The sequence below is a fragment of the Diprion similis genome, chromosome 3 (assembly GCF_021155765.1).
Source record: "Diprion similis isolate iyDipSimi1 chromosome 3, iyDipSimi1.1, whole genome shotgun sequence".
NCBI classification, from domain to species: domain Eukaryota; kingdom Metazoa; phylum Arthropoda; class Insecta; order Hymenoptera; family Diprionidae; genus Diprion; species Diprion similis.
Genome location: NC_060107.1, coordinates 3534303 through 3661451, shown reverse-complemented (window position 1 = coordinate 3661451; position 127149 = coordinate 3534303). Strand labels below are relative to the sequence as shown.

General features: G+C 37.2%; 8 protein-coding genes and 4 non-coding genes across 20 annotated transcripts; 6 read left to right on the top strand and 6 right to left on the bottom strand.

Moving 5' to 3' along the window:
* The first annotated feature begins 43254 nt into the window (after nucleotides 1-43254).
* LOC124404372 (peptidyl-tRNA hydrolase ICT1, mitochondrial) lies at nucleotides 43255-44408 on the top strand. The gene is made up of 3 exons (XM_046878458.1): nucleotides 43255-43511; nucleotides 43657-43845; nucleotides 43942-44408. Exons 1-3 carry the CDS (start codon nucleotides 43353-43355, stop codon nucleotides 44200-44202), a joined length of 609 nt encoding a protein of 202 aa, XP_046734414.1. The 5' UTR covers nucleotides 43255-43352; the 3' UTR covers nucleotides 44203-44408.
* A 453-nt stretch (nucleotides 44409-44861) lies between these two features.
* LOC124404349 (clusterin-associated protein 1) lies at nucleotides 44862-47573 on the top strand. Of its 3 annotated transcripts, XR_006928997.1 has the most exons (7): nucleotides 44862-45030; nucleotides 45127-45323; nucleotides 45421-46064; nucleotides 46144-46400; nucleotides 46596-46921; nucleotides 46955-47007; nucleotides 47166-47573. XR_006928997.1 is itself a non-coding variant. In XM_046878418.1 (6 exons), exons 1-5 carry the CDS (start codon nucleotides 45009-45011, stop codon nucleotides 46877-46879), a joined length of 1404 nt encoding a protein of 467 aa, XP_046734374.1. In that variant the 5' UTR covers nucleotides 44862-45008; the 3' UTR covers nucleotides 46880-46921; nucleotides 46955-47573. The 3 variants fall into 3 exon arrangements, 2 of the variants coding, with proteins under 2 accessions (XP_046734374.1, XP_046734375.1); XM_046878418.1 differs by having other exon boundaries at nucleotides 46955-47573; XM_046878419.1 differs by having other exon boundaries at nucleotides 44863-45030; nucleotides 46144-46322; nucleotides 46955-47573.
* A 2348-nt stretch (nucleotides 47574-49921) lies between these two features.
* LOC124404340 lies at nucleotides 49922-67120 on the bottom strand. Of its 5 annotated transcripts, none has more exons than XM_046878396.1 (8): nucleotides 66597-67120; nucleotides 58836-58898; nucleotides 56940-57209; nucleotides 55581-55789; nucleotides 53803-53989; nucleotides 53047-53292; nucleotides 51981-52312; nucleotides 49922-50550 (listed from the first exon to the last, which is right to left on the bottom strand). In XM_046878396.1, the coding sequence occupies exons 3-8, from the start codon at nucleotides 57195-57197 to the stop codon at nucleotides 50025-50027; spliced, it is 1758 nt and encodes a 585-aa protein (XP_046734352.1). In that variant the 5' UTR covers nucleotides 57198-57209; nucleotides 58836-58898; nucleotides 66597-67120; the 3' UTR covers nucleotides 49922-50024. The 5 variants fall into 5 exon arrangements, with proteins under 5 accessions (XP_046734352.1, XP_046734353.1, XP_046734355.1 ...); XM_046878397.1 differs by lacking the exon at nucleotides 66597-67120 and adding an exon at nucleotides 65395-65590; XM_046878399.1 differs by lacking the exon at nucleotides 66597-67120 and adding an exon at nucleotides 60094-60112.
* Nucleotides 67121-68286: 1166 nt separating this feature from the next.
* On the bottom strand, nucleotides 68287-75682 carry LOC124404337 (sodium-independent sulfate anion transporter-like). 2 transcript variants are annotated; one of them, XM_046878392.1, is made up of 10 exons: nucleotides 75558-75682; nucleotides 74366-74461; nucleotides 72529-72716; nucleotides 72264-72401; nucleotides 71799-72077; nucleotides 70705-71014; nucleotides 70314-70616; nucleotides 69532-69766; nucleotides 68699-68934; nucleotides 68287-68495 (listed from the first exon to the last, which is right to left on the bottom strand). In XM_046878392.1, the coding sequence occupies exons 1-10, from the start codon at nucleotides 75580-75582 to the stop codon at nucleotides 68467-68469; spliced, it is 1839 nt and encodes a 612-aa protein (XP_046734348.1). In that variant the 5' UTR covers nucleotides 75583-75682; the 3' UTR covers nucleotides 68287-68466. The 2 variants fall into 2 exon arrangements, with proteins under 2 accessions (XP_046734348.1, XP_046734349.1); XM_046878393.1 differs by having other exon boundaries at nucleotides 68287-68492; nucleotides 75558-75681.
* A 3867-nt stretch (nucleotides 75683-79549) lies between these two features.
* On the bottom strand, nucleotides 79550-79631 carry Trnas-aga. Its single transcript has one exon. It is a non-coding gene; the product is annotated as a tRNA-Ser (tRNA).
* A 1764-nt stretch (nucleotides 79632-81395) lies between these two features.
* On the bottom strand, nucleotides 81396-81468 carry Trnaf-gaa. The gene has a single exon. It is a non-coding gene; the product is annotated as a tRNA-Phe (tRNA).
* A 964-nt stretch (nucleotides 81469-82432) lies between these two features.
* Trnas-gcu lies at nucleotides 82433-82514 on the bottom strand. The gene has a single exon. It is a non-coding gene; the product is annotated as a tRNA-Ser (tRNA).
* Nucleotides 82515-85705: 3191 nt separating this feature from the next.
* Trnat-agu lies at nucleotides 85706-85779 on the top strand. The gene has a single exon. It is a non-coding gene; the product is annotated as a tRNA-Thr (tRNA).
* A 4197-nt stretch (nucleotides 85780-89976) lies between these two features.
* Nucleotides 89977-99999, top strand: LOC124404335 (sodium-independent sulfate anion transporter-like). Of its 2 annotated transcripts, none has more exons than XM_046878384.1 (11): nucleotides 89977-90127; nucleotides 93461-93869; nucleotides 94434-94669; nucleotides 95454-95655; nucleotides 95730-95950; nucleotides 96396-96744; nucleotides 97373-97675; nucleotides 98529-98674; nucleotides 99216-99386; nucleotides 99649-99836; nucleotides 99873-99999. In XM_046878384.1, the coding sequence occupies exons 2-11, from the start codon at nucleotides 93668-93670 to the stop codon at nucleotides 99889-99891; spliced, it is 2037 nt and encodes a 678-aa protein (XP_046734340.1). In that variant the 5' UTR covers nucleotides 89977-90127; nucleotides 93461-93667; the 3' UTR covers nucleotides 99892-99999. The 2 variants fall into 2 exon arrangements, with proteins under 2 accessions (XP_046734340.1, XP_046734341.1); XM_046878385.1 differs by having other exon boundaries at nucleotides 89979-90127; nucleotides 99649-99802; nucleotides 99935-99999.
* Nucleotides 100000-100417: 418 nt separating this feature from the next.
* Nucleotides 100418-103429, bottom strand: LOC124404355 (galactokinase-like). The gene is made up of 6 exons (XM_046878433.1): nucleotides 103256-103429; nucleotides 102713-102899; nucleotides 102203-102345; nucleotides 101806-102100; nucleotides 101357-101678; nucleotides 100418-101237 (listed from the first exon to the last, which is right to left on the bottom strand). Exons 1-6 carry the CDS (start codon nucleotides 103415-103417, stop codon nucleotides 101141-101143), a joined length of 1206 nt encoding a protein of 401 aa, XP_046734389.1. The 5' UTR covers nucleotides 103418-103429; the 3' UTR covers nucleotides 100418-101140.
* Nucleotides 103430-103548: 119 nt separating this feature from the next.
* LOC124404351 lies at nucleotides 103549-106679 on the top strand. The gene is made up of 9 exons (XM_046878421.1): nucleotides 103549-103926; nucleotides 104343-104529; nucleotides 104648-104777; nucleotides 104903-105129; nucleotides 105229-105289; nucleotides 105382-105510; nucleotides 105628-105978; nucleotides 106063-106145; nucleotides 106226-106679. The coding sequence occupies exons 1-9, from the start codon at nucleotides 103890-103892 to the stop codon at nucleotides 106350-106352; spliced, it is 1332 nt and encodes a 443-aa protein (XP_046734377.1). The 5' UTR covers nucleotides 103549-103889; the 3' UTR covers nucleotides 106353-106679.
* Nucleotides 106680-107171: 492 nt separating this feature from the next.
* Nucleotides 107172-114712, top strand: LOC124404325 ((E3-independent) E2 ubiquitin-conjugating enzyme UBE2O). The gene is made up of 9 exons (XM_046878368.1): nucleotides 107172-107493; nucleotides 108054-108227; nucleotides 108362-108520; nucleotides 108640-109290; nucleotides 109383-109593; nucleotides 109682-109865; nucleotides 109992-110317; nucleotides 110419-112095; nucleotides 112238-114712. Exons 1-9 carry the CDS (start codon nucleotides 107278-107280, stop codon nucleotides 112633-112635), a joined length of 3996 nt encoding a protein of 1331 aa, XP_046734324.1. The 5' UTR covers nucleotides 107172-107277; the 3' UTR covers nucleotides 112636-114712.
* The last annotated feature ends 12437 nt before the right edge of the window (nucleotides 114713-127149 follow it).

The following is a 127149-nucleotide window of genomic DNA, read 5'->3' as shown; positions in this document are numbered from 1 at the left end:
AACGCGATCCTCCACGTAGTGTAGAAAAGCTTATCTTTAGACAAAACCTTTCTTTTAACCTAAACAAACTTTTTACCTGCTGCCGTGGTGGAAAATCGCAAATTATTTTTTTCTTTTTTTTATCATTTTAAATAACGTTGAAAGAAAAACTAACCACTAAATTATCTTCCAAGTTTATAGTATAAAAACTCATAATAAAACTACAGCATTCAGTTTTCAAATAAAGTTTTTCAAATGCTTGGAGGGGTTTTTGAGGTCACTGATTGCGAATTTGAACTCGAAATTTCGAAATTTAAGATGGCGGACAAAAATCTGAAAAGTCACTAGATTTGGATGAAACTCGGTATTCGAGGGTTTTCGAGGTCACTGATCACGAATCTGAACTCGAAATTTCAAAATTCATCATGGCGGATCCAATATGGTTGCGTACAGTAACTTTTTGCAAGGTTTGTCCGTCATCTTGAATTTCGAAAATCTGAATCCAGATTCGTCATCAGCGCCCCAAAAACCCACAATTTTTAGACTTTTCCTTACCATTAACCGTTACGTGTGATCGGAACTTTGTATAGGTTATGTTTGAGTATAGACACACTATGTAATGCATCATCCTGCACATTATACGCATTTATATATGCGCAACTTGCAGTTAATTTGTATATGTATAAGGGTACTTTTTTTTTACTGTATAATGTACCATCGATGTGGGTATAGGTATAATGAATCAGATGCTTGAATTAAAGTATAAGTATATATAGCTAAATCGTCAGACGTCCTCATTTTAATTACACATAACTCGAGGGTAGATTAAAAGCCAGATTTTGAATCATTTAAAAATTATAATAAATCGATTTCGAAGTATACCAAATACGAATATATTTTTTTCATCCATTCATATCTATATATTATACAAAACTTTTGTAATTCGAGGTTATTTTCTTGTCACATTAACAAGGCCGTCTCTAATGCTCTCTCCGTTCCAACAAATCTAATCATTTCTAGCGAGATTCGAATCATAAAAGCCCAGAGAGCGAAGAAAGCGAGTGAAAAGAAGAATAAAAACAAAAAAGAAAGATCAAATAAAGCCGGTCGAATCGTCGAGCGTCTATAAATATCTACAACAACGCATTGCTCATGAATTTCTGGGTAGACAGACTCTGGACTCGGGTCAGAATGCGATACCCTACCCTACATGACCGACCGTGCCCCGATATTAATGCGAAAGTGTTGAACTGTGTACCGACGCAGATCCGCATACCAAGAAAGCCAGGGTCACGGCTAAGCGCCGGGATTTTCGGTTGCAAGATACAAGAATTTCATCGGTCTGTGCCCGAATGATACTTCGAGACTGTAACGCACGGCATGGAGAGCGTCTTATACACACATATATATGTATATATTTATATAGGATGTATGTACCTTCTAGACACGTCATCATGTGTGACTCTTCAATGCATGCATGTATATAGGTATATAGATATATATGTATATATGCACAGAGTTTCGAGATGTGGTATACAGTGTCAGTGGGTCAGTTGGTGGGCCGTGAGGTATATAGTGTATATAGTGGGCCAACGAAACCGTGGAGAAATCTTTTTACACAAGGACGTACCCTACCACCACCACCACCTTCATTTTTTTTCGTTTTGTGTTTATCTCTTAAAAGGGGCAAAAAACGAAATGGAAATAAGAAAAGAAAGTGTTACGAGTGGGGAAAACCTGCAGCAACACAAACGGATGATATTATGTATAGTAGATGCCGCACGGGAATTAGATGTATATATACATATAGTATGTATGTACATGAAATTTTCTGTACATGCAACGTTAATTGAAGCTCGATCTATCGATAGTCAAGAATAAGGAATGAAAAATATGAATAAGAATTAAATTCCTGAATATTATTATTGCCTTAGGCAACTAAGTCTCAAGCGTACATATTATATGTATATACTGCTTTTCGAATGTATTATATATATGTTATACATATGTGTCTCTAATGCGAGGAAATCCTCAACAGCAGGTGAAAGTAGTCTGGTGATCCCGATCGTTCCGGGTGATCCGTTCGCTCGCGGCTTGTAACAAACTTCGTTTCGTTAGAGTTCGTTATACATATAAATATATACACATATATATACATACACACACACACATATATACAGGGGAGAGGCAAGCAAAATGTGCCCCAGGGAGGAATAATAACGTCAGACCAATTTCGACAAGGCTATTTTCTTTTTTCCTTTTTTTCTTCTTGTTTTAAGCCTAAAAATACTTTTCAAGCGCTGTCGACATTTTTTCAAAATCATATTTGTGTGATACATACTTGATATACAAAAAAACTTCGTTTGATTCACAATGAAAAGAAAAGAAAACGAAAGAAACTGAATAAGAAGAATAGGAATAACAAGAATTTGACGATTTTTGAAAAGTCAAAATTTTGTTCGTCACAGTAAATTTGTTCGAATATAGTACAAAATCAAATGTATTTACTATTGGTATCTACATTTTCACGTCCTGATTCTTCGTGTTCATATTCTCCGTTTCTTTTTTATTCCGAATCAAACGATCATGGTATATCCGATATCGAATCACGATTCGCCGGTGCACTTATAACGTCACGAGCGTACGCAGCGCCACCTTGAGGTTATTTTGGAAGCTTCTAAGCGCACTGTACGCGTTCGTGAACGTACTATATCTTCGCCTCGTTCAGTAAAAAACTTGAATTTTTATTGTGAACTAGTCGTTAACTTATTCGCAACGAATTATCGAAGAATTGAGTGAAGATAGAGGAGAATGTAGAAAAATTATAGCGTTGAAACTTGCTCTCGAGCAACGCGGAGAAATAGCGTCGTTGATTAATGAGTCTTGTTTTCTTCCGTCTTCGTGAAGAACCATTAAATCGAAGGAATGAATTAAAAGAAATAAATGATGAAAAAACCAGGCCTAAAAGCACGTTGAGAGGAAGGCAAAGATGAAATGTGCATGAGAAAAAATATGCATAAATGTAACCTTGTTTTATTGTTTTTTTCTGAAATCTGTTATTACTTCGTTTCCATCGTAAAAACGAAAAACTCTGTGGCGAGACCCTTCTCGATAAAATTTCTTCGTCACCGTAATAATCTCTTTTCTCTGTCTATCCGTACGTCTGACTGACAACGAGTGAGTGACCGTCTCTCTCTCTTTCTCTCTCTCTCTCTCTCTTTCTCTTTCTCTTTCACCATCTTTCTCTCACGGGATATAATAAATACTCCCGCACATCTTATTTCGCTGTATTTAACCACCTCAACTCGTAGATCAAGTATTTATATAATGAAGGACGATTAATACCGCCGCGTTTTATCTGCAGGAATATCATCAGAAAGTCAAAGGAGAATGATACGTCCGAGATGAGTTAGACTAAGTAAGTCTGCGGCATGACTGCGGTGACGAAACGATCGAGGAGGTTGATGACGAAGAAAAAAAGAAAAGACAAAAAACAAAAAAAAATCAAAACGAGAAATTTAAAATGATTTAAAAGAGGTTCAAAAAATTCGAAGATCTTCGATATGTCGCCGTCGCGAGTCGTTCGCCTTGACTCCATATTTATAAAACCATTCTGCGCTGGTACCTTGACGCGATCCTCGTCGTTTTTCTTCGTATCGCCGCGCCGTGTGTATCTGCTGCATATGAATACCAGTACGTCGTAAGTGTGCGCTCACCGTCAATTACCTAATAATTGGTAAAGCGCGAGCTGCTCGAGCAGGCTAATTGTGCAGCTTTTAAATCGATTCAAATTTTTGGAGGTCTCTCGATCGGTATCTTCGCAGTCTCGAGATCGTGTTTTCAATTTTTTATTTTCTTCTCTGTTGTTGTTGTTTTTCTGTTTTTTGTTTTCTTCAAACTTTCAATTCTTTTTTCCTCCTTTCCTTCGATTATCATTTTTCATCAAGAGAGGCAATAACATTGTATAATGCAGTATTTACGACGATGCAAAACATCGTGTTAATAGTGTGTATAACGATCACTTTTCCGAAGCAGGGATCGGTAAGAAAGAAAAAAAAAAAAAAAACACAATCTCCAAAGAAACAAAAATAGATCAATACTACGACTGCGACGTAAATATGACTGACGCGCGTATTATTCGGTAAGAGAAAGAAAATAGGAGGGGAAAAAGAAAACAAAAAAAAAAAAAATTATGACGGTATGAAAGACTTAATTCGCTGCATCGCCGCCTCGTGGAGCGCAAAGTAATTCGACGATCCCCGATTTATTATACACACGTGTACATATTTTCTCCGAGCCCGAAACAACAATTTAAAGTCGTGATAGGTCAGGCACAAACAGCTGTATGTAATATCTATAGACAAAAGGAGAAGGCGAATTTCTCGTGTTTGTCTCTATATAGTCAATATTACGCCTCATGCATGCTATGTGCACTGCACGTACGCTATTATATAAGTAATCGTTGTACCTTTTCTAGCGTTTCAATTTTTGTTTAACAACATCGTGCAGCTTTCCAGCGACTAGTATTTATTGTGTTGTTTGTTGTTGTTGTTGTTTTTTTTTCTTTCTTTCTTTCTTTCGCTTTTTTTTCTTTACACACGCATTAACCTAACATCGCGTCGTTAATAAAGACGAGTTTTTACTTTCGCTGTGAAATAATCAACGTCGTATTATTATTGTTATTATTATTATTATTATCATCATTATTGTTATTATTATACAATAGAAAATGTCAACAAGACCCCACCTATAATTTTATAAATTCGTGAGTGAAAGTATTTATTGACCTGTTCTTTTCCATTCAGTTTCTCTTCTTTTTCTTTTTTTTCCGGAAATGTCTAGGTGATAATAATAATAACTATTATTATTATAAAAATAATTCGCAATGTAACAAATGTTTATCGTCAAAATCGGGGCATATTATCAGAAGCAAATTATCTTCGTCGCACCGTTTAATTATTGTAATATGTAAATTGTACATGTAAAATACCAAAACTGTTAAATAATATACATATATGTATTTGCATATAGATAGGTATACGAGAAATGCTAGAGAGACTGTTTCTCTCTCTCTCTCTCTCTCTCTCTCCGGCGTTCTCCCGTTTTCCCTTGAAATTTGTATTCCGCGACGAATCGGTGTAATTTTGTTTCACGTGAAATTCGCCACGTCCCAAATTCGTCAACTTCGTTTCGTTCGAAAAGATATTATTGTTATTATTATTATTTTACCCTTGTCGTTATTTTCAATAACAATGCAATAATATATTTTGGTTGCGTGTGATTAGGTATTTAAAAGATATAACAACGAATCAATAACGAAGTTTGTATGCACAGTTGCAATGTGCATATTTATATATATATACATATATATGTACTATAATTTTACGCGAAAATATCCCCGGGGCAGGTTTTTAATCGCCCTTGCAGTTTCTTGCAAAAACACACACACACACACACGCGTAGCTTAGAGATTAAAATTCCCGAGCTGTTGCAGCGGCTGCAGATACGGCATATATATATATATATATATATATATATATATATAACTCATGAATTATAATATAGATAGGTATATAATGTTATTGTCTCTTAGGATGGGTTTTACTATTATTATAGGCACCTTTGGCCTCTGACAATATTTTATCGCTATATTATACATAGTTTAAGCAGTCTTCAAGCATAGTTTATGTATATACATGTATATATATACGCACATTGTATACACTTAGAAGATAAAACTCGTTTTTAATAATAATTTATACGTGATTTTGAAAAAAACAAAACACTTGATTATTTTTTATTTCTACTGTTATTTGTTTATCCCTATATTTAACCCTGTTTCACGTTAAGTAACATGGGATTTTTTTGTTTTTTTTTATAATTTTCTTTCAATACAAGTTCAAAATATTGTTCCGAATGGTGAAAGAAAAAAAAAAAAATTCCCATGTTATTTTTAACTAAATGAAAAAAAAATAGAAAATATCGACGATGCACCTCTAAATATTAATATTGAAAACTAAAACTTGGACAGGATAAAAATTTTTCGTCATTTCGAACAATATTTTCCCCTAAGGTCTACGTATGTGTATAATAATAATAATAACAACAATGATAATAATGATGATAATAATGTATAACATGCCTGTACAACTTAATACAATATAATAACTCTCGAATTCGATTTCACCGTTAGCGGCGTATTGTAATACTTATTGTTAGATCGATTTTACAAACCGGAGCTCTCTACACCTCTTACAATCCCGATATTTTCACTAAATTCAACTGCAGTTCAGGCACGCCCGTTGCTACGTGATTCGACGAAATCTGTTTTATACACAACCACGTAACAAATAATCTATACATTACACACATATATATATATATATATATATAATATGTATATACTCGTCACTTTCGCGTTATATTTTCACTCATATAGTATAATAATAACAACAGTAATAATGAATCTAACGAAACTGTAAGGGAAATGGATAATGGAAGAAAAAAGGGGGGAGAGAAAAAAAAAAAAGAAATCGTAAAAAACAAATGATTAATTAAAAGTCTCATCAATATGATAAAAAGAAATTTTCATCAAGTAAAAAGTGAAGAAAAATTTCCAAGTACCAGATGTTATATCGCGTTATATCCTGTTGCAACTGCATATATAATTATGCTGCTCTTGGTATTTCTTTGACAGTGATTCGGTTACAGGAAGGCGATTATCGAGAGTGAGACAGATCCGTTTCAACAGCTCAAAACGCACTCAGACGCTACTTATTATAGATCAAACTAGTCTAGACAGGTATTACCTACATATTAAGTCTGATCGTGAGTTCCAGATTATTATATTATAAAACCGACCGGCATGCACTACTGATCACGAAAGGGAATTTCAGTTTCGTTTTCATCTTGCGAATTTCTTTCTCCCATTACGAAAACCTTATCATGTATATATCTATATAAATATAAATATAAATAACCTTTTTATTTATGCATAATTATGTATCTACATCAATTAATTATCAACGATTATTTGCAATTTTTATCTGCCGATTGTATTACAGAAAGAAATTTCTTATTGTTTTAGGAAGGGTGGGGGTGGGGGGGTGGGGGGGGGGGGGGGGGGGCAAAGTTGGTAGCTTAAAATTTTTGATAACTCGAAAAATTTGGGGGCAAAATGAACCCCCTTTAGAAATTTTTTAAACAAGAAGGTATAAAATTAATCACCTCAACTTTTTGTTAATTATTAATTATCGGAAATGATTGATTCGAGTAATTGCAGAGCTCGTAACGCGAAGAGTTTTTCAATTTGTGCTTGACTCTGAACTCGTGATGAAAGTGAAAAATAATTTTCTGAAATTGAATTTCTGATATTTACTTTTTCGCGAGAAAGTTAGATAATAATTTAACACGATTGTTTGTATAAAAACTAAACATTTTATTCTGATTTTGGGTATTATTTTCTTATGAAGTCCACTTTGCCCCACTCATATACCCCATATGGATATTATAATAAATGAAAAGAGATCAGTGGAGAAACGATGAAGAGAAAATAGGACGTAATATTAAAAATTAGTACAAGAAGTGAAGAATAATTTATTAACAATCTGTCTTATATATATATGCTTTCGTATCTTAATTTAATGGTGCATAGAATTCAACTCACCATATATACGTTATCCTGTTCATTCTGCTGTAACGTTCGTGTAACATGATGCGTCGTTGATTGATTGATATTTTTTTTTTACACTAAAAACATTTGTCGTTGTTATTTGTTAATTTGTTCATTAAACGATTTGGTCGATTCTTTTCTTTTCTGTATTTTTTTATTTATCGTTCTCTCCTCCGAAACGATTCTTTATACATCTGTAGTTACTATTATTCTTTATTCAATTTTTTCTCCTTTTTCCTTTAATTGTTTATTTCAATAAATTTAATCTCACCATCTAATTTTTATTTGTAGTTATGATTATTATTATTATTGTTTTTATTATTATCAGAGTAATTATATTTAGAATTTCCACCAATCAGCGTAAATCTAATATAATCGGTAACGCTGAGTCAGATCTTGACGACAAAAAAAAAAAAAAAAAAAACAACAACAGAGCATTAAAAAAAAAAACTAAAACTACTAAAACGTTTTCAAACGAAGACTATACAATTCGAAAAGAACTTGGCGGGTTCGGTGAGGAGAGGGAGAGAAATTAATACTAAATGTAACAAACTTGTCCGGGAGCTTTTTTTTTTTTTCTTTTTTTTTTTTTGTTCCTTCAATTTATCTTTTGGGTCGTTTTTTCCGCTCTTTCGTTTCCTAATCAAAGTCAGTCTACAGGGGGTAAAACCGCACTCTCGATCGACGACGCACCACAACTAACCGCGAACAGAGTCCGGTATGAGCCTCTCCTGTCTCGAGTCCTCCTATTTACCGAGTCCACGACACCTTCTCCTCTGCGGTTTGTGACGGCCAAACGACCTAGTGGGGATGATGCACGGACGCCGCCGCGATTCCGGAATGATAGAGTTGTGAGTGCGCGTGAGGCGGCTAAACGCGTTCATCGGATCGTCTCGGACGCTTCAATGTGGGGGAAATTATTTTTACTTTTTATTTTGTTTGTTTGTTTTTTTTTTTTTTTTTTTTTTCTTGTTCACCGCTAGCGCCATGTGACTGACTCCTGATGCCTTCAAGATGCCGTCGCAAAGACGCGAAATATGACTTCCAACATGGCGCCCGTACAGCGATCACCTGACGCTCCGTCGCCATGTTGATTTTTTCGTTATAGTTTTACGTTTTCGATGATTTGAGAGGCGAGGATTGACTTTTTCTGATTAACGATGGATCGAGGTTTGTCTATCACTGGCTGGGAATTCAACGGAATTTTGAAAGCGGGATTATTCACTTGGCGAAAGCCGGAAATCGGGTGCAAACATCCGAGGTGGGAACCGGAGATTTGATAGACCGGATATTTCGTAACTCTGTAACGTTAATTGCTACATATTTATATACGAATTGGAGTAGACACTTGACTCGAACGTTATACATAATTTTAATAACTAATTGACTCTCGTAGTGTAAAGTAAATTTTGCATCTTTGCCGGATGGTAATTTCCATGTATGTACAAGAAAAAACACGATAATCAAACGATTCGAGCTTTGAAGAAACACATTGGAATAATTAACGCCTAGCTTTTACATCGTCTCTCTTTTTTTATTTTTGTAAAATCATTCCGACTCGGTTGTAGATACTACAGGCTGCAGACTAAGTATTAACTATCAAAATAATACAACAGAATTGCTTTTCTTTTCCTCTACTTTACGATTCTTACAATATCATTGTAATGGAATTTTTTTTTTACACATATGTACTTTACACGTGTTTAGGTTAGGTTATTCACGGGGTCCGGTTATGGAGTTCTCGTTACTCTCCCAACTTTGTTTTCGATTAGTCAATCACGGATGACGAACATTACCTTGATTGTAAGTGCAGGCCTTATTACTTCATACTCCGAAATAATTTTCCACGAATCCTCGTTCAAATAATTTTTTTTTCACCACACGTTTACGCATGTAATATTAACCTAAACGCGATTCACGCGCTTCTTTCTCTGCACATAAATTTATACGAACACGTCGTTTAATGTTTATGTTTCCAATTGTCGACCTTACATAATATTATTAACGATTTTTCACAAATAAGACTTACCATCTCCGTGTTAGGTAGACTTTTCTGTGTGCACTTTTGATCCCTTTGAAATCGGTAAACAAAATTTCAATAAACGATTATATCGACTCCGAAAAATCACATCGTCATTTTATTTTTTCCTTCTTTCGTTCGTCAGTTGTTAATCACATTAAACGATACATAATAATTATCGTTGAATGTAATGTATAATATAATTATAATAAAAATCTGATATTCTTTGAAATTAAAAATGAGCAGAGAAAAAAAGGAGCAAGTATCATCGTATTAAGAGCAACCGGACACTGTATCTCTTGAAATCCTTGAGATTTTAAATTATTCACCAGACATCGTCGGCGAATGTGGGTGTACAGATTTTTTTGTCTCCCCTATCAATTATCCTCCTTAGAGCATCGTCGAAAATTTATTACTCCTCTTCGTTCCACTTATTTATTTATTTATTTATTTATTTTTTATTCTTCTTCTTTTTCTTCTTTTCTAGTTTGACCGATTTCTTCGCTTGTTTGTTTGTTTGTCGTTTCGCCAGTCCCCAAAACTGCGGCCAACAACGGGACTGATTTTCTCAAATCATTATAAAATAAAAAAAAAATAAGAACCAAAAAAAAAAAAAAAAAAAACATGTTGTAAAAATTGTTTACTAAAAATTAGACGCATTGTTTAAGACGATGATGGTAAAAAAAAAAGTGTTTCATCTTTTATCTTCTCTTCAACTTTGCTCGCCTGGAATGAAACTCCGATGTAGATAATTAAAAATTTTCAGTTTTTTTTTTCTTTCTTCTTTTGTTCTTGTTTCTTTCGTTTTGTTCTTTTTTTTTTTTTTTTTTTTTTTTTTTTTTACCCAACGACTGATTGGACGATATGAATATTAATTGCGGCACCGAGAGATATACGAAATTTTCAACAACCTTTGGCACGCGTATGTACCTACGTTTATAAGATTTATCGACGAACTAATGACGATTTCGTCATAACGTTCGAGGTGTTTTGAGGCTGTCTCCGCATGATTGGGGCCCCGGTTAATGTGATCATCTCACGACGCGACGAGACGAGACGAGACGAGACGCGAGGCTTTCGCAGTTTTGTTTTCTATTCAAATTATCACTTTATACATACCTATATACTTGGTTATTTATACCAACTTTATTTTATACTCAACCATCGCGAGTTACTCGTTCGCGGATTGCAGTGCGACATTCCGTTCCCTTTCCCTGAACAGCTCTTTGCTGCTGTTGCTGTTCGAGTCAGTCCCGTGATCGTTGGTCAATGCCGTTAAACACCGATTGGCAAACCTCTAAAACTACCTCGAAACCATGTCATTATTATACAGAATTAGGCCAACGGCGAGAGTTTCCATCGCGTTGTCCATGATTTTACATTGATTTTTAAATCGCGGTTCAGGGGTGAGAGGTGGGGGTGGAAATACAATGGAACGATGAAAAATCGAAGAAACCTTGAAGTAGAAAAAAAAAAAAAAAAAACTTGATGTATTGTATATAGATATTGAAAATTTTCAAAATCGAAAAATGAGGACGTCAAAGATTAGAAAAAAATGTTCGGTTACGCCAAAGTATATTGTGTAAGAATATCGTGAGATTCTCGATGTTGTTTTTCCACGTCTTGACCTTTTCGATCGTACTTCGACTTTTGACCCTCAAAAATTTTCCATATTTCAACATTATTGGTTGAAAATAAAACCCCGATAGTTATTCTTATAAACACTATATAGATAGAATTAGGTTGGGAATATTTACTTTCATATCTGTTTGGTTAATATAAATTACTTACAATTGTATTTCAAACAAAAGATAAATATTTATGTTTTAATATACTCTGTTTAATATTTAAGAAAATAAAAATATATCTATATTATACAAGCCATAAAAGTTCTACCAAAACTTTACACATTTTCAAATTCTACGAATAATATTTTCGCGTCTTATGAAAATTCTATACACAATTCTGCTCCTTTTATTCACATATTTAATCAGTTCTTTGAATATAAGCTATTCATTCGATATTTTAAAATAATAACAATAATAATGATATTGATGAACAAATAAAAAAATTAAAGAAATACTTTTCCTTAAAGAAATTTTTCTTCCATATTTTTCTGCAGTTTATATTATAATTATTATTATTGTTGTTATTATTATTATTATAATATTGCTCATTTGTATAACTTGGTAAATCCCAGGCACTTGTTACATATATATATATTGGCTACTTTTTTCCTTCTTAATAAATCATCGATTTCCTCGTATTTTGTGAAATAATTTTCTTTACACGGGAAAATCCGTTTATCCGCATGCCTGCATACGATGCATGGATTTTAGACTGTACAAATAAAATGAAGCAAGTATTTTTATTTCTTTTTTGTTTCAAAATTAAAGTTGAAAATATTGTTGAAAATGATGAAAAAAATTTCATTCTGTCCAAGTTTTAGCTGTTGTAATAATATTAATATTTGTGAAAAATTGACTCGTAATTGACGACATGTTTATTATTGAATTTATATGTATGTGTAGGTATTGATCCTAGATAAAAGGTAGGTTGGTATATTATATTATTTTATAGACCTCAAGGCGAAAGGATGCCTGAGGGCTGCAGCCTCGTTCGGTCGTTCCGTAACTTCCTGTTTTCTGCAGCAGAGCTTTGAACTCGGACAAGCAAGTATTACAAATATGTACAAACTATACTACATACATACCCGTCACACAAGAAAAATATAGAAAACAGTCGCAAACAGTCAGATATAATATTTAACGCCATTCAATGTATATTAGGATGGAGCAAAAAAATAACTATTTTCTTCTTTTTGGTTAGTCACCATGAAAATATCGTGCAAGATGTGGAAAAAAAAAATTCTTTCAAAGTTTGAGCTATTAATATTAATATTAAGGGTGCCTGTTTGCGATTTTCCATTTTTTTTTTTTTTCTTTGTAAATGTAACGCGGGAAATAATTTATTTCTTTATTTTAGAATTTTATTACTCAACAACGGATCGGCGTATGGTAAAGAACAACAAATATTTTTGTAGGAAATTAAACGATCTACAAAAAAGGTTTCAAGCGATTTTTTCGTTAATCTACTGGTTCAAAAGTTATTCAAGGGTTAAAAATTATTTATGTAGAATTTGACGATTTTTTATTTATTTATTTATTTTTTCTTTTCATTTCCACTGTAAAATAACGGTTAAAAAATTAAAGAAACATAATTAGTTTCTTAAAGTTCACGTTCATCTATCTACTTTACCGGAATATCGAAAATTTGATATTTTTTATAAACTTTCGAACCAGTATAGATTTACGAAAAAAATCGTAATACAATAATATAATATATATATGTATATCAAGATTTCTGTACGAAGAAAGCGATGTCAAGCTATACATATACAGTCTTGGGGGAATTGCAGACGACCCGTTAGATTTTCTCACGGCTCTGCGTGCATCCGGCGTTTTTTTTTTTTTTTGTTTTGTTTTTTATTTTTATTTTTTTTTCAATCTTATGCAACCATGCAAGTCGATCTATCAGCCATGATCTCAGCATCCGATCGACTGATGATCATGAGTTTCATTGGAATCCGAGTGATTTTAATCCTTTCATTCTCTTTAATCCTTCGTTCCGATTTTTACATCCTTGCGATTAGTCCCGCGGCTTGCGTGTAACTTGTTTTATGGTGCAATATTAATTCTTTTTTTTTTTTTTTTTTTTTTTTATTCTGTTATAATAAATTACGATTCCGTGTTTCCAACTATATATATATATATATATATATATATTGATATGCAGCATCATGCAATGGAAAATGATTGAAAATGAAGAAAAGAAAAAAGAAAAGTACTTTTTAATTTTTTTTAAATTTAGTACCAAAGAATTGCCTGCAGCAGCATATTTTCAGTTTTCTAATTTAAATCACGCGTAGGTATCCTACAGATAACAGTTATTTATAATATTATATTATATGTCAGTTTGGTTATTCCGAAAAATGTGATTTGTTATAAATACGTCGATAAATATATATTGTCATTAATTGTTTATATTAAAGACAGTTTTCGTCGTTACGCTTAGTCAATAGTCAGCTGTACTACAGAGAGTAAGAATCGTTAACGTTAAAATCCATGATTTTTATTTTTTTTTTTTATTGTCAACGTGAAATAAGTATATTTAAACTAAAACAGGGAAAAAACAATTGAATAAAAAAAATAATAATAATAAATTATAATAGACAGATTCAAGAGTCTATTATACATATCTGGCGAATTAATTACTGGCCATTGTCAAAAAAACTGTGCAACAAATAAATCGAATCTTATTATAAGTATACGTCAGAGTGTCCAGTTATTTGTAAAAATGTAATTCCCTGAGAATTCCAGATTTTTCCAGACAAGGATAATAATTATTTATAATCAGGTTATTCTCGTGTACACAAGAAATGAAATATATACTTAGAATATTAAAAATTTTATATTTGACTAGAGGAAAGCTTTTTTGTAATGCAAATTTGCACGAATTGTCGTCTAGCACGTCAAAATTTTTTTCAGACAAATCTTGAACTTGGTTCATTACCCTTGCCTGAAAAAAGTTGAGAGGAAAAAAACTAAATCGTTACGGAAATAAGAATAAAAAATTAGTATATTCCAGATACGACGTGAAATTCCCTGAAATATCGAGCTTTTTTTCCCGGTGGACATCAAATACCCTGAGAATTTCTTGATTCCATATAATTTCCATATTAACACTCGACACGATTTATAATATAATTACAGAGCTTCCAATTCGTCGATTCTCGAGTGACTTTTCGCCGCGGAATTTCTTTGAAACTGTTTAATTTTGAACCCAAGAATCAAGCTCAAGATGTTTCTTATATAGATTATTCAAAATTTATCTATATAACGATATACACAATAAATTTATGTTCATATATATATATACATGTGTGTGTGTGTATGTGTAACATATTACAAGACAAAATTATGTGATTCTGATCGATAGATAATTATAATTGCAGAGAAAAAAAAAAAGAAAATAGGGAGGTGAACAAAAAAAAAAAAAAAAAAAAGAAAAAAAGAAAGAGAAAAATAATTTTTAAAAAGAATGAATTCCACAGAATCCTCGAGAACTTTCGCTATATTAAAATTGAGATAGATATAAACGCGATAAATTTATAGCTGAGAATAGGATAAGATAATAAATGAGTGAGTGAGTGAGTGAGTGAGTGAGTGAGTGAGTCTGATCTTGAAATCTCTCGATCGTTGGTATTTTTCCTCATTCCTTTATGTAGCCGGAGGGATGGGATGGAGGGAGGGAGGGAGGGAGGGAGGGAGGGAGCAGGTCGCTCACCACCACGTATAGGCACGTATACATATAATAATAATTAGTCTATATCGCATCGCGTCTCTCGGCACAATCAAGAGAGGAAGAATCGTTATTGACCGAATCCTTTTCAAACAACCGATATGGAGAGCCGCCAATAGTTGATCGGCAACGGTGTAAATCGAGAGGAGGCCAAGAGACTCTCAGTGAAAGTGTCTGTCCGATGTCGAGAGAGAGGGAGAGAGAGAGAGAGAGAGAGAGACGTCTACACACGTATAGTCAGTCAGCCTCTCGAATCGGTTTATAAGCAACTCGACGCCTTCGATCCTCGTGACTTGGAATGTCTGTGTACAGTTTCTGTCTGCACTCTGTGTAAAGCGGGATTTCTATGATATCACCTTAACGCATACACACAGACAAAAGCGACACATAGACGTTATGTATGTATGTACAAAGTCACGTGAAAAATTATTGCCGTGCGTCTTGTTCTTTTTTTTTTTTTTGGGGGGGGGGTTTTATCTTCTTTTTCTTTAATTCTAATTTTTTACTCTTCCTCCGTTTGAGGAAACATTTTTTTTTTTTTACATATAAACTTCGTTTTAATAACGGTTTTGAATACACGGTTTATTTATATTATCAATTCGCTGATTATCGTTACGCTGATTTGAAAAAAATTCAAGATGGCGGATACAATATGGATGATGAAAATTTCTAATTCGATTTAATCTGGAGGAAAAATTCTGTCCAGAAGTTTTTGGGGTCGATAATAACGAATCTGGAATCAGATTTTGAACATGAAGTACAGCGAATCCAATCAGTGACCTTAAAATTTTCTCTGCACGGAATTTTTTGACCAGATTAGATCTAATTTGAAATTTTTCTCCACTATATTGGATCCGCCATCTTGAATTTTCGAAACCAGATTTAAAATTCGCAACCAGAAACTCCGAAAACCCTTACACACAATTTTTGGACCGGATTCGACGAAATTAAAAATTTTCATCCGCCACATTGGATCCGCCATCTTGAATTTTAAGAGTCCGATTTCAAATTCGCAACTAGCAACTCCAAAAACCCTTGCTTAAAGTTCTCTGACCACATTCAACGAAATTAAAAATTTTCGTCCGCCATATTGGATCCGCCATCTTGAATTTTCAAAATCTGATTTCAAATTCGCAACAAGCAACTCCGAAGAACCTTGCACAGAGTTCTCGGACCGGATTCGACGAAATTAAAAATTTTCGTCCGCCATAATAGATCCGCCATATTCGATCCACCATCTTGAATTTTTGAATATCATCATTTCATATTTTCGAGATGCCTTCTATCGCATGGCACGGAGAATGTGAGTGAGCCAGTTTTACACGATTATTATTTTTTTATACATATATATTTGTTTTTTGGTTCTGCTCTTACTACGATTATCTTATGTATTATTATTCAACTGTTTAACTTTTAAACTTATTTCTCAACCCATTTAATTGCATTTTGACTTTACATTTTTGATGTATATAATATTTGATTCGTTTCTTTTTCTGTACGTCAGTTCTAGCCATCTGGCTGACCAAGAGTGACAGTAAAAGTGCATCCAGAGTCCTGGCAACGCTTTTACAATAATTATACACGTGGGAATCGCATAGTTGTTATTTACAATCTATTAGCGCTAACATAAGGAAGAAAAATCCGCTGTTTAAGGTATAATTTGATGAATAAAAAACGCACCGGTTTTCGGCCGCGCAATTCCGCCGGCAATGCAACTCGCTTTGCTCGCTTTACGCGTCAGAAAGGCTTTCCATTGGAAACTTAATTCTTCAGTTTCATTCCTCGGCGATGATCAGCCCGGAAATGAGGTCTTCGATTTCGCTCTTTAATGCCCAAAGCATCTCGATTCCGCGCATCTGCTTAATATTAAATAAACAAATTTCGTATGAAAAAACATTTTTACCAAACAAACAAACAAAAACAAATATACAAGAAAGCGAGCAAATAAAAACGTGGCAAAACCGACAGAAAGGATGTACAATTTTATAAAAATTAAAGCAAATCTATATATGGGGCATTCCACGTCAAATCGATCTGGCTTTTACCCACAACCTCTCAGATTTGTAGCGCGATTTTTTTTTTCTGCGATTGTTCTCGCTTTGAAAGGTGCGATTTTTTTTTTTTATTTTTGCTCTAATTTGATTTTCTACAATTTTTAGAAACCTTTTTCTCGATCGACCAAAATTAAAAATACAAAAAATCTCAAGCTTCTTCCGAAAAAAAAAAAAAACGTTAAAAAAATTACAAGCGGAAGTCATTTTACTACGGATGGTTACTGAAACATCGTTATACGTCAGATTGGATTTTTTTTTTTAAATTTCAGATTCTCCCCAAGTTTTTTTTCCTCATTTTACGGATAAAAAAAAATTGCAAATGGTAAAATGGTTCCGAAAAATCTGAAAAAAAAAAATCAAAAATCCGTGGTGACATACAAAAATGTTTCAGCAACCATCCGTAGTAAAACAACGCTTACTTCTAATTTTGTTAACGTTTTTTTTTTTCGAGAAAGCTTGAAAATAGTAAGAAGAGAAAATCGATCCACTCCGAGTCTAAGCATAAAACTTTTGATAGAACTTCAGAATTTTTGCAAATTTTTAATTTTCGTGGGTAAATAAAATCGTTTCTAAAAATTCTAAAAAATTCAAATTGTGTCGGTAGAAAGAGAAAGAGAAAAAGAACTAAAAAAAAATAATCAGAGTACCTTTCAAAGTGAGAAAAATCGTAGAAAAAATCGCGTTCCAAATCGCGTGAGAAGTCGTGAGAAGTCATATACACAAAAATATCAAATAATTAAAAATTCGGAAACTTTTTTTTCTTAAAATTTCGACGCGAAATTCGATAATTATTTCATACGTAATATAATTGGTTCTGAAATATGGTTGTTTTTTTTTTTTCCTCTATCTTTACCTATACTTTCTCTATTCTGACACGAAATTCTGACGAAGGTTATATATTTTTTTTGTCAAGAAATTCCGACGATGATAAGATTTTGAGAAAATGAGGCGAAAAAAAAAAAAATCAAGCAAAATAATAACAACAACAATAATAACAATAGTAACAATAATAAGTTTCAAACAGCGTGTGTAAAAAAAAAAAAAAAAAATATAACCATTGCATGGACAATAATTTTGATTCTAAAAAAAAAAAAAATATATATAAAAAAAAAAAAATACATTTTTTTTTCTTCCTTGCCTTTTGAATTACTTAAATAAAAGGTTCCGCAATTTCGTTGACCAATCCAGGCAATTGCAATATATGGCATAATTTAATTTAATGTACGAGTGTGAATGCAAATTCCGCGCGCAGTTTTATAATACTTATCATATTATAGTGTGAAGTGACGAGATATATATGTATTATTGTTGCTGGTGTAATTAGAAATTATTATAAGGTATAACGAAGCGAGCCTTGCGTTGCGTGGTGCAGCTTTGTCGTATTGCGTGTGAATACGACGTACGCACTAATATGTATATAGTTATATACCTAGTATACATATATAGCGTCGGTTCTTCTTGAAACGTGACGTCATAGTACCGTTCAACAACTTTAAGTCACGAGTGTTATACCTTAGGTGGAAAATTTAGTTCAAGGATTCGGCGTTCATTTGATTTCATATGTATTTCATACTATATATATATATATATATGTGTGTTTATATAATAATAAATAAATATTTAAAGCGACAAAAAGTTCGGTGAAAATTTTGTTTAATAATAGTAAAATAAAATTATATTATTATTATATTATATTTAAAAAGCGATTTCGCAAATTTTTTTTTTTTTTTTTCTTTTAAACAATATAATACATAAAATCTCGCGGCGTCATCATCGATTATATATATATATACATATATATTAGGTAGGTGCAGCTAATTTACATTTTTTAGTCAGAAAAGAAGGGGAAAAAAAAAATTTTTAATTTTAAAAATTATTTAAAAATTCTTTTCTTTTTGCTGCAAAATGTATTATTCCTCGAATTGTAATAACAATAATGATAATAAAACTAACGGTTTTTTATTTTCCCTCGGTAAGAAACGAATGACGTATTTTCGTCCTCTTCCTTTTTTTCTTTTTTTTTTCTCTTCTTCCATATTTTCAATGATTCAGACGCGCGCGTTTAGTGACGAAATTTATTTTGTATTTTTTTGCTCTTCAAAGATAAAATCAACGAATCAAGTGAAAATACAAATGTAGACAAGAATTTAATCGGTATAACTTAATTTGTCAACTTTTTGCTTAAAAAAAGAAGAAGAAAAAAAAAAAAAAAAAACAGCAACCAAAAAATCTCTCGTCACTCGACGCGCGCGCGCGCGCGCATCTGAATCATCGAAAATTTCTCAGATGAGTCAATAATAAAACATGCCGAGAAAAAAAAAAGAAAAAAAAAAAACAAGGAAGACGAAATAGAAGAAGAAAAAATGGAAAATACGTCGAGGTATACGTCGTAACGTTTCCTGTTTTCTCTCTCCGTAGGTTTTGCAAACTTTAAAACGTTGCACGTATGTACGTAAATAAGAGTACGTAGGGTACCAATATAGTATAAAGAATGAAATTTGAGAGCTCGAGATGAAGCCGACACTCGCCCAGCTTTCCCCTTAAAATACAGGTTTTCTTTCTCTTTTCTCTCTCTCTTTCTCTCTCTCTCTCTCTCTCTCTCTCTCTCTCTCTCTTTCTTTCTATCTAATTATTTTCGTCACATGTACAAAACGTGTATAAAATTGACAAATTACACTTATATAATAAATATCGAGAAATATGAATTTTCTATATAAAATTTAAATTTTTAATTTATTCATTACATGCTGCCTAATTGGCAAAAGAATATTAGGTATTTAGTAGAAAGTGAAAAAAATTAGAAATTTTAAAACTATGTATATATATATATATATAAGTATTATGTATACATAATTGAAAAACTTGATATACGTGACTATTTTTTTTTTTTTTTTCTGGATTTTATCTTTATTTTTCACTTCATTTATAGGTATGTATAATATTGTATGTGTTTGTTGTTGTTGTTGTTGGTTTTGTTTTCCTTCGGTATAAATCAAATCCTCTCGGTTGAAGTCAATTTTCTGAATTTTTTTTTTTTTTTTTTTTTTTTTTTTTGACAAAAATAACGTCTGGACGTAATTAAATTGAAAGGAAAAAAAATATACAGTTAGAGACGCGTTGCAAGTATGAAAATTATACCAGTTTAAATGATTTACTTGTAAAAGGTAATTTGTGTATATAGACTGCAGTTTGCAGGTATAGAAAATAAAAAACGTCATGTTTTGATCGTTTGATTTTTCAATTTGTTTCACGTTTTTTTTTTCAAATTCGCGAAGAAACGCGTTGCAGCATTTCAATTATTATTTCTTTCCTGACATTTATACTCGACACAAAGATCACGATCCATAACACGAGGATTTATCGTTCGGGAATCTTATTCTCCTGAATTAAAAGTTCATATTATGAATTATAACTATTTTATGATATTGAATTAATAATGAAAGAGTCGTCAGATCCGCTTCTCCGGCGTTAACTGGAAACTTGATATTACAAGTTTGGGTCTTTTTTGTGACGTAAATTGATGCTACGATCGATGTGAGCGATAAGAAAAAATTTTTATTCACAATGCTTCGTGAATGTGAAAAAATATATAAAAGTGAAAAATCAAGTGAACGCGATCCTCGACGTAGCGTAGAAAAGCTCATCTTTTGACAAAACCTTTCTTTTAACTTAAACAAACTTTTTACCGGCTGCCGCGTGGTGGAAAATCGCAAATTAATTTTTTCTGAATCAGCCGAATATATATATATATATATATAAAACATACACGATGTAATAATTTGAAAAATATCGGCATACGTTTATCTATTCATATAGAAAAGTGAAGGCGATTTGATATACTGATGAATATATCTATTGAAAAATTAATAACTTTCCGGCTAACGACGTATGAATGAATGAATTTCTGAACGCTGGAATCGAAGATCCACAACTAGACGCTACACTCCTTCTCTTTTTTTCAACATGGTCTCTCTCTCTCTCTTTTCCTCTCTCTTTCTACACGTGAATCGCATCCGGGTCTCGCGTTCCGCCTGTGGAACAAACGAAACGTTCTTTTCCACGGATTCGTTTAATCGTTTTACGTGAATTCTGAGTTAATTCTCCGCCCCCCCCCCCCCCCCCCCCCCCCCTCGATTACTCGTAGAAAAAACTTATTTCCCCCGAATCGGGAAATGCGCGCACAGCACATAATCAAATTTGAGCTTAGGTGCGATTCGTGAAAAAAAAAAAAAGAATTCAAAAGCTTGAATTATAGATCGAGGGAGAAGTTTTTGAAAATTTCATCATCTCGTTTCATCGATTATTACAGAATTTTGAAGTACGGAAAATCTCTGTAATAGTAAAGAAAGAAGGAAAAAAATCATTTTTGAAAATTCGATTATTACGGAATTTTGAAGTACGGAAAATCTGTAATAATGAATAAAGATGAAAAGAAGCATTTTGCAATGCATAGTAAAAATAACAAAATACTCAAATAACAAAGAGACAAAAGAATGTCTATTTATATATATATATATATATACTACGGTGTCCGTTATTTAAGGATGTTGACGATTTTTTTTCACACGAACCCTCCAAATCGACTTTAAATAATTAAAAAACAATTGCCAAATTTTTTCAGATTCTTATCTCAACTCTTTCTCCCATCTAAAATACACAGTGTTTCGTACACATTCTCAACATATATATCTTATTCCAAGAAAAATAACGTTTAAAAAAATCTCTACAAATGCAAGGTTTTAGTAGGCATTAGTGTCACTATTTGAAAACAAAAAAAAAAAAAAAAAAAAAAAAAAACTAATTCGCAACACCAAGTAATTTAGAAAAAAATTCCACTTCCTGTAAATAAAAAAACAGTCAGATTTCGAGGTTATGCAATTCGTCAAAATTGCATGACACGATGATCTGAATTTTTTTTCTCAAAAATCCACTCTCTTACAGACACCGATTAGAGTTCGGATAAAAATCTGAAAAAATTAGAAAATTATTTTTTAATTATTCAAAGTCGATCCGGGGGGGGGGGGGGCGGGGAGAGAGGGGGGGGGGGGGTAGTAGAAAAAAATCATCGACACCCTGCATAGATACAATATATTTTGTATTACATGTAGGTGGACTGCGTTATTAACGGGATTCGCACGACGACGCGACTGTGACCCGGTTTAGCGACGTTGTTTCATCCTCGTTGTTTCATAATATTTCTAACATAAGCCTATACGACGATACGTAATACACAATATATACATGCACGTAAGTATAGTAAATACGATGGAGGTAAAACGAGGCGCCCCCCGCATTGCAAAATATCTTCTATAAATCTACACCCACATATCGTATGTATATATATATATATATATATATATATATGTATACCTTATACGTATAATCTGTGCATCGGTTTATAATATATCTATACTTTGGTATTTATATGAAAATTTTCTGCGCACATACGTATTTTACACTGTTTGTCATATGGTCCGTAAATAATAATAATAATAATAATAATAATAATAATAATCATAGCCGAGTTTCGATTTCAGATTCGTCGATTCTCGAGAACGGATCGTTTGTTCGTTTATTCACGATCGTTGATTATTCCTCGATCTTTGTAATAAAAATCACACACACATACATACACACACACACGCTGTTAGAAAAAATTTAACTAAACGTATAATATCCTGCGCCATATCGATTTTGTATTTTTATTATTTGTGTTATTAATTTCTGTTGGTTAATGTGACGACAAAAAAAAAATAAAAAACAAGCAAGAAGAAAAGTAGAATTTTTTTTTTCTTTCAATTTCAACATTCAAGTTATGTCGTATAAACATTGAATTTGTAATTTTTTTTTTTTTTTTATTTCTTTTCTTCAATTGTCGAATAAACCTATAAGAAATGGTTAATTTTTAATTTTTACTTTTTCCCTTACTTGTTGAATAATCCATTGAGAAATGGTTAAATCAACCCAAAACATTTATCGCACCTCCGGGGACATTTTTTTCCCAACCGTGTAGAATATTAGCAATAATTTACATCCGGAATGACGAGTGTGTGACGTAACAAATTTAAAAACCCCGCGGCGACGCGAGCTTATAATTAGATGGTGATAGATAACAAGAGGTGAGGGGGGGGTAAACAATATCCTGAATTTTTTCAGATTTCTCATTTAACAGGTTAATTATATATAAATATTGCGAGTGATTTTATAAAAAGGGACCTTTTCTAAAAATCCTCGACAAATTGTCAAAACTTTAATTTTCTTTTCTCAAATATTACAAGACCGCGCCTCGACGGGCAGAATTATTTTTCATTTTTTTTTTTTTCATATCTCTTTCAGCATTTTACATTAATTCATTCGATCAACATCGTTTACACGGTCTGAGAATTATCGAAAAAATTGTCAGAACTTTTATTTTTCACTATTATGTTTTAGAACATTTTTAAACCGTTTTCGTCACGCAGTCGATATGAAAAATTGAATATGCCAAAGAAGTTGAGACATGTTGCGGTGAAAAAAAAAAAAAAAAAATTTTCAAAGAAATCAAAAATTGACTCCCGCTTCAAATTTTTTTTTCATCAAGTTTTTTTTTTTTTTTTTTTTTTTTTTCACGGAAAAAGCTTGAAAAAAGTAAGAATCATTTCTCCAGATTTTCGTGAAATCGTGCCCATCGATGAAATAAATTGTAGAAAATTCGTACCTACCGTGTCGAAAAAAACGTATAAAAAAAGAAAAAAAAAAAAAAAAGAAAAAGCCAGTGTTTTTCAAAGTGACGAGAATCGTACAAAAAATTGCAAGCCATATACGAAAGGTCACGGAATGTATGTACCTACTCACGTATTAGGTCGAAGTGAGTTGGACTTTCCCATAAATTATATTCGACGTATTGTATTTACGGATGCGGTAATTAGTTACTCGCCGCACACTTCATGTCTACATATAGGTATATATATATATATATATATATATAAATGCATAGACTGTGCAATTTTTAATCGGCATGCCTGCATGCAATATTTATATGACGTTAAGGTTACGTCAAGAGAAATCGATAAATCGATGCGTATATATATATATATATATATAATATATATAATCGATTCCGCATGATTTTTAGTAGTTTTCATTTATATATACCTATAGAGGGGAGGGGGGGGGGGGGGGGGGAGGCCCAGGAAAATCGGGGCGGGGGGGGGGGGGGGGGCAAAACGGGATACTCTTAAGATTTTTTATAAAAAAAATGTTGTCATACAAAATGTATATTTGAAAAATAATAAAAAATTACTTCTGTAAACGTTATCGAGCATTATTTTGAATTTTCGTAAAAAATTTGACAACGAGTAAAATTTTTTTATTTTTTTTTCTATTTTCACCTTCAAGACATCTGAAAATCATTTTGTATTTTCTTCGGTTACGATTGCAAAAGGAGAAAAAAAAAAAAAAAAGGATTCAGCGTACTTTGGTCCTCAAAAAAAATAAAGTTTTTCTCAGTACACCGTTTTGTCTCTTCGTAGATACGTATTATTAATTTTTCCCTCTTTCCTCGTCGTTCATAATTAATTAACATAATACTGGATCGGATCAAGTTATTCAGATTAATACCCACTCGTCTAGTGTATTTAGTGTAATTAATATGCGTATAGTTGTATATAAAAAATAAATCTACAATTTTATATGTATAGGTATACGGACAGAAGAAAAAAAACAAAGCTGGAAGTAAGGGGGGGGGGGGGGGGGGGGGGAGAATTCACCCCAAAGTGTACAAATTGTGAAAAATCTCTAATAAATACAGTAATTATGTAGAACTACGATTTAACGAGTTTTTAATATCCGTTTTACAGAGTTAAATAAATAGGAAAAAAACCTGACGAATTCTGTTTTTTTTTTTTTTTTTTTTTTTTAACGTTTTTTTTTTCTCGACAATACGGATCGATTATTATATTTCGATCGATAATAATATCCGTGTAAGTATAGGTAGTATACCGATTACGGTAAAAAAAAATTACGTTATTCTAACGATTAACGAAATTTTTGCCGAAATTATACACTAATTGTAAATCATATTCAATTAGGAGAAACGTAACTGTTTCAGATTTTCAATAATTTAAAATCGTATACTTCAAAGTCACTCAGTGTTATATAAAATTAGAAAATAGTAATCCCTCCCCTGCCAAATAAAAAAAAAAAATATTTCCTGTTACGTTAACGTTACTAAATTCAACCTCATTAGAAAAAAGGTCATTATCGCATACCTATATATATATATACACACATACAAACATATTATAATTAACTTGAGTCGTAAAGAATTCTTTTACCAGCATACATCCGGTAAACCATAACGGCAATTTACCGATCGTCTTTTGTGGTTATATTTTACTTATTATAGATACTTTTTCTCGTCACCTTTTGACAAATACGAGAAAATTATTGTTTTCGGTCGAAAAATTACTGTATCAAATTACAAATCTGTTATATATATATATACGTTTTCGTACAATGCTTGGAAAATCCAAGAAAACGGGGTTTTCTGTTTTTTTTTTTTTTTTTTTTTTTCTAAAATCTCTGTCCGTCCGACAAAAATTCTCGGCGACGATACCGTAGACGAGTTTTTATGAAGAAAAATCCAAAACTTTTTTATGAGAATTAATGAAAAATCGTCATGACTTTATTTTAATTTAAACTTCCTTTTTCCGTCGAAAGTAAAACGATTATACAATCTTTTACCGACAAACGTGAACTTCTTCCTCCTCGTTAATCTTTTCAAATAAAAACGATTATATTTTTCCTAGTTTATATGTTTATTTAAAAACAAATGAAAAAAAAAAATAAAAAAAACGTACAAATTTCTCAAAACTTTTTCATTCGGCTGCCAAGTCCTGCCACTCGGCCGTTTTCAAAATCATCGCGAAAGTTTTTCGGACAGAGCGAAAAATCAAAGTATATCTTCCGTTTTTACGGTGATGAAAAGTATCGCGAAAAACTCTGCATTTCTGTTTTTTTTTCCTGTTCTTCTAGTTTTTCACTTTTCATTATTATTATTATTATTTATTTCTCTCTTTCTCTCTCTCTCTCAGTGCCTTAGTTTTTCATCTCTCAGAGTCATATTCATTGGCTATTTTCAAGGCAAAACTGTTTGACCATCTTTTCACACCGTGAAATATCATTTTTGGTTCTTGTGCCTAGACAGAGACTGTGAACATCTAGTTTAAGCTTATCTCGTCATTTTCTTCGTCTTTATATGAAGCGTTTTACCATAATTGATTTTAGAAGTTCCGTTACTTATTGGCTTACTTATCTAATTACCTTTTTCATCCTATCTTGTTATTCTATTTCTATTTTCGACCTTTTATTTCAATAACGTAACATGTATACATAATAATAATAATGTAAACGACTCTGCTTTTATTTATCTTGCTCATCGTTAAATATGCATATGCTGGATGTACTGCTGGATTGTCTTTTGACCCCACTTAAGCCACGCCATAAAAATAAAATGTGGACTCATCTAATCTCTCTCTTTCTATCTATCTATATATATATATATATATATATATATGAAATACACGTACAGGATATATACATACATATTTTTATTCTAAACTCGTAATTTTTAACCGCCATAGAATGCACTTGTAGGTTAAAGAATTTGGAAATGTGCTTTGGCACGTTGAACCGAACGATATTGAATTTACATATTATAGGTATATATATATATATTTATATATGTATAAAAGGTTTAACGATTATTAATTATACCTACTCGGCATGGGTCGGTGATAAATATATTAGCAAATCAAATTTCAAGGACCGCGGATCATCGCATTAATCGTTGCAATGTAGGTTATAAGCATGCAACTGACTATCATCGTCGTCATCATCATCATCATCATCATCATCATCGTCGCCGTCTTTGGACGATCTGCATATCTCTATATGTACAGCTATGACGCGGTGTGTACGAGAGAGAAACGAAAAAAAAAAGATAAAAAAAACGTTCGCAAATCACTAGTGTGAAATTTTCAAAGAAAAAAAAAAAAAAAAAAAAAAAACAATTTTGTTGATATTTTTTTTTTCGTTTCTATTACTTTTCCTTTCTTTCTGCCTAAAAATTAACGTTTCTTTTCTCGCAACGCGGGATTAATTTTTTTTTTTTTTTTCTGTCTCCTGTTTTTTTTCTTCAACAACGAAATAGTCGGCAATTGATTTGTAATATGAAAAAAAAAAAAAAAAAAAAAAAAACATTTCCCCCACATTTCATATATAATTGTGAATATTATTTCATGTATACGCGGTGGTAATTGTATCGCGAGAAACTGGTAGAGAAAAAAAAAAAAAAAAAACCGAAAATAGGTAAAAATTTTGTACTTTCGATATATGTAGTACGTATCAACGACGATAACGAAATTTTTCTTTTTCTTTTGATTTTGTTTTTGTTTCAAGTCTCTTTTTTTGCTTTTATGACGACTTTCAATTCGTTGCAATCGCGTAATTAATGCGAGAAAAAACGTAGCACTTTAGTACATGTATAACGTGTATACGTAAAAAAAAAAAAAAAATGAAATTTTGATACATATATAATATACAGGGTGAGTCAATCGAAACGCCGTGAATGTGAGGAGCTCAGATTTTGTTTATGTCAAAGTAATTTAAGGTTCGAAGTCTCTACAATTACAAGTATTCAGTGCTAATGAAAAGAAAAAGTCACCTGTCACATGATATATATGTGACAACGACTGAGGGATGATAACATAACGAGACAAGACGAATCTAATTACTGACATTTCGTATTGTTCTTGTCGTATTTCATTTGTCGCCATATCTTTGTGAATTCTTTCTCATTCGAAGTAATTGTTATCTAAGTAAACGTAGACTTCGAACCTAACTTTGACGTTTCAATTAACTCACCCTGTATAATTCTGAGTGATGTGATATACGTAATACATACATATGTATAGTATATTATATGATATGATATTTCATCGGTTCGTGAATTTCTCTCTTCCTTCTTTTCATTCATTAGTGTCATGTATAATAATACCATAAAATACTCGAGTGTATATATATATTATATATATTTATATATATATATATATACATACATCGTATATATGTATACCTGCCTTTCTCTGAAATATTTACTCGCAAATTATACTTTTACCTTTCTTTATATACCTATATACACATATATATATATATATATATATATATATATATATATATATATTGCAGTATGAAGAATAAAGGCTTACAGTGAACGCCATTCGGCGTTAGAAAGTTTATCATTAGTTTATATAAAAGCTTCATTCATCAATTTTGTATAACAGATGTACCTATTATTTATTCTTCCAATTCTACGATATGATAATATACGTTTATGTATATGGGGTATTACACGCCAACTTGACCAGTGTTAAACCCTGACCATCTAAAAATTAGTTCATTTTTTATAAATATTTCAAGTAAATTGCGAATACCCATTTTTTTAAGTCTGAAAAAATTCTCATAAACTCACCGAATGACGCAAAACGCTACCCCCCCCCCCCCCCCCCCCCCCCCGGACCGTTAAGGAAAACGTGGGACGAATTTTTTTTCCATTTCTTTTTTATCACCTAATTCGAAATTTTTAAAATTTTTAAATCCAAAATTATCTTCACTGACTAGAGTGGCGCATTATCGAATTGGTGAAACCGAACATTTGCAAGTAAATTGACCCTCATTTGACGCTTACGATTTGATCCTGCGTTATTTTTGGGTTTGAAAATATAAAAATTCCGAATTAGGTGTTAAGAAAAAAATTAGAAAAAAATTCGTCCCACGTTTTCCTTGACGAAGGGGTGTTCTGTGACATTCACTGGATTTTTGAGAATTTTTTTTCAGATTTTAAAAAATGGGTATTCGCTATCGATTTCAAGTATTCATAAAAACTGAACGGTTTGATAAAAAAAAATTTGAAAAAAATTCAGGTCGCATTTTTTACCGAGTAGAATGTTAGAAAAAAACATGACACGATTTTGAGATAGTCGGGTCTTAACACTGGTCGAATTGGCGTGGAATACCCCATATGTACGGTATGTTTATAATAAAAATCTATAACGTACATATTCCAATAATGAGTAAATAAATTTGTCACGTATATATCTACACAAACATGGAATATGTTTTAAAGCAGTCATACCTCATACCTATATATATATATATATATATACACATATTTATATAAAAACTGACTTTTCAACTTTTGAATAAAAAGAAGGTCTAGATCGATACTACAGTCATGGGTCGTTGATCTGTAGAAAGGCGTTTCGATTGAAAGTTAAATCGATAGAAATAAAATCAAATTAAACGGGGGGGGGGAGGAAAGAAGACGAGAACGAAAACGACAAAAAAAAAAAAAAAAAAATGTACAATTCAAAATTAAATTCTGTGTATAAAAAATCACAGGTTACAGTATTAATATAGTAACTTACGAGAAAACGGACGAATAACGTGAAACGGAAAAGGGAAGACAAAAAAAAATCGCACAAACGGCAACGAAGAAAAGGAAAAAAAAAAAAAAAAAAAATCACGATCATACTCGAGCAATATTGTAAAAATTATATTTTATAATATCAAATATAAATCCTTGTATGTGTGTATATGTAATAAATTCTAATGTATATACATATATATATATATATATATATATATATATATATATATATATATATATATATATATATATTTAAGTATAATCGGCCATGGCGCAAAGGTAAAAATAAAATGAAAGGAGGAAAAAAAAACACACACACACACACACACACAACAATACACAAAAATAAAATTGATATAATGATTAGTTAGGTATCGTTCATCGATATCGTATTATGTATATAAGATAGTGTATAATATTATATGCCGAGGATATATGAGGTGGTGGTTATCCGCTGATGCTGAGCGTAATATTATTATATTTACTTTTAATATTTCCTGGTTTATTACCGCAGATTGAAGCCATATAGCCATATATAATATGTACGTACAACGTACATGTATACCTAATCGCCACATTTATTATTATTATTATTATTATTATTATTATTATTATTAATACATAATTATATTATTTATACGTACACACGAGTGTTTATAATAATGATTTTTGCAAGGTTTCTAAAAAAAAAGACGAATGATAAAAATGTATATATAGGTATATATGTATATTTGGAAAGTTTTCCAAAAAAGATGTATTATGATATAATTATGTGTATGCATATGAGGCATTCTATTCCAAGCCGACCTACGTCCGACCCTCACCACCGGGTGATTGGTTTTTTTGTTTCTTCTTTTTCTTCATTTTTAAATATGGTGCGGAATTTGGAAAAAATCGTCCTTCGTCGAGTTTTAGAGTTTTTTCTACCGTCGTAGGATTGTGATTTTTACTGTTCTTAAAAGCACGAAAATCCAATTTTCAAACGAATAGCTTCAGTCGATTGATTTAAAAATTTTCTCGCGAAATCCTTGTTGAAAGTGGACAGCAAGATTTTGGTTTAGAAGCTACAGGCGAAAGAAATAACGAAAGAGTGTGAAAAATCGAATTAAATATAAAATTTTAAAAAGTCTAATTTATATTACATTCGGTTTTTCTTACTTTAACTTCTAAACCAGAAGATTATCCACTTTCATCTTGATCTGAAAATTTTCGTTCTTCAATAAAAAATTGTCGAGTTACCATTTTTTTTTTTTTTTTTTTTTTTTTTTTTTTTTTTTTTTTTTTTTCGGAGCAACAAAAATCAAACCCAAGATCCAAAAAATCTAAAACTCGCTGAAGATGTTTTTTTTTTTGTACCCACACGGTACACCATACTTAAAAATTAAAAAAAAAAAATGGAACGTCTCATATATATGTCGAATGTTTTTCCAAAAATCCTTTTCGAAAATCCTGGCACCGATTTCTGCACTCATAACAAACCGCCAAAAAGGCGATGATAGGAATAATGAAGCCGAGTCATAATATCGTCGTCGTCAATTCACTTGCAAGAGAGAGAGAGAAAGAGAGAGAGAACCGGATCTATCTTGAAGATGGTCTTCTTATATCGTTAGAATTATATATGTATATAATATGGGTCATTCCACGTCAAATTAGCAGTCCATGTATCTCAACCCCTTCGATTTTGATAATTTTTTAGTACGATGTTCTCACCGACCAAAAATTATCTCGGACGTGGAATGCCCCATATATATTGAGAAGTATCAGGATCAGCACACGCTTTTTCTAAATCCAACTGGATGAGCATGATGCAGACTTACAGCCTCCTCCTCAACTCCTCACGTGGTTATAATTCGCGATCTGTAGACACGGCCTTGGCTCTAGGTTGTACCTACCTACCTACCTACCTACCTACCTACCTACCTACCTAATACAATAATGCCAGAGCAGAAAGGTGAGAGGCGGTGAACTTCTCGTCTCACTCACAAGTCGGCACACGTTGACTATTTTTATTCACCTTATACGTATGGATCGCAGTATGGATAAACGTAATACCTTAACGACGAAAATCCAGAAAGAAAAAGAGAAGAGATAGAAAATATAATAATAATAATAATAAAGGTATATAAGGATGTAAAACCATTTGCAAGTGATAAGACTGACTGACTATAGTCACGAGGTCTCACAATTAACTATCAGCGACGTTTTGTCATTGCGTCATCGTAATTCGATATGTTATCAGGACTTCCGTGAAACGTCACACGTACGACGATTAAAACAAAAAAAAAAAAATATCATCATCATATTATGTCTCAGATTAAAGGTGTAACGAAAAATCTACAGTCACGTCGAGGAAACTTGACCGATTTCCTTACATAAGAAAAAAAAAGTTGATATTTTGTTTCTCACATAATCACGCGACGATGAAATATATTTTGAAAAAGTATTTCTCACGCTTTTTATGTGTATATATACAATTTATTTGGAAGTTCATGATACGATGTATCATAAAGGAAGTTAAAAAGGATTCAGAATTTAGAAGGCCATTTGTATTCCGCTGTAGCCGTGCGAGCGATTTTCATCTCTGGAGAACAAAAATTCGCGAAATTTGTTGCGTCATCCGTTGCTGTTGTGGTTTTTACTGTTCTCTGGGTTGTGGTTGGAATTGTTTTTCCGTTTTTGGTACCTGAAGATCTGAGCGAAGGAATTTTGCAAACCATTTTAATATTGACGGCAGCTACGTGTCGGTTATTCTGGCTTTGTTGCTATGCGGTGCAAGTAAACTCTCTGATTAAACCTAACCTAGAAAATACGACTCTTTTGCTGATTGCAATATGGCGGGGAAAATAAATCATCAGCTGATAAACAGCTAGCAACAATCAACCTTAACCTGTCATTACAATAAGTGAAATGAACGTGTGAGATACAAATGATTAAATATATTCCTTGTGAACTTGAGATATGTATAATATAATTAAGATTTCAGTATTATCATAAATTAGAATAGTTAGAATGTATAATTTTAAAGCAGACGTGGAGGTCGTTCGGTAAATGTGAAAGAGTACCATTTCCAAGCACGATTCAAAATTTGTAAAATCCTAGAAACAGTACATCGCAGACGACGATAAATAATTTCTAACCAGAAAATTTAACCTCTTTTTTTTTTTCTTTTGCTCTTGCTCTCTCTTATCATAGGATCACTTGTATTATATTTTCTTGTAATCAAAGTATTATATTTCCACCGACATTGGTTTTTAAACGAAAACGTGGTGATTCAAAACTCCTATACCGCTCAAGGGATCAGAGTGGAACTTGGGCAATTGATGCCTTATTTTGGCAAAAAGTGGATCGTCTTTTTACTTTTTAAAAATTTGGAAATAAATTTCACAGATTGGTTACCACCCATAGAAATTGGCCAAATTTTCACAGTTGCACTGAATGGATCGAACTATCCGGTATGATGCCACTCGGCGGTGATGAAAGACACATTTTGGGCCCAGTTCCATGAGATTTGATGGTGAAATGACGAAATGGCAGCTGATCTGGTTTTCGATTACGAAGTACACCGAAATCTCATTTTGACGACATTTGTTACCGACATTACGCGCATGCCGGTAATGTATGCTTGTAATGTCGGTAAAAAATTACCGGCAGGCGTGAAAGATCGGTAACAAATGTCGCCAAAATGAGATTTCGGTGTTCTTCATAATCGAAAACCAGATCAGCTGCCACTTCGTCATTTCACCATCAAATCTCATGGAACTGGGCTCAAAATCTGTGTTTCATCACCGCCGAGTGGTATCATACCGGATAGTTCGATCCATCCGGTGCAACTGCAAAAATGTGGCCAATTTCTGTGGGTGGTAACCAATCTGTAAAATTTTTTTCCAAATTTTGAAAAAGTAACAAGTCGCTCCACTTTTTGCCAAAATACGACATTAACTGCCCAAGTTCCACTCTGATCCCTTGAGCGGTATAGGAGTTTTGCATCCCCGCGTTTTCGAGGTGTACAACGAGTCTTTATATACACCTTAAGAGATCCACATCGAAATCAACGTTACAAGACCTGTATGAAAGACCGTGAGCTGAACTTGGTTCAAAATTCGATTAACGTTGGGCCACGGATGATTGTATGATCGTAATGCGCATGCGCCATTAGACAGAGAGAGAGAGAGAGAGAAGGGTAGCTACCTTTCATCTTCTTTCTTTTTCTAGCTTCCACTTGCGCGAGAGCCTGTAGCTCCCCCCCTACTCTATCTATTCCTATACCAACCTCTATGACTTTTCTTCCTGGCGTTTGCGCGCGGATAAAGGTCAAGTGGCATTGGTCAATCATCCGGCTCTGTGCGGCGCGGCAAGCTTGAGTGCAAAAATTACGAAGAGGGATTCCGGAAGCGGAATTGATCGTTCAATCGTTCATCACGATTCTTGCGCAAGCTTGTTCAACGCATTCCGTACGCCGATATGTCCATACAAAGACCTTTAAAACCTATCTGTACTATGTATAGTATAATAACTGTCCATCAACGAATTCGCGAAAAATTTGCTCCAGGCTTTCTATAATCGCTTTTTACGTATATAACAGTCGATGTGCGAAGACGTTCTTTTTTTCCTTTCCTTTTCTTTTATTTTTATTCCGTGTGTGCGTTTTTATGCAATAAATAACCTTCGACGAAAATTTCATTTGGTATGAGAGTTACTTTGTGTATCTATATATGGGGCATTCCACGTCAGTTCGATTAGAGTCTGACACTCGTCCTCTTAGATTTGATCCTAGTTTTTAATATAGTTTTTCTAGCTCTAAAAAGCATTTCAATTTTTTTATTTCACATTTCTTTTACTCTTCCCGGTAAGCCCGGAGCTTCTGAAGTGATGATATTCTGACAATGAATGCGACATTTGTGAAAATTGAGAAACTAAAATTACATAAATTTTGTGGCCAAAACCAAAAATATTTCAACGAAAATTAAAGTGGCATAATTAATATAATTTATTTAGTGAGTTTGATTTTCGTTTTTTTTTTTTGAAGGCACAGGGTTTCATATATCTTAACAATGCAGTTCAAATTCGAAAAAAAATTTAAAAATTCATAACGTTTTCACTTTTTTTTATTTACTTTAACTTTTCAATTTCGAATTTTGATTAAAAAAAAATTACAGATTCTTGATGTATTCGGGAAGATATACCGATTGAGATAAAAAAAAAAAAAAACAAAAAAAAAACATCAATACGAATAAAAAAAAAACATTGATCAGTTAAATAAATTGTTAAAAAAAAAGAAATTACCGTTTTGGGAAGGGGGGGGGGGGGGGGGGGTGAAAAAAATTATTTATTTTTTTGATTTCAGAATGACTTTGAATTCGAATTTAAGTGTTCGAGCATGTCTCGTTTTATTACGGTTTATTGAATTTCCGAAAAAGTCGAAGACGATGAAGGTGGGGGAAAAAAAAAAAAAAAAATATCGGGTTTCCCCTTAAGCCGCATGCTCAAATCCTTACGATTAAACGTTACGCTAACTTATCGTGAAACGTGATCGGCATTGAACGAACTGCGTTGTCGATTGCCGAGCATTCTCAGAAATACACTTTGCGCAATCCTGCAGGAACAATGGGATGAGGATGAGGATGGATCTCTAATGTCGATGAGGCAATATCACGATCATGGCAGAGAAGAGGCAAAGGTGAAGAAGAGGAGACGATCGCTAGCTATTAGAGTCAACGATTTGCCCGACTTCTTTTTCCTACTCTACAACATACGGTTGGTTCAGAGTCAAAGAGATTTTCTCGACAAAAAATCGATCACTTTTACGAATCTTTTATACTCAAAAGTCCCTTAATATAAATGGATGGAAATAACTCTAGATTTTAATGACGCGATAAATTTAATTTAAATTCATGCTTGAATTATTTCAACTTAATCTTTTTTTTTTTTATTTCAAATTTCATTTTTTTTTTTTTTTTCATTTAGACAAATTTCTTCGATTCAACTTGATGCAGTTCGATTGAATGAATTTCAATCTTTTTCTCGACAATTCTTGATGATTCATTTCAATTTAAATGAGTTACGAAAAATTGCAATTCGTTCTTTTCTGTATTTCCTGATAATTACAAATTAATTTTTTTTCGTTTCAACACAATTTCATTGTTTCAAATTCATCTTTTTCATTCAGATAAATTTCTTCGATTCATTTCAATTCACGAATTTCAATCTTCTCCTCGACAATTCTCGATAATTTATTTCAATCCAAGTTATTTTCAAAAAATTGCATTTCATTCTTTCGTGTATTTCCTATTACTAACAAATTAATTTTTTTCAATAAAATTTTTAACACCAAGCTAATTCAAATCAACTTAACTTAATCATTCATAATTCAGTTATTTTTCCATTATTTCTCATCATTTCATTTAATGACTCAGTTGATTCTCATTAATTCAACGGGTTATTTTCGCCACGTAATTGTCACGAAAAATCCTGAGTTATTACAAATGTACATAGATATAAATATATGTAACGTTCTTCGAGAAGCTGTTAAAACTCCCATCTTACTCAATTCTCACTTCTCTTCGATGAAAAAAAAAAAAAAAAAAAAAAAAAAAAAAGTAAAAAATAGTCATCGCCACGTAAAAGACGACGACGAGCAAGTTGTTGTATAATGTCTAATATAAGCGCCATTAAGAGCGCGCGTTTTTCGTTATCGTAGTATTTTTCTTCACATCTTCTATTTTCAATTTTTGCCCAACTTCAACAAAAATTTATTACACATCGCCCGTGATTTATAACTATTAATAATATCAGGTATGTAGGTAGATGGATTGACATATACCTACAGCCAGTAGGATATTATGGATTGGTTAACGCTAGCCTGAAATTGCTTTCGTGCTATTTGTCACGTGGCATATGACGACACCCGGATCAAAATACGTGCAACTATGAAGTCGATGGATATGGATATGGATATGGTGGAGGTAGAGGTGGAGGTGATGACATTCGTTACTAATGTCTATCGTTGACACTGTCTAATAATCACACTGAATTGTTGGTTACTCGTGCAGTGCCGTTTTTTCTTCCCCCTCCCCCCCCCCCCCCCCCCCCCCCCCCAAAACAGTATTTGAAAAAAGTTATTCTAACGATACACCCATTTCACTTATGATTCATACCTAATATCTATGGAATCTTTTGTTTAGTAAACACATTAAAAATAAAATCTAATCTTTTTTAACTTGAGTAATAATAACGTATGTATATGTATATGTATATATATATATATTATAGTGTAGGTGTATACAGGTATGTATACGTGCATAATTTATATATATATATATAGTAAATGCAGAGGTGAGGAGGTATAAGGAAAGAAAGCGGATAATAAAATTTACACACATGAGACCGTGACCCACCTCGGCAAGAATCACATGACGGCCGTCATATAAAAATGTTTGATAATATCTATAATCTCATAAACGCTCCAAGCAAGCAGTTAGGGACTTATTGTTATAATAGTATTTATGTGTAAATAATACGACAAAAAAATTTTGTCATCGAAAATGACAGGAAGTCATAAAAGAAGAAGAAGAAGAAGAAGAATAAAAGAAATAAACATATATTATACAAGCTCGTCATGCTCGTTCATAATGAATATTATTATTATCTTGCAATTGTAAGAAAGAAATTTCTCCTCGCGCTAGTAAAATTTTCGTTTTTTTTTTTTCTTCCGATTTTAAAAATATGGTCGAAGAAGGGTAGCAGTGGGGGGGGGGGGGGGGGGGAGGGGGGGATAAAAATTATCGGGAACGATAAACGGTCACGAAAAAAAGAAAGAAAGAAAATAACAATAATAATAAAACTTGAAATTGCATCACACGTTGTCGAAACTTTCGTGCATTGTAAAATTCATTGTTATTTTGAATCGAGGTGATTATTAGGAAATAAACTTGATCGTTTTTTACGAAATCGAATCGGTGTATGTAGTAATTATATCTATGATACATACATACACATATGCGTACAAACATACGTTGATGTCGATGTTGTTGTAGAATAAAAATTTAATAAAACCGAGATGGAATTTCGATAAGAAGTTGCCACTTTCTCTGGCAAAGTAGTAGTAAAATTTGTGGCGGAAAAAGATAAATGTATAGAAAAATCTGTTTCGTTCAATTATTTGTTTGTTTATTTATTTATTTATTTATTTATTTTTATTTCTTTGTCACGTTTTCTTTCGTTCGTAGAAAGTGAAATTGTTTAGACAATAATGATAATGAACAATAACAAAGTGATATGAATAATAATAAACGTTATGTATCTATAACAGTGATTAAAAAAAGTATTGATTTAATTTTGTCCACGTAAGTTGGAAAAGTAAGAGGAAAAAAAAAAAAACAGTTTCATTAGATAAAGACTGAAACAAACTTTTGTAAGTAGTGCGGATACAAATTTTTGTCATCAATGGAATGCATAGAATAAAAATTTATTCGTTTGAATATAAATTTAAAAAAGAATTTGACTTTTTTTTTTTTTCATCTTTTTTTGTCGATCTGTGTGATTTATAAACTATAAATATATATCTATATATATATATATATATATATATATATAAATATATATATATATATATATTTATAAATACGAGTATTTACGTGAGAATGAATTTAAGGAATTTCTAGACAACGTAACGAACGACATCCTAGTTGGTGGATAAATAATTACGATTACGTAATACGTATTGATCTTTGACCTATAAAAATTCTACTTTTTCATTTCTTACGCCTCGCCTCGAAAGAATATAATATAGATCGAAGATATGATCTATACTTATATTAAAATATTAATACTTACTCCTGGTATTAGAACTATAAATCAAGGTTTCCTGACGCGTCACAAAAATATTCAGATCTGTCCTTTCTAATCGGTTTATTATAATAATACTACTACACAACCGAACGCATAAGCACGAGTGCAAAGAATTAATCAATCACAGCTCGAAAGCGCGTTTCAACGACCCGAAAAATTCTTCTGCAGCTACGTTTTACATACACATTATATTATTATTATACACATTACATTATAATAATATGTCTGTATTTAAGTATAAGTGTATGTATACATATATATTATATACATTCATCTATGAGTACAAACGAAAAAATATGACCTTGATAATTTCTTCGTATATATATATATATATATATATATATATATACAATATGACATAGAAGAATTTTGAAATTATTTTCTTTCCCCCGCTTCAATATTTTTATCGATTTACTTTTTTATACTTTTATCTTCTTCGGTAAATCATTATAAACGATAATATTACAGAGATGATTTCCTTTTCTTTCTTTTTTTTTTCTCGTTTTGTTGGAGTTGTTTTTTTATTTTTTTCTATGATTCCTTTTTTTTTTCTCTTAATTCTTTTCATTCCATTCAAATTTTTCCCACCGGTTCTTTCTATCTCTCTCTCTCTCTCTCTCTCTCTCTCTCTCTCTCTTGTCATTATTTCTTTCTCTTCGTATAATTATAGATATATACGATATCTCGCTGATCGAATGGATTGTATGCATACATACATACATACATATATACATATATATATATACATACGTATCCAAATCATGAATATTCATTCACTTCCGCGGATTGATCCGTCATGCGCTATATAGTATAATAGACGTATACGTATAGATATGACGCTAGCTGTGACGTCATATGACAAACCCGGTCGTACAACGTATTATAACGGTGACGATTTTCGCGCAGCGGGAAATTACATGGTAAAAAAAAAAATAAAATAAATAACAAAAGTTCGAAAAAACAGACCGCTTAGATTCGAAAATAAAACTTGCGGCATGGGGGGGGGGGGGGGGGCGGCGGAAGTACAATGCGCGTTTCTTTTTTTATTATTATTATCATTATTATCATACACGTGCATAGTGAATCGTGTTTCTCTGTGACATTTATCGATATGTAAATCGAATCTTGCGAGATGTGTGTGTGTGTGTGTGTGTTTTTTTTTTTTCCTTTTTCCCCTCCACTTCGTTTAACTTTTCGTTTGTCGTTCTAATCTTTGTATTATTATTTCACCTTCATTTCCCTCTCACCTTTATTTATTTTTACTAGGTTTTTTTTTTTTTCACCATTATTTCTGGTTTTTTTTCCCAATAGTTTTACGACCGGCAATGCGCGTTTCGTTTATATACCTGTAATAATAATGCTTGTCCTTGAATTATTCGAATCAAGGAACAAAATATCGTGTGCATGGATTATTCGTCTAATTGTTGTAGCGACCTAGAATTTGCAATCGCTGCGAAGATTCGGTTTTCGTTCTCTCTCTCTCTCTCTCTCTCTCTTTCTCTCTCTCTTGAGCCAGGATGGAACATGACAAAGCAAAGCAAAGCAAAGCAAAGCAAAGACGGCATAATTTCGAGTAAAAGGGGTTACCCAGTTTCATTACCCAGTCTCATCTTCTTACTTCAATGTTTGTTCAATGATTTGAAAGAAAATTGTTAACTCTCTGTTCCAACAGACGATGATAATGTCTAAGCCTAACCCCGCGCCACGAACTAGTTTCGGAAGTCGGGCATGTTTGCCAAGTAACGAAACACATGCGCAGGATACTCAAATGGAACGCGCGATGGTTAGTTTGGTTTAATTAGTTTAGTTTAGTTTTATATTTCTTTTTTTTCGGCTGATAATTTTTTCTTTTTTTTTTTTTCTTTACATCTCTTTTCCCGTTTTAAAATCCTTCGCGCTTTAATAACGTGTGTAACCTATAAATATTATAATATATAAAAATTTATGTCAGATTTGAAGGACGATATAGGAATTTGAGACCTTGCGTCACGATAAGCAACCGCGGTTGAAAACAAGAGAGAATTATTATTATTATTTTTATAAAGCGATATTTTCATCTCCTAACTCACGTGATATTTATAGCTTATGATTATAATGATAATAATAACGGGATTTTTAATTGTTACCTCCGAAACATTAATTGCGATGCTATACTACCTACGGTTGGAGGAAATTAGAAGGTTGCTGCTGCTGCTGCATTAGAGAGTTCCGATCCACCGCCTCTCTTGAGTCGTGGAAGCGCGTGATCCTCTCTTCAAGACGAATCAGGGGGGTATAGTCCGAGTCAAAAGTTAGGGAAGAGAGGAAATGTGGAGGAAAATCTTTACTATTGCGATAAAAGTTTAAAGAATCTGAACGAATTCGAACAACCCAAGCAATCACATCGATAACAGTTTGAAGTTTGAAGGTGGGGTTGAAATTCTGAAGTTTTTTGGCGGCGAAACTTGAAGTGAAAAAATCAAACTTTGACGAAACATAGAAATTCCGAATGATCCAAGATTTTCAGTTGAATGAATTTTTGGATCGGTTAAATTTCACCATCTTTAATCATTCTTTGTTTTAGATTTTCGATATTTTTACGTTCGGAATCCAGGTCATTCTTATTTTCGGTTTTTCTTATTGTTTAAAGACTCTCGTTGCGAAAACTACGCTCTGTAAGTATATTTTAACTTTCGGAATTTCACTTCATCGAAACTTATTTTTCAGAATTTCTGCACATCAGAATTTTGACTCGTCGAGTTTCCGATTCAAAACTCTGTTGTTTGGTAATAGTTCGATTCCTTTACTTCAAGTTTCGCCACCAAATAATTCGTAACAACGCGTTGTCAGAACTTTTCAAATTTAGAACTTCAACAACACTCCTATTTAAAAAAAAGAAATTACAATCAAAACCTTAAAAATAACCAAAGTCTGGTGTTTTTATGCAATTCTAATGTTCCTCGGCTCATTTCAAAAATCTAGCATTATGGTTTTTTATTACCCTGATTTCGATTATTGCCGGAGATTTTTTGAACCTCTTTTTTTTCTATTTTTTTTTTTTTCATTCACTTCTAATTTTTTACTCGGACAGTCCTACCAATTCATTCTTAGCTGTGCCTTACAAGAAGAGAAGCACGTTGTACGTGCAGGGTATCCGCGCATAATACATGTATACACGTCGTACGTGCAGGGTATCCGCGCATAATACATGTATACACGTCGTACGTGCAGGACAGACAGACTCCTTGCTGAAAACGTCGTATAATTGAGCTTACGTTCCTGTTTCTCACGAGTTAGGCAGGCAGTCACGCGCGCGTGCCTCAACTTCTTGTGTAATGCAAAATATAGAAATGGTGGATATTCGCGTCCGTAACGTATACTGTCTCCGACGTATACGAGACTCGCGCATTTCAGCCGACGAAGTACATACTTTCTTCCGTAAATCACGAAAACAAACTCAACTTTGAACTCGAAATTATTACTTTCTTCTCGACACGTGAGCCAGAGGAGTTTCGTCGGTGCTACCGCTCTGTATCAGCTTTTAAGAATTCGAAAGAGCTGTAGTTTATTAACTAGGTTAAACACCACGGTGCGTTAGAAAACGCGAATAATAAATAATTTATTACCTGCTGTAGAAAAATAAAGCAAAAAACAAAAAGTAGAAAAAAAAAAAATAAAAATAACGCCAGAAATTTATTAACTCGTTTACACCGGTCAAATTTATCTGTATAGTTTGTTTGCATACGTTTCTAGAAAGTTCATCTCGGTATCTCGATAATCAATCGCTCTCGAATCGCGATGGCACTTTTGTACCGTAAAAACGAAATTACCGCGTTTATACCTAGGCAAAGTGAGAAACGGGTGAAGAGCTCACGTCCGTATGACGAAAAACTATAAATTGTTACGGCGTCGGGCGTATGCCGGAAGTACTTTGAACGACTGCTTAAAGAGTAAAAGTATATACGAATGCGAGGGGAGTTTCACTTTTTCCACCATCAAGGCGTCTTTCGTCGATACTGTTTTGTTGACGAGCATGTAAAACGATTTTCTACCATAGCGTAAAAAACGAAATTCGGGAAGATATTTACGCGGCTGAATGTAATCTTGTGCAATACCTCGTGACCAATTTCGCTGCTGTAGTAATCACGATATCACGATATACCTATATGCGTGCGTAATTTCAATGACCGAGAAGCGTGAAAGTTGGCTTTTAAATTTGAATGCCGAATCGATCGTCGATAATATCGAAGGCGTGACTCGCGATGCTCGGCTGTCGCGGTTAAAGCGCGGGAGGAATTTTGCAGGTTCACCAGCTTGACAAATTAATGTATCCCCAGATTCAACGATTTTCAATTGTTCAAGTAGCGATTCTACAATCGAATCCGAATATATGGCTTGAAATTTTTTTAATCAACCTTTGAGGAGTGATTGGAGCTGGTTCTAACCAGTGATCGTACGCTTGTGCGAATAAAAATCCATACCTTTACAGATTTTCCAACATTTCCGTTGATTCATTTCAATGTTTAAAATTTCATAGGCTTGCAGCACGATGGATTATGGGCATGAATTACAATAAAGAACTGACCTGGTAGATTGAAATTCTCATCTCCTCCTTCTTCTTCTTCTTCTTCTTCTTCCACTTATTCGCCGCATGTCTGATTCTTTTCTGTCAATTCGAACAATCACTGCACAGCACTTCGCACGTTTCAAGTTCAACGTTCTCGATTTCACGTACATACACACACTTTCAACACGGCAAATAGGGTCATTTTCGACCGTGGCGTTGGCGACAGTTGTAGTTTGTTAGTACTAAAAATTTCCGCTTAGTTGTGGGGCAGCACAAGCTGCACGAGGTGATAATGTAATATAAATAAAATATTACCTTAGAGGTGAAGGGAAAAAGGGAACTGCATTGAACTTGATAAATATATTTATATATTATTTATTGAAGTATCGGATTAAAAGTCAAAGATGAATTTCATCGCTAGGCAGTTTGTGAAGGCGATAAAAAATGAAATAACAAATCAATCTCACGTGTGCGGCCTCGGCAGAACCTTGTCTTACAAAAGTGCCTACTCGCTGGATAACCTCTATCCGAAAAGCAGCCTAAAACTTTACACGCCCAATTTTGTGAGTAATTTGTGTAGATCTTTCTAGTTTTCGTTTTATTTCTGCAATAGCGATCATTACGAAACACTTGCGTTGCCGCTTTTAGATGCCGACTAGAAAACCTAACCTAACCCGAGTTAACACGTCCTATTTGATACTTTAAAAGGTGCCCGAAGATCCGAATGCGAAATTCAATGGGTTCATACCGATGGATGAACTCCAGATTTCCTACAGCAGAAGCAGTGGACCTGGAGGGCAGAACGTGAATCGAGTAAACACCAAAGTTGACCTGAGATTCAACGTCAAGAACGCTCGATGGTTGAACGACGAACTGAAGCCAAAGTTGTTGGATAAAGTCAGTAAACAATATGGGAGATCTGAAACAGGAGCAAGTCAACAGTTTTCCCGCAAAGTTTTATGACTGCCTTTGATGCAACTTTTTATTTTTCAGTACAGCACAAAAATCAACAAGAACGGAGACCTGATTATTAAATCAGACGTGACTAGATCGCAGCAGCTGAATCTAGCCGACGCTTTAGAAAAGCTGAGATTCATGATCAGACAAGTCGCCAAACCTCCGCCTCAAATTACAGAAGAAACAGAGGAGAGATTGCGAAGAAGACACCTCAAAGCGGCCAGAGAACGCCTGATATTCAAGAGAAGGCTATCGGACATAAAGAATAGCAGACAAAATTCAGATTCCGATTTTTGAACTCTTGAAAGTCCTCGGTCTTACACCGTATAACATTCGTCAATTGTACAGTAAAAATTGGTTTTCTTCTAACAACAAACTGCGGCTAATACAAAATCTGCTGCGAGATGAAATGCAGAGACATTTGCGGTGTATCTAGTGCTAAGCCTGTTATCATATGTGTAAATCAGTCGCGTTGATCAATAAAGCCGAAGAGGAGTAGTTTTGATCACAACGCATTCGCTAAACTGAACCTAGCCAACGGCGCGTCGCTTACTGAATAATTTTATTTCCTATCAGTGTTTATACCTCACGAATTCCGATAGACACGCCACCGATCTGACATTACAGAAATCAGTTGCGAATCTGACTTACCAACAGAGGCTCCAGTTTACAAAGTCGGTAATTCAGCAGCATATCGACCGTTCTGCGTTTCAATTCCGGCTTTATCGGCAAGAGTGATCGCCTTGAGCCGAAGCCACGGTCGAAGCATGTGAAGAACGCCATCTGCGTGAAAAAAGAGAACGACGAGATTTCAAACCGAAAAACAAACTCGACACGGCGCACAGAAAATGACAGACAAAATTTTCAAAACAAAAGAAGTATGCTGTGAAATTCTATTGAGGACCCAATCGAACATGCTAAAACATGAATATGCGATCAAAAATTGCCGTGGACTACGCGTCAGTCGCGCAATCAATTTTCGTGCCCACATAACGTGTGTACGAAAGGTTGCCGAGCAACCGCGGCGAGTCAAAACGTAAACATTGGAAAATCTGTCGTTAAGTCCGGCTTCCCGAGTTTCGCAGAGCTGTAAACACGGGAAAATGTCGTTCCGAGATATGAGGAGTAAGTAGGAAACTTTTTTAATCTGAACAGCGAAATTGCACAAAATTGCAGACGTCTAACTTCTTCGACCATCTTTAACGTAATTTTCCTCCTCAGATTTTACTGAGATGATGCGAGTCCTCGGTTACCCGAGGCTGATTTCTCTGACGAATTTCCGGCTACCGAATTTCCCCCTCGTTGCTGAAATACTCGTCTGGCTCGTCAAGCGGTTTGATCCCGAGGCAGATATTCCGAGTGAGCACAACGCTGAGCAAGATCGCGTCGCACTTGTCCGAAGAACCGCCGAGTTTATGGTGGGAGGATATTTGAATTTTTTTTAGATTGTTAAGTACATTTTTTGGAGTTAGTTGCATCATCCGATGATCTCATGCTCTTATTTGGTTCATGCAGGCGATTAAGGCGAACGTCAAACTGAACACGAAGAAGCTCTACCAGGCGGATGGATACGCGGTGAAGGAGTTATTGAAGATGACGACGCTGCTTTACGACGCGCAAAATCGTAGCACGGAGAAGGCGATCCTGATGGGCGACAGCGTGGAGATAAGCGGAGCTAACTTCGACATCTCGGACAGGATAAGCGAGCTGAAAACTACGAGGCAACTGGCCAGTCAGCTGACCATAAATGGGGCGACGCTGTTCGACCTCCTGGGGCGAGAAGTCGAGCTGCGGGAGGCCAGAAACAGCAAGATTTCGCGGCAGTTCGACACCTCGGAGATCGAAGTGGCGATGAAACGCGTGATAGAGAGCATAGGGCAGGAGATAAGCGACACGAGGAAGCAGATCGAGAACATAAAGGACACCGAGCAGACTCTGGACGCCAAGATCGAACGGCGACGAACGGAGCTTAGTCGGAACGAAAAGCGTCTCCAAACCCTGAGGAAAGTGCGCCCCGCGTTTATGGAGGAGTTTGAGAAACTCGAGGTCGAGCTTAAGGCCCTCTACGAGGATTACCTCCAGAAGTTTCGATACCTCGCTTACCTCGAACACCTCCACGAAGACGCCGCCAAGGCCGAACAGGAGAGATTCGAACGAAGGCAAGTATCCCCGTGAATTGATTGCTATATTAGTCCAAGACCGAATTTTATTTCCCCTTTTAATTTAAATTGCACGCAGGCAAGCCGCGACGAAGAAACAGCTCGAACAACTTAGAGGGGAAGACGTCACGCTGGAGGGACTTCTCGACGGAAGTGACTCGATATTTAATTCGAACCAGGAAACGATCGGCCACAATTTAGCCGACGCCGAGAAGCAGCTTCAGGAACGAATCGGCCAGGGGGTGCGGATCAAGACCGGTAAGAATTGGCCGGAAGCGACAGAGAACCATCTGTACGATTTCAAGTCCGAAACACTCTTGACTGAACTGGAAACCAGTAGGTCCCCCCTTTAGCACTGCCAACTTCTCAACGTCCTGTCCCCAGTGAACGATGAAAATATTAAAATATCAAAATCCAATGAATTACTTTTCAATACTTGCTGCAATATTTCTTCGCTTACTGGGCTCCTATCGGCAAACATATTCCATTATTATCGCTCTCAACGGTTTTTAACCTCCCAATTTTTTTCAGGCATGGGCACCGGGTCATCCCGAGGAAACGCCCAGGCGTTACAGCGTCGCGTTTACGGGAGCATGTCAGGGCGACAACGCGCAGGAGTTGGAACAGCGCTGGATTTGAACGACAGCGTCGGCTCGCTGGACAGCGACAGTGATCTCTTCATAGACGGAGATTTGGAAGACGACGACGACCTCCTGAACTCGGAAGGGGACCTGGAGCTGGGAGTATTACACCCGAAAAGCAATCAGGAAAAAAGATCGGTCAGCAAGATAGATCATTCGGACGAAGATTTTTAAACGACGGATGAATTTAAACGAGAGGATTTGTTTCGGTTGTTTTTATTCGTGCATGCACAGAAATTATCGTATCCCCAACGAGGATAAGATGTTTACTCGATACGGTTGAAATCTGTCCGAAAATCCGGGTGGTTTTATAATTGAAACTATAGGTAGTTTTTACGGTATTTCCCACGACACGAGGTTTAATTGTATTATAAGTACTTTTTGCCCGCCGTTTCGTTTCTTCCTCATTAAAAAAAGATTTGATTCGACTTGTTTTCCTCTTGTCATGATATAAGTACAGTTGTTATTCGGTGTACAGGTTGGGGATTCCTGTCATCACTCAACGTTAGTCAAGGCTAAATTGGAGTTTTTCGACTCCCGGGAAATACGCATAACACAAACCGCGGGCATTCTCTGGACTCGAATCTGATTCATCGATCTTAATTAACTGAAACTCGATTCGCAACGCCGCGGGTGATTCGCGCTTTCCCAATTATATGCGCGATAATGATGACGATAATTCTAAGTGGACACTTCCGTTTCAGATATATTTTGTATAAGGATATAGGTATATATATATATGTATATACCTATTTTTGTTTTTGTTACACGGAGATTGAAGTTAGGAGAAAAAAGTTTCGGGACCAATTGATCGAGCGATATTTCAGATCGAAGATTCTGATGTTTTTTTCTTTCCTTCATATCTGAGCAGATAATCGGTGTTCAACGTGACAACAGCGAATTTTCTATCATACAGGCCTGACCTGAAGCTAACACAACCGAAGTGAATTTAAAAAAATTGGATCTAAATAATATAAACGACTTATCGTAGTATACTGATTTATTTTTCGATATAAGTACCCTTCGGCATTGACACTATCGCAAAAATGCATTCCTAGCTGATAGAATACAATGTTACGAATGTTTTTTTCATTGTTACACACATAATTTGTAATCGTGCCTCAGTTGTGTGCGTAAACTTACGTACCTGTGTCCTGTGCTTATTTTACACGCGAAACGGATTAACGTTACTTTCGATAAAGAAAAATAAAAATATTTTATTCGTAGATTCGACTTATACGTTGTATTGTGTAATAATAATATATAAATATATGTATACACCTGCCTAGATGTATACATATATATGTAATATTGATTATTGTGTAATTAATATGTTTACATAGTATTATGATAAGACTAAAATCACACAAAAATAAATTGTACAAGTTTAAAGATGTATTATATTTATACAACCGGTTGTCCTAAGAACTAGAAAAACAATATCCCGAGTTATTGTTGTTGTTGTTGTTGTTGTTATTATTACTATTATTATTATATTACATATAATATAATAATAATTATCTCGTCATCGGAATTTTTTTTCTCACCTAAACATTCGTCATTACTTTTTCTCTTGTTAAGCAACAATCGTTGGTAACATAAGGCAAACCTCGAAATGTGTGCCTGGTAGAGAAGAAGTAAATTTTTCAACCATTCACTAACAAATATTATACATAATAATACGTATTATTGATTTGAATTATTAAATAATTAGGAAAAAACAGTTGAAATTTTTCTTTACTAACTATTTAATTTAATGATGTATGTTCTCAATTTTCCATGTTATGTAGATATGCGTCTGTGTGGCTTACTTCGTATTGGCTTTACTTATAAACATGTAATAATTTACATTCGTCCCCCTATTTTTCAGCTACAAATAAAATGATCACTTTACTCTGCTTGCACGTACACACACAAATTTGTGCACTTAGACCGGAATTAGGCTATAATCGTTTCCTTTTTTTTTTCATTAGGCTAGAATTCTTGTACAGATGTGCAGGAATTTGTTTTTTATTTTCCTGTTTACAGTGCTATTGCGATCTTTGGTTTTCACGAGTGTTCGATTGACTTGCGTTATCAGTTCGAAAGACGTTCAAATCTCGTAAGTTCAATGCTGTGTGATAAACGTTTTGTTTTGTTTGTTTTTGTTTTTTTGCATCCCGTAATTACAAGTATAAATATGCGTAATGTAACATGTATACGTCACGCGGTAAATAAAAATTAATATATATAAAATTACATATTATTATAAAAATTGCAAACAAGCACCAGATTCAAACTAATTTGAGGCAAGGCCTTTTTTAAATATACATATACATACAATTAATTATCCTACGAGATAATCTTTCTTCGTAGAAAAATATCATCAGTCTACGGTAGTTATTTCTTGTTCCTTCACTTTTTGCATCTCTTCTTTTGCATCTTCTGTACCTTCAGTTTCGCCTGGTTTAGGTGCTCAGTTTTAAATATAAACGTATCGTCGCGTAATTGTACAATTTTATTACACATCTCACCGCATATTATTATTAATTATCATTATTATTATTATTATTATTATTATTATTATTATTATTATTATTATCATTATTATTTTTAGTTATATAATATCATATTATTTCGTCGAACACGTCGCACATATTGTTTAAACATTGTGTTATATATTATATGATATATTATATCATACGTAAAAATTTTTTTACTCTATTATTCAATTTTTCTTCACACATGGCACGTGGTAATCATGTAGTTGAATAATTGTCTCTATAATTAATTAATTAATTAGTTAAATAATCAACTAATGATTAAATCAACCAATCGATTGATTTTCTGTCTTTATCACCAATTATATAGATTTACGTTGCGCGATTGCGGAATAAAAATTAACAATAATAAGGATCTGACAACAGTTAATCACTCATAAAAACACAGATCTCAATTCCCTATGTGTATATTGAAATAAATACCTCCAATGGAATGGATATTTTTTTCGTTCAAGATGAGAAAATCGATAAGGAGGGGGGCGGTTAAAAATGTAATTAACTACAGAAGTAATAAAAGATATAAATAAATAAATAAATATAACTTGCATTCAGCCGTTGAAAAGAGTTAATAAACAAAAATTATAATTCTTTTAAAAATAAAAGGTAAATTTTATATTACAAATAAAAACTGTTCTTATGTAAGGCGGGTGTCAAAAATTATTGTTATTATTGTTACTGTTGTCAACGTTGTAATTATAGCTGTAAAAATACGTCCTCGCGATTATCGGTGTCCCGTGGAAATTTTTCACGTAATATTCGGAAATAAAATCGGGTTTTCGCTACCTGCTCGCGGGCTGGATCAGCGGCGAGGTTTGGGGTTTCGATTCGGTCAGGGTCGCCGGGGCTGCAGGAACGGGTTCGAGGTCTGGGAGCGAGCACTTCTCCTTGAGCTCGGCGTACCTCGTCCTGACGTTCCTCGCTAGATCCTGGCCGTATCTGTACGCCGTTTTATCGACGACGGACTGAGTCTTGACGCAGTCGTCGCCGCCAAATTCGCAGACCCTGTAATGGTGGAGGATCGCCGCCTCGGCCGGGACGTTCACGGTCCCGTGTCCCGGGGCGAATTCCCACACAAAGTGGTTACCGGCCTCGACGATGTTCTCCGGCTTGCAGATATACTTCGAGCGCTGTTTGTGCGGGTGGAGTTTCGTTTTTCGACGCGTTTTTCTCAGCGTTATCAGCGCAGCTTCCTCGGCTGTTTGGCTCTGCTTCACGCTCGGGTCATCGCCCCATTGCAGGTAGAAGAACGCGTTTTGAAAGGAGTATGCACCGGTTGACTTGGTGTTGATCCTCTTGTCTAACCACCTGAGAATTAAATCACACGTACACGGGAAAATAAGTCGTTGCTTTTTTTCAACCGTTCATTTAATTTACAACTCATTGCTCAATTTTGTTTGATCAGCTTCTCTGTCGTCCAATATTAGCTCTCATACTTTACACTATAAATAAGCTACCTATTATACATACATATAGGTACTCTCGTGCTGCTGCAGGCCAGTGCGCAACAGCTCGGAACGACTCTTTAATCGACGATCGTATTCTTCAGAGTCAAGGCTAGTCGAGGCGGTGAAGTTTTTTTCTATCTTATTTCTTTTTTTTTCTTTTTTCTTTTGCTCTCTTGTCTATTTCTTAGTCTTTTTCCTTTTTCTTTAATTTTCTTGTCCGCCGTATTATTATTATTTACTCGTATCACAATAGTACAATACATTAGTCATTACAGGATACACTTTATATCGCTCGCTGTTACAGCAACACGGAAATCGGGCCAATTGTTTGTCCTTGATTTTGTTGACTTTTATTTAGAAAAAAGATCACATTCAATGGCTAAATGAGGAGGGATTCAACAATGAACTTGAACTGTTCCATGGTCAGTTATTGTAACCGTCTTCTGAGCGAAACAATTCTATAGGTTAACAAGTCTACGTACCACCATTGGTAACATAGTGGAATTATAGTACACGAGTCGAATGAAATGATTGCTATGAAAAATGTGAATTTAAAAAAAAAACTGTTTGTTTTTCCTTCCAGTAGCCTTGATGTGAATTGATTTTGTGCATACATACATGAATCCTGTAAAAACCGTCTGATCCGCGTTTTTGGATTTGAAAATACGAGAGAATTTTCGAACTTCGGTTACCGCATGCAGTCCTTGACTATTTTCATTTTTTATATATAAATAGTTCTCACAGGTTTGAAATGGCAATGAGTTTTGTAGCTGCTTCCTTGTTGATTCAACAGTATAACTTGAACCGTTATTGCAACGACACCTGGGTTCACTAGAATTTTCTAGTGACTGTAACAAATGAACTTCTGCTTCAGAAAGGTATCCCATGTCGATATCTTCGATTTGATTTTTTTTTTTTGTAGTATGTTATAGAAGAGTAAAAAGTAAGCGACTTATATTTTTTTTCATCTGCCATTAAACACTTTAAGGGGATGAAACCACCCTTCAAAGTAAGGCATGTCAAGGAGCAATTCGGCTGTTTAACCCACAAGATGAAGCTATTTTTCAACCAATCCAATGTAATTTTATCAATTAAAAAATAAACTACCAAATCGCCCCTTGACATTCCTAAGCTTGGAGAGTGCTTTCAACCCCCACAAAGCGTTCAATGGCAGATAAAAAAAAACACGTTTCGCTTGCTTTTCAGTCTGTTGTAACATATTACAAAAGAAATCAAATCGGAGGTATCGACTTGGGATACCTTCCATGCCAGAAAAAACTCCACACCCACCTTATGAGTTCGGGTATCGTGTCGTTGTGTCTGGGAATGACGTACTCGTCGAGGTCGAGAAGAGCGACGTACTCGAATTGGTACATGGACCGGTACAAACAGTCGTTAAGTGCGGCGAACAGACCCTCCGTCCGTATCTCGAGCTGAGAAACCATGTCGAGGTGATGCCATGGGAGTAGCGTCACCAGAGGATAATCGCTCCCGGGTGCCGAGCGGGACTCGTAGTCCCTGATGACACAGCCGGCTTCCTGACCCAGGGTGTCGTTGTAGAGGGTCACGTGAGTCGCGCCTAGCAGTAGGTGCAGCTCTACGAACTCGATCAACTGCATGACCTGTATGTACAGGCAGCGAAGGGTTAAATCGTGATCAAAAGCCACAGAAATATGCAGAAGCTTAGCTAAGTGTACCAGTTATTGACCTTCTTTGGCTGTATCTGTTTGATCCATGGTTCTAAAATGACCAAAAAAACAAATTTGTAGCGTTTAACACTCTAGCAATTGGTTTAAATCCACAAGAAATTCACAATTTGTGTCATCATTTTATAATTTTGGAAAATAAAAGGGTCAATAGTTTGGTCTAAGGGTGTAAGTAACTGGTACACTTACATTACGAGTCATTCGCTCGGTAATCAAATGAGTGATTCAAATGACATCGAGCTGTTTCTATTGATTTCTCTTCTATCATGAGATTTTCGTTCATTGCCAACTGTACCAAGTGATTTCCATTGATTTGATACAATGTCACCCCTGATTTTCAGCGATTACCGAATAGATAGAATCGCGTAAATCACTTGGTACATTGGTAATCAACCAAAGTACACGGCGTGATTGAAGTCAATAGCTACATTCGGTGTCGATGAATAGGAACCATTTGGCCTTCAATCCAAGACGTGATATCATGTCTGTGATAAGCAACGTTTCGAATTATTTCAATTATCTCGATTGGTTTCTCGTTATTTCAAGGAATATTACAGTCATTTAAGTTCCTTTAATTAAAAACTTGTTTTCGACGATTCAATTTACAAGTTTTTTCACCCAATCTTGGACATGACGCTTATCATAGTTACCCTGTTAAACTCGAAGTGCAACGGCTTCACGCAGACAGCAAGAGGCTCCTTTTTACTCGGCCTGTCAGAGGGACGATTTTGTATCAGAATCCTGTGAGCTGGCGGGGCTTTCAGCCTCGACACAACACTAACCGAATTTGGAACTGCGTTTGGTACCGGACCCTCAGCTGTTTCTGGAGGCGTTTTTGGCAATGGACAGATTACGAAGGTCGCACTGTACTTGAGGTTCCAATTCTCCCGAATTGTCTGCGAATTCGGACAACAATTGCAGTTTGTACAATGAATTGGTTTATCAGATAAATAGTTGTGCCATAGGTTATCATAATATCCAATAACTTGACTGATTTCACTAATCATCAACCCTCCAACGCTCGTTTGGTTTTTTCTTTTACTGAGGTTGCCGGCCAGCAAGAACGATTCCCCCACTTAGGGTTTTTTAAAAACTTCCAAAAAAATCATGTCATTAGTTTCAGGTGCCTACTTGATATTCCAATTATAGTTGACGCTGCAAAATTTCTAATCAGTTAATTCATAGAAATGGTTAAACAATCAAAAATTCCGGAGACATCTTGACAAGTGGGAATGTCAGGGTGGATGATATCGTCCATGTTGGCCAGCGGAGGGTTGAAAACTAAAAGGGTTCCTTCTATCCTACAACTGTAATTAATTATACGGAGAAATTTTAACTAAAGTAAAGTTCAAGAACTAATGACGATCCCTTTTCGATCTCGACAAGTATAGTGGCGTTTTAATTACCTTGACCTTAGCAGCAACGGTAATAGATGCCGTGGCGTTACCGGTTGCATGCAAATTGTACCACAACCGACACCAAACTTCCTCTGGTCCCCTGGTTTTGGTGGCCCCGATGACCCTGATCAATCCTGGACCCTCACCGCCGTTCGCACGGTTATCGTAGTAAGCGGAATAGACGAAGAACTTGAACCTGTTGGAGAGAAATTGGGAACGATGAGAATTGTGACGCCGCATGCAGGGAAGAAGATGCTGCTGGAAAATTTGCATAAGACGAAGGTGTAAACGTGATTTAGAATTTTTCAAGCATTCCATAAACGGCTCTTGCGAGTCCCTATAACGCGAACTTATGCAAATGTACGCACAAGAGGGTCGTCAGCTGGAGGGTTCTTGTTATACACGCGGATCCTCTCAGCAGAGTGCTGAGGACCCGAGGCTGCAAAGCTCAGCGCTCCTGCTTCACAAAATCTACGATAGCTGAAGTGTATAATTTTGTAAGATCGATTCTTACAGTATTTTGCAGGCTTTTCGTTATCGTCAATAAGAAAAAACGTCGTTCTGATGTACCTAGTATCACGATTCGGGATTGTAATCGCTTCACCTTACTCAATTAATAAGCAATCAATTATACCCAACTATACTTGCAAAACAGGTAAATACTGAAGAATTGTACCTGTATTATACGTATGTATATATAATACTAACATATGTTTAGTACACTATTCGAGTACTGCAGCCGCGAAGAGTAGACCTCATGCTATCAGCCAATAAGCAGTTTCATGTATTATCATCGGATTGTTGTGTCGATTGTTATTATCATTTGATTCCGATTCTGAGTCTGATGTGCAATGCGCTATTTATGAATTGTTATCGTATTGTACAATCGTCGTCCACATGCGCAACCAACATCAAGTATGTTCGTGAGATAAAGTCTCCGGCTTCCGGAGACCCTGTAAGAGGGTATTAAAATACCATAGATTACCGTGAAACGTTATTCGTCTTGTCGAAGTCGAACAATTATTTCTCTCGAACAAATTCTATTAATGTGGAGTTTTACTGCGTTAAAAAAAAATTGAACATGCGAGCAGTTAATAATAATCGAATAAAAGAGTCCGTGACAAATTCCAATAACTCAGGTTCTCATGTCCGATCTGGATTTCAGTTGTCATCTGTTAATTTTACACCATCAAGAATTAGAAATGTCACTCACTTATTACCAGATTATTATCAGATAAATTTCGTGCGATTTATCTTGATCAAGGTAAAAATTACGTCAGACTACAAGAAATCATAATTAAATTGAATTTGTATTTTCTTCTAATCGTTTCAGCTCAGAGATTCAATTATTGTAAATAGGTACGTTGATTATTCAGTGCTTGGGAAAACTTATGACCAGGATATAAAATCGATAACCAACTAAGTGAAATTTTCACAACACAATCGATCATTTGTAAAGATAATAAATCACTCGGCGACGGAAAGTTTGATTATGGTACATACATATATTCCAATTGGAGATAAATATTTTCCCTCGAAATGCGGGTGTTTCTAAAGCGAGTAAAATCGTTCAAATTACGCTCTGTCAATCAAGTGAACGACGAGTGTATATCTCACAAATCGGACGGCAATCAATAATACACGAAAACACGATTTGCACCCCCGATTCAGATTATCTGATCAGCGTTTCTCTCAAGTCAGACAACATCCCCGTCCTTTTTCCAGCAGTTGTTGGCGTAAATTGTTTACCGATAAAATCGTTTTTCACAAACGTGATGCGAGCTTACCTGGTGTTTGTTACGTTTAGCCAATCGGCGTGGGTTAGTCTCAGGCTTTGATTGAGGTGAGGCAGACGGGATTCCACGTTTGTAGGAAGGCTGGGTAATCCGCGAGGATCGGCGAGGGATGCAACCGGTTTTCCACCCTCCACAGTATCTTTGACAAGGAGGCCAACGTGGTCGTCAAAGCCACCCTTGACTCCGGCGTAATCTTCGGCCTGTCATTTAAAAAAAAAAGTGAATTAGCAGCTGAATAGTTGCAGAAAAATTTTCACAGTGACTCTTGCGATTAGTGCGTTTAATCGTATATTGATTGTGTAAAAGACTGTATATAAGAGTTTGGAAAAGAGTGAATCGATCAAGACTGTGCTCGTCGGATTTGAGTCAAGATATCGAGATATGTGTCGCGATAATGATTGTGCATATAATATTCACACCACGGTGACATCAAGGTGTTCGATACAGCTGTCTAGATACAAGCATGCAAACTGCTAACGAGGAGGAATTGTTATCATTACCCTCCACCTACACCTACTTACAGAGAAGCGAAAAAAAGGAAAAGAGCTATGGGAGATAATAAGCGGAAAATGATTCGTTTCAAAAATTTATAGACCTCTGGTATACTTATGTATGTGTAAGATGGAGCTTGGACACGTGGGAAATTAAAGACAAAATCCTGAACAAAAGGCATGAAATTTGTCCGACTATTTTAGACATCCTAGGAATAGAATTCTCATACACAGCAGTGATAATTTCTCGAGCGTTATTGAATGACGCTCGATTTGTAACTGCAGCATTGCAGTTTACGCCTACTTCAATCTATCTTGAAAATATATGAAAGAGATATATCATGCTGTACGCAGGCTCACGAACGTGAATTTCACGAGCTAAATTCTCAATTCTACAGACTTCGATCGATGTCAACACAATTATGCATCTATTCTTGCCGTCATTTTCTTCAGCATGAAACGTTGCCCGATAATTATCAAGCGATAAAAGCGATTATACGTCTAAAATTGAATCCCAAGTGCAGAGAAATTATCGGCACCGCGGCCATATTGATTTTGTATCTTCTTTTATTTCGTATAATTCGAAATAAAATACATAAGTTTTTATGGTAAAAATTTTGGTTCAATCAATCGAACAGAATATCCGAATAAACAAAACCTGCAATATGCTATTTACCTAAATTGAGTGATCTGTACACTTTTGCGTGCGATTTTTAAATTGAAAAGGAAATAAAGAAACGAACAAAGTGCAAAAATACATGTATAAGGCAGGGCCATAGGTGCCTGTGGCGTTAAGCGGTAACAGTAATTAACCCTGTTGGTAAGGAAGGGTGGGATTGATGTCGTTAATCACACTCACCCCAACCTCCTCGTAATCTGGTCTGTCCGGGGCGGCAACCAGCCTGTGACCGTTTCTGTGACCGTTTCTATGACCGCCAAGTGCTCCCGTGCCTCCGACATTCGAGCCGTGCCTGTCGTCGATGAGAAATATCTCGGTTAGAACGATCAGGCCAAAGACCGCGAAGAACATCACCACCAACATGAAGGACATGTTCGCCCTCTCCTTCAGGACTCCGGCGCTCCGGCCGCCCCCGGGACCCCCCCGCCGGGTCCCCATGCCCAAGGCTCTCTGAAAGACAAGAGGGTAACGGTTACAGGGTAATGCAAGGATAGAAGTGATTCCCGGAGTGGCCAATTTCCACATTTCCATGAAATCCTGACTGTAACAAGTAGTTTAGAACGTAGTATATGTAACTGCGTGTAACGCATGTACAGTCAAGTTCATTAACGACTTCCTTTTCCGGCTAACTTGTTCAATGTCCAAATATATACATATTACATGACAATAATGACTGGCGATGCAGCCAACGTAAGAGATTGCGAAGCATTGTCACATAATTTGTATAGAATCGAACTTGCAGTTTGTTTCCGACCGAAAACAAGTTAGTCGGAAGCCCAAGGCGTTAATGATCATTACACTACTTACGTAATGTTCATTAATAGGTTCCCAGTGGCTCACTGTCTTTTTTTTTTAGTTAAAATTGGAACCAGTCTCTTTTAAAATAAATTTTTAGATGCCAGGAACTATAGAGACGCAAGTCACAACACGGACACATAAAATTTATATGGAAAAAAAGTTTGTTTCAATTTTGATTGTGAAAAAAAAAAAAACAGTAAGCCACTAGGAACCCCTTAATAGACATTACGTACTGTACACATGCATTTCAATGTATGGATACACGTTACAACATTTTTCCGTTATTCGACAAGTGTTATACCTGTTGTGAAAGTAGATTGTTATTATTGTTATTACATTATCGATGACTTTGAGAGATAAATTTGTTTATTGTCCACAAGTACCAATCACATTCTTTGTGATCGTTTTACTTTATTATTTTACGACAAATTTCCTTCGGCCAAATATTAACCTAATCATTACAGTATCTAAAGACAGTAAATGTATGACCAGTTTGATTAATAAAAAAAAAAAAAAACAATCCTATGCCCCGACATGTTCTTATCTGATTAGTATCTCTAATTCTTGACATACGAATAAAAACCGAGTTGGAATATTATTAACTTACCCGAATTTCCGAAATTCGGCATTGAAAAATCATTGCCGGAAGTGGTGCAGATTGTCGGTAAATAATCACATTAATTATTGCACAATAAGACACTGGCTAATCAAATGATCGCTGCTCGTTAATAAATAACCGTGCTCGCTGCACGCAGGCTGGATTTTAATAGAACGATATTTTATTTAAGACTCCGGAAATAGGCGGTAATCTGTATACAGATGTTCTCAATTGAGTATGTAATATCGGGCGATAATATGTTCGTCGAATTGAAGTCGCCACGTCGTCGTAAAGTATAAGTAAAAATCACCCTTCGGAGTTTCCGTAACATTGAACACGAATTATAGAGGTATTCGAATAACTGTTACAGGCTGGATGGCTCGTGAATTCAGCTGACACTCTACAACACACCAATTGTGCAAATAACTAATACCAGTTTTCTTAACACTTTTTGTAGCTAGAAGCTGAGAACCAAATTAATGTCCGATTAGATAACGGCCTAGGTGTAGTATAACTTCAAATCCGTTCAATGTATCGAAATTTTATATATATATATATCTATATTCTTCAGCTTCGATTATATAAATCAAACGATTACCAAAGGTGTGAGCTTTTACCGTCTCCGAATAATTGGATTATCATAGGTAAACGACAAATTATTGATTGAGAAATTGGCTCACCTAATAGAGTTCCAGACGTCCGGTTCGAAGTTATGTCATACATGGAGATGTCGGCATTTGATTCTGAAAGAACGGAAATAAAAAAGAATTAATTATCAAAATTGAGGGTACCAAAAACTTTCACCTTGCTTCATGCACGGAAATGGCGATTAAACAATTACGACGACACGTGGGATAGAGGTGAAGAAATTTTTAAAACAAACGCCGTTGGAAGGTGATAAGCGGCAATAAATCACCGGTTTCTACATAGGTGTGATGTATTTTATCCGTTGTACGTAGTTGAAGTGATTTTTCGCTTTTCACCCGGAAGAGCGATGGAACGATCGTATTTTTCAAACCCTCAACAACGCGGTGGATGGCTATGTAGCTAAGTATGTAAGTACCTATGTTGTACATACATACATATATACATACATTCGTTCCGAACCTTTCATATTTACGGCCTCAAGGTATAACGCGATGTACGTATATATATAAGTCTACAATTTCCACCAATCAAACGACCGGAAAAGATTCTTTGTACGTAGGTAAAATGTGATTATATACATATTTTATTTCCGTTAATCTGAGCTATGTATTTTACGCATTTGGCATACATTTGACGCCTTCAAACGCTGTTATAATTTGCAATCCCAGTTTACGACTATATTGTAGATACGTGAAAAATACTTTCATCGAAATTCCATTAAACAGTCATTCGATGTCTGATTTGAGAACAATTATTTCTCGGTTTTTATATATTCTTCGTACACATATTTGTCAATTTTGTACCGATATAATTTTAGATCTGAAGAATTTTTTAATAACTTTTTGGTGAACTCTTGTTGATAAATTTTTCTAATATCCTAGTTTGGAACATCTCACCAAATTTGCAAAAAAAAAAATGAATATAATGAATTGTAATGTAAAGAGTTGTGTTGATGGTTTGTTATACATGAAACAGAATTTATAAAATTATACATAAAGACGAGAAAAAATGAATTGGCATTTCAATTCGTAAAATTTTAACAACACACGTGCGCATTATCCTTTCTGTGTTTGCACAGCTGGCGATGGACACTTCCCGTTGGTCTAATGTGTTCGCAATAAAGTGGATGTGACGACGTGTAAGTTGTGCGTATTCGCAGAGTATAAAACGAAACGACGGACGACGCGATTGTTTCGAAAATTCAAAGGGAATGTCGTTAATCACGCTGTACGAAAAACGTCGAGAAAAATGAATCAGAGTCAGTTTTTGACAAGCATAATGTACATTCACCGTCAGAGCCGAAAATAAAGGATACAGAAACAACAAGGCCTTTAGCTCGTCGTTTCATTTTTCCGATTGTTTCCCGGAGACTCGTTTTTGCCCATTTTCAGCCCCCCCCCCCCCCCCCCCCCTTTTCTTATACGGATTTTCTGGCTCCATATTTCGACGATGCTTGCAGTGTTTCAGATCAATAATAGTTTCGCGAAGATAGGAGGGGCAAAATTGATTGTCTTATGTTGCTCAGAAGCTCACTGGGCCGCAACTCCGGAAATTAATGTTTATCGCAAATTATCATGCAGTTCGGTATTATATCAAAGTGATCCTCCTCCCTCTGCTTTTCTCGGTAATTTTGAACCGCTTTCGGGCCGCTGAGCTTGACGAGTTTATAGAATCAGGAAGCCCGTTCATGTAAAAGAATAATTGTTTCACTCGTTTCAGGTATAATGCTGCAGCTAGAGTCAAAAGCGTAAATGACGTACGGAAATCAGCGGAGAAAAAGAATTTTCGCTCTGTTCGATCAATGTCTCGAATGTGCACGAACATTTGCCACGCTAATTGCCATGTTAAATATATATATATATATGTGCAGAAAAGCTTTCCACGATATTGAAAGGTTCTTGAGATTGCAGCTCCTGCCTGACGTTGACAGTGAAAACTGAGTTTCTCCACCCCACAATTTTGTAGAAATTTTCCGATATATCCGCTTCGGAGAATCTGTCGATACGGAATGACCCGCCTAAAGTTTACTTCGCTTTTTCAGCGCGAATGCTCGGTAATTGGTGAGCCAATATGGCCGCCGTTTTCTCCGCCTCGGATTTAATTTCGGCAGTAAAATCGTTTCAAGCGCTCGCTGACCGTCGGGAGTTCTTGCACGTGAAAATAAACGATGGCAAGAATGGTCTTATATCAATCTGAGCAACGATTACCGTCAATTATCGCCTTTGAGAGGGAAAGAAAATTCTTGAATCCGATTACGGATTCGGGAAAAAAATGCTCGAGTCGAGTGCCGCGGGTTGAGTTTGGGTGGTATATATATATACGCAAAATTACATGTTTAATATTATTCAGCACGAAAGCCTGGAAAACTCCGGACGGTAACACCACTGTATATACCAACATTAAATATGTCTGTACTCCTAGCCTTGCATGTATGTACGTACATACGTGAGTCCATAAATATTGCATAAAAGGGTTGCGGAAGGGATGAATATACACGAAAACACGTACAAGTAGACGCGTTATGCCTCCGGCGGCTTTCTAAAGCTTACATATCCATGCGTCCGGAATGATTTCTCTGTCAAGGTTCCGGAAAAACGAAACACGCGTACCGTGATGCATCATGTCTAATTCATTCGAGAATTCCACACTGACACTCGAGTACGGTGGTTTTTTTTTCAGGAATTGTCAGTTTTCTACAGGGTGTGGCGTTGTTTTTAATACCTTGTGGCGAGAAGAAAAATACAAAGATTAACAACAATTGAGTAAAAATGTGAGTATGCAAAACGAAAAAGTGGAGCATAAAGAGAATGTTCCTAGATGAGTATAACTGAAGATCGCATCTGTTGTAACTTAACTCGAAACTTCGATTACATAGCTGGTATTAGGTACATGTGTGAGAAGAAACTATATGATTTTCTTACACATATACATATTATAGGTATACAAATGTACACCCTATGTACACACACACAAGATCTGAGAAAATTACTCAGTAGCAAAGTTTTCTGCCTGTTGCGTAAGAATCGATCGATAAACAAGATCTTCACCTTTCTCCGTAATATACACGTACATATATGTATACTTATATACCTATATATAGGTAAATCTCTGATTTTCCCTATATTTGATAGTGAATTTTTTCTTTTTATTCATAAAGTCGATGCTCAAGATCACCAAGAAGAACCTTGATGCAATTCGAACATTTTTATCCCTTAAATTTTATTCAATAATATATATATATATATTGGAGAATAAGTTTTGAAAGAGAAGAATGTCGAGCTAAAATTATATACATATATCTACATGTTACTGGATTCAGCTATATACATATGTACTACGTAAAACCGTAATTTTAGAGAAAAGTTAAAAGTTAAAAGCTCGGTAAATGAACTGGAAAAGTTTCGTTCCTAAACAGCAGCTATGTATTTTATATCGAGTATCATCCACCTGCAGCTTTCGCCGATCAGTGACAATTAACAATTCCTCTCAGGCGTATGATTTAAATCGATGAAGAACAACGGAAATGGAGTGCGTCAGCAGTAAACGGGAGATGTCTCCCCTCATCTTGCTGAAGTGGCAAGTATCAAAGAAGACGTAAATCTTCATTTTTTATTTCATATTTATTTTATTCGCGTTGTCACTTCTATTCTATTTATTTATTTATTTATTTTTCTCTCTATTTCACGATCAATTTTTACTCTATCTACATCCATAAATACACTTATATAGGCATGTACGTATAATGTATTCGGTTGAAGAAATCGAGGGATCAGTTTGAAGCTTTATACTGTGCGAGGATCAACAAAGCCTGAAGTAAAGGCTTTGAACTGACTTGATAATAATAACATTAATAATAATAATAATAATCCCTGAATTGAAAAAATGTGAGAAAAAAACGGAAATGAACTTTCGTTTCATGTTTTTCTGCGTTTTATATTCACCCCTGAAGAGCCCCGCGATTGCGTTCGCGAACGGTGAGTGCAGGATGAAAGCGCACCCTGTTATACACATACCTATGTATTACAGATACGTATACGCGTATGTACACCTATGTGTGAGTACGTTTTTGAAAGGAAACGCGTGAGATCCGCGGCGAGGCGAGATCTGTAAAAGTCGACGAGCGAAATACCTCGAGGAAACATTTAAACCGTAAACAAGTTTAAAACCGCATGCAGGCAGGGGTGAAAAATAAGGGAAGCGTGAATCAATGTACATGGAATACAAAGATGGGGGTGGATGTTATGCACACAATTTCACCTACCGCCTTTGCTCAACACGCCTTGAAAAATGCCTGAGAGAAGAAAATTTTCTCACTTCGGATCGGCTCCTAACTTCTATGTACTAGTGTATATAATATGTATATATGTATTGTATATACAAGTTACTGCAAAGGGGGTGTAAAGTTGAAAAAGAATGTCGAAGGAGTGACGAGGGAAAAACGGATGAAAGGGCGAAAAACTGACACAAGAAACTCCCGAAAGACGTCAAGTTCTCTTAAGCCTTGTAGCTATATCTACTCTAAACTTTACCCCGGCAATCAGTTCATCTTTCTTTTCATTCGGAGCGGAATTGTCCATTTATAGAGTCGAATTTCAACTGGCGGGTGTCTCTTTCTTCAAGAAATCGAATATACTTGGTAATACAAAATTCACGTAGCTCAAATTGCCTATGTGCTGGCGTTGAGTGAAAAGCTTCACGGAAAACTTCAAGTATGTAACCTGGATACTCGACAATACAATACGGGGAGCCTGGTTTCTTATAAATAATCGAAGAAGCCCGGCTCGGCATCTTTTTACAGACAGTACCCGCCTCATAGTCTGTTTTTTGAATAATTTTCACCCCATATACGTATTGAGAAATGCTGTCCAATAAGTCTTGCCTGCCGGGCGTTAATGGTTTGCGAAACATACGTCAGGGGGCCCATAGAATCCTTCAAAATTATTCATCAAAAGTAACCAGAAACACAGCACTGGTACAGATTCCCATACCGATATTTACCGACGCTTAGCCAAGACGCAAACCTTTTTCTACTTAGGTACTCCATCTAAGATGCGCTTCTATTCAGGTATGCAGGCCGAGCAATATGGCGCCGAAATCGACGATCAGCTGATCGTTTAGACTAGATTATGCGAATATTTAATCGCGGAACAATCCGTTTTGGTTGATATTCTTTTGATGTCGGTTATTATTCGTAATTTCAATATTATTCTGTTTTATAATCTATCCGTGTTATAGTATTATAAATACAGTGATAATTGATAATTGGAAATTCGTTATTATAACCTAATTACCATTATAATCACCCAAATTACATTCAAAATAATTGGCACGAATCAGATTACCTAAAAGACATAATTCCGAATCACATGTCAACGATGTGAATAATAATTAATCCATAACGTATATTTCGATCAACATAGGGTGACTCGTTTTTAGAGCAAAACGGACGACCCAGTGATAGTTTAACACATCTGCAGAATTGTTTATATGGGAGAAACTGTCTCTGTTCATATTGCTTTACTTTCCTCCATAATTATTACCATTTATAACACTGCGCTAAATTACTCGGCCTCAATTACTCAAATATCAATTTAAATTCAAATATACTGTACCAGCTGGTAGCCTTGAAATGGAAACTTCAGGCCCACGAAGACGGTAAAAAAATTAACCTTATAAACCGTTTGCGTCGTGTTTAATATCTAATCAACACAGCTGTTCAAATTCATGATAGATAGTCGAGAACTTCTTTACATGTACAACGAATCATGGTGGATTTTAATACACTACTTACAGTTGTAAAAATTTTCACAACATCTCAAAGAAGATAGGTGAGACATATAATATCACGATATGAATCATTCGGCGTTATAATAATCGTTATATCCAGATGGACACAGTAGAGATGTTCTCCAGTACAGTCCGCGTTTTGTTCCATAATTGAATAGTGCTTCGCCATTTTGTTATTAGAACTTAATTTTCTTTATATCCACACTATGAATTACAGTTAAAAATCGCGACACAATTGGTTGAAAATCGGTACACAAAGTTCAATGAACTTTATTTATACTTTTATATTATGAACTGTATCAATTTAAAATACCGCTAGGCATTCATAAACGCAGATACGTTACTTTTATTCGTTATACGTATTATCACACAGGTGTGAAACTTAGTTCCTTCGTCCACTAGGTCTGATTAGATAAACACGAGCTGCAAGAGACGTCAAACCCGCTTGACTTGTGCGATTAGAACGTCAAGCGTCATCACATTGCTTAATCCGATATTTGGTGCGGAATCCTGAACGATCAGTCCTCTACCGTACGGAATTTAACGATTTCTTGACGATTTCGAGGGTGTAATAAAAGCGGGGCTGAGCAAATTGTATAATATTTGAACTCGACCTAATTCGTACTCGGAACGAGAGTCGATTACAGTGTTCTTGAAAAGTGAGGGCGTATCTAATCGTTCCGACGATACACGCCGGTTCTACCGAATAAATGATCGTAGTTAAATGTATACTCGAACTAAATCATCGCCTAGCAGATCGCGTGACTTGATGAAATAAGGCAATCTCGAACGGCCTTAAACCACCTTCTGCAAAGTGTCGCGACGCTCTTCGGACGTAGTTCTGCATGCAGAAACTATGTCGACACACACACACACACTAACGTAGTTTGATTCAAACACGACGCGGTAAATGAGAGTAAAAATATGTTGTTATCGACGCGATGCCCGAATCTAAACATTGCGTCGTAGGACGATGACATTTTATTGATGTCATAAGAACAGCGTGTCAACACCTTCATCGCAATAATGCATATATCGTGTATGACGTACCTATACATACCTACAAACGCAGAGAGCACAGGATCATGAAACTGTTGCACCCTCAGCATTATCTCGGCTTTTTCTTGTCCGTGAAAAGTAGTGAGTATAAAGTAACGTAACTGTTATTGAAACATTGCTATCAAGTAGGCAATAGATTATTGAAACTTTCTCTTTACTAAGCCGCGTTTCTTCTATAAGTTATTTTTCTAGGAAACTGCTAGCTCACGTAACACAAGAGAGTTTTAATTAAAACGATCAATTACTTCCAGCCAAAATGTAGGTACACCGTGGTTTTTCAACTCTACACTTTTCATCCGCATCAACTCGAAATCGACGATATAAATTTGGCAAATCTGATTCCAATAAAAATTTATTCCCACTTGAAAAGTGGTCCCTGGATTTTGCTACCCCAAACTTCAAACCTTCGTTATAATTTGACATCGTCAAAGTATCTGACATACGTGTTCTCTCACTATCGGAACAAATCTCAGAACAATGACTACGATATACTTACCGAGAGAATCACGCAACAGCGTATCTATGCAATAACACCAACCGCTATGTTTTAATATCGCAAGAAAATTTTCAGTGATAAAAATTCCGCGCGAGAATTACCTTGTACTTCGTTCACAGATACGGCATATCTACAATTAACATACGTAACAAGACTTTGGCTCCGTCGAGGAAGTAGTCAACATCCTTTGCTTATTGACTAATTTCTTTACAGCATCTGCGATTATCATCAGCTGTATAATAATAATCAAAGAGAAGAAGAATATCGGTATGATCAAGTTGATCTGTAGCTGAATGTGGTGGTGGCGAGGGGGGAGGAGGGGGCGTCGTCATCTACAATAATTCGATCATAGAATACATCGAGTCATAAAATTTTCGAGGGAAAAAAAGGCAGAGGAGTGTCATTCGATGTACAGTGGAAAATCCAATCCAAAATCCACACAACAACCTACCGATGCTGATGGGTGCCCTGCACGGCAGTGAAGACTGTCGAATATGCTGGTGCTCCTGTAGAGGCTATAGGCTTCGGCATCATGTCATGCCTGCAGGTGGTGATCAGACATCAGGGCGGACGTTGATCTGCTCCGACTCTAAGACTGGCTGTGTTCGTATTCGTCGTCGTCGTCGTCCTCGTCGTCGTGATGCGGGCGAGTCGAATTATGGCTGGGTTCAGAGTGAACAAGTATCCGACGATGCGACGTTAACTCGAGTCTGACGGAAGCATTCTTCTGGCTCGTATCACCCTCATGTCTTCTCTGATTTTCGATCACCGAAAACTCCGGAACTGTATTTAATAAACTGTGGCAGAGTGTAACCGGCACTTTCTCAAGACCGAATTGGAATCTATTTTTGAACGGATAGACCCTAACCAGCCCGCCCAGCACCCGGTACTCACTCTCCGAGTGCAGAGTGGAGTCACTAAGCGGTATAGGGCGCCGCGACGGACGCCGTCTCAAAACTCGACGCCAGCGCAGGCGCCATGTTTCTCGATCGATTGACTCCCCTGATACTGTGCAAAGGTGGTGGTGGTGGTGGTGGTGGTGGTGGTGGTGGTGGTGGTGGTGGTCGCGATGTCGTCCTCGGGGTGTTACAGCCGTTTCAGGCTGCTCCAGAGTCCATCGGGAACCGAGGATTCAGTCGAAAAAAGTCCCATCTTCAGACCTCCGGAAGTAGTTGCAGCCTCATCATCCATTTTCAAATCGCAGGACATTAAACTTTGAAGAGAACCACACGTGCTGTGGTGACTCAGTTTTCACGTCTCTCGATGATCGATGTTACACTCGTGTATTCCTGCATAGCCGAAAAATAGGGGTGCATGAGAGATAACAGGGCAGGACAGTACCAGGCACTGGGTTAAACCTCGAATACCTAGGCGTGGTGGTTGCCACTGAAATATTACCGGCAACTAGTCTCCCTGCAGTGGAGAAATGCGGTCTCTCAATGTTCTGCGACTATAAGGAGTTGACCTGGTTACAGCGGATGTCTAAGAAATGTGCAAAGAAAGCTTAACGATTGCGTGAACAGTAAAGTTGTACTCAAATAATGATAACAGCTGAATGAATATCGAGAACAACGACTTATATAATATTATTATAGAGCAATTGTCATCAATTGTTGGAGGCACATTATTTGTCAGGAAATGCAGATAAAAAGCTATAACTCTAGAGGCATGTTATGTGAATAATCGTTCTTTCTGGCGATTATCGGTTAGGATGGCTGGCTCTGTACGGTTTATCTTAGAATATTATACACTTAACACTGGCATTGCAGGTGGAGATAATATAGGCGTCGGTGCCTTGTTAACCCTCGAGACGATACAACTATCTCCATTCCTCCGCCCACCGGCATGATTGCCGCGCGATCCTTTCGTACACACCTATATACCATAAGCCTGATTCAGGAGAGGTTTAGAAGTAGGGGTTTGGCTTTTCGAGTTGAAAATATTTCACCCTTGTCAGAAGTAATACGCTTGAACAGCACGAGGATTGGGTTCAGTACGCTTTTGGAGAATTTTAAGATCCGAGGCAACTCGAATCGGCGTAATTTTACGCGAAAGAGAAAGGTAAAACACAAAAGACGACACTTTATTAGAAAATATGTACAACGAATTACCGTATCAATTAAACTTAGGTATCAGTAAGAAATGCACGAAACTGATTGTCTAAAAAAGGTGTGTTATGGTGCCTCCATATTATCCATTTTAACTTCCATAGTGACAGAAGTAGTATAACCTAAATCTCACAATCAGGCTTCAATTGTATAGAAATACTTTGTTCTTTAAATCACGATCATCGTTGACGCCAACGTTTCTTCAGTTACGTTTTATTCCGTTCGAACAGCGTTGATTTCTGCTGAAAATAAACGCTGCACGTCATTCAAGGGATTACGATGACTAGAAGTAGACAGTAAAGTCACTGTCATGGCGACCGCGAGTTTAGGTTTAATCAATTAATAGGTGTTTTCTCATGGATAGGACAGCTATCAGAAGTGAGGTCTTCGTACGAAGTCAACGTCATCACGCTGCACATAACTTAGTATAAAACGGTTCGTTTACCTTGAAAAAACATGCCGTCCAACGTCCGTGTGGTTCTGAAGTATTGGGCAAGCGAACTGTCGTAGCGTTCGAGGGTTTGCCGAACCTCCGGACTCCAGTTCCAGAATATCATCGTCTGCTTCCTGGACTCGAGATCGGTCTGAAGGTACTTAAGATTCTTCGCGACCGTCGCGTCGATGCGATAGACGTGACGTCCATCCAGAACAACCGGAAGAGTTTCCCCGCTCAATTTGCACCTGCGTGAAAGATTGTGGATGTTGATATAAGCCACGTTGACCACGTGGTATTACAAGCATCGCTAGTCTAGCTCGAGTCGAGATTATAAACATCCGCGAGGTGAATGGACCTCCGGAAATTTCACCTTTGACCTCTTGACCCAGATTCGTCTATCCATGCGTGAATTCCAATGGTAGTATAAATTTCCAAAAGCGCAAGCTTATACGTTTGGTATTTCTATGCAAGCTCTGGAAATTGAGAGGAGATCCGATCCGGGGATAAGCCACAAGGATTTGTACGGAGTTCATACTACCCAGTCGAGAGGGGAACGAACTCGGTAGAATAAAATTGAAACTCGAGCGACAATCGGAGAGTGGAATCTTCATCTAAAGGTCTTGAAAAGTTTCCCGTAAGTACTGATCGTTCGCGAAGGAATTGTTATTACTGCGTCGTACAACGAGTCTAACAGAACTTAACATTTCCAAGACATTTACATTAAAAATGGAATATTTCCAGGGCAGAAGAAATGTTCGAGGATAGTTTCCACGACTTTTGAAGTACAAGCAAAGTTTAAGAGGATTTCCAGGACCATTGGATACCATGTGATAAAAACTTACCTGTAGATAACTTCATCCCGCAGATATTCAGCCGCTGGAAAACTCAGGGATTGCCTCGGCGTTATTACCAGTATACTGATGCCGTCGACCGTTTCTTCCTGGACCATAACTCCCGGTCGAGCCGTGAAGTATAAGAGGAGCACGAGGTTCACCGCGATTCCAATAATCATCCCGTCCTCGAGGCTCAGAAAAACGCAGCAGAGCAATGTCACCGTCAACGGCATCAAATCGATCTCTAAAAACATTAGGTTTAAGCCGGTTTTTGAAAACAACAATTTCAACTGTCCAGTCAGCCATCGATGTATTCGAAATTTTGAGAGGAAGAGGTTTTCGATGGCGATCAGGACTTTAGAGATCCGTCAATACCCCGTGCATTGAAAAATTTATTCGAAAACTCGTTGACCCGTAATTTTCCGGTACTCAGGTATAGTACTCGGTAAATGAGCTGGCCGACAATTAAGGCCACCATGGAGGACCCTTTAACGGCACACTAAGCCTGCACAATGGTGAAATGGAGAGGTGAGACTGTGCGTTTACTGTGGAATTACGTTTAAAATTTTACCTCCTTCCTCACACATCTAGGACAAATCGATTTATCGAGCCAACGCCATACGCCAAGGAAAGGTCGGCGTTCCTCGTACAGAACACATTCGATCGTCAATTTTCTTTACAATGATAATCGAACGTGGAAAATGGAAATGAAAGACTTTTTACGGAAGTATCGATCGATGCATCGCAGCTGCGGGCATCTAGTCGAACAAATGCTCAAATTTCGAACTCACTCTTAGTCCTCCATAGTACTCTGAACGTCTCGAAATCCAGCATGTAGTACATGGCGACGATGATGACCGCGGCGAGACTGGACTTTGGAATGAAATAGAAGGTCGAGGTGAGGACTCCACAGGCCAGGAGGATCAGGGCGCCAGTAAAGACACCCCCCATCTGCGTTTGGACTCCTGACGCATTGTTGACAGCCGTACGAGTGAAGCTTCCGGTAATCGGCATGGAGCGAACAAAGCTGCCAAGGATGTTGGCCACTCCAAGAGCGCTCATTTCCTGGGTAGCATCCAAGGGGCGTCCCTTAGCTGGGAAGCGGTTTTGAATACTGATTGTGAAATATTGAAAACATGGAAAATCGTCGGTTATCTTTCCCTGGAGCTTTTATCAACTTACCGAAGGTCTTTGCGATGGCGATATTCTCAAGTATAGCTATGAGCGGTAGAGAGATCAGACTGCTTCCAAGCCCCTCGACAATCGTCTTGAAATCGCTCGTCTGATTGTTGTAGGTGATCGAGAAGGGGGGTGGACCAAAGGGTGGAAGGCCCTCGGTGATTTTTCCGGTCAGTTTGAACGGCTGGAGGCCATTGAGGTAGAAAAGGTATGCTACCAGGGTGGCGAGAATAACGACGACGGCATTCCGCGCCAAGCAGATGACCCACATGGTCTTTCTCCAAAAATTTCCATTACGATTTCCCGGAAGGTTCTACCGCGTAAGAAAAAATTTCAGCTGTTAATGTCCCATAATGGGAATCAAATCCCTGGACTACTATGGACGCGGCTGCGCAAGAGATACTGTGTATTAGCACTTGGTCCGCCGTTTTTACACCCCGTCGACGCCACCTGTTGGACTCTGAAACTAGGCCGTTGTACGGACAGTGTTCAGAAGTCGCCGGAAATTTATGACCAATTTTTTTGAACCGCGCCAGCTTCGTTTAATTGGGTTTGGGACGCCGCAGTGGCAGCTTGTTTCTTGCTCCAATCGTAAAAAAAAAACACCACGGAAAACATGGTAGAGAAAATGCACGTGATCAGCGAGAAAAGCTAACAAGGAAGATATCCCAGGTCGATCTCTCTGATTTGATTTCTTTTTTAATATGTTATAGTAGACTAAAAAATAAGGGACACGTGTTTTTTTTTATCTACCATTAAACACTTTAAGGGTATGAGACCACCCTGCAAAGTAAGGAATGTCAAGGATCGATTTGGCAGTTTTTTTTTTTGTGTTTTTTTTTAATTGAAAAAATTACATCTCTCATTTCTCGTTATGAAAATACTTTTCCAAAGCATCCCTTGACATGCCTTAGATTGGAAGGTGGTTTCATCCCTCTGAAAGTGTTTAATGACAGATGAAAAAAATACGTGTCACTTAGTTTTTAGTCCACTGTAACATATTGTTAGCGAAATCAAGTCAGAGAGATCGACTTGGGATACCTTCCTTCTGAGAAACGGCAAACGCTAAGTAAGAGACAACCCTCAAGCTGCCTTACCTTGAGTCCGACAAGAACGAGGATCGATACCACGCCCAGCAAAGTATCCCACATTCTGGTATCCCTGATGTTCTCAAATACCCCGACAATCGATTCGACGAATCCACTTCCGCTCACGGTTATTCCCAGCAACGATTTCAACTGGGAAGACCCGATTGTTATGGCGGCGGCGTTTGTGAAACCGGATGTAACCGGCATGCTTATAAAATCCACCAAAAAACCCATATGGAGAATACCAAGTAGGAATATTATACAGCCGGACAAGAAGCACACCAGTACCTGTTTAAAATGTGCGTAAGTTCATGGTTAACGGGATGTTACAGTCGGTCCTTACCGACCGAGTAAAGTGTCACTTGTTTTCGTGATTACCGAAACAGATGACATTCGACGCAGTCGATAAAGACTGACTATCGGACAACTAGTAGAATGAAACAAACATAACAAACATCCCCGCATTGTACTCACAGCACCGTCTGCTCCATAGTTCGTGACACTCGATTGAACCATAAGTGCCATGATAGCCGTTGGTCCTATGGTGATGTCCTTGCTACCGCCGAGTATCAGATAGACGAAACAACCCATGAAACCGCTGTAAAGTCCGTACTGAAATCGAAGCGAATAATAACCAGTCGTCAGTTCTGGATTTAGGGTTAAGGGAGGCCAACTGCAAGACACAATGCTGCTTTTTGGGCATGATTGATGTCGGGATCGGTAATTTTCTGTTTCCAACCTGGGCAGGAAGTCCGGCGACAACTGCGTAGGCTATTCCCTGGGGAATCGCAGTCAGACCCACGGTGAGACCGGCCAATGCATCCTGGATTAGTTTATTCCACGTGTAGAACGGCAGCCATGCGATGATCGGTATCCTGCGACGAAGGACTTCCTTGGGGTCGCATTTTGGGGACGCCATTTCCCTGCCTGAAAGAAGAAAATCGGTTCGCAACATGTATCAAAAATCGAGAATCAAGATTAAGATTCGTCATGATATTTACAAGGTTGTTTGCGGTACACATGTACATTAATTTGATTAAACACGGCGCACTAACTTAAGATTAGAAAAAGAAATCTGAGCTCTGTTATCGTTTTAATAACCAATTATCTTTCAATTTGACTTCATTAAAGGTCCCCTGCCTTGTATCTGTACAATTTGATCAGTCTGGTACAGCTTTTGAGATCGCTTTTACGATACAGCTTCATACTGTGATCAAGCACGAGTTAGAACTGCAGCTTTTGCACCGTCATTAATCGCTGCGGTCTTTATAAGACACATGCAAACGGTATCGTAAATTGATAAAGGACAGTTTTTTTTCGATGTTATACGTATATTATTAAACGTTGCTAAATCAAGACGATAATATACAATTATAAAGCATCGTCGTCGGTAGTTGATTAAAAATTTGATTACGTGAAATTCATTGATTAAAAACCTCAAGTACACGTATTCGCGTTAGCTGAATGAAACCAAGTATACTTACTTATTTTTAAACTGAAACGCATTTTCTTCCACCAATTACCGTGTAAATAATCCTGTGATGTTGGTTTTGACTCGATTAAAAGACCGTAAATTATTTCCTAATATTCACAAAACTGATTATATATATTCGAGTTTTTTTTACAGCAATTATACCTGACGAAATATATAATTATACACATATGTAATCACACGTCTAGCCTTTCAACCGAATTCACGCATCGCCAAACAAAACAGTAATTATAAGGAACACGCGTAAGGAACGAGAAAGTTAAAAAACAAGTTCCGCGAGTTTTTAGCAACTAACCTTCAAAGTTAAACTTGAACATACAATAATTTTTTACAAATATTATTCATGCTTGTGCGGAATTCAGCTGACGAACGGACAGAAAAAAAAAAACAGTCTTATGTCTTCATCGGCAGCCGCCCGTCTGCTCTGGAAGACTAAACATTTCTTAAACCGAGATTCTAATCAAACAGCAGCTCTAACGCAGACCTTAGAAATTCGTGATGTTTATTCGCGTTACGATAGAGAAAAGAAAGCAGCTCGACCAGTTTCGGCGACACAAAACCGCGGGAGTTTCGAATCGCCGAAATCTTTTTCGCGTTTCGCACTTTGAATGCTTCAGGTTTTAGCTTCTCATCCGGTTACCCGCGGAAGTTATAAAAATCCCGATTATACGTTGCTCGTTTTTTTATTTTTCTATTCAGTTTTTTACCTCTTTTACCAACAGTCGCGACAACTTTCCGTATATTCATGATCCTCTTGGTGCAAGTCGTGAAAGTCCAATCTCCAGGCGATTAATTACGCACAAAACTGGCAGCTGTGTCGGCAGCAACGCACCGCGTGAAATCACTCGAACTATTAACGATGCGAGTGATCGTCTAAGAGCGAAGATTTGACCCACGAAACTCAAGTGTGTAAATAACAATGGCGTCACTATATATCGTGGGCATCGCGGTTTGCGCTGATAAAGAAAGTCCCGTAAATCGGTTTTATTGTCTTTGTCGCAAAGAGATCGCAACAGGGCAGGAACATGCGGGGAATATGGAAAGAAATTACCCGCGGAATAATATCAACTTCCCAACAACTTACAAATTATGGTCGTTTGATGATTTCCCGCCTTATCGCTCTTCGTCGGCCAGACGTTTCCACCACCATCGATTTCCTCCATTATTTCCTTATCAGTTCCTGCAGCGCGTTGTAAAATTGAGATACATAAACAAGAAAATTTTTGTCTTTCTATCACTGCGTATATAGACTCGTCAAACAGGTATAACTCAAAGTGTAGCTATTCGTAACGCGTCTCACTGCAATTTATGTCTTATTCCAATGCAATCGACTCACGAATGGATCTACTGATTTCAATTTCCTCGCGGTTCGGATAGAATTTCAGTACACTTATCAACCGATACGTGTGCGGAGGGAAGATCACTCACATAATTATACACGGAGCCGATTAGACACTCAAGATGAGACGAAATATCGAAGGAGTGGGAAGCGAAGAACAAGAACAAAACTTCTCGATAAGGGGAGGGCGCCGGAATTTCTCGTAACGCGGTTGACTGGACTAGAGATAAACTCAGATTATAAACACGGTTTGTTTTATGACGTTATATTATACTCTGCAAAGACTCGAGCATGCCGCAGTTGAATTATCATCCTCTTTGAGAAACTTAGATTGTATACGTCAGTATGTGTATCAACTTGCTTTGGTGTAGTGGGTGTAAAAAATCTATAAAGAAAAAGAAACGCAAAAACGAAGATGGCGGATAATCGCCAACGGAATTGACCCACTGTGCGTTTTCAGAGAGGGATTAACGAACCCAGTATTCGCAAGATTGTAAATCGCGTTTTGTTACCCGGATTATACACCCATCATGCACAGTTTACAAGCGTTAAAAAAATCGTTATTAACCGTTGTTACTCCCAAATTTAGGCCACTTTTAATTACCGTCTGAGAATAATAATATATGATTTAATTAGAACGTCATAAATCACTGCAACGTGGATTCTCATCTCGAGATTACAATTCATTAATCGTATACTCAATAATGCAATAATTATTTACTAAACGGAGTATATAAGCTACGGTAATAATAATTGTCAGAGACATGTTAGGTAAGAGTATTTTACACCGGAAGTATAAACCTCGAAGTTTTAAGGAGAAGAACTTAATAACTGTTGTTACTGAAAACACGCCGCGCTTTGACAACGTCAATTTTCTAAACTTTTGCTTTCCTATCGTTATCAAAGCCGGCGTTTTATTTATGTATGTAATACTCACGTGTGGAAACTGCATAATAGGACATAGTTTACCCGGACTTGTATTCCGAAGCACTAACTCGTCCAACACACGACAGTTGAAACGAATTAAAAGCATACACTGCAAAATTCCCTGTCTGTACCAGCTTGACAATAACAATAATAGTAATATATATGTATACTATATAATAAATATACGTATAACGATCGCTATTATATGTAGGTATGTATATTTTATTAACAGTGTGTTTTTCGTCTGTTATACAGGTGTTGCGATACCACGATCACTTTCCAAATATTTGAAATTTAAACAGATACCGAATGTTGCATCGATCCGCGATCATCCGTTTTTTTACCTAAGGCAGCCAAGAATGACAGCGAGAGACTGATATCCGTCTGTTTCTCCACTCTGATGAATTGTTGAATTTTAGTTGAATTATCCATGTGAAGTAGATACCCACGTGGTTAAATACGGGGTAGAGTATATTATAATACAGGATTCGCGTTCGCCGGATACGCCGTGAATTATCATTATACGCACTGGCAATGGTACAAATTATAAGAAATGATCGCGTTGCGCAATTTTAATGCCACATACACACACATGTTATAAATCAGTGTATGCTGCACGTTATTTCACTTACGATCCGCGGAAACGAAACGTTGTAATTTACTTCGGATACATTATACTGTATGAATTATATATATATATATATACAAAATTCGCTTTGCAAGAATCTCTCATGCCGGAAGTAGTTTTAATTTTAACCGGAAACCCTCCCCCCCCCTTCCTCTTCTCTAATTCGATATTTGAAAAAGTGAGGCCAAAGAAAACGAAAACAAAAAAAACTGAAGCCATTCGATTACGGGTTATATAAAAAAAAAATTTTTTTTTAAATCGTTCATATCTATGCAAGTTTATTTTTTAAACTCTACGGGAATTAAATAGAATTTGAATCACTCGTGTAATGTCTTACGTATGAATAATAATTAATTGTTTTGTATACATTTGATGAATGAAAAGTTTAATGAAAATAAAGAAATTGATGGAAAGTTAAGAAACTTATATTTTAGTTCAACAATACTCAGTTTTAATGTCGATAAACGATCGTTATTAGAATTCTGGAGACTTACTCATGTATAATTAGGTATGTAAGACGAGAACGCTCTCCTGATGTATTACGATCATATTATCATATACGACTCTTCGATCGACGTTCAACAGACTTACTTAGAATATAAGAGACACTCGCAGAGTGCAGCCATGACAACCGGCTGCATTTATAAACATGCAACAAATAAGAATCTACAAAGGCTGATAAGATTTAATTTTTTTCCCAGTTCGAACGGCTCTGTAAGTCTCTAAGACAGATTATATACATGCGAATCTGTAGAATCGCGGAGTATAAGCAAATAAATACCTTATCTCATCCCAAACGTGACACCGCTGCGTCACGCTATACTTGGCTCTTAACCCTGATGCAACAGTTATACTCGTTTCGAGAAAATAAAAAAAAATTGGAACGAGGACTGTTCACTCGGTGGAAATGAGGCATGGTCCGTTTCTGAATATAGTCGATCTGACCGACCGATTCCTCTCATAGAAAGTCTCGAAATATGAGTGGCAAGCAGGTACGCGTGAAATCGGAATTAACGAAATTCCTCTTAGTCCAGTTTTCACGGACTGAAAGATACTTTTCGCATCTCGGGACTGGAATATACCTTTCTTTCATTCCATTCTATGCTTCAGGTTGAAATTCGCAAAGTACGAACGAACCGATCCATTCGAGCGTTGCGTAAAGGCAAGTATATACCTATACATCTATATCTACAACTTGCTGTTGTACAGTCCTTGAGCACCACTTCAAACACTGTGTAGTATTATTACAAACCTCCGGCGGTATAAAATCCTGATGAGAATCAACGACCATACATCAAATCGAACCTCCGTACCTAATGAACGTTCGCCTGCTGATATATATATATATATATATATATATATATATATATATATATATATATATATATATATATATATGTACGTATAAAAGGTCAGATTTCCGATCGATCTTACGGTAAATCCTGTTCCATTCTACACACCGTGTGTTCAATGTTATGCAGCACACTTGATGCTAATCAACAAACTTATCAATATTCATCGCTTCTGCAGGAGTCGCCGATTTCCGTTGCTGAAAGAACGGATGGATGGATGGAGTTACGTATCGAATCGCGTGTACGTTGAGCGTAATTTTATCTACATATATATCTGTGATAATGTGATCTGCAAATCTGCAGATAGTTGCAATGCATGAGCTGCAAAATTTCATACTTAATCGCAGAGAGTCACGAGACGAACGGATCCTTGGGTGATGGCAAGTAACGATGAGGGTCATCACTCATCGTGATCCTGCATACTGGAATGACGTTGTACCGAGTTTTACGGCACTTGATGGAATGATAAGAATGCAATGTCAGCAATGCAGGGGACATGAATAATCATCACATCGAGATACTTGCGGCGGTGATTGTGGCCAACGAAGCGTTTACTTCACAAGTGTATTATACCCGCAGGTATCCGGCTCCTCTGCGGCAATAACTTCTAACAATCTAATAGCGTTTTCTTATTGGTCTATTTTCTACAGCAAGTACCTGCCTTGCCTACGTTGTGTTACAATGGAATGCCTCCATCGATGGAGAACGAGGATCGAAAGCCAAAGCTGCCGCTGCAGAGATTGTTCTGTAGTATTATTGTACCTACACACCTACTCGGTACTATCGAGTTATTGGTTGTTCCTTGTCGGTAGTATTGCTGCTGGTCAATGTCACGGCTGTCTCTGTCCTCGGTTTATCGTTTTTGATGGATCACAAGAAAAGGGGAGGAAGTAGAGAGGAGTGGAAGAAAAATTAGAGAGAGAAACGGATCCAACAATCGGTAGCTCGTATCCTTGATTAAAGCAGCAGGCTGCTGGAATATCATGTGTAAAAACAACTCGAGTTTGGTAAGTGTTATAAATCCGCAGAAATTGAGGCTTATAAATGTCAAATTTTCATTACTTCCACGTGACTGATGAATGGAAAGAATAATTTTATTACATAAAGTTTCCTTTTGTAGAAACTGGAACGATTTTTCGAATTTTAAGAAAAATTTATACCCATTTTCTCAAGCATTTAGGTATTGTAAATAACAATTAAACGGATCTCAGTTTCGCATTTATGTTATTTTTATTCAAAAATAATGATTAATTTTTGTTTGCTTTATACTTCGCATCGAATGATAACGAAATTCTTAATTTATTACTTAGAAAGTTTGCTTTTGTCTTTTCCCGGTGATAAATAAGTCTTGAAATTTTTGGTCATAGTAATGCCATAAAAAAGAAAAATATAAACTTTATATAAGTACTAAATGAAGATTTCAATTATTATTCGATCTATGGAATCCAAATTTATTTATTTGAATACAAACTAAAGAAAAACCTGAAAAACAATTTTATTGACCTGTGTTATACGTGACATTAGAACTCTGCCGCGTCATAAATCATCAGCGCAAATTCATGATGTAATGTATAACGAATTATTACGTAGATAGCCAGAGAGCTAAGCTTCTTTGCCGATCCCGGCTCGTCAACTATCCTGCTGAATTAAATCGTTCGCGTGTATATCGCAATAATTGTTAACTCGTTATTCCCTGAAGCCTTCCGGGCTAAATCCGCACATTTCAACGCTTAATCTCTCGCCATATTGTCCCTTTCTACAGTCAGATTATTCGAGTATCTGTCTACTTGGCCGTGATAATTTTCTTGCTTAATTATTCATTCGGTTCTTTAAGACTCGCTTTGTCTCCGTCCGGCGATATAACGATTTATACCAGAAACGGATCGTCGCGACGATTTAAAAAAGCGGCGTAAAATTGAATTGAAAGACAAAAATATATTCGAAACTCGATGCAGGCATTAAATTTGAATAACATTCATGTGAGGAAATTTCGATGGAAAAATAAGGTAAAAAAAGATTCTTCGCAGTCGGTAGGACTCGAACCTACGCTCCCAGAGGGAATCTGATTTCTAGTCAGACGCCTTAACCACTCGGCCACGACTGCTGCTTGTACAAAACTCACTTATCAAGTTATTTATTTGAACAGATTGCAAAACAAATGACTAGCTTGACCGACGATAATAAATTTCTTCACCCCTCCTCTTTGCGTTGCAATTTCTAATGCGTTCGATCGATGCCTCGAGCAAGTCAACAAAATGAAGCATTCACACGCGATTCAAGGTGTCACAATTACAAGATAATATTTACACACATCCGTCGTATTTTCACACCACAGTTATTGCAATAAATCATACAAGAATACTCACGCAGCAAAGGCGAAGGTTCCCCCTCATTTTCGAATTGTATATGCGAAGACGCCATGTTGTTCCGGAAATCGATACACAGTACGGGGCGTGCGAAGAAATTGTTGCTCTTGTTGTTGTTGTTGTTGTTGTTGTAGTTGTTGTTGTTGTTAATATTATCATGCGAAAACTGATCGGCACCGTAGGAGTAAACGAGCAGTCGACGACGGGTACATTGTACTCTACACTCTCGGATACATCTGTTGGTATGTGCTATACATATACATATTAGCCTTGCGATGAATGCATAACAATAAAGTGGACAGCCGACTGTTTACAACATTTAGTTCATTGTCAGTTCTTATCTGACCCCCGCGATGCGTCGATCAGGATTCACGAGGTGGGGATCTGAACAATGAACTGATGTGCAGGGTGATTAATCAAGCCACCCGTGGGTTCACGGATCTTCTTTACCGACGGTGCAGCCATAGATCGCTGCAGTGAAACGCCAAGACGCAAATTCGAATTTTCGCGAACGATATCTCGTTCGGGGCTTTTCGATATTACGGTAATTCGAAATGACGGATCGAGGGAACTCGAAATTGATCAAATTCGAGCGAAAATTGTATTTCCTTTTAGGTGCAGTGAAAATTTTGCCAACTCTTCTATATCATCGGACACGTGTAATTGGGCACGTCGGACAATCATCGGCGATAAATCATTAGTCGGTCTGACCGAATCTTTGCAAAGGTGACTCGATCGTAATCCGTTTAATCGCAAGGTATTACGCGATGTTCAACGGTTGAATTAACGCGAAAGAATAGGTGTATACATATATACGTAGCTGTACAGAATTCTTAATTCGCAACGCTTCGTTGGTCAGCTTAATATGTATAGGTGTATCGCAATGTTGATTAACAGCCGCATATATAAAGAAGTTTGCAGCTCGACAACCGAGTTTTGGCAACGATTATGTAATCCCTTCAGGCCCAATGTATTACCGAATTACCGTGTGATACGAATTACAATTATACGAATATGAAATTCCGCGTTGAATACACTCACTCTTACATGAATACCATTTACTCACGTTTCACCCGGGAAAAAATTTATCAACGTTACCTGTAAGCAGCGTAATATATATATATATATATATATATATATATATATATATATATATATATATATATATATATATATATATATATATATCGTACGACGGCGTTGCATTTGATTAGAAAGTCGCGTGACATGCACGGATATTACTAACAGATGACTGTATTATACACGAGTCTCGTTAAACTGGAACGATACTGCGACACTTTACCGAAGCATATCAAAACTGCATAAGCAACTGTAATATCCTTGGGGCAAGAAAATCTTTGTGATTCTGCACGAACGTGAGATTGTTCTTGATGTTGAACCGAGCTCCTTTTCGAACAACTTTCAAACCCGCTACCTGGTGAGTAGAATAAAAACATGGACGAGAAGAAAAAACCGTTGAAAAATTAATCGGGCAAAAAGACTGCCGAAACCCGGGATTGAACCGGGGACATTTAGATCTTCAGTCTAACGCTCTCCCAACTGAGCTATTTCGGCGGATGATATGATGTATAGTCAAATTGCTTCAAGATCTTACACCCCAGAATTGCGTAACTCGATTAATTTTGAATCGTAATAAAACCGTTGAGTTGTGATAAGAGTTGTATTTTCAGTACCGTATAAATATTATGTCGTGTATTGACTCAGGTACTGTAAAGAATCGCGGAAATCGATGACGCTGACGATGCGTCGCGTGGAAATTTCTCTTTCACCAGCAACGAAAATTGGGAATGACTTGAATCGGGTATCACGATACAGCGAACACTGCCTTTCACAGATACGCGTAGTACTCGCATTGACAATAAGTTGTAAAAAATTGAAATAAGATTAAACGGCGATGAAACGAGTGATGCAGCGCCTGATTCCCGGTGCAATCGGAAATTGGATTGTTTCCAAGTAATTTGGGTTGCTAATCGCAAGGCGCAAAAAAACGATGAGCAACGCATCAAAAGCGGTTCAACTGTTTCAGTGGTTCTCAAATCCGGGATTCCCGTCACGCCGCGTCGCTTGAGCACTCGTACAGCGACTTTGTAACCATGAGATCTCATGCGAGAAATCGTCGATCGAAAACAACACGAATTCATTCCCGAGTAATTTGTGTCTTATAAGCAGAGAACGAGAATCGAGCGAAGGCACGGACGAGGGAATTAATGCAAAGAATCTCTTACAACACGGCAAATCGCATGGTTCTCAGATGAAAATATGCGTTTATAGGTATGTAGTATGTTATACGGAGACTAAACACGTCCGAGCGATTGCGAGAAATGCTTACGACGACGAAAAACGAACACTTCAATAGCACCGAGGAGCAATGTGCGGAGATCCTTTTCGCTCGGAGTGGAATGATTATAAACTGTTGAAAACCTGGGATAAGCCGTAAGTTCGCGGTACGCGACTACAAAGGATTATTAATCGAACGAAGAAAAAAGTGGAACAAAGAAGAAAAGAGAAAAAAAGTCTTCGACGAGGATGGGATTCGAACCCACGCGTGCAGAGCACATTGGATTAGCAGTCCAACGCCTTAACCACTCGGCCACCTCGTCCGATGATACGTTCTTCTTTGCCGAATTATGTGACGGGTGACCGACGGCGATGTTTCGTTGTTTCGTTCGAAATTCAAACGCGCCACGCCAACAAGGTAACGGCCTCGAACTTGCGCAACGAGAAAATTACTGCATCGCATTGTGCGCTATCAGTTCCGTCTCGCTGACTAGCAACAACTGAAATTCTTCCGCATAATGGTATCGCATGCCGATGACAGCATCGGCGTAACATCTGCTGTACAGCTTCGGTTACTTACTGTTGAAATTGTCGAAATTGATCTTTCGCTGGACTATAGAAAATAGAAAACCGATGCTCTGCATGTTCTCATAATAATCCGCGATCGACATTATATACCTACACGTAATCGCTGAACGGTTATAATACAGGTTCCCGCATATATTTTATACGAGGCTTGAGCATCCGTCATCATCATATCAGCCAGTTTCAAGTAATCACTAGCCGTTACATCGACGATCGATGCATGTAATCAATTAAGTAGCACATATCCATTCTGCACCGCGACGCTCGTGCAACGTGCATAATGAATTCGGAATATACCGCTAGATACAAATCAATAATCAGATATGCATTTCACCTCAACAGTCTATATACTATCCAGTATGCTTTTATATTATACAAGATCGTAAAATTTTATAATAAACAGCTTAACGAACGGGATTATTTCGTGAAAACTTTTATCGATAATACCATTTTTGCGATCGAAATATCTCGAAATCTCGACGTGATCGGAAAAAAAAGAAAAAATAACATACAACGCCATCGTAATCAGTGCGGCAAAATATTTCAAAAATCCACAAACTCATTTTATTAGCATTTTCTCACTAAAATATTGCATTACACCTTGTAAGTATGGCATATAATATATTACATATTATAGCCTCGGGAATTATATCGGTATACTTTCTTTCCTCGTGGTCTTGAACTTGATTCCCCCCCCCCCCCCCCCCCCCGCCACTCCTTGCGGTCCCGCAGCGAACTCATCCGCCTGAAATATGATCCACGTAGATATACTTACCGTGTGTCGTACTGCGATGATCATTGGTTTTTTTTGTTCGAATTTTTTCCCGCCACATTTTATACTCGTATAGAGCTGCTGCGATCGATCAGCGAAACAAACGCTAACACGATAAAGGATGAACAATACGGTAAATAAACAGTTTTCAGTGACAGTACAGAACACTTAGTCATAAAGATGAGATAATGACACGATATGATAGAATTGATCATCGGGTAGACAAACATAACGCGATGTACAAACGCACCGTTTATATATTTCTCTTTTCTATATTACGTCATTATTTCACTTGTTGATTAAGCAGTGCAACAGCTTATATATTCAAACTTTCACAAGCACGCGAATATACGTCGGTATGCTATGCCTGCATGTTTATAATACAGCTCGTGAACCGGTTCACACTGATGATTAAGGCACTGCAATATACGTAATTCGCGCATTCCAGCGTATTGTGTGCATATACATAATCTTGTAAGCTCTTCGCTTTTCCCCATGTTTCGATTGAATAACAATATTATACGGTTATATGTTGTAATATATATATATATATATATGTATATGTTCATATGTGTGTGTGTATTTTTTTTTTTTTTCATGTAATATAATGTGTATACAAAGAATTGCAGAAATGCTGCTAAATCATCAATTTTTAAAAGGCTAATGAAATGTGTATATATCATACACGGCGATATTCGCATTCCATTATACAATTCATTGTAGAATGTATTAATTCTACGCGTGTCTTACGATTAAACGTTTCGTTTATTTTTATAGCCATATGCTTTCGTCTGCTCATCATCATCAGCTGTATAATGCCTGTATTTAAACATTACATTTACAAGTATTACAAGAGCCCTGCATAAGCGTATATAAATAATATAAATAATCGTATTCTTCGACTAATAATACTTTTTCACTACATACACATAATAATTATACAGTTTAAAGTGTGCAATAAACGCTAGTATTATAGTACTTCGTATTTTAAGTATACGTATACGAAGGTATTTTACGATCGTACGCAAATTGTAAATACCGTGCTGTTCTCCTTTTTTTTTTTTTTTTTTTTATTCTATCTTTCTTTTTTTTTCTCTTCTTCTCATCTCATTCTTTACAACTTTTTTTAATAAACAAAACTCTAGCAGGTATGACATGCACGGCCGTAGCAGAAATATTCTTGCCCGGTAAATGACGTACCAACATTTCTCTTTTACATTAACCGATTGTATTTGAAAACATATGACGTACAATTTGCGGTATACAAAATAATTATATATTTACCGGATATATATATATATATATATATATATGTCGGTAGATATTGATGTGCAAAAAAGTTTCTCGTTACATAAGACGTGAATGTACCATAAAAATTTGGTGAATATTCAATACCAACTTGCAAACAAATGTTAATGTTGAAAAGTTTCACGTGCTTGCTGCTGTAATTATGTGTACATATTTGCATGAATATGGATCTCCTATCGCTCACACAATATATATAAAAAAAGCTTGAAGATTTCCGGCAGTTATTACATAAATAATTTGGAAATTGCAAATCCACCCGCGTTTTGTGCTGTAACCGAAAGATTAAATAAAACATTTCCATTGTATTAAGTCGTATACGAAATACGCATTTATATGCATGTATAATAAGTATAACTGCTTCTTTTACCGTTATTCTTAACTTCGAAAAAGAAAAGAGAAACAAAAAAAAAAAATTAACATCCGTAGTCAGTAAACGCGATGGAATTTGAAATAACGCGTGGATCATATAATAAGAATCGTTTTACTTGCTATTAACTACTCACAAAAACTGTTCTCTATCCGTCGAATCAACTTATTGTAAGCGAATTTCTGTACATCAGGGATGTTTAATAATAATAATAATAATAATAATAATAATAGTAATAATATCATCGCAATTAATAATATTGCAAGGCAATATCGAAATTGTTTACTTTGATTTGTATATGGATATGAAATATAATCGTCAAGGAAATTATGATAATATCTCGACTGATCTGTAATTCCGATTCACCCTGATAATTAATCATAACTTCGATACCCTAGTTTTACAATTATCCAATGACGCAGGCGATACGACGGCGGTGAAAATGATTTTAAATTATCTCAGAATATCTGCGCCATCAAGAAGGCGCCGTGGCTTAGTTGGTTAAAGCGCCTGTCTAGTAAACAGGAGATCGGGGGTTCGAATCCCCCCGGGGCCTCGTTGGTGGATTATTTTTCACCACGGATGACAGTTATTTTTTTCAATCCTCAAGGATTATTTTTTTTCACCGCCTCTCGCGATTCGTCGTTGTATCGACAAAAATTTTCAAGCGTTAATTTGTACGCACAAGTCGAAAAATATCCGAATGCCATAATGGATGGATAATATATCAATTATAGTTTCAGATGGTTATATGATATGAAGAACTTATTCTAGCACAGCTGATATTATCTACAGTAATATTCATTAATGCCTTAACTATCCGGCCAACTTGTTTTCGGCCCAAAACAAAACGCAGGTTCGACTCTATACGGATTATGTGACGATGACTTCCATTCTCTCGCGTCGGCTGCATCGCCAGTCATATTGTCACAAAATTCGTATAGAATCGAACTTGCATTTTGTTCCCGACCGAAAACAATTTAGATAGAAGGTTAAGGTATTCTTGATGATATTACTGTGCAGAAAAAAAGCACCTGAAATTGCAATTTTACGATACCGCAATTTTCCTTTTCTAACCTTTTAGGAGCAGGGGGGGGGGGGGGGTCACTAGTAGTAATACTCTATCATTTTGACCAGATTCGTCAATAGCTTCGGCCGCCATCTTGAAATTATAGTTTAAATCGGAAGATATATAAAGTAGTAGACATAAAAAAGTCGTCACTACCAAAGTTACGGATAGTTAAATATCCTTTGCAAGTTTGGTTACGACAATTTTTAGTAAAAAATTAAAAATGCCCGAGTTATATGACAAAAACAAATTCCCCCTTAAATTCAAGATGGTGGCCGAGGCTGCTGCAGAATCTGCTCGAAATTGACTAGAAAATTTATACTGCCAATGAACCTCCCTCCCGCAAAGATTATAAAAAATGAACAGTGGTATCGAAAAATGGAAATTTCAAATCTATATTCCGACTGGACTACATATTTATGCGCTTGAACATCGGCCGTCCAAACGACGCGGCAGGTTACCTTATATCATGTACACCTACGTGTATATAATAGCTGTACAGAGACGGAAATTGCTGTTTTTCTATATCAGCAGATCATTCTATACCCTGTGCATGATTATACTTATATACGCACACCCGTTTCAAATCAATTGCCGATTATTGCACCCTGTCACTCGTTTCACATGCTGATAATTATATAGCTAGCATGTATACGAGATGAGCCTGACACTCGATGTGTGTATGTATGTAGATGTGCATATGCACGGTGATGGATGCGTACTCGTATAGGTGTATAACCTATACCAGCTGATATTGTAGTTTCATGACCGTGGATCACGTTACAACCTTGGCGAATTAAACGCAATTCCTGAGAGTGCCGGCGCATGGCGGCCGGTCATTTTTAATTGGTTGTAGTAGGTAAAGCGGGTGCATTTCCTCTACCTATACGAGAGCAAAAATACGAAATAGTTATACTCTCCGCGCGTGATTGGAAGTTGTTCTCATGACGTCAGAGCCTGATCCTCGGCGCCATTTTATCACCACATAACCTAAGTTCTTAATTTAAATCGAGGCAAATCGTAATTATTGGAGTTTCAAATTACTCATGTCGCATCAATTATTAGACATAATCAATAATATACCTGTTCTACCATCCACACCCGAAAAAAACATGGTCAACAGTTAGATGTCAGCCTGGTTGCGTTAGTTAAAATTTTTTCCACCAGATGACGCATTGCAAAATGAAAATCCCAACAACAGAAAATCCACGTATTAATAAAACAAATGTAGAGAATAATCTTATCTCAGTATATTTGAATCATCGTTCAATTTTTTTTATTATAATATGTGTATACTCCTGTACGCGTCCTAATTACCTGCACAAATACGTCATCACATGCATACCGGAAATGGCTATACGCGTACACACATTCATATCAATCCTCTCGACAATTCAGGCATAGTATGTCAAATTATTATGTAATACAACGGCTCCTGCGGCCAATCAGCGCTGTATGATAATCATAATAATAGTAATAATAATAACTGAACTTCCACGGGAAGTTCGTTGAGAGATGCAGGAGCGATAAAATAAGAATAAGGATAAGAAAAAAGAAACATACGAATACTTGCAGAGGCTCAATCGTTCGTTTGATCTCTCTCTGATGCACTCCGTGCGATGTATAAAGTATAATCACTTTTTAATCAACGGTCTGCAAATATTATATACATATAGGTGTATATGTGTATATATATTATATATATTGTAGAAGTATAGGTATGAGCGCGTATAACAGTTTGCACAGAGCGTCATGCGGATTCTCCGCAAACATTGTATGGAGGATATGTATATAACATACGTGTACCTTATAGTCAATGTGAAGTGTGAAACAGACGCAGTGTTATTGTATAGCTGTAAGTGTTGTAATGTTGTGTACGCAAATTGAAATTCTGTACTATGTATATAAATGCACGTTTATACATTGTGTGTGTGTAAGCAACATAACAGTATAGACTGATATCCAAAATATAAAAATTAAAAAGCAATTTATCGGACACGTGATATATAGATACGTGAATACACTGAATATCATTCGAGTGATTAATTGAACGTGGTAATTACGTGCGTGCCTGGGGAGAAATAAAATCGAGAAGAAGAGAACGATGAGAAATGAATTTAACGCTTTATTATTACAGGCGATCGTGGAACCACAACGTATAAAGTGCGACAGACTAGAACTGGACATTCTTCAAGGATGAATGGGCCCCACAGTCCGAATCAGAAGTTAGGAGAAGGGAAAAAAGCGTTGAAAAAATCTACAGCAATGCTAATTGCGCCCGTGATTTTCTAGGCGATTGAAACAACATTATCACAGCTATTATATGGAATAGAAATGAATATAAACAAATTTGAATAACACGAGATAATTGCTCGATATCGATTGTTGAAAAAAAAACGTTTTATAGTTGAAACTTTCGACATAATTAAATGATTAAACGTCGTTGTTCTTTATCCGATTCTAATGCTTTTCTTTTTGTTAAAAATCTTATTTTTGGATTTCTGAAATCTCAGCTCGTGCTATCCAAATGAGCTCAGATTCATTTCTACTTCAGGGTGATATTTTGTTTCATTCCTATTCCTCGTCGTCGGCAAAATCATCGGTTTTCCTCGTCTCTTAGCTTTCGATTCGTACCAACTATCAGGAGATTATTTTTCGTATATTTTTACCCATCCTTCTATTGCCTGGTCGCTTTTCCTTACACTGTTAAAAATTTATCTTATACATACAAAACTTCCTACACTGTATTGGACGTTCTCTGATAATTCAATTTACAAGTACAATAAACTGCCTCAAAAAATTTAATAAATTCGAATTACTTGTTTAATGTTTTTCTCATAAATTTTGGTTAAATCGAATATGTTTATATGTTTTTTTATCGCAAATTCATGACAAATACACAGCAATTTACATCGCCGCACAGAATTTCTAAATTTGCAATCCGATTTCGTAATCTGACAACTACTTTGTGCAAAAAATTCTTCAATCTAATATCGCACATCATAACTACACCGCAGTGATTAGGAAATACGTGGATAATTAGCAATAAGTCTCGCAGACCGCTGGTCGTATGCATCTCGATGACGAGCACGTGGCTGTGTTTTGAGAGTAACGCGCATGCGCGTAGGATCGTTGGATCGTTGGATCAGGCTTAGTGAAGGTGAATTTTCACCTGTCACCCTTGCCAGTTCTCAGTTGCAGTCGGCACCTCGATTCGGTCTGGCACAGCACGACATTAGTGTGAGACCCTGGCTGGAAATCCGAGTTCGAACCAACGCGATATAATAATTCGATCGCTAATTATCTTCGCCAAAATATAAATCTCTCCTCAAGCCCGTAAGTGTGGGATAATTTTTGATCGCAACTATAATATAATAATACGTGAATTGTATAAATATTAATTTTTTCATAATAACCGATCGTTTGATCGAACAGTGCGCATCGGAGATCATCACGGTGTTTAAACTCTTCTGTAAACTTAAACTGCAGTGTAATTTTTATTTTTCTCTTTTGCTTCAAACTTTTTCCCCATTTTTAACTGCGCCCAAATCGGTTGCAATTCAAACGCTGATCAACAATATCGTTACACATGTGAATAATATATACAGTGCAGACCTCGTTTTAACGTTTTGGGTGATAAATAATAAGGTTTATGTGCCTCTGCGTAACAGATTATTATAACGAATAAAATCCAATCATTTATACTCGGTCATAGTTGAAACAACAAATCGAATCTGGTGTGCAGCGTAAAGTTCTTAAAGCGTGTATAACAACGCTATAATGTAAATAAAATTTATTGAATAATCAACGCGGGATAATCTTCGGATATAATCAGGTACGTATGCTTACCTCTGCATTAAATCGACCACAAAGATCTCGTCTGCACCGTGCAGATATCGCTTTGCAAAATTATTACAGCTGGGCCGATCGACACGTGGCACCGATCGAAGATCGATCAAACAAACCAACACGTTTGCAAGCGAATTAATCATTGCAGTCATGAGAATGCGATCGTGGTTTGAAACGATACCGATTCTGCGTCGATCGGCTATTCAAACGTTGAAATCTAAGTTTGAAAAACGCTGTTTACCTGTGGACCACGGTCGAATTATTCAGGAGCGAAAGACCCGCGGTAGTAGGCTTTAACATCCTTATTGTTAGGAAGGAAAATTTTTCGAGCAAACTATGCACGACGAACCTTAGAGGGAAGGTTGCAGTGACGTCACCGGAGGGATCGAGTTGCCGGCAGGAATTCGAGCTCGAAATGTTTCCTCTTCAGGGCGATAGATAAGTAGAAGTTCTAGAACCGTCCGGTGCACTGGAATTCACAACATGATGTACATACGTGCGCAGGTAACCTGGATGCGACGAAGTTGAATCTGGACGATTTTTGTCGCGTTAAAAAATTAAGACTGAAACAGTATGGAGCCGAATTATGTAGAAGTCGAGCCGCAGTTTCGCCTGTTGACTATTTTATATTGCTATACCAGAGAAAGCTCGGATGTCGTATAGTACAAACGTACGTAGAAACGACTGCCTTACTGACTGACTCGAGGAAACTTTCGAAGCACACGTCGCACGTGCAAATCTGCATCTTCTATTCCCTGTTCAACAAGCAGCTCGCCTTTGCAGCCTGGTTTCAATTCGCGCCTCGTTAGAGAGCCGAGGATATTAATTATTTCTTCGTTTACCTACCTACCTACCTACCTAACTACCTACCTTATACCGCACCTTTACGCCTCGATTAACCCGAGTTATTTCAGCTGTATCACCTTTACTTCAACAATATTGATATTGGACTGTTAAGGATTATTGGGAATTTACCATACATTTATTGTAGAAAAAAAAAACAGAGTATTTGTATTAAATTTATGATGCAAAAAATATTTAATTTTACTAAAACTTATGTTATTTGAATTCGCTGGATTGTGATTTGTAAATTTGAAAACCTGAAAGGGTGAATATTTCGAATGTGGCCAATGTACGTAATGGCGAAAGATGATTTGATCGAAAACTTGATTAGAATGACTGATAATCAGTGACATTTGAAAAAAAAAATCAAGATTCAGAACAATTCATCTTTAGTCATTCAATTTTCGAAATATCCCCCCCCCCCCCTTTGTAAGGGTTAATTGAATAAACAACGGGTTTTTTCACCCAACGATATCGAAGCACAGCTGAGAGGTTTTGAAAATGAGCACGCGACTAATTTTCTTCAGCGTGATAAGCAGCGTTCGAATATGGGAAACACTCGAGCTTCACGCGACGTTTCTTTGCTTATCTCAGTTGCATTCGTTGTTTGTAGGTACTCCATTTCGAAGAATATTAATCAGTGCCGTTCACCGTCGCGATTGCCATTTAGGCGCATTACCTTGTGCCTATAATTCCGTGGAATTATCCGCAAATTGCGATCGTGCAACGTAGATAAGCACGCTATTAACTTTGGCAATACAGGTATACATCGTCGTTCCTTTCGATTGAGAATTTTTACGCATTCGTTTCTCAACCAAACAGACGGGTTTTAATGCTAATTGTCATATGTGCCAACATCACGGTTGTACCGATTTCGGTATGTGTCTCAATAACGTGATTATAAGTAGAATAAAACCGAAGGTTTATGTTTTAAATAAACGTACCTATAATATAAGTGATTCGATCGGTGAAAAGATATAAAACCTGTGATGGCACAAGGATTATCATATGAAAATTTCCAAACTTGGAAGGTTAAATTGCACAAATTCTACGAAAAAGAAACTGATTCTTCCGATATGTCAAATCTGGTGAAACGAATAATTTCTTTATTTGAAAAAAATACTTTGAGTTTCACTCGATTTAATCCAATTGATATATTTCTTTTCCTTTGACTCATCGACATAAGGAGAAAACGTGTCACCGTATTTAGCAGTTTTCGAGAAATCCCTTTGCTATATTCATAACAATGGAATTAAGATTAGAATTAGCTTAGCTAGGTATAAACTTTACAATATGTAAATTGTCTAATCTTTTGAAAGAAAGCAATGAAAAGCGTTGTGAGATTATTTGGGACGAGTTTATGATTGGCCCCGGGGGAAGTCATACTGTGAAAATTAATAATATAACAAACAGCAGGAGTTTCGAGTCTTTACGAATACCTAGAAGCTTTGAAACGGTAAGTAATAGACTGGCACTCGCTTAGTGTGTCGGTAATCGTTGACCGTGCGTTCACATCACCGTAATCCTGACCTTAGCAACTTCTTTTGTTGTTGTTTTAATCATCAGGGAGATCAGGTGAGTTGTCAATGACATTTAACGACGGTATAGGAAATAAAATTAGCCATAATTACTCAAGAGCTGGTCATTAAATTCTCCATTGAAAACAGGGATAACGGTGAATATCAGATGTAGGGAAAAAATGGCGCAACGCGGAAAGAAAACGTACAATATAATGAATACGTAGGTATACGGTATATATATCGACGTTTAGTCGGTCTTCTACGCATAATTAAAACTACTGTTCAACGAAGAGACCATTAGCACAAAATATACCAGGTTCTAATAATTTAACGGGCATAAATTTTACCGTTTACGAGCCTGTAAAGTGAAACTAGCCTGTCAACCGCTCGCTGTTTAAGCCGTTACGAGTATAGGGTGCAAACCGTCGTGAGTGCCTAGAAATCCTACGACACGACCCTTTCTTCGAGGTTAAGGTCTTAAAGTCAGATGTGTACCAACTGTGTAAAGAAATCCCTAGATTGTTAGGGAATTAGTTTTCTGGCGAACGCCACCCTGCTCGGTAATGCCATCATGTATGGCTGTGGTGTGAGTTATTTAAAGTCGCGCTCATTTTTACTCCATCCAATTCAACGTCACAAGAATTAATCACCACCGATCTAGGGTATTTTGGTGCCGTTGGTACAAATGTTAGTTCAAAAAGTCCAGTCCAGCACGAGAGAGAAACTTGTTTGGAGAAAGAAGCTGCATTCCTAGGGCACACGACGGTGCAAACTGCAATTTTTATATACATCCATAACGTGTATTGCATAGAGTTAAAATTAGTCACTGTGAGAATAGACCTTTAATGACTAATTAGCACAGTATCTACGTCTATTCGTGGATGTCATTGAAAAATGGATTTCAAATTACTGTTCGATTACTATAAGAACCCGCGTTTTATTTTTGTTTCTTGTAGATCGTCGGTAAATCATTCGTCAAGAAAACTGTAATTAAGGGGGAGAAACGGAGTGCAATAAAAACAAACCACGGAACAATGGAATCCCCCTGAATTTGGTCGACGCAGGAAATTCTTGCCGAACGACCAAGTACCGAAGAAACACGGCCTAAGAATTAGTCCCAAGCAGGCACTCCTACGTTCAACAAGCCGTCCATCTCTTCAGCTATGACCAAGTACAGCGTCACAGACGAGGATCAAAACGAGGACGCGAGACAAGTTAGACTGACGGGTTTCACTCCCGCCGGAAATCCAAACCCTCCAGCGACCGCTGATCACGATCACCACACACAGTCTCAACCGGAACTTGGTGACAGACTCAGCGCTCCCGCCCCCCAGGAAGCCTCCAAGATCACTTTCGGCACCCCTGGTAATTGCTAAAAAATATTATAATAATTGGTAGCGACATCGAAATATTTTCCTACCTCCTCCAGGTTCGACGAGAATTTTTTTCAGTATTTTTCGTATAGGATCCAGTTGCGATGATATTTTTTAACTGTCGTCTTACAGCCACTAATGGTAAAGAGATCATGCTTGGATCTAGGTGAACGGTAACTTTCAGAAATCAAAGTGTACAAAGAACGAACAACGTCTGGTTCGAAACAGGCTCAAAGTCACGAATCGCGAAATCTAATGGAATGAAAGTGTTGAATTGGTCAATATAAAAATTGCCACAAATAGTGGATCTGTACCCTATAATCCAGCTTAATGAAATTCGTTCGAGACAAACGATTGGAAAAAATTCTTCCGCATGTTTGCTAATCGGATGTTCCGTCTATGATATACAAGTATAGCCACTGGACTAATCGCGATAAAAACAACACTAACAATATGTTTGGCGTGTTTAACGTTCTCGAGTGAATCTTTTCCACCGAATAGTACATCGCAAGTGTGAACGTCGTCTGTAATAACTTCCTTGTTTTTTCTCCTTCAGCATCCGACGATGTGGAACGAGGCATGGCGTGTTCCTCAGGAGCAAAATGGGTCTGTCACCGGATACGAAGATCGTGCACGAAGAAGATACTTTACAGAAGAATACCGATGCTCGAATGGCTTCCAAAGTACAACAGAGGGTATGCGGTAAACGATTTGGTCGCCGGTCTGACCGTCGGTCTCACTGTAATTCCGCAAGCAATTGCCTACGCAAGTGTGGCCGGGGTTCCTCCGCAGGTATTTTCCCCTCGCGAGTCTTATTATTCTTTTTTTTTTTTATAAGGGTTATACTCAGGATTTTTCAAAAATCGATTTCATTTCAAATTTCATTTTGCGTCATGTATTCGTACATATACTCAAGTATATGCACAGAAAATTTCATTACGGCGGTCCGACAAATATTCTCAAAGTTACGCGTACGTTTGTAAAGACCCCCCCGGAGCGTTTCAGAGTGTTTGTGAAACACGTTGAACGTGTTTTTCTTTCTTTTACAAAATTTCTCGGAAACGGCCGAATCGATCGGTTTCTAATTATTACACAAGCCTTATAAATACATTTTTCAATCCTTGATCGAAAGGTTTTTATTCTCACCGGTAAATATTTTACAATTTATAAAGAAATTGAGGTGAAAATTTTTATGGAAAATGAAAGTTTTTTTTTTTTTTGAGACGCTGCCGTTTTGTTCAAAAGTAATGTTTTCCTTATTTCTTCGATCAAAGACCAGATAATACCTCATATTAACTGAATCTTTTTGGTTTTTCATTTCGGACGATCCAGTCCAGAGATATTATCTAACTCACCCCAAGACGAGATCGGCTATTTAGCAGTTTTGAAAATCATTATTTTTACAAATAAAAAGTATCAGAATGAAGTCCAATGCTACCCCGATATACATATAATTTTTTATATAAATACATTGAATTGTTGTTGATGAAAAATTCTTGAAAAATCTGGTCTTTTCGGTCTTCTGACCACATAAAACCCTCAACGATTTTTTCAAACCGGCTTTGAATCTTTTCAGTACGGTCTCTACTCCTCCTTCATGGCTTGCTTCGTTTACACGATATTGGGCCCGTGCAAAGACGTGCCTGTCGGTCCAACGGCAATCCTGGCTATCCTGACGAAGGAAACTTTGCACAAAGCTAACCTCGGGCCGGAATTCGCCATCCTGCTGACCTTTGTGTCGGGCTGCGTAATGCTGCTGATGGGCATCCTGCAGCTGGGTAAGTCCGAAGTCGAATTGCGACAAAGTAAGGACAGCGCGTAACGAATGCTTTCCATTTTCCATCGGCGACAGGATTCTTGATAGACTTCATATCCGGCCCTGTTTCGGTTGGCTTCACCTCTGCCGCGGCGATTATAATCGCGACATCCCAAGTCAAGGATATTCTCGGGCTGAATTTTACGGCAGCGAAATTCTTACACGTCTGGCAATCCATCTTCGAACACATATCGGAAACTCGACTGTGGGACGCGGTTCTCGGTGTCGTCTGCATGATAGTTCTTCTACTGCTCAGGGTAAGATCTCCAAGTGAACTATTATTTATTCACCCCGTTTGGCGATAAGGTGTGATCATCCGTCGAGATAAAAATAAATGAAAACAACAACTCTCAGCAACTTGTAAAGCTATAACTGCATCTTACACCAATTTCCTATGTTTGTTAAAGCAATTATTTATCCCGCGTTAACTTGTAGGTACAATCTTACAACATAATATAATACGCAGGCTCGATTGCGTTAAAAATTAGACCGCGTTTAAAATTACATTGCATCGTAGTACCGTGTAAATTAAGAGTGCTTCATTTTTTTTTTTTTTTTTTTACTTTCTTTTCTTAAAGTCCCGTTTGAAAAAATTTCTAACAATTACTAGAAAAAAAAAAAAAAAGAAAAAAAAATTTCTTTAAACCTGAAGGAGGTAAGAAAATATTTAGATATTTCTAAATAAAACACATTGTTACGCAGAAATTAAAGGACCTCCCGATCACACCGAAGGACGCTAAGGAACCGACGCCGTTCCAGAAATCGATCCTCAGTTGCCTCTGGTTCATATCAACGTCCAGGAATATATTGATAGTGGTTATCTGCAGCGTCGGATGTTACTTGATCGAAGCCCACGCCGGCACTTCGCCAGTCATCCTTACCGGCTACGTTAAGCCTGGATTGCCCAGCTTCGAAACGCCGCCCTTCACCGGGGTTGGTGGTAACGAGACTTTCCTGCACTTCGCCGACACCCTCTCGGCTCTCGGATCCGGATGCTTCGTTTTGCCACTCCTCAGCCTCCTCGAGAGCATCGCCATATCAAAAGTATTCTGTAAGTTCGAAGTAATTTTTTCACCGGAAATCTTCTCCCTTCCGACAGACCTTATCGTCCAGATGGTATTTACCTCGACTAGTCATACCTTCTTCAGTCTTCTTCTTACTTTATGAAAATTTCCAATAATCCGCAGGCAATTCGACGTACCTACCAGCCGGATTCATTCAATTTTCTCCGGCTGGCTTGAAGAATTCACTTTGTGATAACTGGAGTAATTTCCCTAGGGGATTGATACACGATCGTCGATAGCTATCCTTCATAAATATCTCGTATTATATAACACGGTGTATGAGTTCCGTCTTTGCTGTATACGTTCGTCACGTGACAGAAGACACGACGATCGTGATGATAAACGGGTTCACATTTAACATTAACTAATCCATATCCATGACCTGCACATATATCACCTACGTGAAAAAAACTGGATCCGCGAGAAAGAGATAAAAAAGTATTGGGATGAGATGTTAATATTTCAAAGGCGAAGGTCACCCATCACAGAAATTTGATCCTTTTTTTTCTATCAACGACTTCCTCTATTTTTGCATATATTAAATATTACAGATACGTGGATATTATCGAATTTCAATTATCGTCCTGAATAAATTTCGCTTCCGGTTTTTTACAGCCAACGGCAAGCAGATTGACGCAACGCAAGAGATGTTGGCCCTGGGCACCTGCAACATCGTTTCGGCGTTCGTATCTTCGATACCAGTTACAGGCGGTTTGAGCCGCGGTGCCGTCAACAATGCTTCCGGGGTTAAAACCACGATGGGCGGTGTTTACACCGGGCTGATGGTCCTCCTGTCGTTGCAATTTTTAACACCATACTTCTACTATATACCCAAGACCGCTCTGGCAGCGGTAATCATAGCGGCTGTTGTCTTCATGGTCGAGTTTCAAGTTATCAAACCTATGTGGAGAACGAAAAGTAAGGAAATATATTATACAGGGTGGTTAGGAAGAAGAAAAAAAGAGAAGAAAAAAAAAAAAAAAGAAAATTACGGGACCGATTTGAAAAGTGAAGAGAATCCAAACGTGTTGACGGATTTTCGAAAACATTTTTTTTTTTCTTCTTCCTTCTTTTTCCCCTTCGAATTTAGAAGAAAGAATCTTTCATTTCGCGTTTTTCATAATATCTCGAAAATATTTATTCGTTGTTGGAATACAAGCTCTTCAAAAACAGGTTTTGAAAAATTCGCCAAGGGTCAGACTGAAAAAAAATCGTTTTAAATTTTTTTCACGTTCCCGTTTTTGTTTATTTATTTATTTATTCATATTTTCTTTTATCGGCCCACAATGTACATCGTTACTATTGTTATTTAAATTATGATTATCCGAAATTACTTGCGTTTCGAAATCCTAAATGAATAAAAGATTTTTATTTTTTATTTTTTTATTTTTTTTCATCCGTCAATTAACTATTTAATAATTCGTGTTTTTTAGTTTTGATCGTATCTTTTTCCATCCGCCAATAAATAAGTATCATTAATTATTCCAGGAATCGATATCAAAATCACATATCTCTTGAACAGCGGAGGGAAAAAAAAATTATTACTGTCGCATTAAAATTTTACCATCGTTCCCGATGATGATTAGTGTGAGCGGAAGACTAAATGATATGCAATTTTTTTTTCACCATCACTTACGAATATATGCTGATTTAGTTCCTACTTATTTTACAAAATGTGAAACGATCAAGAGAAACCCGTAAATTACGGTTTTTCGATATTTATTTGTTTCTATTTTGTTTAATATTATTTATTTTATTCTCGTTTTTCAAGAAATCGACCTAATTCCGGCTTTCGCCACTTTCCTTTGCTGCTTGTTCATAAGACTGGAATTGGGAATAGTTATCGGTATTGGAATCAACCTGTTGTTTCTTCTTTACGCTTCTGCCAGACCGACGCTCAACGTTCGCAAAGCAACGGTAAGTGAATTATCGGATTAAAAACAATAACGAAAAGAAAAAAAAAACAACAACAAAAATGACCTAAAGTCAAAAGCAGGCTGAAAACAACGCTACGAAATCACCGATCGACGTAATCGCATAGATTGCAAAGAAACAACAAGGGGATAAATATTGCATTCGAAATCGTTCGTCGCAGGTATATTTAGTTACTGTTTTCTAATAAGCAGCGTTTAATATCCCCGAGCGATGCGTGGCGAGCAGTTTAAAACTTTAAAAAGACGTTAAAATTTATCATCACGATCGCGTCGCATGTCTCTAAAACACAATTTGAATACAGCAGGATTCGCAAGTTCTTCGAATACGTAATGTATCTATTTAACGACGTTGACATATTAATGTCAATGTAAATTACCAACGTACGCAATATACTCTCGAATACTTTTGTGTGTCTACACTTGTGATGTTCTCAATTCATATGTCATAAATCAAGAACACTCATCGAACTTCTCTTGGAATTCAGATTCTTAGATTACTAAACTTTTATCTTTACATTTTACAGAGCGCCAGTGGGTGTGAATACCTCGTAATCACCCCTGACAGAAGCCTGGTCTTTCCCAGCGTCGAATACGTGAGGGCAGTTGTCAGTAAACAGGGATTACGACAAGGAAAAACCGTTCCCGTTGTCATAGACTCGACTCACATACAAGCTGCCGATTTTACAGCCGCCAAGGTGAGAGTTTCCGATATTCATAACCATGGCCAAGCCAATGAAAGCATTTGTCAGTTACGAAGTTTTATCTTAATGGTGCAAAATTGATCCCTTATTAATTAGATATGAATTTTTACACTCTAGTATAAACTTAGTAAATTAATATATTAGTTCGTTAAAGCAAAAATTTACTTGCAAATTTAACTTGGAAAAGATTGAACCGAGTTGATTTTAGATGATATACGTAGTTACATTACAAACTTTTTTCTCTCATTTTTTAAAGGGTGTCAAAATTCTCGTACAAGATTTTGCTAGTCGCGGACAGCCGCTGTTATTCCATAACTTGAAACCAAGCGTTGTGGAAATATTTCGCGGTGTAAAACCGTCCGATCTTCGATGCAGCGCAAGCGAAACTGAATTAAACGACTACCTCAAAGGTGAGAAATTTAACGATTATGAATTTCATATTGGATGATTAGTCGGTCACGTGATTGAAAAGATATTCAAATTTATCAGCGGTATTTAGAAGCGATATGACTAATAATTAACGTTGATTTCATTCATTTTAGAATTCTCCAACTTATCAACGACTCCGGTAACGAGACACTGAGAAACTGAGTCCACCACAAGTATGTAAATACCTAGATTAAGAATCTCAACTTTGCGGCGCGTCGTGCACTTAGAAAAATATTTCTTAAATCTCCTATTATCGTAAATCTTTAATTTTACGAAATAATTCAGTTTCACCTGACTCGATGTAATAATTTAGTTCAAGAAACAGTTTCATCAAACTGACGAGAGTTTTATTTCATACCTGATAGAACATAGATTTCATTGTACGAAACGATTTTATAAGATCTATGAACTCGGATGGATTTGAAGAAATTATATGTATATAATTATATATTATATTAATTATATAATGCTTTGTCGAAACTGCTAAGTCTAGACAGTTTTTAAGTAGCATGAATATTTTTTTTTTCCAATGAATTAAAACTAAATTATTTCATGGAGTCAAAGAATCAAGCTCAATGGATTTTTTTCTCACGTGCATAATCGAGAAGTTCTTCGCTGTGACAGCGGACGCCAGATTACGCAACAGTATTAAAATACATATACTATATCTATACGTATATACATGCTTCTTGTACAGTAGGCAATGATATTGAATATTATCCACAGAAGTGAATACGGCGTAGAATAATTAGGATTATTGAAATATGGCTCAATAAAAAATGATAATGAAAACTTGTCAGCGCGTCTATTTATCCTGAAAAATACGCAGAAAAATAATTACTTTAGGAATAAGGAGGCTACTCGCAATCGTCCGTCATTAAACATCGTAAAATAGTCGATTTTACGTTCAAAAAATATCTAACACTGTTGTTTGTTACAAAACAAAACCAATTACTTCCTCGCTTTGCATTTACTCGAACAAATAAGTGGTTTCACAATCAGTTCTAAATTACTCTGACGTTATTGCTGTGGTTGCACCTCGGTCATTACCAAGGTTTAAACGGTAATAAAAATAGATTCGTTTGGCTATAAAGATATCACATGATACGGCGACTGTGAATCACTTTTGGATAACTCATTCATTTGGTAATGAAACTAGAGTCGCACTAATTTAGTACTTGTTCCAAAATTTAGCCTGAATGAATAATACATTATAACACAATAAAGCGTTATCGGTGGTTCAAGTTCGAAAATGAAATAACTACTTTGAAATCAAGACCCAATTCAGTGCCACCCTGTCAAAATTCTATCACAGTAAATTAGTGAAGCTCGTCTGTGCACTTGCAGTAATTGATTCCCATCTCTCTAGCCCCTCCGTCGGGTACTGCTACGAAAAAATCTGGATTCCCCTTGTACCTGTGAAAAAAAAAAGAATTCTACAGCACGTTCTGCACGAAGTTTAATGATGTTTTTCAAACACTGTTTGAGCAAAGTGAAAGAAAGCAAGTGCAGATTCTCGATTGTCAGATACGAACTTCCGTTTGATGTTGTTGATTAATTCGTCGACAGAGTCTTTTTTGACCAGAGTAACGGTACAGCCTCCAAAACCAGCACCAGTCAACCGGCTTCCTAGAACGCCGCTGATTTCTCTAGCTGCCGAAACAAGGGTGTCTAGTTCCTGGGACGAGACTTCATAGTCCTTTTGCAAAGAGTCATGACTCTCATTCATCAGCTGTCCGAACTTAACGAGCGATCCTTCTTCTAGAGCCTGTGCAGCGGCCAGAGTTCTCGATATTTCAGTAATGACGTGACGGGCCCTTTTTATCAGCACTTCAGACACATTTTGCGCTTTCAAAACTACAAGAATCGATTTAAACAAATGTGAACGCAAATCGGGAATCAGAATGTTGAATCGGCAATGAATTTTTTCAATCTACGACCTGAATATCTGTGCAAAACTGATTCGCTATGCTCGATAACATACCGTCTAAATCAGCGATAGTCGCCTCTCGCAGACTCTTTAAATTCAGTCTTTTCGCAGCCTTGTAACAGGCGTCTCGACGCTCGGTGTACTGGCTACTGGAGAGTTTGTGCGGAGCATTTGAATTTGTTATAAGAAAAACGTAGTCCTCTTGAACGATTGGAATGTGTTTTGTACTCAAATTTCTGCAATCGAGAAGCAGGGCATGACCTTCCTTTCCCATTACCGATATAAACTGATCCATTATGCCACATGGAACCCCAGCAAACTCGTGCTCGGCTTGCTGGCATGCTGCAGCCTAAACAACAAGGAGGATATGCATATTCTGTACTTCCTACGTAACCCTTATATCGGAATTTTCCACCAAGGACAAAAGAAGGTGAAAAAATGTCATCTTCACCTTGTCATTGAGCTTTATAGTTCTGCAACCACTCAAAGCCTCCAATAAAGTATATGTAGCAACCTCTAGGGCTGCGGAACTGCTCAAGCCAGCACCAACAGGAACGCTTGAAATAATGAGTGCATCAAATCCCGGCAAATTGCCTGAAAACAATGTTAAGAGTATGAAAATCAGGAGTTGTGCGTTTTTTCGATTGCGTAACAACGAAATAAGTGAAAAAAAAAACTAGCTCTTTATCTATCAATTATGCAACAGTACCATGCATTGAGTTATACTATTACGTAAACAGCGAGTGTAATATAAGTATGTGGATATGTTTACAACGAACTGCTCTGGGTTCAGAAGATAATCTAATATAGGTAATTCCGTGACAAAGCTTATCAGAACATTGTATTGTTTTGAGATTGATTTATGTCGATTATCAGTCATTGTAAATCTCTATTATAGATTGTATGATATAACGAGAATCAATTGCGAGTATATATAGATCTATATCCAGCTTATACCAACACGTGAAATTTGCAATCGGTCCTTTCACATAGTTTGCCCATTTTGGTTCTCCGGGTTTCATTTCATTCCTATTACTTATGTCAAACTCCGCTCGGTCTACATGTCCAATAGACCCACTCATGGTTATAACAATGCATCTGCGAGATTGATTTGGTCTGGCTGCAATTACAGTCACCATTGGGAGTGCCTGAGGGATATAGGTTGCAAATTAAATCGCCGAACACAAGGTCTGGAAAGAAGTATACTTCATCTACTGCATCTCTTCTGACGTCATCAATCAGTTGCGAAAGTTGAACATGTACTGATAACGAATCTAACTAGTCCTTGAGAGTCTGTTATGTGAACTATCTTGCTAGATAACAAAAATTTTGTAGTAACGTTAAACCAGCTTCTTTGATATTACCGTCATAGAGTCATTAAGTATAATGACAGTGAACATGCACAAGTTTTGCACAAATTGGATAGAATTGTGGTATTGAAAAATTGTACACTCAGTAACTTTGCAGCTGTTTGAAAGAAAAAAACAAAACGACAAATCATTACCATCGGCAAAACAAATCCCTCGTTGTAATCTGTGTGCTCACCAATTAAATTTACTCGTCCAGGTGCACAAGCGCAAACTGTGGCATCTTCCCCAAATTCTTTGGCAAAGGCTTGAAGTGCCTTAACTCGAATGTCATTTTTGTCAGGTATAACAGTAGCCATTTTCAATTATGCCTAAACAAAGATTAAAATGAGCAGTTCTCAGTGCTGGTTTGGTAATTTGTCGATCAATGAATAAAAACTTACTGATGTATGAATATACGATCATGGGTGTTCCAATAACACTAACAGTGACTAAGAAGAAGATTGATTTTCGTAATGTCGTTGAAACTGACCTAAACTGGTAACTTAATTAGAAAACAATGTCGTCCGGAAGGAGGAAACCAAGGATATAGAGTGATTACCGAACTTCAAAAAGTTATGATATAACGCGGATGTATAAAATAAATCGTTCCTGACAGAAAGTAGGTATAATTGCTTAGTACATAGAGACGAGTAGTGCGCGAATGCATGGAGGCTCAATAAACAAACGGCTGTCGATAAACATGACAATAAATGTCGTGAAAAGGGGGAAATACCTCAGATTTTAGCTGCGTATATCATCGACGAGGAGGCCTAATCGCAACACTATGCAATGTCGGTCTCGGATCCTCTCATTAAGGAGTTGAAAGGTAATTATCCTGTTATTCCTTTTTACCCCTTGGAGATACAGGTTATGTCACTGAGCCGTATTTTGCGGCTGTGAAAACGCGAGAGATTAATATAATCGAATCAACCAGAACGTTGGTTGAGTACGTACTGATTAAATTTTTTTCACATCTACGTCGGTCGAGCATTTTATCAGTTTCGAGTAATGGATTTATTTTATCGATCGATACAATTCATTTTGCTCCCCCCGACCCCCTTTCTTTCTATATATTTGGTTCGAAAATAACGTCAAGTGCTGCCATCTCGTGGCCCGCCATTGGTACTAGAAACTATTTGAAAATAGAACGAAAGTTTAAACGGTTTAAACCGTCAAACTGCCCGATAATTGATTGATTCAGTGTGACCAGGCAATTGCAGTAAATTTGCAAAAAAATTGCAGGCTGGACCCGGAAATTGACCGAATGTACGGGGAATATTGACGACAGCAATCCGGATTTACCGTCGTTTTGCAAAAGTCTGGAGAGATGCTTGCAAAAAGGTGTTCTGATGCGTATGAATGCCGTAGGATTTCCAAAGTTACCCGAAGCCTGGTACTGGATGGAAGAGATTCTGGATAAAAATCAAAGGTTTGAATATTTGACTGAATTCGTTTTATGAAGGACTGAATTACACGTCTGACTTTTTCGATTTTCTCTCACTTTAATTATACGTAAATTTCGTACTTGATGAAACAATGAATTTTAGCTATGCATACACTTCGGCTGTGGAGGCGGTAAAAGCAAACTGCAAAGTTTGCTCACCCGTCGGACGACTAAGGCTTTTGATTAGGATTTGTCTTACTCGTCAATGCCTTCATGTGCCCGTCCAAATATTAGTAAGCATGCCAGTAGAGAATTATGTATGATTATGACACAAACTATTTTTTTTCTAAATTTTTTTCAGGCATTTTTCATATATACATTGCTTGCACGTTTATATAATAAGTATAATTTTCAGCAGGCACAGAATAACTTCGCGTCTCCACTTGCTTTGGATTACTACGAACCTGAAAGTATTTTGGGCGATGAAATTTTGAGGGAAATATTACTATCTGTTTTTCTGCAATGCGGTAAACTGAATTTTCGATTGAATTTGAAAAACGCCAGTTTCTTGGACGACACATGGCTGCTTCCTGAGTGCTCAGCTCTTGAACTCGTACCTTGTAAGACACTGGGCATGTCGGTTTCGTAAGTTTGGATGATTAGATATTGAACATGCAAACTCAAATCTCTTTTACCTCGATGAATGTTTATAAATAAAAATCACTATTTTACGTTTCTGTCCAGCTTTATAGAGGGGAAAGCTCTTGTCGTTAACTTGGACGAAAATTCTGTCGCTGCCGAAGATGTAAGAACATTTTATAAAATCATGTTTAGCTACAATCCATGAACTTATTTATAACCAGCGCAATGGCATAATTATTACGATACTTTCATCAGGAAAAAATTGAGCTCGGCGACGTCTTGGACGAAATCAACGGAAACGTTATAACAGCTAGTGCCAAGGGAAGACTTGGAAAAATTATGAAAAAGGCAATAGGACAACCCATATCCCTACATATCATTAAAGTATGAACCAAATAGCTATTTTTTCTATGGCACGACTTACTACTTAGACACCGTCAATTGCGACGTATTGTTGACGTAATCTTACCACTTTTACCAGCAGTTTTATAACGGTTTTAGTATCGGTATAAAGAATCCAGAGATGTTTACGGACCAATTGTTCACCTGATTCGCAGCTCAAATATCGATCATATGAAAAAATTGCTACTTCAGAAAAGCCCAATTTTGAAACCTGATCATCTCGGGAATGATAAATCGGAGGTGAACAACTCTAATACAGAAAACGAACTGTTGAAAGCTGGATTCGTGCTCAAGTACTGCGGTTCTATTTCTACCGGAACGGAAGGCGATGTAAGACAGATCGAAAAAGCTATATGGCGAATATTAAAGTCTGAGGATTTCCAGACCACAAATGTCAGATTCGAATGCTTGGAGATAGGTGTCAGAGTCACACGGTCAAATGACGATAATGTGAGTTTTATTCGGATTAATAAGATATTTAGCTTCAGCTGTTGAGAGATTTTTTTCTAACTGCGCACTTTACGGCATTTTTAGATTATTTCGAAGCACAGCTATATGGAAATATCGTCATGCGGTCGTACTGCTAATATTCCAGACTACTTTGCGTTCATTGCAGGGTAAGATAATTATCAAGGTTGCGAGCGATTGTTGGTGAAAAATTATAACAATTGTTATGTCATTTACCCTGTCATTTCAGAGACAAAAACTGTAACGTGGCGACAAAGTTCAACGCCTACATATTTTTCCATCAAAATGAGGAAGAAGTGCAAACAATTTTGCAGAGTTTAGGACAAGGTTTCCATCGAACCCATTTCGCGGTGTGAATGTCCATCTACATTATCAAATTTGACTGGAGGTTGCTTAATATCCAGGCTTGTGTAAAGCAAAAACTGCTGCCATATCGGTGGCTGAATAATTCAACCCGGATTGACAAGCCGTTAATAAGTATATATAATATATTCCATCAAGGAATTACGAAAAACAAAAAATACAAAAACATCAATATATCAATTAATATGCAATATCAAAAGAATTTCAAATAAAAGTATATTTTCTGCCTAATTTAACTTGTACAATGTATACATCTTGTAAAGACACCGCGTCGATTTTAATCTTCGCTGTTTTTACAAAATAAAAATCAATTCCCCAATACGAAATATATAACTAGACAATCTTATTTCCCTAATTTCTCGCTTTTCTTTCAAATAAATTACGCAGATTTAAATTGAACCTGATTTCGAACACAACGCATCGTTTCGAAATCAGGATACACACGATCGAAATCCACACAGAGAGGGCGCGTTTTTCTTTTTAAATAATTGAATCGAGACATTGAAAATATCTATAGAAGCTAAGGGGAAAACAAACGATTTCGAAACAAAAACAATAGGGAAAAAAGAGGATTGAAAAGGGGCGAAAATTATATAAAAAAAAAAATTTCTCGCGAAGGGCCGAGCGATGAAGGGCAGAGAATGGGTTGCTTGGAATCCTCGAGAATCGCCTAAATCCCGGCGCGCCCGTCTTTAGGGTCAAGGCGCGATCGCTCGGCCATCGTCGGCGGTGAGTGTGCGCCGTAAGGTTGGTTCTGTCATCTGTCGTCGGCTGCAGCCAAAGAGCCAGAGCGATCAGCAGCGATCAGCAAGGCACCGAGCCGACGGCTGACCGTGGAGTGTGTGCGTATGGTGCGTATGTAACCGACCGACCGTCTGAACGAACTAACCCCGGACCGATATAATAAGGATAGAAAACATGGCGGCTAACACGACGATTGAATATTTCTACGAGGACGTTGTCTACCGCGTGGACAAGCGAGGTAACGTTGAGTTCGGAATTGTCATGGGAAACGACGACCCCGACTCGTCGGACGAGAGTTCGGACAACGAGGAGAGTCCGAAGCGTAAAAAGGGGGAAATCCACGCTGTCTGGCACCCTTCCGGCGTCGAAGAACTCGTCAATTCTAAGAAGGTGATAATTCTCAAACGAGCTACTCCTCCCAGCTCTCCTTTCCCCACTTCATTCTATTCTGTCCATCTATCCATATCTCCCTCTCTCTCTCTCTCTCCATCTCTCTCTCTTTCTCCTTCTCCCTTCTTAATGCTACTACCCCTAAATCGGAATCGCTTGCCACCCGATCAATCAACCGGTTCAACCTGCATGTACGATTTACTTACACGTCATAAAATACTGCATATCGTAACGATATACACTTCACTCAATACATATGCCAATTGCCAAAATGAAAAACGGCGCATACGAAATTCCGCATTACCCCGGGCGGTAGTTTTGAATTTCGAACACACCCGGAACGGTCGATCGTATTGTAATACGCTATCGCTAATTCAACCGTAAAATATCGAATGTTTCGCCAGTTTGCTTGACATTATACCTCAACCCTTTTTTTCTTAAGCCTTCCTATTGTCAGGCACTTACTTTGTTTCGCGAATTTGAAATGGATAAAATTTTGCATTCAATTCTTTTCTTTCCACTCCAATCGAATATTCATTCGTCATATAATTTTTTTTTAGGTAAATTTGGCAGACAGGTCATTGATGCCAGGTGACGTTGTACGTCGTATGATTAAGGGAAAGGACACGCAGAGAGGCTACTGTCGAGACATCGAATTAACCGCTTGTGTTCAAGTCATTGGAACTAAACAAGTCTTGACTAATGTTAAAAGTGAGGATTTGGTGCCACTTGAGGTACGTAGCAGTTTGATGTTAGTTCAAGATCAGTTTTTACAGACATTCTATCTAGTGATGTCTGATGTCAATGATAAAGCGAGAATATTTTTTGCAATACGATCTGTCCTAATGTCGAAATTCAACAATTGCAGGAATTTTCCACAGACATAGCCGTATGCATGGATTCTTGGGTTGGTGGGATTAAGATGGTTCATTCCAAACTATGGCTGGCAATGCCAGATGGATCGCGTTGCGTGATAAATGAAATAGACGCCTGTGCTCTGGAACAGTTTGAAGAAAAGCGAGAAAACGTAACGTATAATTCAGCTATGATCTATAGAATGAGCGTCAGACCAATTTCCGAGACTTTGCTAATGCTAATGCTAATGCCAATGCTCACTTTGTACCAACAACCTTTTTTTTATTTTAGGATAACGATTTTCCACATTCCTCCGAATTCTATCCAGGCCAAAGCCTCTGGGGGCCATTGCATTGTCTAGAAGACGCACAATGGATTTTGTGCACTAAGGAATTGAAGGCAAAGAGAAAATTGAAGCCACAAAAAATAACCAAAGTTGTTGTTGAGAAAGTAGAGACTGATTCAATAGGAGTTCACTGGCAGTGCAGAGCGTACTCTAAAGACGGAGCTGGTACGGATCAGGTACAACCAAAGTTTGTAGTGGAGGGTGAAGATCTCAAAAAATTAAAGCTACTCAATGTATTTGAACCTTCGACTCTACAAGTCGGGGATCGTAACTTCTACGTCGTTAAGGAGAGTGAAAATGTAATCAGCCGAGAACAGTGGAGAAAACAGCAAAGAGAAATTTTCAACGTACCAAAGCATGGCCCGCGGAAATCCCGGGTAAACATCAGCATTACCAAACCTATTGACAGTAAACCTGTAATTATGGATCGTCAAACGTCCGAGCGATTGGAGGCTAATTTGGCCAACAATCCTGTCAATAATACGCAAAGTTCTTTGGCAAACAACAGTTTAATGCCACCACCTCAAAATACTACTACAGAAAGTTCCGATGATTGGGATACAGAAGATACAGGGTCACAAAGTGACACAGCTTCGGTTAGTAGGAGAAAATCTATGAGCAAGTTCAACACAGATAGATGTTTTTGTGAGCACAATAAAACCTACCTGCACCTGTGTCAAAATTACAGGTGTCTAGTGGCTGTTCTAGCGTAGCATCGATGGGCAAAAAAAAGAGAGGACCTGCCCTAATGACGAAGGTTCTGAAGAAAAAAAAGTTGTGCAAAGCAAAGAAAAAAGTTGCACCTGTTGCGCTGATACCTGGAACAAAAATAGTCGTGGAAACTTTGTCGACGAGTACAAAAGCAAATGTAGTCTGGCAAGACGGTTCCGTCGAAATTGGTACTGATACACATACTTTCTTTCTCCATATCGAAACTCTATGTCAAGGCATAACACCATATTGACACAAGGTTTATTATTTATTCAGGTATTCCTTCCACCCAGTTGTATCCTATACATCATTTGGATGACCAGGAATTTTTCCCTGGTGACTTTGTCGTCGACCAGAAAGAGGAATCAAGAATGTATGGCGTCGTGCAGAGCGTCGATCATCAAGGCAGAACAGCTAAAGTAAAATGGTTCAGAACATACACTTCAAGCCAAAGTCCTCAGTGAGTAAATTATAAATTATTTGACGCGATTTTTAACAGTGTCCACAACTTCTGAGCCAAGTGATATTTATACTTCAAAATCCACTAGGAGCTTCGATGAATTAACGATGGGATTATTTTCACTAGGCCAACGATGTTACAAGAACGCGAGGTCAGTGTTTATGATCTGAAAGATCATCCCGACTTCCAGTACAGACCTGGTACCTTAGTCATTCGTATAGCGAACTTTGAAGGTGAAGACGCTGGATGTACAGCTGGGCAGGTCCTAGATAATTATCCAGAAGGTCGAGTCAAGGTCTGGTGGGCCGATGGGCATGTCAGTATGTGTTGGCCCCAAGACTTGTACAAGGTTGGGGAATACGACAGTGATGAGGGAGAGCTCTGGGACGATGTATCATCAGAAGCCTCATGGGAAACTGAATCTGAGGATTGCGTTATTGCCGATGCAGACGGTGAAGATCATTTTCGTTTCATTTCGGTCCATTATAAATCTTATTTTACTCAAATACCGCTGGTTAAAATTTTTCACTCTAATAATTTTTCCCACTTTTAGGTACGGAGCAAACAGAGAACATAAAACCAAAGCTAGCTGCTCACATTGAAAAGGCGAGAATTGCAATGTCTCGACTGGAAGAGATTTTCACCCAGAACCCATCTTTACAGACAACTGAGGTGATGAGAAGACTCCTTGAAGTTTACAAAGATTGTAGGTACATGGACAAGCTGATGGGGACATCGTTCTTCCACGAAAGTCATTTCCAAGGACTTTTGGAACGCGTCCGGGAACGAGGCAGGGCTAACGTGGCTCAGAGAATGGCTGATCAAGTAACCAGACTGTTTACACATCAATCAGGAGGATCGGAAACTGACGCCGAACAAGATAACATTGAAAATACGAACATAACTAATACGAACAACCTTCAGACGAGCAATAGCACTTTGAAAATGAAAAATGCTCCAGTGAACGAGGTGGCAGTGTCACCTGGTAGTCCAGATAGTACTGCCAAGAAACAATCGAGTAAAGAAGAAGAGGACGAGATTAATCAACTATTTATTGATATTAACCCAAATCCCGAAGATTCCGGATTATTTTCTGCAGAAAACTCTAAAAAAGAGTCAGGTTCGAGTGAATCCAGCGGAGAATTTCTCCTCAGCGAAGACGTTAACAATGTTGCGGATCGATCGCCAGGTACGGAAAAAACGGAACAAATAAAAGACGAGAACATAGAGAAAGCGATTGCAAGATCTCAAGAACATGTCGCTAGCTCTCACGTTTGTGTGAAATTATGTACACTGATAAAAGCTCAACTGGTGCAAGCTCACGCAGAGGTTTCCAAGAGGTTTGGCTTGTCAAAAATGTCTCTCTCAGATGCCGCGAATAATTCATCCCCGCAAAAAAAACCAAAGGAAGAAGAAGACAAACCAATTGCACCTCTCTCGGAACCCTCCGAAATTTCAATTGACACACCACCACCAGTTTACACAGAAGGCGAAGGTTTCTCAATTGAAGACACTGCTCCTGATAGCCATAAATTCAAATTGACAATGTTCCAACCGACAGACCCCTCGAACTTCTTCAGAACTGTTTCCAAGGAGTTGAAGCTGCTGAGAAACTCATTGCCCCCCGGTATTTGGGTCAAAGGATTTGAAGACAGGATGGATTTGTATTCTGTAATGATTCGAGGGCCCGAAAAGACGCCTTACGAAGACGGTCTCTTCTTGTTCGACTTTCAACTGTCCGCCGATTATCCGGCAGCTCCTCCCTTGTGTCACTACATTTCCTACTGTAGCGATAGACTAAACCCAAACTTGTATGAAGATGGTAAAGTGTGCGTTAGTCTTTTAGGGACTTGGGCAGGACGTGGAACAGAAATATGGACGAGCTCGTCGACTCTGCTGCAAGTTATCGTCTCGATTCAAGGTCTGATCCTTGTTTCTGAGCCCTATTTTAACGAAGCTGGTTATGAAAAACAGAAAGGATCTCAACAAGGCCGTGAAAATTCTAGAATGTACAATGAGATGGTCGTTCTGAAGCTTGTTCAAGCCCAAACAAAACTTCTCCAACACCCACCACTAGTTTTCAAAGAAACGATTATACAACATTTCAAAAGACACGCAAAGAAGTTACTCCAGCGGCTTGATCTGTGGATGGAAATATCTGAGCAACACAATAACCAGCATCCATTGTCGCCGATCACACCTACAACGTTCAAAGAAATAGCCAATTGTGGTAAGTGTCTGAATTATTCAACAGAAACTGTGCAAGATCAGTAGATATATTCGCGTCAGTTGAATTGATTTTAAGGTATTCCAACGTCAGCGACGTTTCGCGAAAATAAATCGTGTGTAATATTTACTTCTTTTCTTTGCAGATGAAAAAATTCTTCCTGAATTTCCTCTAATCCCTGCATCACGCGGATTCTGCATCACGTTGCGAAAAACTTTAGCAACGTTCAAAGAGGTACTTGCAAAAGAAGGGATAATGAGCAGACCTCCCAGTCAGTCGAACAGCGGAAATACGATGGAGTTGAAAATTAGCGCAAGCGAAGTAAATAATGGGGAAAACATATGTGGTGTAAAATCGGATCCTGTGATTAAACAGCCTGAGGCGAAGGCAACAAACGGTACTAAAGAAGTAAAAAAGGTCATATCAAATGATCAGTGCGGTAAGGAAAATTCGCTAAAAAAATCTGAGACCATGTCGACGAGTATTTCTGCAACTACTGTCAGCGAAACGAAAAAAACTACATCCGAGCGTAATACCAGCTAGCCTCAAGGTAAATCTAAATCTTTAGCTTATAAAAATTATACAATTATTCGGTAATATATTAATTAAATGAATAATTATTCTTGAAATCGGTATGTTTATAGTATCTATTTATTAAATGCTAAATATCGTTATGATGCTGTGGTTATAGTTATGCCGGTAAACTTTAAGCGGGTAATTAGGAAATTGACTGTAATTCAACTCATAATACATGACAATTTGCGATCTGTAATAATTTCGGTTATTTTGTGAAATAATGCGTGTAAAAGACAACATGCGTTGTGTAATAATATATTTTGATTCACCATCCTTCGAGTTTGTAGATAAATGACAGAACAAACTGCATGGAAAGCGACCGAAGAGTTAAAGGACACAAAGACGGGTTCATTCTCAAGTATTTATCATAAACGCTGTCGTTGCCATGGAATTTTCGGGATATATTGACAGAGATAAATATTATGCGACCAATCTCTGTAGCCAGTAACTCTTGCAATGATGTCATACAACATTGAATATTCCTACAACAGGTTGTTCGCAAAATTTAGACGCTAACCGAAAGTTTCGAATGTGATTAGCTATACGAAAATAATATTAACTCTAAAAAGAGATTATACCGCAATATGCCAGAGCTAACAAGTTGATTGAATAATATGATAGCTATTGAAACGCTAGAACGTATGTGAGTATATTATTAAATTATAGAACACAGACTCTAATTCTTCTATTTCATTCAGTCATATGCAATCATATGCCATCCACTAATATATGATATTATAAATAAAATAATTAGAGGTAGGCTAGTCTAGTAAAACATTGAGGTAGAAACTTATTGGAAGAGAAAAAATTAACCATTATTAGAGACTAGAAAGAAATAAAGACTAGACACTCTTTATTGAAACATCAAGGTTTCTTTTCTCTCTACGTAATTGCTATTCTCAAACGCATTGTAAGAAAAACGTAAGTTTTCTTTTCCTCAAATGAAATCACTATTTAATATTGCGTTAAAATCATCGACCGCAACCATATTATAAGTTTACCATTTAGATACTTAAAAATTGCTTTAAATTGTAGTACTATTCATGATTATCAATTACCTACATTCACGATATTACGTCAGTATTATTGAAATACCCGTGTGTTATTTTGCGATGTCTTTTTCATTAAGGGTTGCGCATCCGTGAATGTGTCGTTATTTTTTTTATTTATTTATTTGATATTTTTATATTTCTAAACATTGTTCTGTATTGATAAATCGTTCTTGCACCCTGTACAGGTTGTAATTTGTTTCTTCTAGTTGTACTATTATTTCTACTTACTATTATTTCTACTTATTTCCTGTTGATATAAATCCTATATTACACTATATTATACAGAAACGTAATATTGTCCAACATAAGATGGTCTCAGAGGATAAAACTTTCTGCTCAGTAGTGAAAACTATATTTTCAAGTTAGGATATAATTTAGTGTAATTAAATTCGTTCGCATTTGTAGATATATGTTTAATTTAGAGCAGTTTAAACACTGATTTGCCCCTCCTAAGGGAAAAATCAGATTGAAAATATGTACAGAGCAAGTTGTTGATGAAACAAAAAAAAAAGATTGAAAGAAAACGAACTATACGACTCCAGCAAACTAAAGGACATCATGCTTTTTAAGGATATTGTGATCTGGGGAATAATTTTTTTTTGCTATAAAATTGCTACAAAGTTATTTATAAATGTATATCACACCCAGCTTTACAGTACTTCAGAGACGTACTTTTCCTATAACTATTATTTGTCAGGTGTCATGGTGGTGTGGTGTTCCTACATTATCACTATTTTCATCTAGTATTTCGAGAGGAATGTCAACAACAAATTGAAGACAGTTCATTTGTTTTTCTAAACGAAATTATGTAAGAACTACACACAATTCCAAAGATCCTAAAATTATTACTTTATCGTAACTCAAGCCCCCCTTAGGTTGTTTGAATCTATAAACAGAAGGACAGAATTCTGTAAGATGCGTCAAACTTTTCTACTTCTGTCAACTATCGATGGTGCTGTTTATTAAAAGATAAAAGGAAAAACAAACTTTGAAAAAAAAAATACAAAGAAGATGAAGAAGGAAAGAATTTCGTTCATTTTATTGCGAAACGACGGATTTATATTGAATACAGAGAAATTAAAAATATGAAAGAAGAAGTAAAATAAAAATGAGAATATATAGAAGATAAAGTGAATAATACATGAACAAAAGAGAACATACGAAAACGTTGGAACGTGATGTTGGGATGCCTTGTATATGTGCCAGCTATTTATATTATTGTAAACATTACTTGTAAGGCATGAAGCTTCGTTTTCGCTATACATATGTATATGTTTTAATCATAATACTGTTGAAGAAATGATTCATTATCTATACCAACAAATAGTTGGTCCTATGTTATACCGTAACGAAAAAATAACAAAAACAGAAAAAAAATAGTACTCATAACTTGGTATGTATATTACATTGATATATTATTATAAATAAATTATGTAATCTTGATTTTGAATCAATAAAAAGTCACTAAGCAATTAAGTAAATAGATAAAGTGGAATTTGTTATTACCTTTTTCTTTTCTGTTCAACGGAAAAAAATGTCCTATAAATAACCGGTCATTCTATACCTGCCTAAGTTTTCTTAGATATTACTGTGAAAACAATTAAATAATATCCATAAGTCATTTGTCTCATTATAGGAGTCAGTTTTCAAAAATTGGCGCGATTTCGTAGTTCTCGTTTTTGTTTTGTCACAACTGTAATTTTTCGCAAGAAAGGTAATTCCTTCAGAATGTAATGTAATGACCAATGATTTAATCAACGAGAACCATTTTCCGGCCAATAAACGAGCTCAAAACCTAGTAAAATGCGAGACGAAGAATGCTGGTGAATGTGCTACCTATTGCATAGGATAAGGTCAAGAGGGGGGTGTAGTAAGTCACTTTGGGTTTTGTTTTTGAGGCTTATCAGCAAAAACTCGGTCGGTAATCATTCTTATCAGGTTCTGCAGAATGTATGGTAGTCTGCTATTCTCAAGATAATACTCAAACTGAACAATAATAGGAGGTTAGGTAGAAATGGTAGTTTTCTGATACGTGCTCTTTCCACGCTATAGGCTGGAATTTTGTTGGTAGGATATGATTAAGTTTTGCATAAAAGTTTTTGTGCAAAAGTTGAGACGCACTAAATCCAACGCAAGATGCAATTGAACAATTTAAATGATTAAAATTTAAGGATGAACGATGCCACTCATCGTTGACTCGTTGACTGAGGACATAATATTAATTTATACATTCAGCTTCCATGTAACAACTGACGATGAAAATTTAAGCGGCGAATTTTGATTCGAACACATTCGCCGTGTCAGCCGACTGATACAATATACCGCAAGTGTCCCACCGCAAACAACGAATTCGAATCATAAAACAAAATATTTGCAATAACCTTGCCCATTTTTTTTCTTGTTGGAAACGACAAATTATACTAGAAGAATCATACGTTTAGCATGTCGATATTCCGCCCCATTTCAAAGTCGTCGAAATTTTGGCCAAAAATCCAAAGGGGTTAGCCTTACTTTTTGGTGAATTTTTGAGCCGAAAATTTGTCGTCTCGGAATCGATTCGTATGACCCTTTCCGGAGTAAATCGACCCCCAGGTACTCGAAAATCACATGAAAAAGAGCGTAGGACCAACAGCAGAGAAATGAGGACGAAAATAAGCAGTTTATCGCCTGTAACTCTTGATCCATTGCTCGCAGCGTATTGGGACTACGCTTAATCGATTCCTCTCGCAAAATGACGTCGGAATAGTGCCTCACAGAATTAATTGCAGCACTTTTCAAAGTCGTCGAAATTTTGGCCAAAAATCCAAAGGGGTTAGCCTTACTTTTTGGTGAATTTTTGAGCCGGAAATTTGTCGTCTCGGAATCGATTCGTATGACCCTTTCCGGAGTAAATCGACCCCCAGGAACTCAAAAATCACATGAAAAAGAGCGTAGGACCAACAGCAGAGAAATTAGGACGAAAATAAGCAGTTTTTCGCCTGTAACTCTTGATCCATTGCTCGCAGCGTATTGGGACTGCGCTTAATCGATTCCTCTCGCAAAATTACGTCGGAATAGTGCCTCACAGAATTAATTGCAGCACTTTTCAAAGTCGTCGAAATTTTGGCCAAAAATCCAAAGGGGTTAGCCTTACTTTTTGGTGAATTTTTGAGCCGGAAATTTGTCGTCTCGGAATCGATTCGTATGACCCTTTCCGGAGTAAATCGACCCCCAGGAACTCAAAAATCACATGAAAAAGAGCGTAGGACCAACAGCAGAGAAATGAGGACAAAAATAAGCAGTTTTTCGCCTGTAACTCTTGATCCATTGCTCGCAGCGTATTGGGACTGCGCTTAATCGATTCCTCTCGCAAAATTACGTCGGAATAGTGCCTCACAGAATTTATTGCAGCACTTTTCAAAGTCGTCGAAATTTTGGCCAAAAATCCAAAGGGGTTAGCCTTACTTTTTGGTGAATTTTTGAGCCGAAAATTTGTCGTCTCGGAATCGATTCGTATGACCCTTTCCGGAGTAAATCGACCCCCAGGAACTCAAAAATCACATGAAAAAGAGCGTAGGACCAACAGCAGAGAAATTAGGACGAAAATAAGCAGTTTTTCGCCTGTAACTCTTGATCCATTGCTCGCAGCGTATTGGGACTGCGCTTAATCGATTCCTCTCGCAAAATTACGTCGGAATAGTGCCTCACAGAATTAATTGCAGCACTTTTCAAAGTCGTCGAAATTTTGGCCAAAAATCCAAAGGGGTTAGCCTTACTTTTTGGTGAATTTTTGAGCCGGAAATTTGTCGTCTCGGAATCGATTCGTATGACCCTTTCCGGAGTAAATCGACCCCCAGGAACTCAAAAATCACATGAAAAAGAGCGTAGGACCAACAGCAGAGAAAAAAGGACGAAAATAAGCAGTTTTTCGCCTGTAACTCTTGATCCATTGCTCGCAGCGTATTGGGACTGCGCTTAATCGATTCCTCTCGCAAAATTACGTCGGAATAGTGCCTCACAGAATTAATTGCAGCACTTTTCAAAGTCGTCGAAATTTTGGCCAAAAATCCAAAGGGGTTAGCCTTACTTTTTGGTGAATTTTTGAGCCGGAAATTTGTCGTCTCGGAATCGATTCGTATGACCCTTTCCAGAGTAAATCGACCCCCAGGAACTCAAAAATCACATGAAAAAGAGCGTAGGACCAACAGCAGAGAAATTAGGACGAAAATAAGCAGTTTTTCGCCTGTAACTCTTGATCCATTGCTCGCAGCGTATTGGGACTGCGCTTAATCGATTCCTCTCGCAAAATTACGTCGGAATAGTGCCTCACAGAATTAATTGCAGCACTTTTCAAAGTCGTCGAAATTTTGGCCAAAAATCCAAAGGGGTTAGCCTTACTTTTTGGTGAATTTTTGAGCCGGAAATTTGTCGTCTCGGAATCGATTCGTATGACCCTTTCCGGAGTAAATCGACCCCCAGGAACTCAAAAATCACATGAAAAAGAGCGTAGGACCAACAGCAGAGAAATGAGGACGAAAATAAGCAGTTATTCGCCTGTAACTCTTGATCCATTGCTCGCAGCGTATTGGGACTGCGCTTAATCGATTCCTCTCGCAAAATTACGTCGGAATAGTGCCTCACAGAATTAATTGCAGCACTTTTCAAAGTCGTCGAAATTTTGGCCAAAAATCCAAAGGGGTTAGCCTTACTTTTTGGTGAATTTTTGAGCCGAAAATTTGTCGTCTCGGAATCGATTCGTATGACCCTTTCCGGAGTAAATCGACCCCCAGGAACTCAAAAATCACATGAAAAAGAGCGTAGGACCAACAGCAGAGAAATTAGGACGAAAATAAGCAGTTTTTCGCCTGTAACTCTTGATCCATTGCTCGCAGCGTATTGGGACTGCGCTTAATCGATTCCTCTCGCAAAATTACGTCGGAATAGTGCCTCACAGAATTAATTGCAGCACTTTTCCAAGTCGTCGAAATTTTGGCCAAAAATCCAAAGGGGTTAGCCTTACTTTTTGGTGAATTTTTGAGCCGGAAATTTGTCGTCTCGGAATCGATTCGTATGACCCTTTCCGGAGTAAATCGACCCCCAGGAACTCAAAAATCACATGAAAAAAAGCGTAGGACCAACAGCAGAGAAATTAGGACGAAAATAAGCAGTTTTTTGCCTGTAACTCTTGATCCATTGCTCGCAGCGTATTGGGACTGCGCTTAATCGATTCCTCTCGCAAAATTACGTCGGAATAGCGCCTCACAGAATTAATTGCAGCACTTTTCAAAGTCGTCGAAATTTTGGCCAAAAATCCAAAGGGGTTAGCCTTACTTTATGGTGAATTTTTGAGCCGAAAATTTGTCGTCTCGGAATCGATTCGTATGACCCTTTCCGGAGTAAATCGACCCCCAGGAACTCAAAAATCACATGAAAAAGAGCGTAGGACCAACAGCAGAGAAATTAGGACGAAAATAAGCAGTTTTTCGCCTGTAACTCTTGATCCATTGCTCGCAGCGTATTGGGACTGCGCTTAATCGATTCCTCTCGCAAAATTACGTCGGAATAGTGCCTCACAGAATTAATTGCAGCACTTTTCAAAGTCGTCGAAATTTTGGCCAAAAATCCAAAGGGGTTAGCCTTACTTTTTGGTGAATTTTTGAGCCGGAAATTTGTCGTCTCGGAATCGATTCGTATGACCCTTTCCGGAGTAAATCGACCCCCAGGAACTCAAAAATCACATGAAAAAGAGCGTAGGACCAACAGCAGAGAAATGAGGACGAAAATAAGCAGTTTTTCGCCTGTAACTCTTGATCCATTGCTCGCAGCGTATTGGGACTGCGCTTAATCGATTCCTCTCGCAAAATTACGTCGGAATAGTGCCTCACAGAATTAATTGCAGCACTTTTCCAAGTCGTCGAAATTTTGGCCAAAAATCCAAAGGGGTTAGCCTTACTTTTTGGTGAATTTTTGAGCCGGAAATTTGTCGTCTCGGAATCGATTCGTATGACCCTTTCCGGAGTAAATCGACCCCCAGGAACTCAAAAATCACATGAAAAAAAGCGTAGGACCAACAGCAGAGAAATTAGGACGAAAATAAGCAGTTTTTTGCCTGTAACTCTTGATCCATTGCTCGCAGCGTATTGGGACTGCGCTTAATCGATTCCTCTCGCAAAATTACGTCGGAATAGCGCCTCACAGAATTAATTGCAGCACTTTTCAAAGTCGTCGAAATTTTGGCCAAAAATCCAAAGGGGTTAGCCTTACTTTATGGTGAATTTTTGAGCCGAAAATTTGTCGTCTCGGAATCGATTCGTATGACCCTTTCCGGAGTAAATCGACCCCCAGGAACTCAAAAATCACATGAAAAAGAGCGTAGGACCAACAGCAGAGAAATTAGGACGAAAATAAGCAGTTTTTCGCCTGTAACTCTTGATCCATTGCTCGCAGCGTATTGGGACTGCGCTTAATCGATTCCTCTCGCAAAATTACGTCGGAATAGTGCCTCACAGAATTAATTGCAGCACTTTTCAAAGTCGTCGAAATTTTGGCCAAAAATCCAAAGGGGTTAGCCTTACTTTTTGGTGAATTTTTGAGCCGGAAATTTGTCGTCTCGGAATCGATTCGTATGACCCTTTCCGGAGTAAATCGACCCCCAGGAACTCAAAAATCACATGAAAAAGAGCGTAGGACCAACAGCAGAGAAATGAGGACGAAAATAAGCAGTTTTTCGCCTGTAACTCTTGATCCATTGCTCGCAGCGTATTGGGACTGCGCTTAATCGATTCCTCTCGCAAAATTACGTCGGAATAGTGCCTCACAGAATTAATTGCAGCACTTTTCAAAGTCGTCGAAATTTTGGCCAAAAATCCAAAGGGGTTAGCCTTACTTTTTAGTGAATTTTTGAGCCGGAAATTTGTCGTCTCGGAATCGATTCGTATGACCCTTTCCAGAGTAAATCGACCCCCAGGAACTCAAAAATCACATGAAAAAGAGCGTAGGACCAACAGCAGAGAAATTAGGACGAAAATAAGCAGTTTTTCGCCTGTAACTCTTGATCCATTGCTCGCAGCGTATTGGGACTGCGCTTAATCGATTCCTCTCGCAAAATTACGTCGGAATAGTGCCTCACAGAATTAATTGCAGCACTTTTCAAAGTCGTCGAAATTTTGGCCAAAAATCCAAAGGGGTTAGCCTTACTTTTTGGTGAATTTTTGAGCCGAAAATTTGTCGTCTCGGAATCGATTCATATGACCCTTTCCGGAGTAAATCGACCCCCAGGAACTCAAAAATCACATGAAAAAGAGCGTAGGACCAACAGCAGAGAAATTAGGACGAAAATAAGCAGTTTTTCGCCTGTAACTCTTGATCCATTGCTCGCAGCGTATTGGGACTGCGCTTAATCGATTCCTCTCGCAAAATTACGTCGGAATAGTGCCTCACAGAATTAATTGCAGCACTTTTCAAAGTCGTCGAAATTTTGGCCAAAAATCCAAAGGGGTTAGCCTTACTTTTTGGTGAATTTTTGAGCCGAAAATTTGTCGTCTCGGAATCGATTCGTATGACCCTTTCCGGAGTAAATCGACCCCCAGGAACTCAAAAATCACATGAAAAAGAGCGTAGGACCAACAGCAGAGAAATTAGGACGAAAATAAGCAGTTTTTCGCCTGTAACTCTTGATCCATTGCTCGCAGCGTATTGGGACTACGCTTAATCGATTCCTCTCGCAAAATTACGTCGGAATAGTGCCTCACAGAATTAATTGCAGCACTTTTCAAAGTCGTCGAAATTTTGGCCAAAAATCCAAAGGGGTTAGCCTTACTTTTTGGTGAATTTTTGAGCCGAAAATTTGTCGTCTCGGAATCGATTCGTATGACCCTTTCCGGAGTAAATCGACCCCCAGGAACTCAAAAATCACATGAAAAAGGGCGTAGGACCAACAGCAGAGAAATTAGGACGAAAATAAGCAGTTTTTCGCCTGTAACTCTTGATCCATTGCTCGCAGCGTATTGGGACTACGCTTAATCGATTCCTCTCGCAAAATGACGTCGGAATAGTGCCTCACAGAATTGATTGCAGCACTTTTCAAAGTCGTCGAAATTTTGGCCAAAAATCCAAAGGGGTTAGCCTTACTTTTTGGTTAATTTTTGAGCCGGAAATTTGTCGTCTCGGAATCGATTCGTATGACCCTTTCCGAAGTAAATCGACCCCCAGGAACTCAAAAATCACATGAAAAAGAGCGTAGGACCAACAGCAGAGAAATGAGGACGAAAATAAGCAGTTTCTCGCCTGTAACTCTTGATCCATCGCTCGCAGCGTATTGGGACTGCGCTTAATCGATTCCTCTCGCAAAATTACGTCGGAATAGTGCCTCACAGAATTTATTGCAGCACTTTTCAAAGTCGTCGAAATTTTGGCCAAAAATCCAAAGGGGTTAGCCTTACTTTTTGGTGAATTTTTGAGCCAAAAATTTGTCGTCTCGGAATCGATTCGTATGACCCTTTCCGGAGTAAATCGACCCCCAGGAACTCAAAAATCACATGAAAAAGAGCGTAGAACCAACAGCAGAGAAATGAGGACGAAAATAAGCAGTTTTTTGCCTGTAACTCTTGATCCATTGCTCGCAGCGTATTGGGACTGCGCTTAATCGATTCCTCTCGCAAAATTACGTCGGAATAGCGCCTCACAGAATTAATTGCAGCACTTTTCAAAGTCGTCGAAATTTTGGCCAAAAATCCAAAGGGGTTAGCCTTACTTTATGGTGAATTTTTGAGCCGAAAATTTGTCGTCTCGGAATCGATTCGTATGACCCTTTCCGGAGGGAATCGACCCCCAGGAACTCAAAAATCACATGAAAAAGAGCGTAGGACCAACAGCAGAGAAATTAGGACGAAAATAAGCAGTTTTTCGCCTGTAACTCTTGATCCATTGCTCGCAGCGTATTGGGACTGCGCTTAATCGATTTCTCTCGCAAAATTACGTCGGAATAGTGCCTCACAGAATTAATTGCAGCACTTTTCAAAGTCGTCGAAATTTTGGCCAAAAATCCAAAGGGGTTAGCCTCACTTTTTGGTGAATTTTTGAGCCGGAAATTTGTCGTCTCGGAATCGATTCGTATGACCCTTTCCGGAGTAAATCGACCCCCAGGAACTCAAAAATCACATGAAAAAGAGCGTAGGAACAACAGCAGAGAAATTAGGACGAAAATAAGCAGTTTTTCGCCTGTAACTCTTGATCCATTGCTCGCAGCGTATTGGGACTACGCTTAATCGATTCCTCTCGCAAAATGACGTCGGAATAGTGCCTCACAGAATTGATTGCAGCACTTTTCAAAGTCGTCGAAATTTTGGCCAAAAATCCAAAGGGGTTAGCCTTACTTTTTGGTGAATTTTTGAGCCGGAAATTTGTTGTCTCGGAATCGATTCGTATGACCCTTTCCGAAGTAAATCGACCCCCAGGAACTCAAAAATCACATTAAAAAGAGCGTAGGACCAACAGCAGAGAAATGAGGACGAAAATAAGCAGTTTTTTGCCTGTAACTCTTGATCCATTGCTCGCAGCGTATTGGGACTGCGCTTAATCGATTCCTCTCGCAAAATTACGTCGGAATAGTGCCTCACAGAATTTATTGCAGCACTTTTCAAAGTCGTCGAAATTTTGGCCAAAAATCCAAAGGGGTTAGCCTTACTTTTTGGTGAATTTTTGAGCCGAAAATTTGTCGTCTCGGAATCGATTCGTATGACCCTTTCCGGAGTAAATCGACCCCCAGGAACTCAAAAATCACATGAAAAAGAGCGTAGAACCAACAGCAGAGAAATGAGGACGAAAATAAGCAGTTTTTTGCCTGTAACTCTTGATCCATTGCTCGCAGCGTATTGGGACTGCGCTTAATCGATTCCTCTCGCAAAATTACGTCGGAATAGCGCCTCACAGAATTAATTGCAGCACTTTTCAAAGTCGTCGAAATTTTGGCCAAAAATCCAAAGGGGTTAGCCTTACTTTATGGTGAATTTTTGAGCCGAAAATTTGTCGTCTCGGAATCGATTCGTATGACCCTTCCCGGAGTGAATCGACCCCCAGGAACTCAAAAATCACATGAAAAAGAGCGTAGGACCAACAGCAGAGAAATGAGGACGAAAATAAGCAGTTTTTCGCCTGTAACTCTTGATCCATTGCTCGCAGCGTATTGGGACTGCGCTTAATCGATTCCTCTCGCAAAATTACGTCGGAATAGTGCCTCACAGAATTAATTGCAGCACTTTTCAAAGTCGTCGAAATTTTGGCCAAAAATCCAAAGGGGTTAGCCTTACTTTTTGGTGAATTTTTGAGCCGAAAATTTGTCGTCTCGGAATCGATTCATATGACCCTTTCCGGAGTAAATCGACCCCCAGGAACTCAAAAATCACATGAAAAAGAGCGTAGGACCAACAGCAGAGAAATTAGGACGAAAATAAGCAGTTTTTCGCCTGTAACTCTTGATCCATTGCTCGCAGCGTATTGGGACTGCGCTTAATCGATTCCTCTCGCAAAATTACGTCGGAATAGCGCCTCACAGAATTAATTGCAGCACTTTTCAAAGTCGTCGAAATTTTGGCCAAAAATCCAAAGGGGTTAGCCTTACTTTTTGGTGAATTTTTGAGCCGAAAATTTGTCGTCTCGGAATCGATTCGTATGACCCTTTCCGGAGTAAATCGACCCCCAGGAACTCAAAAATCACATGAAAAAGAGCGTAGGACCAACAGCAGAGAAATTAGGACGAAAATAAGCAGTTTTTCGCCTGTAACTCTTGATCCATTGCTCGCAGCGTATTGGGACTGCGCTTAATCGATTCCTCTCGCAAAATTACGTCGGAATAGTGCCTCACAGAATTAATTGCAGCACTTTTCAAAGTCGTCGAAATTTTGGCCAAAAATCCAAAGGGGTTAGCCTTACTTTTTGGTGAATTTTTGAGCCGAAAATTTGTCGTCTCGGAATCGATTCGTATGACCCTTTCCGGAGTAAATCGACCCCCAGGAACTCAAAAATCACATGAAAAAGAGCGTAGGACCAACAGCAGAGAAATTAGGACGAAAATAAGCAGTTTTTCGCCTGTAACTCTTGATCCATTGCTCGCAGCGTATTGGGACTACGCTTAATCGATTCCTCTCGCAAAATTACGTCGGAATAGTGCCTCACAGAATTAATTGCAGCACTTTTCAAAGTCGTCGAAATTTTGGCCAAAAATCCAAAGGGGTTAGCCTTACTTTTTGGTGAATTTTTGAGCCGAAAATTTGTCGTCTCGGAATCGATTCGTATGACCCTTTCCGGAGTAAATCGACCCCCAGGAACTCAAAAATCACATGAAAAAGGGCGTAGGACCAACAGCAGAGAAATTAGGACGAAAATAAGCAGTTTTTCGCCTGTAACTCTTGATCCATTGCTCGCAGCGTATTGGGACTACGCTTAATCGATTCCTCTCGCAAAATGACGTCGGAATAGTGCCTCACAGAATTGATTGCAGCACTTTTCAAAGTCGTCGAAATTTTGGCCAAAAATCCAAAGGGGTTAGCCTTACTTTTTGGTTAATTTTTGAGCCGGAAATTTGTCGTCTCGGAATCGATTCGTATGACCCTTTCCGAAGTAAATCGACCCCCAGGAACTCAAAAATCACATGAAAAAGAGCGTAGGACCAACAGCAGAGAAATGAGGACGAAAATAAGCAGTTTCTCGCCTGTAACTCTTGATCCATCGCTCGCAGCGTATTGGGACTGCGCTTAATCGATTCCTCTCGCAAAATTACGTCGGAATAGTGCCTCACAGAATTTATTGCAGCACTTTTCAAAGTCGTCGAAATTTTGGCCAAAAATCCAAAGGGGTTAGCCTTACTTTTTGGTGAATTTTTGAGCCAAAAATTTGTCGTCTCGGAATCGATTCGTATGACCCTTTCCGGAGTAAATCGACCCCCAGGAACTCAAAAATCACATGAAAAAGAGCGTAGAACCAACAGCAGAGAAATGAGGACGAAAATAAGCAGTTTTTTGCCTGTAACTCTTGATCCATTGCTCGCAGCGTATTGGGACTGCGCTTAATCGATTCCTCTCGCAAAATTACGTCGGAATAGCGCCTCACAGAATTAATTGCAGCACTTTTCAAAGTCGTCGAAATTTTGGCCAAAAATCCAAAGGGGTTAGCCTTACTTTATGGTGAATTTTTGAGCCGAAAATTTGTCGTCTCGGAATCGATTCGTATGACCCTTTCCGGAGGGAATCGACCCCCAGGAACTCAAAAATCACATGAAAAAGAGCGTAGGACCAACAGCAGAGAAATTAGGACGAAAATAAGCAGTTTTTCGCCTGTAACTCTTGATCCATTGCTCGCAGCGTATTGGGACTGCGCTTAATCGATTTCTCTCGCAAAATTACGTCGGAATAGTGCCTCACAGAATTAATTGCAGCACTTTTCAAAGTCGTCGAAATTTTGGCCAAAAATCCAAAGGGGTTAGCCTCACTTTTTGGTGAATTTTTGAGCCGGAAATTTGTCGTCTCGGAATCGATTCGTATGACCCTTTCCGGAGTAAATCGACCCCCAGGAACTCAAAAATCACATGAAAAAGAGCGTAGGAACAACAGCAGAGAAATTAGGACGAAAATAAGCAGTTTTTCGCCTGTAACTCTTGATCCATTGCTCGCAGCGTATTGGGACTACGCTTAATCGATTCCTCTCGCAAAATGACGTCGGAATAGTGCCTCACAGAATTGATTGCAGCACTTTTCAAAGTCGTCGAAATTTTGGCCAAAAATCCAAAGGGGTTAGCCTTACTTTTTGGTGAATTTTTGAGCCGGAAATTTGTTGTCTCGGAATCGATTCGTATGACCCTTTCCGAAGTAAATCGACCCCCAGGAACTCAAAAATCACATTAAAAAGAGCGTAGGACCAACAGCAGAGAAATGAGGACGAAAATAAGCAGTTTTTTGCCTGTAACTCTTGATCCATTGCTCGCAGCGTATTGGGACTGCGCTTAATCGATTCCTCTCGCAAAATTACGTCGGAATAGTGCCTCACAGAATTTATTGCAGCACTTTTCAAAGTCGTCGAAATTTTGGCCAAAAATCCAAAGGGGTTAGCCTTACTTTTTGGTGAATTTTTGAGCCAAAAATTTGTCGTCTCGGAATCGATTCGTATGACCCTTTCCGGAGTAAATCGACCCCCAGGAACTCAAAAATCACATGAAAAAGAGCGTAGAACCAACAGCAGAGAAATGAGGACGAAAATAAGCAGTTTTTTGCCTGTAACTCTTGATCCATTGCTCGCAGCGTATTGGGACTGCGCTTAATCGATTCCTCTCGCAAAATTACGTCGGAATAGCGCCTCACAGAATTAATTGCAGCACTTTTCAAAGTCGTCGAAATTTTGGCCAAAAATCCAAAGGGGTTAGCCTTACTTTATGGTGAATTTTTGAGCCGAAAATTTGTCG

What these genes read in the sequence shown, in the direction of transcription:
- LOC124404351 (XM_046878421.1), top strand. Translation starts at nt 103,890, where the DNA reads ATGTCGGTCTCGGATCCTCTCATTAAGGAGTTGAAAG. An exon ending in ATTCTGGATAAAAATCAAAG is followed by an intron (nt 104,530 to 104,647) that starts GTTTGAATATTT and finishes AATGAATTTTAG; the next exon opens with CTATGCATACACTTCGGCTG. An exon ending in ACACTGGGCATGTCGGTTTC is followed by an intron (nt 105,130 to 105,228) that starts GTAAGTTTGGAT and finishes GTTTCTGTCCAG; the next exon opens with CTTTATAGAGGGGAAAGCTC.
- LOC124404372 (XM_046878458.1), top strand. Translation starts at nt 43,353, where the DNA reads ATGAATTTCATCGCTAGGCAGTTTGTGAAGGCGATAAAAAATGAAATA. An exon ending in AACTTTACACGCCCAATTTT is followed by an intron (nt 43,512 to 43,656) that starts GTGAGTAATTTG and finishes ATACTTTAAAAG; the next exon opens with GTGCCCGAAGATCCGAATGC. An exon ending in AGCCAAAGTTGTTGGATAAA is followed by an intron (nt 43,846 to 43,941) that starts GTCAGTAAACAA and finishes TTTATTTTTCAG; the next exon opens with TACAGCACAAAAATCAACAA.
- LOC124404337 (XM_046878392.1), bottom strand. Translation starts at nt 75,582, where the DNA reads ATGTCCTATTATGCAGTTTCCACAC. An exon ending in CGCCATCGCAAAGACCTTCG is followed by an intron (nt 70,617 to 70,704) that starts GTAAGTTGATAA and finishes ACCGCTTCCCAG; the next exon opens with CTAAGGGACGCCCCTTGGAT. An exon ending in AGTACTATGGAGGACTAAGA is followed by an intron (nt 69,767 to 70,313) that starts GTGAGTTCGAAA and finishes TAATGTTTTTAG; the next exon opens with AGATCGATTTGATGCCGTTG.
- LOC124404335 (XM_046878384.1), top strand. Translation starts at nt 93,668, where the DNA reads ATGACCAAGTACAGCGTCACAGACGAGGATCAAAACGAGGACGCGAGA. An exon ending in TCAACGTTCGCAAAGCAACG is followed by an intron (nt 98,675 to 99,215) that starts GTAAGTGAATTA and finishes TACATTTTACAG; the next exon opens with AGCGCCAGTGGGTGTGAATA. An exon ending in CCGATTTTACAGCCGCCAAG is followed by an intron (nt 99,387 to 99,648) that starts GTGAGAGTTTCC and finishes CATTTTTTAAAG; the next exon opens with GGTGTCAAAATTCTCGTACA.
- LOC124404355 (XM_046878433.1), bottom strand. Translation starts at nt 103,417, where the DNA reads ATGGCTACTGTTATACCTGACAAAAATGACATTCGAGTTAAGGCACTT. An exon ending in GACTATCGCTGATTTAGACG is followed by an intron (nt 101,679 to 101,805) that starts GTATGTTATCGA and finishes CGATTCTTGTAG; the next exon opens with TTTTGAAAGCGCAAAATGTG. An exon ending in ATCAACAACATCAAACGGAA is followed by an intron (nt 101,238 to 101,356) that starts GTTCGTATCTGA and finishes TTTTTTTCACAG; the next exon opens with GTACAAGGGGAATCCAGATT.
- LOC124404325 (XM_046878368.1), top strand. Translation starts at nt 107,278, where the DNA reads ATGGCGGCTAACACGACGATTGAATATTTCTACGAGGACGTTGTCTAC. An exon ending in TTGAAGAAAAGCGAGAAAAC is followed by an intron (nt 108,521 to 108,639) that starts GTAACGTATAAT and finishes TTTTTATTTTAG; the next exon opens with GATAACGATTTTCCACATTC. An exon ending in ACTTCAAGCCAAAGTCCTCA is followed by an intron (nt 109,866 to 109,991) that starts GTGAGTAAATTA and finishes TATTTTCACTAG; the next exon opens with GCCAACGATGTTACAAGAAC.
- LOC124404349 (XM_046878418.1), top strand. Translation starts at nt 45,009, where the DNA reads ATGTCGTTCCGAGATATGAGGA. An exon ending in GAAGAACCGCCGAGTTTATG is followed by an intron (nt 45,324 to 45,420) that starts GTGGGAGGATAT and finishes TGGTTCATGCAG; the next exon opens with GCGATTAAGGCGAACGTCAA. An exon ending in CAGGAGAGATTCGAACGAAG is followed by an intron (nt 46,065 to 46,143) that starts GCAAGTATCCCC and finishes AATTGCACGCAG; the next exon opens with GCAAGCCGCGACGAAGAAAC.
- LOC124404340 (XM_046878396.1), bottom strand. Translation starts at nt 57,197, where the DNA reads ATGGGGACCCGGCGGGGGGGTCCCGGGGGCGGCCGGAGCGCCGGAGTC. An exon ending in CTAAACGTAACAAACACCAG is followed by an intron (nt 53,990 to 55,580) that starts GTAAGCTCGCAT and finishes TCTCTCCAACAG; the next exon opens with GTTCAAGTTCTTCGTCTATT. An exon ending in ACGATACCCGAACTCATAAG is followed by an intron (nt 50,551 to 51,980) that starts GTGGGTGTGGAG and finishes TTTAATTCTCAG; the next exon opens with GTGGTTAGACAAGAGGATCA.